Source organism: Rhinopithecus roxellana, chromosome 13, assembly GCF_007565055.1.
Source record: "Rhinopithecus roxellana isolate Shanxi Qingling chromosome 13, ASM756505v1, whole genome shotgun sequence".
In the NCBI taxonomy this organism is placed as follows: Eukaryota; Metazoa; Chordata; class Mammalia; order Primates; family Cercopithecidae; genus Rhinopithecus; species Rhinopithecus roxellana.
In genome coordinates, this window is record NC_044561.1 from 20,363,299 (window position 1) to 20,485,194 (window position 121,896).

Genomic DNA, 121,896 nt, shown 5'->3' on the forward strand with positions numbered 1-121,896 from the left:
GCCAGTGGGTTGGAGGAATGGGGGAATTTTCTTACATCACTTGACGTGCTTGCTTTCACTGGCAAAATCCTGAGTCATGACTGAAGCCGTATTGCCTCAAGTCTCCGGCTGAAACCAGGGGTTATAGGTTTGGAAACCTGATTCCATCGGCTGTCTCTTGTCCAATCATCAGAGGAAATGTGTGTTTCAGTTGACCCTCTTCAAGTTGAAGTGCCTTTGGATTGAGGGGATTACGTGAGAGAAGTGGCTCTGTAGTGGCTTAGTAAGCCGATGCCATGCGAGTGAACAATATTTGACATTCGGTGAGTTTACAGAAAGGGCAGTCTCTCTGTTTGTTTAAACCAAGATTAAGTGAAAGGAAAAGTTTTTCTTTCCCATCCCAAGACAAATGTGAAACACATGTTTTCCCTTTTGGCTTTGTAAGTACAAGGCTCAAACAGTTCTCCCCAACCCCCTCGGCCGTGAGTTTTTAAGGATTGCAGAATGTTTCCTCTCTTTGGTGGCCAAAGCCAATATGAGCCTTTGTATTTCCAGACAGTGGAGCTGAAGATGATAGCCTACTTGGTTCCAGGTAATCGTGTAGGGTGTTTCTGGGCCTACCATTTGATGGGTAGATAGGATGGTAAGATGTAGTACAAGGAATCCCAGGCCTGGGTTCAAGTCTCAGATAGGCCTTTGTCCATGTGACCTCACTAAGCTCAGATTCCTCATCTACAAAATGAGATTGGTTGAACCTTAAATATTTCAGGTAATTTCTGCCTTCAGAAAGGATGTTCATTCAGGTTGGTTTTTCTGGTATGTGGGGGACATTCCTAGTTGAGGTACCCTTTGCATGGGCACAAGGCAGTGTGCAGGCCTGAGGGTTGGGAGACCTCAGTCAAAGGGCCTGCACTGCCACTGACTCACTGTGACCTTGAACATCTCACTTCCCCTCTTTGTGAGTCCTTCTTATCTGAGAGAGAAGGTTTGACAGTCTTGCCCCTGACATAGCGGTTCAGATATGAGACGAGCCTGAATGAGACTGGGATGTCAGGTACTTTGAGTTCCTTGGAATGAAAGGGTCATTCATCTTGGAAGATAAATTGTTAAAAAATGCTAGCCCATAAATATTTTTGGATTATCTCAGGAATAAAGAAAATCAATGTTGTTTACTCTTGGTTTTCTTTTTTTTTCTTTTCTTTTCTTTTTTTTTTTTGAGATGGAGTCTTGCTCTGTCGCCCAGGCTGGAGTGCAGTGGTGCGATCTCAGCTCACTGCAACCTCTGCCTTCTGGGTTCAAGTGATTCTTTTGCCTCAGCCTCCTGAGCAGCTGGGACTACAGGCACATGCCACTACGCCCGGCTAATTTTTTTTGTATATTTAGTAGAGATGCGGTTTCACTGTGTTAGCCAGGATGGTCTCGATCTCCTGACCTCATGATCCACCCACCCCGGCCTCCTAAAGTGCTGGGATTATAGGTGTGAGCCACCGCGCCCGGCCCACTCTTGGTTTTCTTTAAATTGCTACTGGTTCAGGGAATATAAGCACCCAATGACCAACATGGGCTATAAAAATCAGGACTTTTTCCACCCTGTATTGGCCAAAGCAATGTTCCTAGTAGATTGCTTTGATCATGTTGCTACTCTGCTCAGAAAACTTCAAGATGCTACTTGCCTCCAGGATACACTCCAAACTGACAGTCAGTTCCCCTTGTGACCTGGCTTCACCTGCATTATATATCACCTCTTCTACATTAAATCCTATAATTCACCAGCATTGCCACAATGATATCAGATCACCTCAGCAACATCTCCTCATAAGTGGGTGGCCATTCTCTGGGTGCAGTGATAGGGAGAAGCCTCTGATACTCAAAGCAATCTGGCCTTTTCCTAATCACCCCTCATTGTTAGATACTTCTTCCCTATATTGAATGAGAATCTGCTTCATCACAAATCCCAACCAGCCACAGGTCCCACTGAGCTACCCCAATTCAGTTTCATTCCTCTTCCTCAATGTTTAAAGACAGCTATCATGTCACCCTGGAGAAATCTCTTTTCCAGACTAAACAACCGTAATGTCTTTAACAGATTTTTCATTTACTTGGTTTTCAGACCCCTAAATGTTGTTGTTGTTACCTTTCCCTAGACATGCTTCAGATGGTCAATGTCCCTTTTAAAAACGTGACCCTTTGGACTAAATGCAACGCTCTAAATGTGGACTGGTTGGTGGCACTAGTATCTCCTTTGTTTCTATAATACTTAGGTTAGGTAAGAGACATGACAATACTTCAGTGGCTTAAAGAATATAGAATCTTTTTTCTCTCAAGTAACCATCTTGAGAGTTGAGTGATGATAAGTGAGATGAGTGATCCAGGTGGGCAAGGTGCTGTATTCTCTGCAGTCATTCAGTGACCCAGGCCCCTTCTGACTGGGGATCTGCTATTCTATGTGGTGTTCTGGTATAAGCTGGGTTGCTACCAAGTCTCAGATGCATCCAGCAAGAAAAGGAAAGTGTGAAGGGGAGGGGGCATTCACCCACCTCTTAAGGGCTCCAGCTGTCACTGAAGATCTTTTGTTAGCATTCCACTCATGAAAACTCAGTCCTATGGTCATGTTCAACTGCAAGGGAAGCTGGAAAATATACCACAGCCAGGCAGCCCTGTGTCAGAAGCCCCATCGCTATGGAAGGACAGGAGAATGGACATTGGCAGCCATAGTGGGGGCCAGCCTATTGGTCTTTCAGTTCCAAAAACACATCAAGTTCCTTCCAGACTCAGGGCCTATGCACTCAATGTCCTTCTTGAAGTGTTTTGCCTCTCTGACCGTCCTTCCTCTTCGTATGGCCTCAGCTCAAACATCACTTCCTCAGAGAGGCGTAACCTGACCACTTCATGAAATGCAGGTCTCTTCTGACCTTTCCCCACTTTTATTTGTGCCCCTCCAGACCCCTGTCACAAGGTTTAATGATTTTATATATTTACTTTTTCTGGTGTTTGTTTCTGTCCTCTGCTAAACTACAGGCTGTATGTGGGAGGGACTCTTTCTGTCTTGGTCCCCAGTGTGTATTCACCGCCCAACCTCGTACCTGACACATTTTAGGGGACAAAATAAGGACTTGTTGAATTAAAGAACATAGTGACACGATATGTTTACTAAATATAGCCTTCTTTTGCCAAGTGCATTACACTGTTAGGTCATATTGTGGTAAACTAAAAGGCCTTGATCTCTTTTCACATCAACTGTGGTTAAGACATATTTCTCCATCTGCTTTTCGAGAAGTTGATTTTTTGACCCTAGACACAGTATTTTGCATTTATAACTATCGTATTTCAGCTGCTTTTTTTTTTGTCTATCATTCTAGCCCCAAAAGATCTTTTTTGATATACCAATGAATACATTTATTTATCTCGTCCAGTTTCATATTATCTGGAACTCTGATAATGTATCCTGTGTGCCTGTGTGTTTCCTTATGTCACTGGCAAACAGGAATGAAGATGGAAAAATGAAATGGGCCAAACATCAAGCCCTGTTATAGTACGGAAACCATCCTCTATCTTGCCATTGATCCATCACCTCTGGAGATGAATGTTGACTTACACAGACCACAGCCCTACCAAGAATATCACAGAGCCTATGTCAGATGCCTTGCTGCAAGGAGTGGCATAATGGAACTCAACACAGTTAAGTTCTACTCTTACACAGAACAATAAAACTTTACATTAGAAAAAGACCAAATTCCAGCCAATCACAAGAATCCCTTGGACAACATCCTCTAGTTTACCAGTCTAGTAACCTTATAAAAAACAGGAAGTGACTAGTTCTTAGTGCACCCATGGTTGACTCTTAGCAATTATTGTTTTCACCTAAGTGTTTGCAAACCCTTAATTCAAAATTTGTTCTGAAACTTTTACAGGATTTCCTTTCTGGAAATCCTGCCACACTGGTCCATTTTCTGTCACCAAACCCCCTTCAATCCTCATACCTCTGAGCAGTCTCTCCTCTGTTCCTCTTAGTAGGAGATGCTCTTCCTGCCTGGCTCTATGTATACAAACCTTGACCTCCCCTCAAGATCCAGTTCAAAAGTCACTCCCTCCTTGAAGCTTTCCCTCACCATGCCAGACTTCTCTCTCTGCTCTGAGGTATGCGTTAACCTGTTGGTATTTGTTAACCCTATTCCTCTTCAGGGCTTGTTGCTGCTGCATCAGATGGTCTGTCTGAACAGCTCAGGACTTCCTTTCATCATACACAGCCAGTGCCTTGCACAGAACCCATTCCCAGGAAGGTATGTACATTGACTCAACCATTGACAATCAGTATCAACTTATGCTCGGGGCCTAGTCCCTCATTCTAACTTTGGCCAATGCTGTGCTCAGGAGCTAGATGCTGTGGTCTTCTAGTGTGTTTGGAAATAACACAATTTGTTGTTGTTGTTGTTTTAAGTAAAAAATTATAAAGTACCAAAGAAGCTGCAGAATTATTGGATTTTTTTTTACATGAAGGGAAACCAATCTGTTTGATATAACATTCTGGAAAATCAAGGTGGGTATGGGAATATGATTAATCTAAACCATAACATTTATACATCCTGAATGTTCCTGCAGCAAAGGAGACCAATCAAAATTCACAGCTACAAGCAAAACATTTTTGGAAGTGTTTACTCACCTTTCAGATGCATATTTAGACTTACAAAAGATTTCAAGTAGGGCTTCTTTAACTACTTGTGTAGATTTAAAACAATTTAGTTCCTATGTAACTTTGGAAGAACAAGTCAATATAATAACGTGAAGTCCACCTGCACTGAAGTTCCCTTGGTAGCATCAGTATCTGGCAGAGCTACCGATGCCACATCATACCATATTGAGAGGAAAAAGTTAGCTCTATTAGATCATCGACTCTAATTCCTCCCAACTGCAAATAAAAACTTTGTACCCTGAAGGGGAGGGGACTCAGAAAGGAATGAGTCTCCCACTGCTGGAGTCCCCACCTGCCACAGCATTCACAAAAGGAGCCCCCTCCTCTTCCCAGCCTCCCAAGCTGGCCACCTCCTTCAGAAAGTTTCAGAGAGAAACTTTCTTTTCTATCAAAAAATGCTGATGACTCTATTTGCAAAATGTCTCATTATAAAAACCTTCTCTGCTCCTTGCTTTCTGAGCTTTAATAAATCCTGGATTAGTAAGAAAACCACCCAGGCACTGACTCTCCACATTTCCCGACGAGCTGTCTGGAGTTGGCTTCTTCTTCATGAGTAACTGCCCCAAACTTTTGGAAAATTGCCCAATGCCAGGAACTTAGGACCACCAGATCAACTTCTCAGAGCAGGGAAAGAAAAATCATCATAATGTCAGTCCTGAAAGCTGGCACTGGCCTCTCCTCCCTTGTTTCTCTCTCTTTCCTTGCTGGCCTTTCTTGCTCATAGCAATTCATGCATGTTCCCCCCACTTTTTCGACTAAGAATAGAATCTGGGTTCCCAGCTATCACCTTAAATGTACAACATGTGGGTTTTCAGTCGGCTATTAGCTTTGCTCTTTCTCGTAACTCCTCTATGATAGGACATTCAGAGCTCAGGAGGAAGCCTCTTTTCTAGTTATTTCCATTCAGTGCTTCACTCTCTTTAAATATGTCCATCCAGATTTCTAGGAAATTGCAGTGCTACAGCTGTTCTCTCAAAAGGGGCACATTAAAGTTTCCAATCTCAACACTTTTGCTGGCTTGCATTTCATGTGAGCTCAGGGCCACTTTCACAGTTTCCAAAGTGTCTTTCTAGCCTCCACCTTTCCTTCCCTCATTTCCTTCTGCTTTTCTTTCCCTCTTGGGTGAGCCTCCATGAGAAGAGTGCTTCAGCCTTAGTGGAGCATGCTGCCCCTGTCACCCCCTTAGCAGGGGTTAGGCTGAGAGGCATAAACAGGTGTCAATGGGGACTTCATAGTGCCATCGAAAGGCAAAGGTAGTATGACACCAGTAACTGCAAGAGATGACCAGGCTAGGGGTAGTGGCTGAAGTTGTAAGATGAAAGTAGTTAGGGGAATTGAATGTCCAGAAGACACTTTCAGAAGCCAGCTGGTTTACCATCTGCAAGATGGTAAATGAAATGTACTTGAACTGCAGAGAAAATTTTGTGGTCTGGAGGCTGCTGCAGTAATCCAGGCAGCAGAAGATGGTGCCCTGAAATTACTTTAGGAGAGAAAGAGAGGGTTGAGGGGAAAGAAGGAATTCAGGTGACATATATAGCATTCCAAATGATTTCACTTGGTCCTCACTTGTAAAGAATGATTATCCCCATTTCACAGGTGAATCTCAGGAGGTGCTGAATTGCTCACCCAAGCCTACATGGCTAAGAAGAGGTCCTGAGAGGACTAGGGTATTAGAATAGTATACCATTGCCAGCTAGTAGTCTCTTAGCACAAATTGGACCCCTCGTAGGACTTAGAGAGAGACGTAGGGCAAGTGAGTTTAATTGTGGGAGAAAAGGGCCAAGCTCAAGTCATGAGTGGTTTTCAAAGAGAGCAGGCCTGGGTGGGGTGTGGCCTCAGGGAGTCCTGGGAGATGGGAGGCATGGCGTGAGAGGGCAGGAACAGCAGGCAGCAGGGTGTCAGGATAGGAGCCCTGAAGACTCCTCTTTGGGTAGAGGGACACCAAAACCAAACATTTACAGCTTAAGCTAACTGATCAGTATGTCTTGGAGAAAGACAGCTTTTGACTGCAATATAAGACACTGTAGCTGAGATGGGCAAGGAGTGAAGGAGGAAGACTCAGAGCAAGAAGGGAGCAAGGCCATGGTACAGTTGCCATGTACATGGTACAGGTGCACTCAGACCAGGTCCTCCATAAACTGTGAGATCTGGGGCAGCCAACGCAGGCTATGTACAATAGTTACTACCCACCCACCCCCCACCCCCAGGAGATAATGATGAAACTTCAATGTGATGATATGCATTAGAAACTCTTTGGAAGTCCTCTGTAAGTGGTGAGCTCTGATATAACATATTAGCCTGAGTTGTAGTTACTACCTACTAAAGCCTTCTCTGGAGAAAGATTGTTAGTGTGCTCCTTGGTACTCACTGGTCCCCAAATCCTTCCTTGAAGGAGTCTCTTTGGAATCTGGATGAAGTGGTAACCTCCAGCAGCTAATAGGCTGTTGGCTGGAAGGGCTTCTTAAGTTTCCCGTCCTAGTGCCTTGTCATTCCCCCAAGACTAGAAGCGAAGACTCAGACAGAAAGAATTAGAACTAGTTTTCAAAACACTGAAAACAGAAAGAGATTTGACCTTAGTTTTAGGGTTAATGAAAAAAAACTTTTTTCTTTTTCTTTTTTTGAGGCAGGCTCTTGCTGTGTCACTCAGCCATGATCACAGCTCACTGAAGCCTCCACCTCCTGGACTCAAGTGATCATCCCATATCGGCCTCCCGAGTAGCTGTGACTACAGGCTAATTTTTGTATTTTTTGTAGAGAGAGAGTTTCACCATGTTGCCCAGGCTGGTCTTGAACTCCTGGGCTCAAGCAATCTGCCCTCTTTCGCCTCCCAAAGTGCTGGGATTACAGGCATGAGTCACCGCACCCAGCCCAAATTTCATTTTTAAAATTTCCAACAGCAGCTGCCTGCAATGGTTACAAGGGGACCTAAGACCAGTGACTGTAGGAAGTGGGGAAAAAGGTATTTTAAAGGAAAAAAGAAGGAAGTGGGGTGAGTTTAGGGGCTCAAGTTAGTGAGCTTTGGTTTCCAAAAGAAGCCAACTTTGACTTAGTAATTAAGATACATCTGATTTTCTGGTAGCACAACTCAAGTTAGAACATTGGATAAGAGGTTTGAAAGAACAATTCAGTTGCATGAAAACTTCAGAAGATACTTATTGTGGAAATTTATGTACATACGAAAGTAATTCCCAGAGAGGGTCGTTTGAAAAGGTTGGCCCTTGGCCCTTTTCTTCACTTCCTCACCTGAAAATGGGTAAACAGCTCAGGGAAAGAGTGAGAATCAATGCAGCCATCTTTCTGATGATTCAGTGATTTTTTTTTTTCCAGAGATGGGGATTATTCTTTGACTTTCCCGTTTGAATATTGTTTTCTGTTTCTGCCTCTTTAATTAGAGACAGAAATTCAATTAATAAGGAGGAAAAAAAGAGAGTCTTTTCAAGCCAATTTCCTTGTGCTCCCAAGAGTTTTTGAGGTTAGGTCAGCACATATCTATGCTGTTTACCTCTTTGGCTGTTGACAGGATGGCATGTGACTTGGCCAAGAGCTGTAGCTGGCCATAGCAATGACCACTGCTGTCTTGGCTTCAGAGATGCTTACTGTCTTGTCATATAACAACAGTTTTGTTTACCAGATAAATTTTTTTATAAAATATATATATTATTATATTTTTGCAACACCTATCAAAGAAAGAGAAAGCAGCCATGCCAAGGTACAATGAGAGGTCACTGTGCTGTATCAAGCACTTTGGGTTTCCTGTTGACTAGCCTACATTTCTCTTTGCATTAAGACTCACAGCCACTCCTCCTCACCGCCCCCACTGCCCCTGCTACCTTGCCCCTAAGAAAACTGAACATTATAAAGTGAAAGTAAATGAAATGCTTTGAGGGAAAAAGTCACGGTATGTCTCTAGGCTGAAACACTTTTTTCAGGTTGCTTAAAAGAAATTATATTTGGCCCATTTTCAGGGCAGCTCTTTGGCTTGGGGAAATAAGGCATCTGCTAAATCAGCAGCCCCTACCCCACTCCATTCCACCAGTCATAAGCGCTTCCAAACTTAGCTGGGCCAGTACTTAACACAGTAGACTAAGAAAATGATCTGAATGTTCAATCAAATCAGTATCTTCTATGGGAGAATATTCACAAAGTATAGTTAATTGAAAAAAACAGAAATACACACACACACAAAAGAAATATACTAAAGTAGGGAGTGGGCCTACGGGTAATTTTTTTCTTCTTTGTGCTTTTCTTATTTTGCCACACTTTTTACCATAAGCAGGTATTATACTCATAGCAAAGCATGGTGGTTAAAAGCACAGACTTTGGAGTCAGACTGCCTGGTTCAAATCCTGGCTTTACCACTTCCTGTAGTGACATTAAGCAAATTACTTAATTTCTCTGTGCCTCAGTTTCCATATCTGTAAAATGGGGATAAGGATTGTACCTATCTCAAAGGGTTGTTATGGGAATTAAAGAGTTAATATGTATGACATGCTTAGACCACATCTAGCCTACAGTAAACCCTTAAGTGTTAAATGAAGAAAACATTAATTTTTTAATTTAGTCAAATTATGGTTAATTTTCTCTAGTACTTGCCATTCTATGACATTCACATTTTATTATATGTGTTGCTGAATAGAGGGCACATACATCCCAAAGCCAATGTTTGTCCTCAACTAACATAGTTAGGGTGGATGCTTGACATTTGTTGGGTGGCAAAAATTCTTACTTCCCAGGCCATGACAAAAAGCAGGGATTTCCCATGGATATACTATGACCCCCCACCCCCAACCCCTCATTTGGTAATAGATGAATTATGGCAAGCCTTATTGTTTACTAAACCACAGTTTATACTATCACAATTTGATTAATGACATTCACAGAACTGAAAGGATCCTTGACCTTTGGTAAATTATGCCCTGCTTACCCAGGAGTTGAAATGCCTTGGGCAAACCTGTGTTCAGTGATACGTGCTCCACTTCCTCACGTAGGCCTGGGAGGTGGAGAGGGAAATGGGAACCAGCTTTGTGGCAGACAGTCAAATAATTGTGAAATTGTTAATGACTGATAGGAAAAGATGGAGGAGGTAATGATGAGGCAGAATTAGTTCTGAAAGATCTTTTCCCATCAGTAAGAGGGTCTTCACACAGAAGCAAACCCACAGCTTTAAAAAACTCTAATGTTGTGGAAAGAGAGAAAATACACTTTATGTTGTCTTGCAGACTAAAAACCAGAATGATTGAGCTATTTTTTCATTTTGTAATAAAAAATGTTATGTTGGTGAGGTATAGCCCAAAAGTTGACAGAAATAAGTAAACTGGAGAAAAAAAAAAAAAAGGACAGGAGGAGGGATCTCCTACCCAGAGGAGAGAAGACAAGATGGCACTGAAAATCATATAAAATCACCACTGATGCTGTTTCCTTTCAGCCAATGGAAAAATATTCTACAAAAAGGAAACTCCAAATCTCTTGTTTACTCAGCTGTCTGTACAAAGTGAATTATTCATGATTAAATGTGAATAATAAACCTATGCAAATATTTGTTGTATTCTTAATTTTGAGGAGGTTGGGGGAGCAGCAGGAAGTCACCTTAAAGTGATTTAGTTAACTATCACCTTTAAAATTAAATTAAGAAAGAAAAATACTTTTGATTGTTATTTTTATATGCCTCCCCCCAAGAAAAACGCACAAGGTTGTTTTTTTCTTAAGAGGCTTATGTCCTATTGGAAATGACAATTTAAAGCTCTTCTCTTAGTATTATGACCTTTATATAATTTCCTTAGAAACTAATAGTGAAAGCTTTTTTTTTTTTTTTTTAATTTAACTGGCTTTAGAGGGCTGAAAAGCTTACAGCAGAGGTTCTTCTAAAAAGGGAAACCTTAACTGACAAGTTTCCAGGTACCTGCTGCTTACTGTAAACTCTTACCTATACATTTCAGTTATAGGTTTTTGATAAAGGGAATATTACAATAATACTGATACCTGGCAGTTTTTAGCTGTTTATCTTTTTGGTTACAGAATTGGTTTAACAGTTTCCACCAGAACTGTTAGACTAATGACTTTTAGCTAGAACTATGTTAGAGTTTATTTAGCTTATCCATTTTAAGAAGCACTTGAAATCTAAGCAATAGCAAGATATTGAAAGATGGTTTATCATCTTCCAAACTCTGTGACTTTTTTGCCTCTCTACACATTGTATCATCACCATAATCTCTTAAACAGTTCATAGCATGCAAATGATTGCTTTATATACTATAATCATAAATGAGTTTCATTAATAAAAACAACTTCCCTGTGAGCCTCATTTTGAAGGCTGGGTTGTTTCTGACTAAAGCCCAAGTTTCAGTGAAGCATAGACGAGGTTCTGATGAAGCTCGCTTTTGCTGGACAGTAACCCAAATGCCTGGAGGAGGGGCCAGAAAACTGGTCCAGGCTCTCCTGGTTCCTGGGATCAGGATCTCTCTAGAACCACTGATGATGCATGGGCTGGTCCCTCAAGGGAACCCTCCATTCCTCCTCAAAACTATCCCAGAGCCCAGGCAGAGGGATCGCAGGTACTGTGCCAGATTTAGAGCAGACTGTCATAACCCACTGCTTCTACCTCCTGGTTGTTAAAAACCCTAAGTGGAAAGACAGGTTCACCATCCACATTTTGCAACTAAAGAAATAGAGGAATAGAGAACTAAGAGACTTGTCCAGAAATAAAGGGAGAACCAAGATTAAGATTACAATCCAGACTTTGACTCTAATGAATATTCCATGTTACCCTGCCCTGCATCACTGTCCCCTATCTACCTAGAAACCAGTGAATTGGTGGTTTGCCAGTTGCCAGCACAATCCCTAGCACCACACTTAACCCACTGTTATCTTTTTCTTCTGCTAATATCATTTCTGTAGATTTGCACTTGTGAAAATGGACCATACGGTGGAATAAGAGATCAGAAAGTCATCTAATCTACTCCCCAGGCGTTAAGCAGCACTGTGTCAAAACCAACCTAGATTTCCAGAATAGATCGTTCTACCACCTCCTCTGAAATTTGAATGCCATCGAATGCAACCTAAGTCTATTTTCTTTTATTCTATGTTGACTGAGGACAACTATTTTCTTATTTAAAAAAACCAAAACATTAAAATTGCATTTTAAGGTTAATTGGCCATGTTAATAAGTGGCAAACTTAGGCCTCAAATAGAAGATAATAAGTAACTTGAAATGTTTGGAAAAAGATGATCTATATTTAATAAAACTCCATCAGTGAGTGAAAAGTGGTTTATTAGCATTTTCATTGTTCTGTTTCTCATAGTCTACAGTTATATTAGCAAACTTGCATTTCACTTTATGGAAACTTGTCTCCATTATGATTTAGTTCAATGGTTTCCTTCTCATACTATTTCAGCTAGGGAGTCATTTCATTATGCTGGGAAGTTTCTGAACATGTAATGTAATTAATTCCTTTAATAGGCTCCTCTTTATGGAAGACCCATTAGTAGACATCGCTGTGAATTAACATCTTAGTCCAGGAGAAAAGCTCTTTGGAGGCAACAGTGAAACAGATAAATCTTTGTTGAGAGATGTGACCAGAGGATTTAACCACATTCCTTGTGGTTTCAGAATGACATGCGTATTATGGGACCCACAGATAGGCAGAGATACTTGTCATTCTCAGTAATGACCTGACCACACCGATTCTTTAACATACAGAGATAGTTCTAAATGTTATAATTTCTTAGAAGAAAACATCATGGGGGTTTCTGATGTCTGAAGGCAGGGGAATGAAGTGAAATTCTGCCCACTGGCTCGTGCCTATGAAGTAAGGCTACTGGCTTTCTTTTAACTGACAAGTTAAAAGTATACTTGAAGGCTTCTGGATAACTTCTTTCTATATCAACCTACTAAGGATTGGTCTTCCCTCTGAATCTTGATGAATAGCAATGAAGTCTTTCTGTGGGGGTCTGAATATTTTCTTACATTATTTTTACATATGGTCACTGGAAGCAGATTGCTCTGGGTTCAAAATTCTGACTTTGCTATGTACTAACTGTGTGACCTTCAGGAGGTGATTTAACTTCTCTGTATCTTAGATATCTTATCCAAAATTGAGATAAAAGCAGTACCTGCTTCAGTTGCTGAAGAAGATTAAATGAATGAGCACATGTAGGTGCTTAGTGGAGTGTCTGGCCTGGAGTAAGTGCCATTGATGTTGACTAGTATTGTGTTTAACTCTGCTGACTGGAGGTCCCACCACGGGCATGCAGGCCTGTAACATGAAAGCTGAAAAACTCTGACAAAGCAGAGGAGTGGGTGCCTGGGTCTGGGGAGGGTGGACTGGCTGCAAAGGGATACAAGGGAACTTCTGGGGTGACAGAAATACTCTATATCTTGATCACTGTGGTGGTTACCCCAGTGTAAGCTAAAAAGCAATTCAAACAATTCTTTCCCTGATTATCTCATTTAATATGCTAGTCCAGGCTCTAATTGCCTTACATCTGTATTAATGGAGTAGTCTCCTGGTTGATTTTTCTGTCCCTGAGCTATTTCTTCTTCAAATCCTCCTTGACGTGCCCATGCTCACTCCCATTTCTGGGGCTACTTCAATAATCATACCTAGAACAGTATATGAGTCATTTGTTTAAAAGGGAGGGAAAGAAATAAATGTGCATAAGCAAGTATGTTTGCTTGTTTATGCCTAAAATAGCTCTGGAAAGACATATGAGAAAGTGGTTATGTTAGTTCCCTATGGGGAAGGGAACTCGATGGCTGAGGGATTTGGGTGGGAGGGAGGTTTTTCTTTATATATCCTTTTGTTCCTTTTGAATTTTAAATCATGTGAATGTATTACCTAATCAAAAATAAATTTAAAAAAGTAGGAAATAATAAAACCCTACCGAGTTAATCTATTCATTCAACAAATATTTTATTTATTTTTTATTTTTTTATTTTTTAGAGATGGAGTCTTGCTGTGTTACCCAGGCTGGTCTCAGACTCTTGGGCTCAAGCGATCCTCCTGCCTCAGCCTCCTGAGTAGCTGGGACAACAGACACACATCACCGCACCCAGCTTATTCAACAAATATTTACTGGTTATCTATCACTTGTCAGGCACATAGCAGGGTTAGGGTGTCCACAGCCATGATTGTGTTTCATTGGCAGATCCTTCATAAACTGCACGTCACCAGCCCTGTCTGCTTGTTTAGCTTTAAAGCTTGCTTTTAGGAGATAGAAAGTCCACTGGTTAATCACAGTGGCCATGGCTGGCAACTGATTTAGGAAAAAACAAGGTCACGGTCAACTATGCTACAAAGGACCTCCCTCCACATACTGAAAAGACGTAAAAAGCTGTAGAAGTAGCAAGGGTATCAGATGATACCTCCTAACTAATGTTTATCGAACATTAACTTTCTGTGTGCCAGATATTCTTCTAAGTGCTTTCCCTGTATTAACTCATTGAGCTCTCACAATAGCTCTGTGAGAAAGATACTACTATTGCCCCATTTCACAGATAAGGAAGTTGATGTACAGAGATAGCAAATAAAACATTAAAATTGTTACACAGTCACACAGCTAGTAAGTAGGATGACCAGGGTTTGAACCCAGATAATGTCTAACTCTAGAACCCTGCCTTTCAGAAAAAGGATTTATAAAATGTTCCTTTGCTCTAAAATCTCTGTTGAAATTCAACTATTTATAGAAGTGTCACTGAGTTTTATAGCTGGAAGAGACTATGGTATTCAGTTTGTTCGATTCTTATCCAAATGGACAACATCTTGGACAACTAGTCTTGAACACTTCTGGTGATAAGGAACTTGTTACAGCCAGAAGCAGTCACCATCTGACAGTTCTAATTGCTAACAAAAACAGTCAAATGTTGATTGCCTTCCATGTGCCAGGCTATTTGCTAGAGCATGGGGTGAAAATTCTTTTTTTTTTTTTTTTTTTTGAGGCGGAGTCTCGCTCTGTTGCCCAGACTGGAGTGCAGTGGCTCAATCTCGGCTCACTGCAAGCTCCGCCTCCCGGGTTCACGCCATTCTCCTGCCTCAGCCTCCTGAGTAGCTGGGACTACAGGCGCCCGCCACCTCGCCCGGCTAGTTTTTTTTGTATTTTTAGTAGAGACGGGGTTTCACCATGTTAGCCAGGATGGTCTCGATCTCCTGACCTCGTGATCCGCCCGCCTCGGCCTCCCAAAGTGCTGGGATTACAGGCTTGAGCCACCGCGCCCGGCCGTGAAAATTCTTTAATAGGTTGAGGCCAAATCTGCATCCCTGAGATGTCTTCCCATTGGGTCTATGTTCTATGCTTTGGAACAACACAGAATGTGTCTGTGGTTACCTGCATTTTATGACAACCTTTCATAAATTTAAAGACAGCTACAAAGTTCCCTTTAAACTTTCTTCTTCCTTGTTTATTCAGTCTGTTCTCATATCACAATTCCTAGGTGAGATTCATTTTTTTAATTAACAAGCTTCTATTTTAAAATGCAAATGTGGGAGGGAAGCATATTAAGCTTTATCTGATGCTTCTTTCCCATTGAACTCTCTTGAGGGAAAGGGAGTTTCAATTTAGGGAAAGGAGTGGGCAACGTTCTGTGAACAGAGGCAATTGGAAGCATGGTTCAAGTGCTGGCCCTAGGCTTGGACAGGATGTTGATGTAGGAGCTCTGGGTAGGCAAAAAGCAGCATAGAAATCCCAAACTCCTGAGGCCAGGTGCAGTGGCTCACACCTGTAATCCCAGCACTTTTGGTGGGCAGATAGCTTGAGCCCAGGAGTTCAAGACCAGCCCGGGCAACGTGGCAAAACTCCATCTCTACAAAAAAACACAAAAATTAGCCAAGCGTAATAGCACATGTGTGTAGTCCCAGCTATTTAGGAGGAGGCTGAGGTGGGAGGATTGCTTGAGCCTGGGAAGTTTAGGCTGCAATGAGCCGAGATTGTTCCACTGCACTCCAGCCTGGGAGATAGAATGAAACCTTGTCAAGAAGAGAAGAGAAGAGAAGAGAAGAGAAGAGAAGAGAAGAGAAGAGAAGAGAAGAGAAGGGAAGGAGGGGAAGGGAGGGGAGGGGAGGGGAGAGGAGAGGAGAGGAGAGGTAAGAGAAGGGAAGAGAAGGGAAGGGCAAGGGAAGGGAAGGGAAGGGAAGGGAAAGGGAAGGAAAGAAGGGAAGGGAAGAAGGGAAGGGAAGAAGGGAAGGGAAGAAGGAAAGGGAGGTAGGGAAGGGAGGAAGGGAAGAAGGGGGAAGAAGGGAAGAAGGGAAGGGAGGAAGGGAGGAAGGGAAGAAGGGAAGGGAAGAAGGGAAGAAGGGAAGGGAAGGGAAGGGGAAGAAAGAAGGAATCCTAAGTTCCTGGAGACAAAGTGGACATGCTAAGAGTTAAAAAGCAGCCATCATGATGAACATCTGTTGAGTAGCGACTATATGTGTGCAGGGCTTGAATCCCCTTGCTTAAATCTCACAAAATTATGAAATAGGTGTAATTATTATTCAGATTTTATAGATTGAGTGAACTGGGGGCTAGAGAGATGAAATATCTTATCTAGAAAATGAGAACTTTTGAATCTAGCAGCCTAGGCTTTTTCTTTTCTACCTTGCTAAAAGGAAGATGAAAAACTAACTTTGCTTGCTTACCCTAGAGCCAATTGGTAATTACCCATATGGAACCTAGATGCTCCAGACTTCATCAGCCTTCAGGAGTCCTGAAATACCCAAACAACCCCTTAAAATTCACACTTATACCAGGTTTCTAAGTGTCTGAGACCCCAGGGAATGCTCTACTAGTGCCCCATAGATGTTTCTGGCTATCTCAAGCAGTCTGCCTCTCTACTCCTGCCATGGAAAAACCCATGCACTGCTGAACACCATGGCACAGGTAAGTCCAGATTTAAATGTTTAATGAGCCTGGGCATGGTGGCTCACACCTGTAATCCCAGCACTCTGGGAAACAGAGGCGGGCAGATTGCTTGAGCCCAGGAGTTTGAGACCAGCCTGGGCAACACAGTAAAACCTCATCTCTATTAAAACCACAAAAATTATCTGGGCATGGTAGCATGTACCTGTAGTTCTAGATACTTGGGAGGCTGAGGTGGGAGGATCACTTGAACCTGGGAGGTCAAGGCTGTAGTGAGCCATGATCGCACCACTATACTCCAGGTTGGGCGACAGAGTGAGACTGTCTCAAAATAAAATAAAATAAAAGTTTAATGAGACTTTACTACTTTACTACTAAAGGCTCTGGGGTAACATGATGGAATTATAACACAGGAAAAAGCCCTGAAGCTGAGTAAATCAGCCTATTACCAGAAACGCTGGCCAATCCCTTTCTCAACATCCTCTATTGAGCAAATCTCATGTGCAACTTCCAGCCAGGTTGCAAGGGAATAGTTTACGCCAGCCCTGCACATAGCCAGTGGTACCTGTGAGCCACCACCTACTATAAGACTGAGTTTGCTCCTCCCAGACAGCGAAACTCTAATTGCAGAGATATTGTGCACCCAAGGGGATATTATATGAGCAGATTAGCTCCTTAGTACCTCAAGTCTTGCCATTTCTAAATAGGAACTTGACTTCACCAATGGATAATCCAAGGGCCCATTAATAAAAGCTTTTTTCTTTTTAACCAAGAATGGTGTCCTCCTCCTCTATCAAAACTGGAAATTTTATATCAAGTCTCAGCCATGACCTCAGTACACAAATCACACAGTCACACTGAAAATATTACCTTTTTTTCCTTTAAACAAACTAAAAATATCTAAAGAGGATACATTTAGGCATTTTCTCACTTGTACAGAATCTAGAATCCTACATTGTAGCAGATCTTGCCTTAACTCTTACATGCACAGTGTGTTCAGTTTCATTTTATTATTTGGGACCTCTTTCTAAATGATGATGATTATAACTGAGAATTATTTCAATATAAGATTCTGTGGAAGTCCCTAAATATCCAATACTATTGAGTTTGAAACCATAAATTGACAATTTTAAGATACATTAAAGTTGGCTCTAATGGTTAGTGGAATTTTAAGAACACACACACAACTCTGAACTCATGTGAAAGCAACTTTGACACTGATGAACATTTCCAGCCTCTTCCTGGAAGAGATGAGCTGGAGAATGAAAGAACCCAGACAGCAGAGGGACCTGAAAGAGGGGAAATGAAGGTGTGGTTTCAGTGCCTGGCTTCAAAGACTGGCGGCAATCATGAGCCTAACCCATGTCTTTCCAGCTAGACCAAATTTCTGTAAAGACAGAAAAACCCCAAACAGCCAAATTCAAATTTCCCCTGCATAACTTTTTATTTAATAATGTCCCAGTTTCCAACTATCATCATCTAATCTTTGTGATCACACTGATGAACCAAGCACAGTCAGGGTGAGGGAATGACTGGTCTAGAACAGCTCAGGCATCCCAGCTTGGGGCCTGTTTTCATTCTTTTCACTAAAGTGTCAGCTCCTTGATGCACTTGTGTTTATTCATCCCATTACAATTAAGAACCAAAATGAATAGACTAGAAAAAATATTTCTTTCCCTCTAATAAATCATTCAGTAGATAGAACTGAATATACTCCAATATTGATAGCTGGTTGCATATTTGAGCTCTGCTGTGTAAAATCAGATAGTTCACGTTTTCACAGTTCTCAGATTCTCTTGATAACAGATCTCCTTCCCTGTGTGCCCAGCCAAAGGCACAGGCCCAGAAACTTCTCTGTTGTCTCACATACATACTGCCTCAGAAACACAGAGTCCACCTACTGGCAGTGAGAAAGACTGTTCAGATGGGGAAAGAGGTGTTAATAGAGATAATAAAATCACTATAGAAATTTTCTAGATAGATTCAGATTTAAGACTTTGATTTAAAGGATCTGTCAACCTTAGGCTAAGTTTACGATAATCACAAATATAGATTATGAGCTCAATTCCCCTTGAAGCAAAATAGTTCCTTTTGAAATCCAGATTAACTACTCAGTAGTGCTAATTTGCTTTGAGAGTCATTTATAGAGTTTTTGTGAAGCTCCTCTGTGTTCAAATACCTGCAGTGAAGACAAGCCCACTAATTCACAAGGTAGCCCATTTCAAAATTTTGACAACTGACAACTGTAGAGTTAAAAAGCTCCTCCTGGGCTGGGTGTGGTGGTCCATGCCTGTAATCCTAGCACTTTGGGAGGCTGAGGTGGGTGGATTACTTGAAGTCAGGAGTTCGAGACCAGCCTGGGCAACATGGCGAAACCCCATGTCTACAAAAGATACAAAAATCAGCCAGGCATAGTGGCACATGCTTGTAGTCCCAGCCAGTCCAGAGGCTGAGGTGGGAGGATCACTTGAGCCTGGGAGATCAATGTTGCAGTGAGCTGAGATCATGCTGGGGGAAAAAAAAAAGCTCCTCCTTATAAATTGATCTCCTATAGCCTTTATCAATTTGCTCTTAGACCTTCTCTCTGGAGAGACACAAACCTAATTCCTCTACTAGATAGCTAATCTCTTTATGTGATTCTCTTAAAAGAAATGACAGTGACTCAGTCTACAATTCTATCAAGGATATAATAAATCCAATACCTTTCCCCTCCTTCTTTTAGTGGTAGAGCAGGCTTTCATGAGTCCACTTAATACACTAAAAGAAGGGGAAATGCTCCTCCTCGTTGGCAGGCCCCAGTGCTACAGTCCAATTTAAGACCCTAGTTTGGTAGGCTGCCCTAGATAGTCAGGAATGGCTGAGAGTCTGGCGTCTGGAAAGGGGCAGTGCTGAACAGGCAGGCTCCCTGGGATTTTCCTACAGAGATTCACCTTAGTCTGGGTCAGAGGTCACTGGTTCTTCATTTTTTGTGTGTGTCTGTGTGTGTGTCTGTGTGTGTGTGTGTTAGAATCTGGAGAGTTTTCCACAGTGCCTGAACCTGAGAGTTTGATTTAGTAGAAATGAGGCAGGCCTAGTAATCCGTATTTTAACAAGCACTCCAGTTATTGATGTTCTCACTACACTTTACATTTGGAGAAATACTGATGGTAGCAAAGAAACTTTTCCTTTCTGTGTGAAAAAAGATGAGCAAAAAAAAAAAAAAAGTCTTGTATTTTCATTTTATTTAACCATAAGTCACACACTGAACATTTAACTTATTGGTCCTATCCATTTAAATTAAATTACTAAACCTCATTTTATAAGTTACTAAATCTCATGTTATATAAATAGTAGAAATAACACTTTAAGTCATTTATTGTTCAGCTCATACTAATCATCAATTAAATCTATCCAAATTCTTCTAGGACAAGGAGGGAACTAATAGCATCATTTGCAGGTTGCAGACTGATAAACTGAAGTGCTTGTTGGGAAATATTCAATATAGGTCTTAAGAAGAGAGCCAGGCTCCCTAATTGCAGCATGTTCCCTGTTTTGGAATGGCTAACAGAACAGGGCCTGGGGCCATAGTTGAGGGAGGGCACATTTTGGTCCCACAATTAGCTGATCAACCTTGTGACTGAGGTTAACACATAAATCACACCTGGATAAGCACCTCCACATGCATCCTATGCAACTCTGTGGGAATTTTTAGTACAGCTAGAAAGGGATTCCAGTATACAGGTTACAACAAGTCAAAACATTTCACAGTAGCCTAAATACCTGAAGAGTTTAATTATGCAAAAAAAAAAAAAAAAAAAAAAGTCCTTCTTTCCTTTGAGAACAACAGCTTCTTTCCAAAATAACTGCTGTGGTTCTTTTACAAATATAACATAAAAGGTGCCTCATCTCTAACCCAGCTTTGAAGTAATGCTATCCAGAGGCAGCCCTACTGACCCTCTTTCCTTGTGGCAAAGTGGACTCATGTCCTACCTTGCCAGTAATTTAGCACTTACTAACCAACAAAAAAATTGAGCAAACAATTTAGAAAAAGGTTTTGGTAACAGGAATTTACTTTCTTGCTAAGACAGTTTATGCATGTTTTTACAAAATAAACTTAATTTAAAATAAATGTAGAAAGAGTATTTAGCTTTCATTTTCTGTTAGGGATGAAGACCTTCACTGGTTCACTGACCTTCCTCTTCTTCCTGGAGTACTCAGAACTTTGCTGACTGCACACAAAATTCATTCTTTGAATCTGTGAGAATCACCAGAGAGAGGCACAATTCAGCAGAGATTTTGACATCTGCACAAGACATATATAAGACAGGTAGACCAAGCATTAATCTCTCAAGCTGCATAACGGATCCAAACCTGCTTTCCTGTGGGCTGGTTTGGCCCTGCACAGAGGCCCTGCTGCCAGTATCAGAGTCTGGTATTCCAAGTTTCAGGAGCTGAGGTCCCTTGGAGGCAGCCAGTTTCTGAGACAGTTTCTTGGCTCTCTCTAGTGAATTCAACACATCCAAGTCTTGAGAGAAGGCTTGTTAAGGTGTGGGGCCAACAAGAAGCAATTAAGGTTTAGGAGAGATCTGGGGCACTTACTGCTTTAGAGGCAAATGTAATTTAAGTCCCAATTTCAGGTGGCAGAGACATACTGCCTTGTCTTTTCTATCGTATGTTCAGAATAATGAATTAAGAAGAAACATAACCTTTCTACTGAGGAGTATGTTAGTGATGAAAGGGAAGTTGGTCAGTGAAACATTATAGATATGTATTTTGCCATTGAGTTTGGCTTTGGTAAAGATTTTAGAACTTATTTTTGCCTAACCGGGTGAACAATTAGATATATTATAATTTGCCAAACAATCCCTAATGCGTGAAATTCCAAGAAACACATAGAGGACATTTATATATTTTCCAGCCACTAGATGGGAGGAAAGGTTTTTCCATGTCCTATGTTTTTCACTTGTGAGAATATATAGTAGAGGTTCCAAAATTACCCCTTTTGTCCTTTGTAGGAGAGGCATGTTATTATTACTGATATGTTATTATAACAAAATAGTGGAAGTGCCAATAAAACATTTAAGTGCCATTTAGGAACAAAGATTGGGTATCAAAATGGCTAACTTAAGCACTAATTCATTGTTTAGTTTTATAAAGCAGTTGAATTTCTGATCTCAGAAACCACAAATTCCTTTTGGCTTATACTAAGACAGTAGCTATGCAAACTCTGAGAAAATATATAGAGCAGCCCATCAAATAACTCGTTTACTTACATGTAAAAATTTGAAATGGCCTGCTCTAAAGGAAAGGAAATAGCAACATAAAAACTCAAAGCACAAAAACCAAGTTGTTATCTAGGAGATGAATTTGTTATGGTTTGACTGTAGGAAAAAGTATCCGGGAAAAGTTAGCTAGATATGTTGCTTGGCCATGCTTTCCATTCAAACCAAGCTATCCTCACTTCTATCAAATCTGGGTACACATGAAAGAAGAGAAGATGAGTGGACAAATTCTCAACTGACCAGTTGACCTGATGGTTTAATAGTTTTGTTCTCTTTTTCTTCCATTGTTCAAATAAATCAAAGTTTAATTATGAGTTGCAGAACTGTAATTTTATTGCAGTGAGTCAAAATATCTTCAATATTTCAAGGTAATAGTGAGGCCTGGGAACTCTCAGTGGTTTATAGAAAATTAGTGGGCTGAAAAACAAGTATGTTATCAGCCAGGGGACACTTCTTAACATAGACAAATAATATATACAAACTATATAAACCAACAAATTTATCCACACAAAGGAACATTTGAGAAACATTTTTCAGGTGTATTCCAGCTGGCTGAGTTTGTGTACTTGACGCCAAAACCAACAAGTCAAGCAAAGGGCCAGTAATCAGGCAGACTAGAAAGATTATCTGGATGATCTGAACATCAGATGATCATCAAATGACTTCTAATACATTTCATATTGTATTTTAAACATACAGCTTATAAGTGTTTCTCTTTTAATTATTAAGTGTTTCTTGATGCAGATTAACAAGAGGCTACTATGATCTGTTTACCAATAGAGCCTCAGGAGTAGAGTATCCACATATGTATCTGAAAAAAAGCCCTGAAGATACGCTTTCTGGATATGATGTTGCCCTACTTTCCATCTTTGGTTTAGTAACATATTCTCCATTTGGGAAGCCAAAAAGTAGGCTTTGCCTTAAGCACAAATAGGATAGCCAGCTGATTTAGTAGCAGTATTTGGGAAGTTCTAGAAGGGATCCCTTCTTCTAAATGACTCTTTTTAATCACTTATTCCTTTATTCACTCCCTTTAAAAACGCTTGTTACTTGAATGTTCTCCCAAAGTTCTGTCTTTGGCTGTCTTTCTCCTTATTCTCCACACCCTCCCTGAGTGATCTCATCCGCTTTTAGGAATCAATTACCAATCATAAGCAAAGACCCCCACATTTTTGTTTACAGCCTAGATCTTCCTTCTGAACTTCAGATCTATGTGTGTATCCAACTGCCAACTAAAAGACTCTACGTGGGTATTCCAAAGAAAACTCAAGTGCAGTCTGTCCAAATAGGAATTCATCATCTGCTTCTCTAAGCCTGTTTCCAATCTTTGTTCTCACTCACCCAAGGTGTCCAAGTTAAAAATCAGAGAATCATCCATGAGTACTCCATCATTCTCATGCTAGCATCTAATTAATCACTAATTCCTTTTGATCCTACCACCTTAATAGCTCTCAAATCCATCCACTGTCCTCTATTCCCATTACTTCTTTAGTGCAGGCAAACATCATCTCTCCCAATCACTGGTCCCTACTCCCACTATGACTGCTTCTCCAGTCCATTCTCCAATCTGGAGCACAAGTTGTCTCATATGCAGATCTGACCACATCGCTCTTCTGCTTCATCAATCATCCATTAATAACTTCCCATGGACCTCAGAATAAAGTCTAGGTGCTTTATGGCCTTGGCCTATTTCTGCAGCTCCATCTTCCCCCACACTTAACCACTTGCAGTTCTAATGGGCCCTGCTTGCCCCACTCTGGACTTTACCTTTAATACCCACACCCATGCTTTGCTCCTCTCTTCTTCATTTGGCCCAGGGGCAGCTCCATAGTTTCTTCTGCCTGCTGGGCTTCCCTGACACCCCCACGGCTGTGTTCTTTTATTACCCCTTTTGTAGCATTTACTATGCAGTATTATCAGGCCTACTTACTAGTCTTCCCATCCAGAGTGTAAACTCCTTGAGGTTAGTGCCATTTTTTTTTTTTTTCCTTTTTGAAATGGAGTCTTACTCCGTCACTCAGGCTAGAGTATAGTGGTGCAATCTCGGCTCACTGCAACCTCCATCTCCCAGGTTCGAGCAATTTTCATGCCTCAGCCTCCCAAGCTGGGATTACAGGCACCTGCCACCATGCCCAGCTATTTTTGTATTTTTATTAGAGACAGGATTTTACCATATTGGACAGGCTAGTCTCAAACTCCTGACCTCAGGTGATCCGCATGCCTTGGCCTCCCAAAGTGCTGGGATTACAGGCATAAGCCACTGCGCCCAGCCCCAATATTTGCATCATCTTTGTATTCTCAGTTCCTGGCATCTGGTAGAGCTCTTTAATGATTGGCTGAATGAATGAACACATAAATGAAACTGATTTTAAGCCAGGCCATGAGCTGGGCACTAAAAACATATCTCTAGTAATACAAAGATCAAGGAGACATAGATGGTTTCCCAGAATTGAGCCTTGTAAAGGAGAGACATTAAGTACACAATTACAATATAATGCAATACAATGTAATGCCAAAATAGACATTTGGCAATTCATTCAGCAGTTATTTATTGAGTGTCAGCTATGTGCATAGACTCTTCTAGGTTTTTGGGACATATCAGTGAACAAAAGAGATAAAAATTCCTGCCCCATGAATTTTACAATCTGGCCACGTTACTTTCCAATGGCATCCATTGCTTTTAGGACAAAGTCCAAAAATGGCCTTTCATACCCTAGACCTAGTTCTTCACATTTTCAGGGGAGGGCAAGTGTCACAGACCCTGATGAAAGCTATGCACTCTCTCCTCAGAAAAATGTTCACACCTCCACTCACTAATCTACTTTGGCAGGCTGTTTGAGTGGCTACTAGACCCCCTGAGTACTTCTCAGTTAGAGTTATGACTCCTCAGGCCCTGGCTTTGCCTAGCCTCATACCTTGCTTCTCATACCTTGCTTCCTCTTGATTCTAAACCTTTGCACATGATGTTCCTTCTGCCTAAAATGTTCTTTACCCTCCACTGCCCTCCCTTTTTGCCTAGTTGATTCCTACTAATTCTTCAGATCTCAGATAAAAAAAAATATTTCCTCAGAGAAACTCTCTCCATCCCAAATAAGTTAGGTCTCCCAATCACAGAACTATGTGGAGTTCTAGGAGATTAGGAACATGCATGTCTTGGTTACATTTGTATCACTAACATCTAGCAAATGCCTTGACATAGTAAAAGCTCAATAAATACTTTCTGATGAATGAATTTTCAAAGAGCACTCTGCCTGCAGTATAGAAATGTATTGGAGACATCAAGCAGATACAGATGATGAGTCTGTTATAGTGGTAGACAAATGGTAACTTGCATGGCAGTGGAGATAGAGAAAAGTTAAAATTGAGAGATATATTTGGGAGGTGGAGTCAGAAGGATGGCCAATTGGATATCATGGTAAGAGAGAGATAGATGGGTCAATAATAACTTCCCTGTTTCTAGTTTGGTTAACTGCATGGATGGAGGTGCTGTTCTCTCAGGTTGAGAAGAATGGGAGTTTTGAACCTGTTGAGTTTGGAGTGCCTACGAAACCTCCACGTGGACATGTTGAATTGGTGGCTATATGTAAAAGTCTGAAGTTCAGGAAAGAGGTCTGGGTTGGAGATGTAAATTTGAAAGTCATAAGCATAAGGAGGATAATTAATGCCATGGGTGTGGGAGAGTTTGCTTATTGAAAGATCAGAGTGTGGGAAGGGAAAGAGATCAGGACACAGCCTAAGGAAATCCAACATTTAGAGATTAGCTAGAGGATGAGCCAACAAAGGAGACTGAGAAAGAGAGAGATAAAAGAAGATTAGCAGACCGTAATGTTGAGAAAGCCAGGGGAAGGGGGTTTTAAGGAGAGGGAGTGGAAAAATTGAAAGATGGTGGTCAATAGTGTCAGGTGTTGCTGAGAGGGCAAGGAAGATGAGGACTCAAATATGTCCACTTGATTTCACCACATGGGGTTTACTGAGTGCATTAGATTGGTGAGGGTGGAAGTCACCTTGAAGTCATGCGAAGAGTGAATAAAAGATTAAAGAAATTGAGACAAGTACACAAAGTTTTATAGAAGTCAAGAGGGAGTGACCAACTCAGGCTTGGGAATTTAGAGAAGGCTCCTTAGAAGAGAGACATTGAGCTGGGTATTGAAGGAAGAGCAGCAGCTCACCAGACTGGAAATGGTGGTGGGAGCAAGGGGAGGTTATTCTAGGCAGAAAGTTCAATATGTTTAAAGACAATGAAACATGAAAAGACATGGAAAATATATGAGATGGTGGGAAATGTCCCTTTATTAGATTGACTCTTAGGGTTAGGTATTATGCATTCAACATACTCCTGTTAAAAATGCAAATTCCCCTGAAATTTTTACTCAATATGATATTAGTGTAAGTGAATTTACCAAGTGGTCTCCAAGTGTCAGCCTACTAAAAGCAGAACCTCACAGGCTTTGGAAAAAGGACAGATATGTTGTGACACAGAAAGGGCAGTTCAGGGCACAGTACTTGTTTTGTGTGAGGAGGTAGACCTGCATGGGGAACCAAGGGAGAGGGCAGCCCCAGGCAGCCAGGAAATATGGTGAGTTTTGTGCCTGGGGTGAGTGTAGTGAATTTTGCTCATTTCAAAATTATTTTTCAAGTCAGATCTGGCAAAATGTTTTCTCTTGAGAAAACCAGTCCTCACCAGTATAAATCTGTAGTTAAGTTTATGTCTAGAATCTTTGGATTTGGCAGTTTCCAGATCAAAGACTTCTATGGTTCAAAGGATCTATGTCCCTAAAAGTCAGTTATACCACTGATGTTTTGATTCACTTAACATTTATATTTTTGGCACGATGAAAGGGAGATCAACAGTAATTATAAAATAAATGCCGTTAATATAAATGCAGTTTATGCTAACATTGTGATGAATAAGCAGTAAGAAAGCAAATGCTTTGAGAGAATACTTACCTTCAACACCAGTAGAGCTGTAAGCTTTCTTGATATGTTGGTACAGTAAAGGAAAGAAAGGAGTAAAATATGACAAGAATTATCCAAGTTTGTGGTAATGCCATTGACCAAGGTTACAAATAGAAGAAGTTGATGGAGTGGGAGGTGGGAACATGGTGGGGAAGACAGATAGAGAAATAATTGACTCTGTTTATAAGATTCTGAATTGGATGTGAGATATCCAAATGAAGATGTTCACCAGGCATTGACTATGTGAGCTGGATCTAAGGATGGAGGAAATCACATCAAGAGCACACTGGGAAATGTCTCATGTTTTACTGGGACTTGTGAGGGGTTTGCCCATTCAATTAATTTCTTATCTTCTGCAGTTTGTGACCAGAGTTCTGGACCATGACTATCTCTATTTAGGAGGTAAATGTGTATTCTTCTTAGGCTCATAATCAGATATTTCCATTTATCTCCAAAAGTTATTATATAAGTTCTCCCTTACCCCCTTCTCTAAGGTATCATATGACTTTAAAAGTTTTATAATTAATTCATTTATTTGACAAATGTTTTTTGAGCACCTTCTCTGTGCCAGACATTGTGTTAAACACTAAAGATACAAAGCTGATCAAGACACTTCATGTCCTCAAAGAAGGCCTGGTACGGGGAAACAAACAGGTTACAGAGGAAATGACAGAGTCATGTATAGGGTACAGCAGGGGTTCCAAAAAGATCTTATCAGTTCTTTCTGAGGAGGCCTGGCAAGGCTTCAAAGGGGATATGAAGCTTGAACTAAGTAATGCAAGATGAGCAGACATTCACCAGGCAAACAGCATTAGGAAATGGGGTTGCAAATAACATATTTTAGACAGAAGGAGCACAGGTACAGGGATATAAAGCAGGATACCTCTGGGGAATTGGGTATAGTTCATGGGGCTAACAGGAAGGGTGTGGGAGTGGTGGGCTAGGTCAGACAATGTCATTGTTTAAAGTTTGGACTTTGTAACGGGAGTTTGTAATGGAATACCCCAAAGAGTTCCAAGAGTAGGTCTGTTTTAGAAAGATCCCTATGGCAGCAGTGTGAAGGGTGGTTTGAAGAGGAGTAAGATGAGAAGCAATGAGGCTACTTCAGAAAAGGAATGATCTGAGCAAGACCAAAAGCCACAGTAAAGTTAGAGGGAGAATATTAAAAGGATAAAGGGCTCAGCAGAGACAGAATGAGTGCCTGAACCTGAGCCCTACCATGACTTGATCATTAATTGGAATAAGCACAGGTATAGTAAAGGAAAGAAAGGAGTAAAATATGACAAAAATTACCCAAGTTTCTGGTAATGCCAGTGACCAAGATGGGAAATAGAAGTTGAGGGAGTACGAGGTAGGAACATGGTATGAAGGATGGATGAAGAAACAACTGACTCTGTTTTCAAGATTCTGAGTTGGAATGAGATATCCAAATGAAGATGTCCACCAGGCATTGACTATGTGACCTGGAGCTAAGGATGAAGGAAATTGCATCAAGGGCATATATCAAAAGAAGTATTCACTTGGGACAAAAGAAAGAATATTACTTCTTCTGAGGTCCAAAGGAATGAGGTAAAGTAGATACTGATATAGGTAAACATTTAAATATGAGAGCAAAAAGTTGAATGATTTATGTTTGATGACCTTAATTATTTCTATGAAGTAGAGTTTAGGTCATCTGCCTAGAAAGGGAGTAAACTGGTGTTGGGTGGCACTTAAAACACTTAAGTGGTAAAAGTATAAAATGGTCATTTGGACAATGGGAAAAGCAGTTGATCATAGATTTGTAAAAATAATGTAGACTTTCACTTAGGATCCCGATAGCTTTAAGACATATTACCTTCAAATTAAACATTTGAATGCTTACAACAGACTATATACTAAAAAATCCCATATGTTATGTCATTTATTCCTCACAATAACTGTGTGTGATGGGAGGGGGAGTGTTTATTCCTCTTGTACAGATGTAGAAACTGAAGCTCAGAGAAGTGAAATGACTTATCCAGTTCACACATTTAGTAAGTGCAAGTTTTGAACCAGGTCTCCTGATTTCAAGTTTAGTGCTCCTTAAAATTTGTTTCTTCAACCCAAAGGGGAAAACAAGGTAAGAAATTATAGAATAGTCTATAAGAATTCTTTGTAGTATCCTTAAGCTTCTATTTGGGGTTGATCTTTCCTTGGGCACAGCCTATTGGGACTTCAAACTAAACAAAACCAAAGTCAAATTTATTGTTTTTCCTTTGTAACCAATTTTTCCTCATGACTCTACAATTTCTGTAAATCATCATTTCCCAGTCATCAAAGGTGGAAAACAGTCACCTTAGATTCATCCCGTGTTTCCTAATGCCTACACAGTGTTCTTGTAATGAGTAAATGGAATAGCACAGATAGAGCACTCGGTATAACCTCTCACATGTGCAAGTCATTCAGTGACTGACAGTTATCATAATTCCTACTGCCACAGGAATCCCCAGCTCCAGGCAAATTGGATTGTGGTACGCTGAAAAACAGGCCCTAAAAGATGTCCATGTCCTAAATTCTGGAGCCTGTGAATGTGACCTTACATGGCAAAAATATAAAAGGGGGGCATCTCTACAGATGTAATAAAGGATCTTGAAATGGACAGTGCTTCTTAATTACCCAGGTGGACCCTAAATGTAATCATATGTATCCTTGTAAGACAGAGGCAGTGGAAGATGTGAACACAGGCAGAAGAGAAGACAATGTGACAATAGGGTCAGAGACTATTGTGACCAGGAATGCCAGCAGCTACTAGAAGCTGGATGAGGCAAAGAATAGAACTTCTCTTAGAGCACCAGAGGGAGTATGGCTCTGCTGACATCTTGATTTCAGGCCACTGACACTGCTTTTGGACTTCTGGCCTCTAGAATTGTGAGAGAATACATTTTTGTTGTTTTAAACCACCAGACTTGTAATTTATTACAGCAACCAAGGGAACTAATCCTCCAAACATACCACATTCTTTTCCCTCTTCTCTATTTCCTCTAGATTTAAGAAAACAGAAATCTTCCATTACTTTCTTTCTTTTAAATTTTGAATAATTCCTTCAAGGCCAATGTCTAACAGTACTTCATCCACAAACCCTCTCTTGCTCCTTTAATCTGACATGAACTTTCTTTCTAATGAATATCCACACTACATTTTTGTAACTGAATGTTTCTGACAACATAAATATTTGTAAACAAATTGCCTTATACCTGGGATTGGATTTTTATTTAGGAATTCATGTGTATTGATTTTATGGCCTTTTGCCTCTCTGCAATGCTTTACACAACGTCTTTCACACAGTAGGTATCAATAATTCTTTGCTACACTACCTCTACTACTTACAAAAGTGTTCAGTTACACAGTTATTCATACATTCAAAAGCCGTACTGTCTAATATGATAGCTATTAGCTACATGTGGCCATTTATATTTAAATTAATCAAAATGAAATAAAACTTAAAATTTACTTCCTCAGTTGCATTAGCCACATTTCTGGTGCTCAATAGCCACATGTGGTGAGTGGCTACCTATTTGACATCACAGATACAGAACATTTTTCTTATTACGGAAAATTCTATTGGACAGAGCTATTCTACATGACAATCTAGAATATTATACAAGTAAATAGAAATTTTCTTAGGGATTATGGTGATAATAGGAATATAGATACTAGAAATAATGTTTCTTCAAAACACGAAGGCATATTACTATAAAAATGTTGTTTCCCAAGATTAATTCATCAAATAAAAGTAATCTCAATAAAAATTCCAATAATATGTCTGTTGGAACTTGTTAGGCTGATTCTAATAGTCATCTGAAAGAGAAAATATGTGGGAAAACCTTAAAAAGAAAGAATAATGAAAAAGAAGAATAATGAGGGGAATAATAATAATAAAGAGAATAAAGAAAAAGAAGGATAACGAAGAATAAAGAAAAAGAATAATAATAAATATAAAGGGAATAAAGAAAAAGAAGAATAATGAGGGGAAACAGTTACCCTTCCAGATATTAAAAGCTACTATAAAATCAAGGTAATTAAAAATTATATCACAAGAGTAGATATATGGATCAGTGAAATAGAAGAGAAAATCTAAACACAAGCCTATGCTTTGGTTTGTGAAAAAGGTGGCATTTCAATTAGCAGGGAAAGGGCAGACTATTCAGGTGGTATGAATAAAATGGGAAAAAGTTATCATACTGGGGAAAATATCCCAGCTAACTTAAGGAAACAAATGTATAAACCCAAACTACAAATCTAGTAAAACAAAATATAGAAAACATTATGTATAACTTTAGCATTGGGAAGACCCTCTTAAGCAACATATAAAATGTATAAAATGGGGGGGGGATAGCATTAGGAGATATACCTAATGTAAATGACGAGTTAATGGGTGCAGCACACCAACATGGCACAGGTATACATATGTAACAAAGCTACACGTTGTGCACATGTACCCTAGAACTTAAAGTATAATAATAATTTTTAAAAAGTAAAAAAAAAATATATAAAATGATGAGACCATGGAAAGACATCTGCATTCATAGACTGAAAGACAATATGGTTAAGATGTCAATACTACCCAAAGCAATCTACAGACTCAACACAATCTTTGTCAAAATCCCAATAACATTTTTTGCAGAGATAGAAAAACCCATTCTTTTTTTTTTTTTTTTTTTTTTTTTTTTTTTTTTTTTTTGAGGCGGAGTCTCGCTCTGTCGCCCGGACTGGAGTGCAGTGGCCAGATCTCAGCTCACTGCAAGCTCCGCCTCCCGAGTTTACGCCATTCTCCTGCCTCAGCCTCCCGAGTAGCTGGGACTACAGGCGCCCGCCACTTCGCCCGGCTAGTTTTTTTTTTTTGTATTTTTAGTAGAGACGGGGTTTCACCGTGTTAGCCAGGATGGTCTCGATCTCCTGACCTCGTGATCCGCCCGTCTCGGCCTCCCAAAGTGCTGGGATTACAGGCTTGAGCCACCGCGCCCGGCCAGAAAAACCCATTCTAAAATTTATATGGGATCTCAAGGATCTCCAAATGGCCAAAACAATCTTGAATAAGAAAAACAAAGTTGGAGGTCTCACAGTTCCTGATTTCAAAGCTTACTACAAACCTACAGTAATCAAAACAGTGTGGTACTGGCATAAAGACAGGCATATAGACCAATGAAGTAGAGTAAAGAGCCCAGAAATAAACCTTCATGTATATGGTCAAATGATTTTCAACAAATGTGCCAAGAACATTCAATGAGGAAAGATAGTCTTTTCAACAAACGCTGTTAAGAAAATGGAATATCCATATGCAAAAGAATGAAGTTGGACCTTTATCTTAGATCATTCACAAAAGTTAACTCAGAAAGGATCAAAGACCTAAACGTAAGAGCCAAAACTATAAAACCCTTAGAAGAAAACATAGGGAAAATCTTTGTAACATTGGAGTTAACAAGGATTTCTTAGATATGACACAAAAAACAAAGGCAAAAGAAAAAACAGGTAAATTGGACTTCAAAATTTAAAACTTTTGTGCATCAAAGAATGCTATTATCAAGAAGGCAACCCATGGAATGAGAGAAAATGTTTGCAAATCATATATCTGATAACGGATTAATGTCCAAAATATATAAAGCATTCCTACAACTCAACAACAACAAAACAATTTTAGTGGGTGTGGTGGGTGATTTTAGTGGGTATGATTTTAGTGGGTATGGTGGCTCACACTTGTAATTGCAGCTATTCAGGAGGCTGAGGCAGGAGGATCGCCTGAGCCCAGGAGTTTGAGACCAGCCTGGGCAACATAGTGAGACCCTGTCTCTTAAAATACAAACAAACAAAAAAACAAGCAAAATCCTGAGTTTAAGATGGGCAAAAGACTTGAAGAGACATTTCTCTAAATAAGATATGCAATTAGCCAATAAGCACATGAAAAGATGCTCAATATCACTATATCATCAGAGATGCAAATTAAAGCCACAAAGATATACCACTTCGTACTCATTATAATAGTTATTATTTAAAAAAAAAACCCAGAAAATAACAAGTTGGGGATGATGTGGAGAAACTGGAACACTTGTGCATTGCTGGTAGAAATGTTAAATGGTGCAGCTGCTATGGAAAATAGTAGGGCAATTCTTCAAAAAATTAAAAACAGAATTACCATACTATCCAGCAATTCCACTGCTGGGTACATACCCAAAAAGACTGAAAGCAGGAACCTGAACAAGTATTTGTACACCCATGTTCATAGCAGCGTTATTCACAATAGCCAAAAGGTAGAAACAACCCACCTGTCCATCAATAGATGAATGGATAAACAAAATATGGTATATACATACAATGGAAGATTATTCAGCTTTAAAAGGAAGGATATTCTGATACATGCTCAAACATGGATAAACCTTGAGGACATTATGCTAAGTGAAATAAGCCAGTCATAAAAGAGCAAATATTATATATTGCACTTGTATAAGGTATATAGAGTAGTCAAATTCATAGAGACAGAAAATAGAATGATGATTGCCAGGTGCTATGGGGAGAGGGAGATGAGGAGTTATTGTTTAATGGGTATAGAGTTTCAGTTTGGGAAGATGAAAAAACTTCTGGAAATGGATAATGGTGACAGTTGCACAACAATGTGAATACACTTAATGCCACTGAACTGTACCCTTAAAAATTGTTAAAATGGCAACTTATATATTCTGTATATTTTACCACAATAAAAAATCAACACAAAAAGAAAAAGAAAAAAAGAGACAAAAAAAAGTCAGCACATGGCCGGGCACGGTGGTTTATGCCTGTAATCCCAGAACTTTGCGAGGCGGAGGCAGGCAGATTAGTTGAGCCCAGTGGTTTGAGAACAGCTTGGGAAACATGGAGAAACCCCATCTCTACAAAAAATTTTAAAAATTAGCTGGGCGTGGTGGCACATGCCTGTAATCCCAGCTACTCAGGAGGCTGATGTGGCAGAAGATTGCTTGTACCCAGGAGGCAGAGGTTGAGGTGAGCCAAGATCATGCCACTGCACTGTGGCCTGGGCAACAGAGTGAGACCTTGTCTCAAAAAGAAACTAAAAAAGAAAAGAAAATCAGCACATGATTTATAAAAATGATGAAACCATAAAATTAAGCATCTTTTCTTAGGTAATACAATCTTTGAACAGGACTATATTCAGATAATCAAAAACTTCAATTATCTTCTGGCCCCCTAGGTATCTATCCTAGAGAAACGCTTCCACATATGCACAAAGAGTCATGTTCAAGGACATTCCTGAAGCAATGTTCCTAAGAAAAAGTAAAAACTTAAATGTTCATCAATGTCAAAAACTTGAAATAAATCTAGAACACTTTAATACTAAGGATTACTATGCCACAGTTAAAAAGAATGAGGCTCATTTAAGTATACTGATAGGGAAAAATCTATAAGACATATGTTGAGTGAAAAAAGTAAGCTTAAAAAAAGGACAATATTATTGCATATGTGATTTTAAGATGTCCACAAATCACCGGGCGTGGTGGCTCACGCCTGTAATCCCAATACTTTGGGAGACGGAGGCGGGCAGATCACCTGAGGTCAGGACCAGCCTGGCCAACATGGTGAAACCCTGTCTCTACAAAAACACGAAAATTAGCCAGTCATGATGGTTGGTGCCTGTAATCCCAGCTACTCTAGAGTCTGAGGCAGGAGAATCGCTTGAACCCAGGAGGCAGAGGTTGCAGCGAGCTGAGATCGCGCGCCACTGCACTCCAGCCTGGGCGACAGAGCAAGATTCTGTATCAAAAAAAAAAAAAAAAAGAAGATGTCCACAAATCAAATGTTTGCATGTATATACCTATATACAGTACTGCCTAATAGAAATAGAATGCAAGACACAACTACACACCAAATAAATAATTTTAAACTTGAACCATATTTTAAAAAATAAGAAGAAACTGATGAAATTAAAATTTAATATTTAATTTAACCCAATATATTAAAAACTATCATTTTAATATGTGAATATTAAAATGATGGAGATATTTTATGTTCTTTTTTTGCAGTACGTCCTCACACTCCAGCGTATATTTTATACCTACATCTCAATTTAAACTAGCCACATTTCAAGTGCTCAATAGCCACACGTGGCTAGTGGCTGCCATATTAAACAACATATCGTGTGTGTGTGTGTGTGTGTGTATTTTGAGACAGGGTCTCGCTCTGTCATCTAGGCTGGGTTGCAGTGGTGCCATCCATGGCTTACTGCCGCCTTGACCTCCCTGTCTCAGATAATCCTCCCACCTCAGCCTCCCGAGTACCTGGGACTACAGGCACACACTACTATGCCCAGCTAATTTTTGTATTTTTGGTAGAGACAGGCTTTCACCGTATTGCCCATGCTGGTCTCAAACTGCTGGACTCAAGTTATTGGCCCACCCCAACCTCTCAAAGTGCTGGGACTACAGATGTGAGCCACCATGCCCACCCTGTGTGTGAATTTTAAATGTAAAGGAAAAGGTATGGAATATCCTCATTGGCAGTTTTTGAACTATCTATGAGAATGTATTCACATGTAAATTGTATTAAATATAATCAAACTTAAATTAAAAATATGAAGTTTCATATCAATGTGTTTATTAATTGTTTAAATTGTGTTTTCTATTACTTGACATGGTTATAACAATCAACATGTTTATTACTTCAATCTCTTTTATCCCCTTTATTTCAAAGTGATAAAAAATGTCATCGTAAAAATCTTTTTACTTGCAATCTTGCTTTATTTGCAAAGGTAAAAAAGAACATTTTATAAAATAATGTTTATTTGGCTTTTAAAAATTATAAAATATTCTAAAATATTATTAAATGCTTTTCAATAGAAAAATGTCAGTTACTTTCTTACTTTCAAATGCCTGAGTAAATAACTATGAATTCTGTGGTAGTTAAAGGTGGATACATTAAATACATGAACACGCTCAAGCGCATACTTGAAGTAATTATAAAAATGAAAAAGTTGTTTCTTGGTTTGTGGCATGAATAGAGGAAATTTACAGACAATGACATGATGGGGTCATTAGATGTACTAAAGTTTGACATACGTTTGCTGATTCTTCAAAAAAGAGATGAATAGATAATAGATACAGAATTGGAAATGCAATACCCCGCTTCTCACAGACTTGCTATGTAGGTCATTCGCTTGAACATGAGCCTCTATAAGTGCTTTAGCAGGTGTTGAGAGGAACATAGCATAACTGTAAGTACAGAAATGACTATAGAGATAGGTCCCATAAAATATCAGAAAAAGACCACTTTGATATGAAAATTGTCTAAGAGGGAAGATCTCTATTGGTGCAATATCAAAACCTCAGGTCATAATTGCTTACTCTTGCTGGCAGGAAGGAGCGACCAAAGTAGACAACACTTAGGAACTCTGGCATCCCCAGTAAAGTTCCTCCATACAAGGCAGAGGCAGAGTTGCAAGATACAGTCACTAAGAAGTCACATTTTCCCTTTAAATTGACCCTAAATTCAATTGAAGAGAAATAGAAAACCCCTAAAGAGCAGTAGTTGAGTGTTTAGAGAAAGGATAAGTTTTACATGAGGGGCACACACCTAAACTTAATTTTCATATTATTTATCCAGGAAATGATGAAACATTTTCAAAATTTCTAACACAAAATGAGAATAATCATACCTCTCCTCTTCCCGATCTAGCTTTGAAAAAATATATTCAAACACTTTGCTGTGATTAACAGAATTTTCTACAGCATCAATTTAGTTCAAGTATAGTTATTTAATTGCTTCCATTTTTGTTTTATGTATCTGTTTCAACAGCTAATACATTTACATAATATGCAATTCAAAAGGTAATATAAAGGTATATAGTGAAACTCTCCCTGCTGTCCCAGAACCATTCAAGTCCCCTGCTAAAAGACAACCACTGTTACCAGTTTCTTTTACATCCTTGTAAAAACCATCTGTACTGTTGTCATTTCAAAATCAACTGCATCACTAAAAACTTAAAACTGGTATAAAATTCATGATATCACTCTCTTCAAGTTGTTTTATTAAATCTGGGCCAGGCCTGGCCACAGTAAGAGTAAATGAGGAAATGGAGGGTTGTGACCAAGTAACAGACCCATCTGCAGCGCCACTCTTGCTCTTTTATGGAGGTGAGCTTTCTTCCCATTCTTCCAGTTATTCTCCCCATGTAGAGAATACATATTTTCCTCCTGAATAAAGAAAATGAAAGAAAACCAAAGAATGGAAAGGTAAAAGAGGAGGGCCAGGCAAACAGAAGATTCAAGGCACCATGCTAAGTGCTATGGTGGTGATAAGGGCAGGGCACAGTGGCAGCAGAACAGCAAGGGTGGGCAGTAGAGTTCAAGGTAGTAAGGAACACAGATATGTAAACAACAAACTCTAACTAATATCCAACACAGGTAGGATGAAGTCAGGGCTAAATAAAGATACAAGCAGTAGGCTGTAAGAATGTGGATGGAAACGAAGAATGGAGAGCGGGACTTCATAAATTAGCCCTGGGCTGGCTGAGCATGTCTGACAAGCTTCTTTTCAGAGTGCACACATTTTCCCTGACTCATGAAAACCTAGAGCTGGGAGAATGCCAGAGCAGTGTGCTGAAGCTCAGTTAGTAAGGAAGTCTTTTGGAACCAACATGGAGAGGAAAAAACTAAAGACCTTGTATATACACAAAAAAGTAGGAAAAATAATAAAAGCCCTCCCGCAGCTCACAACTGGTCTTCAGTAGTGAATCAGGAAAAAAAAAAAAAAAAAAAAGAGCATTTCAAAAGCTTTACTATTTACTTAAAATCAGGGCTGCCAGGTGTTGCTCAACCCCAGGGGGTGCCATTCACATTTCTGTCTATGTTTTAGGTATCCCTGGAGTTATGCAGTGCACAATCAGCACAGTCAGTCATGCATGGCAACCCTGACAGGGCAAACATTCCATTTTCAACTAACACTTTTTAAATTTACCTATCACTAAGTTTTTACTTGAAATACAGGGTATTCCTTTTGGCTAATATTTCCTATGAAAGATAACCCAAACATTTGGAATATACAAAGATGTTTTCTTAAAAACTCAAGGTTGTTAATTATAAACTGCAGCAAAGCTATGCTACAGAATATGGCTAGATTATATACCTAAAGTATGACATAATATACATATTTTCCAACCTATAAAGATTTTCCATGATGTGGTAGGACTTCTCAGTTTCACATTAAGCACTATTTACTTAGAAATGTAGGGCTATTTCGAATCTAGCCGGGCCAGAGAGCAGAGTGGAACAGTATTATGGCAGGGCATATGGTACGTTTTTATTCTGAGGGCTTTCAAAATTCGATGATTAAAAGTTGAAACTCTCTGCCTTATTTTAGAAGAGCTTTTCTAATTTTTCCCCGTTGTCTCTCATTTCACTGGCATTATCTAATTCAGCAAAGCTACAGATGTCCACCAATTTAAAAAACATGACAGTAGTTCATATAAAAGAATTTTTAAATGAGATGTGAAACTGATTTTTGTGACTAAAGTTTTACCACTACAGGGTCAGACGCGGTGGCTCATGCCTGTGATCCCAGCACTTTTGGGGGCCGAGCTGGGCAGATTGCTTGAGCTCAGGAGTTTGAGATCAACCTGGGCAACATGGTGAAACCCCATCTCTACCAAAAATACAAATATTAGCCAGGAGTGGTGGCGTGCACTGTAGTTCCAGCTCCTTGGAAGCCTGGGGTAGAAGGATCGCAGGAGCCCAGAGAGTCAAAGCCGCAGTGACCTGTGGATGGCATTCTAGCTTGCGTGACAGAGCAAGCCCCTGGAAAGAAAGAAAGAAAGAGAAAGAGAGAAGGGGAGGGAGAGAGAGAGAGAGAGAGACAGGCAGGAAGGGAGGGAGGGAGGCAGGGAGGGAGGGAAAGAAGGGAGGAAGGGAGGGAGGGAAGGAAGAGAGGGAAGGAGAGAGGGAGGAAGGGCAGGAGGGGAGGGGAGGGGAGGGAGGAAGGAAGGAAGTAAAAGGAAAAGGAGAGGAAATTAAGAAAGAAAGAAAAAGAAAGAAAGAGAAAGAAAGTAAAAGAAAGAAAGAGAAAGAGCGAGCAAGCGAGCGAGCTATACCACTATAGTTCATAATTCCTGGTTTTAATAATCCTGATTAGGAAGGATCTAACCGAGTGAAATCAAGAAATATTTGTCATCCTTAGATATGGCTGTGTTTTATTCTCTTCTTTATGCTTTGTATAGTTGTTGATTATGTAGAACCAAACTTTTAAGTTTTTTTTTTTTTTAACTTTGTGGATATGAAGCTAACTCTTCGTGATTTTTAGAAGTTACCCACATTTTCCTCTTTTGTGGAAATATTTACACTGGGGATTTCCACTGAGAGAATTGAGGGAGCTCTTTTATTTTTATTTTTATTTTTTTTGGATATAGCAACTGAGGCCATATTTCTATTAACACCTCTTTTTTTTTCCTTTGCCCTACTCTAGGAGAGTGTTTATACACTTAAGAATTAAATCTAACAGGTTCACATAGAATATTACATATGTATTAATATATGTAAAATATGATCATGTGTTTGAAAATGTTTGGTACAATATCTGGTACATGTTAATAATTCAATACAAATTGGTTGTATTTAGTTGAACATTACTCAGTTTTGGTGAAAATGTGATTGCTATAAATGAAATGTGCTCTAAGCTGGCATGGTGAATTTTTTTTTAAAAATCTAATTTCTTTTAGGTTATGAGAAGTATAAGGGATCTCTGAGTGATAAGTGAAATTACATATTCAATACCGAAGTCTTTTACTTCAAATTTCAGCTACAAACTTCTAGTGTTCCCATAAATGCAACAGTGGAAAATAAATATGCCTGAACATGCTTGACTTCCAATGAAGAAGAAAAAGAGGATCATAGAAGCTAGAGACACTGAAAACTGAAATGCATACAAGCCAAGACATCCTCTTAAATCCCACCCAAGAAGCAATGAATAGCTTGAAAAAGTATTCGTCTGACTTTTTTTATGGTATAGTGCATAGACTAAGAACCAAGGGGCTGGGTTCCATCACCAACTTGCAAGTTTCCATCACTTTAAAAAAAAAAGAAAAAAAAAAGGAGGGGGATAATATTTGCCATGTACCAAACAGGGATGCTTTGAGGATTAGTGACATAATGTCTGTAAAGAGGCTGGAGTTCCTTGGAAAAAAGACACTACATAAATATAAAGTAGTATTAATATTTAGGCTTAGTCCACAATGTGAGACCTGGTTTCTTCGGCTCATGAGGTCATCAGCAGTTTTGTAAAATGTGCTCAAACACCCACAGAGGAGCTTTGTTAGCCTCCCTGTAAGTGGACTGTAAAGCTAATCTGACCCACCTGGTTGGAGAAGTCACAGAGGCTGTTTTCCCTTTCGTGGTCCCCAAGAGGATACAGATGGAGAGTGCTGACTCCTAAAGGAGTGAGATGTGGCCAAGAGAGCACTTCAACAGCATCTAGGGCTTCCAAGGAATGTAGTGGGAGTTTGGGTATATTTTGGCTTAGAATTAAACAAAAGTCCAATAATAACATATCTTAATTTAGAAAAAAAGCTATATTTGCCTCTCAGACAATTTAGAGTAACAGTAGGAATGAAAAAACTACTTCTTGGAATGGTTAGTTTATATCTTGAAGAGGTTTGGAGGCAAACTTGAATATTTTTGTCCTGGGAAAGTTGTAGTCTGCAGGCGTTTAGTCTGTCTGATGACAACGCCCTGACTCTTCGTCAGGGCTTTTATTGCCATGAAAAGATTATCAAGGACAATCTTGCAGAGGTTTTAGTTCTAAAGTTTCAAGGGACAATCAATTCAATGTAGACACTGCCTTGCAAAATCTTGTAGTATGACTGAATGACAGTAATGTTATTGTGACTAAATATTTGCATTTCTCAGTTTTAAAAGATATAATTAATTTTGATCCAAGGACCTCTGGCATCAGAAACTACCCTGTTCGAAATGTAAGGTTCATGAACTTATTAACCATTAGCACTCAATAGTGATTCTGAGACTGTGTCCATAATACCAAAGCATTTGAACAAAAGATGAAAAAATGTGAAGGAATCTTTCTTTTTTATCTGGTTGTTTTGTTTCTACATTCATTTAGGGTAGGTGTTCTTTCAAAAATGATTTGGCTCCTGGTCCACTGATTGCTATAGTATTTAAGGCAGATGGATACTAATAATATACACTTTTTTAGGTCAAAGGGAACAGAAATGTTATAGCCTTCTCAACTCATAGTGAAAGCTACACTAAGTAGGAAGCATTTTCTAAATAAAATATGGTCTTACTTATTCCTTTTCCCAATCCTTGAGAAACAGCTCAATCCTAAAGCCAACGTCAGGTGGGGCAGAGCAAGCAAAGCATCCATATCAGAGCCTGTGCAGGGTGAGGAGGGCAACCATGTGGAGGGCGAGCATGACTTGGGGAGTCAGTGCTGAATGGAGTAAGGAGGGCATCACAAGTGTGGGTGACCCACAGTGGGAGTGCCAGAGTTAGAGCCTGAGCAAGGTAAGGAGGGCCATCTACATGGGGAAAAGGCCCAAGGCAGAGTGTCAAAGCTCGAGCCGGGTAGGAGGCAGTCTGGGGAGTAGAGTCAACAGTCCTAGAGGTGTAATATGGATGTCTATATGTAAGGTGGCAAAGATGGAAGTTTGGTTACATTTGAGGGAACTGATCAAATAAATAAGCTAATGATAACAGCAGCCAGTTCTCTCTCTGATGGAGAAAAATTACAAATATAGAAAGTGATAAAGCTAGAATGAACTCTACAGTATTGGACTGGCATTGATGGTATAGGTGTGAAATTATGGGTTTTCATGTAGATATGTAAATATAGATGTGTGTGTGTGTACATACATATATTCTCTAGTTCTGTCCACTGACAGAAACCACATTGTGGCTATTAGAAGGAACCACTGAAAAACCAGGGATCCTTGAAGAAATGGCTGATTCCAGGACTGGAACAGGTAAAACACAAGACGTGTCTGGAACAGCTTGTGACAGGATGTAAGGAAGTACTTAATTAGAGGGGCATGTCAAAGAACACAGGAGCCAACTTGAAGAAGCTCCCACTGGCAAAATCTTAGAGAATATGAGCATCAAAATAAATAATGATAGTAACAGATAAAATAAAGACCCATGAGTCCATACTGATATAAATAAGTGAATAAATGGGAAGTTTGATGAGAAGCAGGATAACTTACATAATTTCTAACTACTTTTCTATAAACTACTTATTAATTACAATGGGGAAAATGACTTTACAGCGGAGAAGGCTGACAGACACCACCTTAATCAAGTGACCAAATAAAACATAATTGACAATGGGACAAATCAAAATCATGTGTTAGTTGAAGGAAGTAAAGATTACTCAGCACCAATTCTGTGATATTCCTTCTTTTTTTCTTTTCTTTTTTTTTTTATGAGCAAGATCTCACTCTGTCATCCAGGCTGGAGTATAGTTGTGTGAACATAGCTCTCACTGCAACCTTAAAACTCTTGGGTTCAAGTGATCCTCTTGCCTCAGCCTCCCAAGTAACTAGGACTACAGGCGCGTGCCACCACACCCAGCTAACTTTTTAAAAAAGTTTTAAGAGATGCAGGTCTTGCTGTGTGACCCAGGCTGGTCTTGAACTCCTGGCCTCAGATGATCCTCCTGCCTCAATATCCCAAAGTGCTGAGATGACAAGCGCCCAGCCCTATGTTATTCTTTAAAAAGATGCATACCTTGAATCTAATCTTGAGGAAACATCAGACAAATGCAAATTGAAGGACATTCTAAAAAATAAGTGGCCTGTTCTATTAAAACATGCCAAAGTCATGAAAGTCAAGGAAGGACTGAGGACCTGTTCCAAGCTAAGGGAAGATAAGAAATTTCACTAAATGTAACACATGATTCTAACCTGGATCCTTTTGCCATAATGGCTATTACTGGGACAATTAGAAAAACTTGAAAGGAACCTGAGGTTAGATGACAGTAATGAATCAAAGCTGATTTCTCAGTTTTGATGGTTATATTGTGAATATATAGGAGAATGTCCTTGCCTACAGGAATTGCATAGTACAGTATACGGGGTGACCCCAGTATACGGGGTCCTTGCCTACAGGAATTGCATAGTACAGTATACGGAGGCTGAGGCAAGAGGATCACTTGAACCCAAGAGTTTTAAGGTTGCAGTGAGAGCTATGTTCACACAACTATACTCCAGCCTGGATGACAGAGTGAGATCTTGCTCATAAAAAAAAAAAAAAAAAAAAAAGAAAAAAAGAAAGAAGGAATATCACAGAATTGGTGCTGAGTAATCTTTACTTCCTGATTTCTGAGCAAATGGCTCAGAAAATAAAACATGATTTGTGTGTACTTGCAGCTTTTCTGTAAGCTTGAGATTATTTCAAAATAAAAATAAACTTACACAAAAATGTAGATTTTAGAAAAAAGTTTTTCCTGTCAATATAATACATATTTTATTGACAAATATTGTGGAAACTGAAAACACTTATTCTTTTCTAACCTATCTAGTGACTATTCTGAAATGTGTCCATGTGTAAGTGAGGTGTCAAAAAGCTTAATTTATTGTAGAAACAGAAAGAAGGCCAGAGAAAATAGAGAAGAGGAAGTAAGGGGAAATTGAAAGAAGGTAAGGTCAGAGCCTTGGGCTAGAGCAGATCAGGTATGGCCTTAAAAGCCATAAACAGTGAAGTGACATGAATAGATTGACATCTTTAAAGATACGTTGTGTGAAATAAACTGTGCAAGCTCAAAAATGAAAGCAAGAAGACCACTGGAGAGGTACTGTTTGCTTGGGCCAGAGTGGTGACAGTGAGATAGTGAGAAGTGGCCAGATTTGAAATATATTTTGAATGGAAAACTCACTAGACTCACTGTTGGACTGGATATAGGTTATGAGGGAAAAGAACTAAGGATGGTTTTTAGGTTTGGAGCAACTAAGTAAATGATAGTATCATTTACTGAGATGGGAGAGACTGAGGAAGTGACTAATGATAGGAAAGTAATAAGAATTATGGCTTGAATAGTAAAGTGGTGGTGATAAAAGCTTGATTAAAATGGGTTAAAGAGAACAGAAAGCAGGGAATTGGACACAGGAAGCATAGACAATTCTCTTGCAAAATGCATATGAGTTGGGCCAATGGAAAGAAAGGCATTCTGGACAAGAGAAAATACACTTGTTAAGATATGGAGGGGCCGGGCGCGGTGGCTCAAGCCTGTAATCCCAGCACTTTGGGAGGCTGAGACGGGCGGATCACGAGGTCAGGAGATCGAGACCATCCTGGCTAACACGGTGAAACCCCGTCTCTACTAAAAAATACAAAAAAAAAAACTAGCCGGGCGAGGTGGCGGGCGCCTGTAGTCCCAGCTACTCCGGAGGCTGAGGCAGGAGAATAGCGTGAACCCGGGAGGCGGAGCTTGCAGTGAGCTGAGATCCGGCCACTGCACTCCAGCCTGGGCGACAGAGCAAGACTCCGTCTCAAAAAAAAAAAAAAAAAAAAAAAAAAAAAAAAAAAAAAAAAAAAAAAAAAAAAAAAAGATATGGAGGAAGAAATGAACTTGGCCAGTTCTTGTGACAATGAGAAAACTGACCTAACTTAAAGAAGGGGAACATGTTGAGTAATAAGACAGATAAGGTGGAGCCAGGCTACAAGCAGCCTGAAAGCCAGGAAAAGGTGTTTAGACTTGATGTCGGAAATAGGACTCATGAGATATTTTTGATTAGGGAAGTGATATGATGAAAGTTATATTTAAAAAAGATTAGATGGCAGTGGTATCTAGGCTAGAGCAGGAGGCTGTGGGGGAGCCTGGAGGCTGTGGTAGTAATTCAAATAGGAGAGGATGAAGGTCTGGACTTGAGTTTTAGCAGTAAGAACAGGTTGGAAAGGGAAGGCTTAGGGGAATTCTGATACTTGACTAAATGAGGATAATGCAGGAGAATGATTTCAAGATTCTGAACTTAAGACACTGAGGTAAAGGTGATGCTGAGAGGGAAGGAAACTGGGTAGAGAAACTTGTTCTATGTGTGGAAAGGGGAAGGCAGTAGTGAATAAAAAGACGAGCATACTGGATTTGACATGACAGTGTTAACTCAAAGTACAAATGCCCAATAGAAGGTTAAATATATAGAACTGGAGCTCTTAGGGATGATCAGGGATCTAGATAACACATATGGAAGTCGACAGCATACATGTGATGCTTGAAACCCTGACAATGGATGAACCTTCCAAAGGAAAGCATATAGAGCTGGAAGAGCATATGGTCAAAGATCTTGGGGGATGTTTGGGGATGCCCACAATTAGAGGTGGAAGAAGGAACAAAAGCAAAAGAGGGAAGTGGATGGAAAAAGAATGAGAACAGATGGACAAAGAATGAGAAGTATATCATAGAAATAAGAAGGACTGTTTTAAAATGAGTATATCATCAATATAAAAAAGATCAAGGTTGAGTGTGATGGTTCACACTTGTAATCCCAACATTTTGAGAGGCTGAGGTGAGAAGATTGCTTGAGCCCAGGGGTTCAAGACCAGCCTGGGCAACATAGCAAGGCCTAGTCTCTATAAAATTTTTTAAACATAATTAGTCACGCGTGGTGGTACACAAATGTAGTCCCAGCTTTGTGGGAGGCTGAGTCAGGAGGATTGCTTGGGCCCAGGAGTTCAAGTCCAGCCTAAGCAATAAAGCAAGACGCTATTTCTACAAAAAATCATTAGCCAGGCATGGTGGCACACACCTGGGTCCCAGCTACTTGGGAGGCTGAGACAATAGGACTGCTTAAGCCCAGGAGTTCAAAGCTGCAGTGAGCTATGATTGTACCACTGCACTCCAGCCTGGGCAACAGAGCAAGACTGTCTCTAAAAAATAAAATAAAAATTGATCAAGAAGAATGAAAAAGGAATAGAGACTGTGAGATCTACTAATTAGGAAGTCATCGTTTATTTTGAAGAGAGTAGTTGGGGAAGTGAAGGTGGGAGAAGAAGCCAGCTTTCTGCATGGAAAAACTGGTAAGGAGGGATACAGCAAATAGAAAGCATCTTGTGAGAAATTTGGTAAGGAAAGGAAGCAAACAAGCAACTAGAAGTGTCATCAGGATTATCTGAAGGCTTTTTTTCTACCTAATGTTTAGACCAGCTTCATTCAAATTTTTCTCCTCTCCTATTTTGAGAATTTCAAAGTCTCAATTGTGAACAAAGTCAGGATAATGACACAAAGCATCCAAAACCAAGTGGAAGAATTTGATCTCTCTGTGTGTTCTTATCAATTCCTATGAAAGTATGTCATCTTTCAAACTATCTTTTATTAATACTTTTTTTTTCCTAAATTGAGACTAGTGATGTTCTGGCAATCTCTAAAAAGATATGAGTAAGAAATTTTAAAACATGCATATTTATTGTCTCCAGTGGTCTTCATCCCAGCTGAGGGGTTTATTTCCAAGTGGAGGACTATGAGTTAATATTCCTTACTGAGGCCACTTATACTTAAATTATTCAAATATAGTTTTGTAGTATTTTTATAGTATTAGGAGGTACTTTTCATATTGAAATTATTATTATTTTTTTTGAGACGGAGTCTCGCTCTGTTGCCCAGACTGGAGTGCAGTGGTGCAATCTTGGCTCACTGCAAGCTCTGCCTCCTGGGTTCATGCCATTCTCCTGCCTCAGCCTCCTGAGTAGCTGGGACTACAGGCACCCGCCACCATGCCTGGCTAATTTTTTGTATTTTTAGTAGAGACAGGGTTTCACTGTGTTAGCCAGGACGGTCTCGATCTCCTGACCTTGCGATCTGCCTGCCTCGGCGCCCCAAAGTGCTCGGATTACAGGCGTGAGCCACCACACCTGGCCTTCATGTTGAAATTCTTAAGCAATACTTTACCAATTCTTAGAAATCCTGTATGAATTAAAGTAGTATTATATTTATACTTCAGATCAAAATGTTTAAAGAAAATTGCATTGCTTGTCCTATAAACTAACTCTGGACATATTTATGTTTTTATAAATATGTTTACCAACTTCTGGATAAAGATGGTAGATTGACACACACATTTATTTTGTTTCCTCCAAAAACCCCTCTAGAATGACAGGAAAAAGATTTCTATAAAAGGCAGCAATAAATAAATAAATAAATAAATAAATAAATAAATAAATAAAACAGAAAGAATAAGCGAAAAGACAGTGACAATGAAATTTTGGAAGCCAGGAAGCAGATGCAAGAGAAATAACTAAAATAGCAGACCCAAGAAACCTAAACCAGCAAATGTTGAGACTTTGAAATTCTCAAAATAGTACATTAGGACCCACCAAATGTACGTCATTCTAAATAATTTCCAGCATCAGATACTTTTGGAAGAGGGGATAGAGAGGATAGGTAGAGGAGCTAAAATAAGAAAGACCAACTGAAAGACATTTATGAAACAATTGGAATCTTCAGATTCCCTTCCCAGTTTTGTAGGGTCAAACCCTAGGATAAAATCAGAGGTTTATTCTCTATTGAGGATAACAGAAAGTCTTTGGATAATGGAATACAAAGTACAGTTGAGGCAGGGTTATGGTACTGGAATCAAGGAATTAAGTGAAAGAATGTATACTGAATGCAGAGACCCTCAGTCCTCTATCTCTATTTGGGCCCCAAAACACTGTTGGCTAGCCTACATTCTCGGGAAACTGATCAAGAGGAAAGATTTTAAAATACAGATTTTGGGACTTCTCCCAAAGGCTTGTCCAGGTCTTATATTAAAATAATGAAGGCTGGCCGGGCGCGGTGGCTCAAGCCTGTAATCCCAGCACTTTGGGAGGCCGAGACGGGCGGATCACGAGGTCAGGAGATCAAGACCATCCTGGCTAACATGGTGAAACCCCGTCTCTACTAAAAATACAAAAATCTAGCCGGGCGACCTGGCGGGCGCCTGTAGTCCCAGCTACTCAGGTGGCTGAGGCAGGAGAATGGCGTGAACCCAGGAGGCGGAGCTTGCAGTGAGCTGAGATCCGGCCACTGCACTCCAGCCTGGGCGACAGAGCGAGACTCCGTCTCAAAAAAAAAAAAAAAAAAAAAAAAAAATAATGAAGGCCACAATCAGCATGCCTCATCCACAAGCTCAGAGCTTCATAGTCCTCCCACTCTTTAATGTGAGCAGACAACCAAGGACTGCCAGTCATCTGAGGACTTTTAAGGAGAGAGAGGTAGAAGAGGTGGGTGGGGGAAGAGGAGAAAACAGTAAACAAAAGAAACAAACACAGACATACAGAGAGAAAGAATCTATATAGAGATAATCAGTATCCTCTGACATAAGAGACAATTCTGTAACCATGAGCAAGAACAGGATGCCATAAAAATGACAGTTCAGAGAACAACAACAAGAGCTTGGAAATCAAAACACAATAGCACAAATAAAAAAACAATAGAAGAGCAGGACTATGTCAAGGAGTTCTCCCCAAGAACACAACAAAGGCATAAATATGTGGAAAATTGGAGGGAAATTTTTTTTTTTTTGAGACAGAGTTTTGCTCTGTGCCCCAGGCTGGAGTGCAGTGGCACGATCTCGGCTCACTGCAAGCTCCGCCCCCCCGGGTTCACACCATTCTCCTGCCTCAGCCTCCCGAGTAGCTGGGACTACAGGCGCCTGCCACTACGCCCGGCTAATTTTCTTGTATTTTTAGTAGAGACGGGGTTTCACCATGTTAGCCAGGATGCTCTCGATTGGGAAAATTTTTTTTAAAAATTCAAATACCTGAACAGGGAATCCAGTATCTAAATATTGGGGCCCAGAAAGAAAGAACAGAGAAAACTGATGGTACATAATTTTCATCAAGGAAATAATTGAAGAACGTTTCCCAGAACTGAAGGATTACCTGAGTTACCAGATTGAAACACCTCGAGTGCCTACCACAAGAAAATGGATGAAAATAGACCTACATGGAGGGACACCACTATGAAATTTCAGAACCCCGAGGAAAAAGCTTCCAGATAGGAAAAATCAAATAATACACAAAGACTGAGAATCAGAATGGCTTGGAAATTTTCAACAGCAACACTGAAAGCTAGAAGAGAGAGGAGCAATGACTCAAAAATTACCATGAAAAATAATTGTCTTCTTAGATTTAATTTCCAGCGAGACTCTTAATCACATATAAGGGTAGATGGATGATATTTTTAGGGCATAAAATGTTTCAAAACCTTATCTCCCATGCAGTCCTCTCTAAGGAATTTACCAGAGGATGTGCTCCACTGAAATGAGGGAGGAACCAAGAATAGGAAACAAGAAATTTAACACAGGGGAGGGGCTAAGAATTCCCTAGAAGTTGGTAAAAGGAAATTCCAGAATGAGAGTCCAATACCAGGTCTGTTTCACCAGACCAAAACATCCAGATTTGGTCAAAGTTGAAAAGCTCCAGATAAATTTCTCAGTGAAGACAAAATTGTTGTTTCTGAATATTTGAGAGGCAATCTAGACCAGCATTGTCCATTAGAACTTTCTGTAATGATGGGAATGTTCTATATCTGTGCTGTCCAATACAGTAGCCACTAGCTAGAACACTTGAAATGTTTATTAGTATGACTGAGGAACTGAACTTATTGTTTTATTTAGTTAAAATTAATTTTAATTTAAATTCTAGTAGCCATGTGGTTAATGGCTACCATTTTGGGCACTGCAGATAATTAGCATAAAGTTTGGAATTGAATTAGGAATAAGTAAAGAGAAAACAGAGCCAATGAAAAACAATTATAAGCTGTAAGGAAAACAAAAACTTGTACAAGGAAGGAAAAGCAATCATGGCTTACTATGACTCAGCTCTGTATAAAATTATGTAGTTATAATAATAAAAGCATCAGTTATTGACATAACACAAATTATATTATAAATGAAAAGTTGTTAGATGGCTTATTTTATTTTTTCCTTCACATAGTAAAATAAAACAAATAAATATTTTCTCTGGGTCAATTATTTTGTCTAATATGTTTTTAAAGAATACATAGTACTTCATTTATTGTTCTTTCAAAATTTACTGAACCATTACTTCACTGAGGGACATGTAGGTTGTTTCCAATTTGAGACAGTTATCAACAGGACTTTGCTGATTAACACTATGGATTACTGCTTTTTAAAATTCAACTGTAACAAGGCAAATTTTACATGCAATAGAATGTACAAAATGCACCTATTTTGGATGTTTTCTTTGTATTTTGATAAATGTATCTATCCTTGAAACCACCACCACAATCAAGTAATAAAACATCTCATCAACCTAAAAAGTTCCTCTATGCCTCTTTGCACTAAATCCCACCCCCACACCAGGCAAACACTTGTTTCCTCTCATTATAAACTTAGTTTGCTTCCTCCAGAATTTCATATAAATGAAATTATACGGTATTCAGTCTTTTGCAGCTAAATTTTTTTCTTTTTCTTTCCCCTTCTTTTCACAGGTGTTGATGTGTCTGAATTTTTTCTGACTTTTAAATATTCATTAACAGTTTTGCATGTGTCATCTATTTGTTCTTTTTTATGGCTAGTAACAATTCACTGTACAAAGATACCACAATTTGCTGATCCTTTGACCTACTGATGGACGCATGGGTTGATTCCAGTTTGGAACTGTTATGAATAAAGCTGCTATGAACATTAATGTACAGGCCTTTTTGTGACTGTCCATCTTTATTTCCCTTGGGTAAATACCTAGGAGTGAAAATTTCTGCATCATATAATAAGTATATGTTTATAGGAATTTGATAAAATATTTTCCAATGCACTGGTCTTGAACTACTGGACTCAAGCAATCCTCCCACCTGGGCCTCCCAAAGTGCTGGAATTACAGATGTGAGCCACCATGCCCAGCCCATTAATACACATTTTCTTGTGATATGTCTTCAAATTCTTGATATTTTTAAAAAGGGAGTTGTTTGTCTTATTATTATGTTGTAAATGTATTTTAAATATAATCTAAATACAAGTTTTTTGTCAGATGTAGGTATTAAGAATATTTTTTTCTCAGTTTTTGGCTTGCCTTTTCATTTTCTTAATAATGTCTTTGGGAGATAAGTTTTTTTATTTTGATAAAGTCCAGCTTGTCAGTATTTTTTTCTTTCATGGTTAGTACTTTTAGGGAAGTGCCTAAGAAGTTTTTCCCAAAAGTTTTATCTCATGTTTCCTTCCAGAAGTTTTATAATTTTAGCTCTTATGTGTAGGTCTTTAATCCATTTATAGTCAATCTTGTGTACAATGTGAGGTAAGGATTGAGGTTCACTTTTTTTTCATATGACTATCCAGTTGTTCCAGTACCATTAGTTTAAAAAAAACTACCTTTTACCTTGGTACCTTTATAAAAAATTATTGACTATATGTATATGGCTCTACTTCTGAACTCTCCGTTCTGTTCCATTGATCTATATGTCTATCCTTAGCTTAATATCACCTTATCTTGTTTGCTGTACTTTTATAGTCTTGAAATCTGATAAAGTTCTCTTTGTTCTTTTTCAAAAATTTTATGACCTTTATAGTTTCATTCAATTTCCACTTAAATTTTAGAATCAACTTGTCAATTTCTACAAAAAAAAAAAAAAGGCTGTAAAGTTTTGACTGTGATTGTATTGAATGTATAGATCAATTTGGGGAAAATTAGCATCTTACTTGAGTCTTCCAATCCATGAATATGGTACATATCTGCATTTATTTAGGCCTTCATTAATTTCTCTCAGCAACATTTTGTAATTTTCATTGTATACATCTCATATGTCTTTTTAATTTAGCCCTAAATATTTCATAAATTTTTATAGTATTATAAATGGTATTTAGAAATTTCATTTCCAGTTTTTCATTGATAATAGAAATACAATAAATTTCTATGTATTAATCTGTGACCTTGCTAAATTCATGTATTATATATTAGTTCTGGTGGTGTCTTTCTTGCAGATTTCTTAGGATTTTCTATTATAAAATCATGTCATTCTCAAAAAAGTTTAACTTTTACTTCTTCCTTTCCAATCTATATATTATTTCTTATTCCTACCTTAATTAGCTGGTAGGACCCCTAGTATAATGTTGACTATAAATGGCAAGAGTCTTATTCCCTGTCTTAGGTGCAAAGTGTTTAATCTTTTGCCATTAAGTATAATAATGTCACCTTTAGGTTATTTGTAAATGTCTTTTATAAAATTGAGGAAGTTCCTTTACACTCCTTGTTTTCTTGAAGTTTTCATTTTTTCTTTTCTTTTCTTTTTTTTTTGAGACAGAGTCTTGCTCTGTCACCAGGCTGGAGTGCAGTGGCATGATCTTGGCTCACTGCAACCTCTGCCTCCTGGGTTTAAGTGATTCCCCTGCCTCAGCCTCCCAAGCAGCTGGGACTACAGGCACGCGCCTCCAGGCACAGCTAATTTTGTTCTTTTTCTCTATTTTAGTAGAGACGGGGTTTCACCATGTTGATCAGGATAGTCTCAATCTCCTGACCTCGTGATCTGCCTGTCTTGGCCTCCCAAAGTGTTGGGATTACAGTCGTGAGCCCCTGTGCCTGGCCAAAGTTTTCATTTTTTTCAAGTCACAAATGGATGTTGAAGTTTGTTGAATACTTTTTCTGCATCTGTAGAGATGATCATGTGGTTCTTCTCCTTCATTCTGTAACATGGGGAATTACATGGGTTAATTTTCAAATTTTAAACCAACCATGCATTCCTGGGATAAACCACATTAGTCATGACACATTATCCTTTCCATATATTGCTGGATTCAATTTTCTACTATTTCGTTAAGGACATTTGCAGCTATAGTCATGAGAGATATTGTGGTTCATAGTTTTGTTTTCTTGGAATGTCTTCAGTTTTAGTATCAGGATAATTCTGGCCTCATAAAATGAGTTGTGAAGACTTCTCCTCTATATTCTTAAAGACTTTGTTCAAAATTAGTATTATTTCTTCCTTATTTGGTATAATTCATCAGTTTATAACATTTACAGACATTATCATTTAAAACCCCACCAAATTTCTGGAATTTCAATTACACATAGCTTAGACTGTTTGATGTTGTCCTGTAAGTCACTGAGGCCCTATTCTTTTCATTTTGTTTTTTCATTATGTTTTAATTTGAATAACTTCTATATTCTACTTCAAGTTCACTGATTTTTTTTTTATAACTTCTAATCTGCTGTTAAACCTATCCAATGATATTTTAAAATTTCAGATATGGTATTTTTCAGCTCTAGGGTCTATTTAGACCTTTTCAAAAACTCCTTCCATTTTTCTCATTATATTTACATATTCCTTTAAATATTTGAGCATATTTTTTTTTTTTTTTTTTTTTTTTTTTTTTTTTTTTTTTTTTTTTTGAGACGGAGTCTTGCTCTGTCGCCCGGGCTGGAGTGCAGTGGCCGGATCTCAGCTCACTGCAAGCTCCGCCTCCCGGGTTTACGCCATTCTCCTGCCTCAGCCTCCCGAGTAGCTGGGACTACAGGCGCCCGCCACCTCGCCCGGCTAGTTTTTTGTATTTTTTTAGTAGAGACGGGGTTTCACCATGTTAGCCAGGATGGTCTCGATCTCCTGACCTCGTGATCCGCCCGTCTTGGCCTCCCAAAGTGCTGGGATTACAGGCTTGAGCCACCGCGCCCGGCCAATTTGAGCATATTTATACTAGCTTTTCCCCTTTTATTTTATTGAGGTATAATTTACTGCAGTAAAATTGTTCTTTTTAGTGTACAGTTCTGTGAATTTTGACAAATGTATACACAATAAAACTATAAACCAGTTTCATCAGCCCCAAAACTCTTCCATGTCCCTTTGTAGTTAAACCTCCCTCTCAGCCCTGGCAGCTACTGATTTTTTTCTGTCCCTATAGTTTTGCCTTTGCCAGAATATTGTGTAAGAGATCAATTTCCCACATGTCAGTGTGAGGAGCTCCACAGAACAGCTCTCCAGCAAAACTGCTAAAAACTGTTTTTAAAAATTGAAGTCTCTGTTATACCTAAAGGCATACAGTAATTGAAGAAGCCTCTGTTCAAGAATATCTTCTAAAATTTGCCAAGAACAACAAAAGTTGGTGGTATTTGAACCAAAACCATTCCCTCCACCCTCCCAGCTCAGTTACATTCCACTCCATTCCATTATAGATTGGGATAGCCAAGAACACAAGCCTCCCTCTCTCCCAAGCTCCCACTCTGAGGGCTATCTTCATGGGAGGGAAAGAACATTAGTATTTTTCTTCTTGCCTCCAACTATTGCTAAATTCTATGTGAGTATGGCCATGAGGTGGGGGCTCATGGTGAGATGGAAGTTCTGCCTAGGGTACAGTACCACTGAGAATGCTGAGGTCTCAATCACCCTTGCTCTGCCTTGTAAGGCAGTGGTTCTATGCTGGGAGAGGGAAGCTGAGAAGATCTGAGTCTACTGTCCCCCCTCCACTTGGCATTCAGCTCCTAAAGCTGAGTGTCACTCAGAGACAAGCACACCATTGTCTCCATACCTAGCTCCAGAGCTGTGGCTCAGATATTTTTCCAAGGAAAAAAATCAGTAGTGCATAAAATAGATAGCTCCTAATCTCTTTCCAAAGACAGTGACTTTATTGCAACAGAGCATGGAGAAGTTCAAGGATAAGGACATGCTCAAATACAATGGAGGTTGTATCAAAAGGCAATTGGAAGGAGATTGGTAGATTCATTAGAGATATTTACTAAACTGTAGGCTGGCTAGTTTTCAGGAGAGAATCAGGAAATAGATAATTGAGAGAAGTCCTCCTGTGGTCAGAACAAATTACAAACACTGGAACCTCAGTAACTATCCCTTTAAAGAAGTCCAAATTTGATTGGATTAAACTGTAGAGTAATATACGCCTGGGGGAAACTGATGAAAATAATGGAGCAATCACCAGCAATTAGTTGTGTTTAGTAACTGGGCAGGGAAAGAATTGGCTGAAGAAAGCCCAGATGAAACCACTGTATTAGGCTGTTCTTGTGTTTGTACAAAGAAATATCTGAGGCTGGGTAATTTATAAGAAAAGAGGTTTAATTGGCTCATGGTTCTGTAGGCTGTACAGAAAGCATAGCACTGGCATCAGCTTCTGGTGAGGGTCTCAGTTTACAATCATGGCAGAAGGCGAAGGGGGAGCAGGAGTGTCTCACATGGCAAGAGTGGGAGCAAGAGAGAGCACAGAGGTGCCACACACTTTTAAACAACCAGATCTTGCAAGAACTCACCATTACAAGGACAGCACAAAACCATGAGGGATCCGCCCCTATGACCCAAACACTTCCCACCAGGCCCCACCTCCAGTTACCTTTCAACATGAGGACTGGGCAGGACAAATATCCAAGGCATATCAACCATCATTATCCCAGGGTGACTATGGTACATACCTAAGGATGCACTTCTGAGTAGCAAAAAGATCCACAAATAGACATATCATAGTAAAGATGCTGAAAACCAAAGACAAGGAGAAAATCTTGAAAACAACGAGAGAAAAATGACTCATTACTAACAAGGGAACCTCAATAAGGCAAACAGCTGACCTCTCAGCAGGAACAATGGAGGCCAGTTAGGTATTGAGACAACATACTCAAAGTGCTCAAAGAAAAAAAAACTGTCAGCCAAGAATTCTTTATTCAGCAAAGTTATCTTTAAAAAATAAAGGTAAGATAAAAACACTCCCAGATAAACAAAAACTGAGAGAATTTTGCTAGCAGATTCATCTTACAGGAAATACTAAAGAAAATTATTCAGGCTGAAAATTATCACAACACATACAATAATTCAAACCGACATGAGAAAATAAAGAGCATCAGTAAAGGTGCTCTTATAATGCAATTATAAAAGGCAATGTGAATGCACGTTTTTCTCCTTTCTTCTCTTAAATGAACTAAATTTTATATAATAAGTTGTGTAAAATAACATGCATATGGTATATGCTTGACCTAAAACGTAAACGAATGTAGTATATTTGCCAATAACAGCACAAAGAAGGTGAGTAGGAGAAAAGCTGTTTGGGCAAGGAAATAGCTACAGATGATAAAGTACCAATTAAACAATAATTGTTGATCTTGTATCATTAATAGATGTAATACACATAAAAATAATACCAAAAAGGGAGAAAAGAGACTACATAAGGGTAACATTGCCATGTCTCACTGGAATTAAGCTAGTATAAACCTGAAACTGATTCTGATAAGTTAGGATGTGCATGATAAACCCTAGTGCAACTACTACAGAAATTCAAAAAAAGTGAAAAAAAATTAAATTAAAATGCTTCATTCACTCAGTGCAAGGAAAACAAGTCAAAGAGGAATAGAGGTACAATAAAAAGACATAAGACACATAGAAATAAAAAGTAAAATGACTGTCATAAACCAAATATATCAATAGTAACATTAAACATGAATGGATTAAACAAACCAATCAAAAGGCAGAGGTTGTAACTGGAGCTAATGAGGGGCATCTGGGGATAATAAAAGGTTCAACCTGTCAAGAAAACAAAATAAATATAAATATATGCACCTAATGTTAGAACACAAAAAATATGAAGAAAAACTGATCAAGGAAGAAACAGACAATTCAGCAATAACAGCTTCAGACTTCAATACCTGAACTTCAGTAATGAATAGGAAAATTAGGCAGAATATCTGAACAACAGTCTAAACTAACTAGACCTAACAGATATATATAGAACACTATACCCAGTAACAGCAGAATATACAGTCTTCTCAAGTGCACATGGAACGTTCTCCAGCATAAACCAAATATTTACATTTTTTTGAGTCAAGGAGACAGGGTCTCACTCTGCTGCTCAAGCTGGAGAGAAGTGGAGTGATCACAACTCACTGTAACCTTTACCTCCCAGGCTCAAGCAATTCTCCCAGCTCAGCCTCTCTAGTAGATAGGACCACGGGCGCCATGCCATCACATCTGGCTGGTTTTTGTTTGTTGGTTGGTTGGTTGTTTTTGTTGTTGTTGTTGTTTTGTAGAGACTGGGTCTCACTATGTTGCTCAGGCTAGTCTCTCAAACTCCTCATGTCAAGCCATTCTCCTGCCTCAGCCTCTCAAAGTGCTAGGATCACAGGTAAGAGCTATTGCACCCAGCCTGTAAATCATATGTTAAGGCACAAAACAAACCTCAACAAATGTAAAAGGATAGAAATAATAAAAAGTATGTTCGGCTGGGTGCAATGGCTCACGCTTGTAATCTCAGCACTTTGGAAGGCCAAGGCGGGCAGATCACAAGGTCAGGAGTTCGAGACCAGCCTGGCCAATATGGTGAAACCCCGTCTCTATTAAAAATACAAAAAAATTAGCCTGGCATGGTGGCACATGTCTGTAATCCCAGCTACTTGGGAGGCTGAGGCAGGAGAATTGCTTGAACTCAGGAGGCGGAGGTTGCAGTGAGCTGAGATCGCACCAAGGCACTCCAGCCTGAGTTACAGAGCAAGACTCCATTTCAAAAAAAAAGGTATGTTCTCTGACCTCACTGGAATGAAACTAGAAACTAATGAGAAACTCAAATGTATGTGGAAGGGGGTGAGGGATAAAAGACTACAAATTGAGTGCAGTGTATACTGCTCAGGTGATGGGTGCACCAAAATCTCACAAATCATAACTAAAGAACTTACTCATGTAACTAAACACCACCTGTTCCCTGGTAACCTATGGAAATAAAAAAATTAAATTAAAAAAAGTATGTGGAAATTAAACAACATACTCCTAATAACCAATGGATCAAAGAATAAATCAAAAGGGAAATCAGACATGACTCATGCCTGTAATCCCAGCACTTTGGGCGGCTGAGGCAGGTGGGTCACTTGAAGTCAGGAGTTTGAGACCAGCCTGGCCAACATGGTGAAACCCTGTCTTTACCCAAAAATACAAAAATTAGCCGGGCATGTTGGTGCATGCCTGTAATCCCAGCTACTCAGGAGGCTGAGGCAGGAGAATCGCTTGAACCCAGGAGGCAGAGGTTGCAGTGAGCCAAGGTCATTCTACTGCACTCCAGCCTGGGTGACAGAGAGAGAGATACCATGTCAAAAAAATAAAGGGGAAATCAGAAAATACTTCAAGATAAATGAAAATGAAGATACAACATAACAAAACATAACACTGCTAAAGCATTGCTTAGAGGAAAATTTACAACTGTAAATGCCTACATTAATAAAGGAGATCTCAAATAACCTAACTTTCCACCTTAAGACACTGGAAAAAGTGCAAACTAAACCTAAAGCAAGCACAGGAAGGAAATAATAAAGATTAGTGTAGACATTTATGAAATGGAGAATTAAAAAATAGTGAAAATCAGTGAATCCAAAGGCTGATTCTTTGAAAGATCAACAAAACTGACAAACCTTTAGCCAGCTTGACCAAGTAAATAAAAGATTAAAATTACTAGAATCGGAAATAAAAGACCAGACATTACTGCTGACCTTACAGAAATAAAAAGCATTATAAAGGAATACTATGAACAATAATATGGCAATAAATTAGATAACTTAGATGAAATGGAAATTGCCTAAATTACACAAAATACCAAAACTGATTCAAGAAGAAATTGAAAATATGAATATATCTATAACAAGTGAAGACCTTGAATTAACAATTTTTAAAACTATCCACAAAAAGAAAAACCCAGTCACAGATAGCGTCACCACTAAACTCTACCAAACATTTAAAGAATTAATACCAACTCTTCGCAAACTCTTCCAAAAAGTAGAAGATAAGCAAAAACTTTTCATATCATTTCTCTCATGCACTTTTTTTTTTTTTTTTTTTTTTTTTTTCCTACAGAGTCTCACTTTGTTGCCCAGGCTGGAGTGCACTGGTGCTATCTCAGCTCACTGCAACCTCTGCTTCCCAGGGTCAAGCAATTCTTGTGCCTCAGCCTCCCGAGTAGTTGGGATTACAGGTGTGCACCACCGTGCAGGGCTAATTCAACTCATTTTTGTGAAGCCAGTGTTACCCTGATACCAAAACCAAAGGCAACACAAGAAAACTACAGATCAATATCTCTCATGCACTAGACACAAAAATCCTCAACAAAATACTAGCAAAACATCTAGCAATATAAATACACACACACACACACACACACACACACACAGAGATACATGCACACACAGTGATAAAGAGGGGTCTATCTCAGGAATGTAAGCTTGGGTTAATATCTGAAAATCAGCTAATGTAATACATTATATCAAAAGAATACAAAGCAAAAATCACATAATCATTTCAAGAGATGCAGGAAAAGCATTTGACAAAATCCAACACCCTTCATGATTAAAAAAACGCTCAGCAGACTAAGAAGGGAACTTCTTCAACATAACAAAGGGCACCTAAAACAAAAACCCATACCTAATGGTGAAAAATTAGATGCTTCTCTAAGATTAGGAACAAGACAAGGCTATCTCTTCACTTCTATTCAACATTGTAATGGAGGTTCTAGCCAGGGCAATTAGATAAGAAAAGGAAATAAAAGGCATCCAGATTAGAAAGGAAGAACTGAAACTATATCTATTTGCAGATGACATGCTTTTGTATATAGAAAATCCTCAGGAATCCTCTAAAAAAACTAGGATACAGAAAATAATCAGGAATCTTCTAAAAAAAACTATTAGAACTATTCAAAGAGTTCAGCAAGCATATCAGTCAGGGTTCTCTAGAGAAACAGAACTAGTAGGATGAAAAAATATATATACATATATATATATGTAAAGAGAGAGAGAGAGACAGAGAGGTTATTTTTATATATAGTAGAGAGAGAGACAGGATATATATAGAGAGAATGCAGTTATATATATATATATATAGATATATAAAATAAAATAGATAAAAACATATTCATTATAAAGAATTGGCTCATACAATTATGGAGACTGGCAAGTCTAAAATCTACAGTGTGAACCAACAGGCATGAGACCCTGGAAAGTTGATGATGCAGTTCCAGTCTGAAGGCCAACAGGCTAGGGACCCAGGAGAGTTAATGGTGCAGATGAAGTCTGAAGGCAATCTGCTGGAGTATTCCCTCCTGCTCAGACAGGTTAGTCTTTTTGTTCTATTCAGGCCTTCAACAGATTCAATGAGATCCACCCACATCATGGAGTGTTGGTTTTACTTTATTGAAAGCAATCTGCTTTACTTAAAGTTTACTGATTTAAATGTTAATTTCATCCAATAGCACCCTCCAAGTTGACACATAAAATTAACTACCCTACCAAGGTTGTAGAATACAAAATCAGCATACAAAATTCAACAGTGTTTCTATATACCTGCAATGAATAATAAAAAGATGAAAACTTATTCCTAAGTATTTTATTCGTTTCATGCTATTGTGCAGTTCACATACTATTGTGAATAGTATGAAAAGAATGCTTATGAATAAATTTAACAAAATAAATACAAAATTTATAATCTAAAAACCACAAAACATTGCTGAAAGAAATTTAAAAAATCCAAATACATGAAAATGGAATGGAAGACAATATTTATAAATTGTATGTCTAGTAAGGAATTTACCCAGAATATATAAAGAACCCTTACACCTCAGTAATAAAAGGACAAATGACAATTTTTAAAATGGGCAAAGGAGGCTGGATGCAGAGGCTCATGCCTGTAATTCTTGCATTTTAGGGGGCCATCGTGAGAGGAATGCTTGGCTCTAGGAGTTTGAGACCAGTCTAGGAAACATGGCAAGACCCCATCTCCACAAAAACATTTTAAAAATTAACCAGGCATGGCGGTACACACCTATGGTCCCAGCCTCTCTGTTGCCTATTAGGTAACATAGCAAGACTGTCTCAAAAAAAAAAAAAAAAAAAAAAAAAATGGGCAAAAGATCTGAATAAACATTTCTCCAAGGAATATATAAATTGATAAGAAGCACATGAAAAGATGCTTGACATCATTAGTCATTAGAGAAATGCAAATAAAAACCACAATGAGGTACCACTTACTTTGCACCCACTAGGATGGCTAGAATCAAAAAGTGAGACAACACCAAGTGCTGGTAAGGATGTGGAGAAATTGGAACCCTCATACACCAATGTTGGGAATGTAAAATGGTACAGCCACTTTGGAAGAATTTTGGAGTTCTCCAAATGATTAAACACATATGACCCAGCAATTCCACTCTTAGGTATATACCCAAGAAAATTAAAAAAAGACACTCAAAAAGAACTTATATACAAGTGTTTATAGCAGCATTATTCACAATAGCCAAAAGGTTGAAAGAACCCAAATGCCCATCACTAATATATGGAGAGACAAAATGTGGTGTATCCATACAATGGAGTATTATTAAGCCATAAAAAGGGATGCAGTAATGACACATGCCATACATGGATGAACTTTGAAAACACGATGCTGCCCTTTTGGCTGAAAAGTACCATGGTAGTTGGCAAGAACAAGCACTTTATGAAAGGTGGCAAAAGCAAGCCAAGAAGAAAGTGGTTGATCCATTTTCTTTCTTTCCTTCTTTCCCTCCTTCTTTTCTTTCTTTCATTATTTATTTATTTCTCTTCCTTTTTCCTATTTTCTGTATCTTCCTTTCCTTACTTCCGTCCTTCCTTCCGTCCTTCCGTCCTTCCTTCCTTCCTTCCTTCCTTCCTTCCTTCCTTCCTTCCTTCCTTCCTTCCTTCCTTCCTTCCTTCCGTTTTAGAAACAAGGTCTTGCTCTGTAGCCCAGGTTGGAGTGCAGTGGTGTGGTCAACAGCTCACTGCAGCCTCGACCTCCTGGGCTCAAACAGCTTGATCCATTTTCTAAGAAAGATTGGCATGATGTGAAAGCACCTGTTATGTTCAACATAATAACTATGGGAAAGACACTTGTCACCAGGACTCAAGGAATCAAAATTGCATCTGATGGCCTCAAGGACCATGTGTTTGAAATGAGTTTGTCTGATGTACAGAATGATGAAGTTGCATTTAGAAAATTCAAGCTGATCCTGAAGATGTTCAGGGCAAAAATGCCTGACTAATGTCCACGGCATGGATCTTACCTGTGACAAAATGTGTTCCACGGTTAAAAAATAGCAGACCATGATTTAAGTTCACACTGATGTCAAGACTACCGATGATTATTTACTTTGTCTGTTTTGTGTTGATTTTACTAAAAAATGCAACAATTATATATGGAAGACTTCACACAATTAACACTACCAGGTCTGCCAAATCCAGAAGATTATGGAAATCATGACCCGAGAGGTGCAGACAAATGACTTGAAAGAAGTGGTCAATAAATTGATTCCAGACAGCACTGGAAAAGATATAGAAAAGGCTTGACTATTTATCCTCTCCATGATGTCTTCATTAGGAAAGTAAAAATGAAGAAGCCCAAGTTTGAATCAGGAAAACTCATGTAGCTTCATGATGAAGGTAGTAGTTTTGAAAAAGCTACTAAGGATGAGAAAGGTGCTAAAGTTGAATGAGCTGATAGAAATGAACCATCAGTCCAAGAATCTGTTTAACATTCAGACTTTTAATAGTGTCAAATTAAAAGCCCTATTTGTGGGGGGGGGGGGGAAGAAATCACAATGTAAAGTGAAGAGGTCAGTCACAAAATTCATCATATTATGACTTTATTTATATGAAATATCCCATAATAGGCAAATCTGGAGACAGAAAATAGATTAATGGTTATTTAGGACTGGGGGAGAGGAGAAATAAGACAGGGAGGTGAAAGCCAAAAAATATGGGTTTTCTTCAGGTGATGAAAATCTTCTAAAATTTTGACTGCAGTGATGGTTGCAAATCTCTGTGACTATACTAAATATCATTGAATTATACATTTTAAATGGGTGAATTGCATGGTATATAAATTACATTTCAATAAAGCTATTAAAAACAGAAAAATGTACAAATAGAATCATACAGTATGTAGTCTTTTGATTCTGGCTTCTTTCACTTACTAGAATGCATTTGCAACTCATCCATGTTGTTGCATGTTTCAGTAGTTTGTTTCTTTTTGTCTTAAGTTTATCCATTCTCTAATTAAGAAATACCTAATTGTTTCCATACGTTGAAGATTATGAATAGAGTTGCTATAAACATTTGCATACATTTTTGTGTGTAAACATAGGCTGTCATTGCACTTGGTATAACAGCTGTTTCAAAGTCCTTATCTACTAATTTTATCATTGCTGAAATTTCTGGGCTTGCCTGTACTGACTGGGTCCTGCAGGTTATGGATCAGTTTTCCTGCTGCTTTACATATCAAGAAACTTTTATTAGATTCTGAACAATAAGAATGTTACATTGTTGAATGTTTGAATTTTGTTATCTTTCTTAAACTGTTTTGGCAGGCAGATAAGCTTGATCCTTTTGAGGCATGTTTTTAAACTTCATTAGATTAAATCTGGAGGCTTTTACTAAAAGTTTGGTTTAGCTCTACTGCTAACATGTAACCTTTCTGGAGGCTCTATTGAATGTTTTGAGTGTTCAAGAAGGGCTCTCCATTTGACTGGTCATTATGTGAACATCTCCCAGCCCTGTGAGAGTTCTGGGAATTGTTCAGTTGCCAGTTTTCTTTGTCCAGCCTTGTGGAGTTTTGACCCACACCTGAAAAGCTGAATATTAAATCAAAGACTCAAGGAACCCCTATGTTGATTTCTGGATCTCCTTCTCTGTATAGCTCCCTGCCCTCTGATATTCTGTCTCCAACTGCCTCAGATTCCTCATACTCCAATCTCTTTCTTCAACCCAGCAAGACTGCCGTGCTCTGCTTGGGTTCTCTCTCCCTGAACCAGTGGTCTGGAAAGTGCTTCCTAGCAGAAAGCCAGGGCAATTTTAAGACTTGTCTCACTTTTCTTCTGTCCAGGATCCTATTCCTGCGTGCCTGTTGTCTAATGTCCAAAAACAGTTGCTTCATATATTTTGCCCAGTTTTCTAGTTGTTTACAGCAAGAGGGTAACTCTTACATTACTCTTTCATGAGTGAAAGTGGAATTTGGTCATTCTAATATAGGGTTTTTACCTCTCTTCTGAGATTTTACACACTCTCCCCTACATGGGCGAATATATGATTTAATAGATTGAGTATGAGTTTTGGAGCCAGAGAGACCTAGATTGAAATAATGATTTTGATGCTCTCTAGTTGGGCAACCCTGGACATGCTACTTAATGTCTTTGAACTTCTGTTTCTTCAGCTATAAAATATCATGCAAAGTTGTCGTTGGGATTAATTGGGTTCACATGTATACACAGCCTTTTGTGGGCACTTAATAAATGGTGGCTATTATTATTAATTAATAAATAGCCATTTGTTTGTTTCTCTTCTTCTAATCAATTTTGAATCAGGGATTTGGCCTATTCATCTTTGTGTACACTACCCTTCTATGATGACTCAAGCATAGTAGGCCTCAATATAAATTTATTGACTGAATAAATGCTGATAACTTATTGTTGATTAGAATATAGTAGAACATACTTTTTTTTTTTTTTTTGGTGACAGAGCCTTGCTCTGTCGCCCAGGCTGGAGTGGAATGGTGCGACCTCAACTCACTGCAACCTTCGCCTTCCGGGTTCAAGCGATTCTCCTGCCTCAGCCTACCGAGTAGTTGGGATTACAAGCATCCACCACAATGCCTGGCTAATTTTTTGTATTTTTGGTGTAGACAGGGTTTCACCATGTTGGCCAGGCTTGTCTTGAACTCCTGACCTCAGGTGATTACCCGCCTTGGCCTCCCAGAGTGCTGGGATTACAGGTGTGAGCCACTGCGCCCGGCCCCAGTAGAACATTCTTTTAAACCTTCTTCACAATGAGCTTCATGTAGCCTTGTTTAAATGTCAAAATGATACCCTTAGTGATAAAGTTTGTTTGTTCCAACTTTGGTTATCAAAGCAGAAAGAGCCCTCCATTGTGCAGAAAAAGCACACCTAGGTAGTGACTCATAAAGTATACAGTCATCCCTCTGTATCCATGAGGAACTGGTTTTGGAGCACACACACTCTACACCCACAGACAGGAAATCTATGGATGCTCAAGTCCCTTGTATAAAATGGCACAGTATTGGCATATAATATGCACATCCTATGTACATATTCCCATATATATTAAATCATCTCTAGATTATTTATAATATTCAATACAACATAAATGCTACATAAATAGTTACACTGTATTGTTTAGGGAATCATGGGGGACAAGAAAAAAAAGTCTGTACATGTTCAGTACAGACCCAACCATTTTTTTTTAACAGTTTAAACCCACAGTTGGCTGAATCCACTAATGCAAAACCCACAGATACAAAGGGCCAATTGCAAACCACCATGGCATGTGTATACCTATGTAACAAACCTGCATGTTCTGCACATGTATCCCAGAACTTAAAGTATAATAATAGATAAATATTATACACACACACACACACACACACACATACATATACACGCAAAGGGCCAACTGTGTTTCTAACTTTTCTTTACCATTGTCAGAAGGACTGGTCCTCTAAAGTCTTAGCTCTCAATTTTGAGATCCTAATATAAATGCTAAAAGAATTATTCCTCTTATGATGCTTAGATTTGTTACAAGCATAATCTCATGTGTGTACCAACAGACAATGTAGCATCAAATAGAAAACTTTAACACACATAATGGTATCAGAAAAATCAGCCAACTGAATATAGTTACAGGAAATTGGGTAACATTATCATTACACTTTTTTCCAATGTGCAGTTGAATAAAATTTCAATAAAGTCACTTTGAAAAAAATCTGAGCTTAAATGAAACCTAATATTTCATTGATTTTGCTGTAATAATAGCATTGTATTATTACAGGCATCTCTTTTTTTTTTTTTTTTTTTTTGAGACGGAGCCTCGCTCGATCGCCCAGGCTGGAGTGCAGTGGCGCAATATCGGCTCACTGCAAGCTCTGCCTCCCGGGTTCTCGCCATTCTCCTGCCTCAGCCTCCCAAGTAGCTGGGACTACAGGCGCCCACCACCACACCCGGCTAATTTTTTGTATTTTCGGTAGAGACAGGGCTTCACCGTGTTAGCCAGGATGGTCTCGATCTCCTGACCTCATGATCCACCGGCCTCAGCCTCCCAAAGTGCTGGGATTACAGGCATGAGCCACTGCGCCCGGCCCAGGCATCTCTTTTTTAACCAAACAGAATATTCTGCCTTACTCTTTTTTAAACAAAATTTATTTATTTTAATGCTAGGACTTAGTAATTGTAACATCCAAAGCATTTCTACCTAAGATTACTCACTATGCTTGACTCTTTTTCTGCTATAATACATATCAGTATACTTTTTTAATATAAGTGAAACATATACAGATAATCGGTGTGGCTCTTCCACTCACAAAAGGAAGGAAGTAATTCTCTAATATGTTATAGAATGATTCAGACAAAAGAAGAAATGACTTATATGACTGATGGGAAAGTCAACCAACTTTCATTCCTCTTTGCACAGTTAATAGAGGATAGCAATTACATTCTGGACTGCAAAACAGAACAATTAATTGAAAGGAATTTTCTATTTGACAAAAGGAAACTTAATGAAAAGGACTACAGTCTCATGATGAAGAAAGAATGATGTGTGTGTGTGTGGTTTTTTTGTTTTGTTTTGTTTTGTTTTGTTTTGTTTTGTTTTGTTTGAGATGGAGTCTCCCTCAGTCTCCCAGGCTGGTGTGCAGTAGCGTGATCTTGGCTCACTGCAATCTCTGCCTCCCGGATTCAAGTGATTTTTTTGCTGGCTAATTTTTGTATTTTTAGTAGAGACAGGGTTTCACCATGTTGGCCAGGCTCGTCTTGAACTCCTGACCTCAGGTGATCCTCCCGCCTTGGCCTCCCAAAGTGCTGGGATTACAGGCATGAGCCATTGCACCTGGCCTGATATGTGTGTTTTTTAAGGCTGAATATTTTCTGTAAATAATGTGTTTCTTCCAGTGCTTTCAATAATCAATCCTACTTCCAAGAATCTGAGATATTATTGCCAACACTATGTTGTATCAAAGAAGGCATATATGCTTCAGGAGATGTGATGCTATGAAAATCATCAGACTATACCTCAAAAAATGCAAAATTTCAGTTCAGAGTTTAGTGGAAAACAATAGGTTTTGAATGAAAAGGTCTTGTTTTAATCTATCTGGAATACAAAGCAATTCTAAGGAATTCAGAAAACTATCTTTCTAGTCCACACTTAAATGCCGCCATTTACCTTGGAAACAATGTACTTTACATTCTAATTTCTTAAAAATAAATCATTTACTTTTTACTTAAGTGTGCTGGCACAAAAGAGTGAGAAATGAGCTTCATGGAGGGAAAGAACACATGAGGTAAATGACATATTGTTATAATTTGTGGATCCTTTTGTGGAATTCATAAAAAAGAAAAAAGCTATCTTAAAACATTATTTTTAAATTGAAATAAGTTGCAGAAATCTAGGCAAAATGCAAATCATTTTTATTACACTTAGAAAATAGTGTAATAGAGTGTGTATGTTTGGGATATGCTTAAAAAGCAAACCATTCATTGTAACTAAATCAAATGATAAACTATCAAATAAACTTTAAATATACTAGAGCCTTTTATAAGAAAACAGTATTCTCTGCCTTTAGCTCATCCTCAAAAAAAAACATCATTTATGTGAATTATTTATGCTTCAGTGAAATTAATATGTCACAGATGGAAAAAAATACCATTCTGGATCAAGATTTCTAGTTACAAAAGAAAGGTCTAGAAAAAAGCCTGCAAAGAGTGTCTAGCAACTGTATTTGGAGGTATAAAGACACATAAGTACTTCAAAAAATTAGAAAATTATAGTAGACCCCTGCCTAAAAATATGGTTAAAATATTAATTCTCAAAGAACTATAATGACTTAATAAACTAAATTTAATCTTCAAAATAGATTTGGGCCAACATTAGCCCTCCATCTTTTTATCACTGTCTGTGTAAGTAATTACTAGAGTTTTTTAAGGAGACTGGGTTAACTATCTCTACTAGAAAGAAGTACTTTTCCTTCAGCATTTAAACAGCATAAGTTTAAGTAAGATTCTACAACAAATTACAGAACATATGTTGATTAGCACCATACAGGTCAGTTCTTTGAAGAAACCTGTCTAAGGGTCTTTAGGGGAAGTTGTCTTCAGTGTGTATGTCTACGGCTATCTGTCCAGTTGACTATGACAGGGAAAAATAACCAACTTCCCAGAGTTATGTGAAGTGCCTTTGTGTTTGTGTAGCCTTACTAGCTACAGCTTAGGCCTAAAACACCCCTATTAGGAAGGCAGACCTGGCCAGGCATGGTGGCTTTTGCCTGTAATCCCAGCACTTTGGAAGGCGGAAGCAGAGGTAGGTGGGTTGCTTGACCTCAGGAGTTGGAGACCAGCCTGGGCAACATGGTGAAACCCTGTCTCTATAAAACATATAAAAATTAGCTAGACATGGTGGCACGCACGCGTAGTCCCAGTTACTTGGGTGGCTGAGGTGGAAGAGTGGCTCAATCCCAGGAGGCAGAGATTGCAGTGAGCCGAGATCACGCCACTGCACTCCAGCCTGGGTGACAGAGTATGACCCTGTCTCATAAAAAAAAAGAAAAAAGAAAAAAGAATGGAGACCTGAAAAAAAAAGAAAAAAGAAAAAAGAATGGAGACCTGTCCTGAAAATGTTGTGGGGAGCAGATTAAATGATAAGGACACAGTTAGGACAGGGTTTTTCAGACAGGCTTACTGAACTCTGTATTGTCCTGGGATTCCCTGGACAATTCCATGTTCTATTTTTCAAGTAGAGTTAGGTTTTTAGAGTTCTTATAATTTAAGAATTCTTAAGTTTCAAGCATGTGTGCTTTTATCAATTCTGAATCCATTGCCAAATTATAATCTCACTTTCACATTATTCCTTGGATCTTAACAATCACACCAGAAAGTGAATAGTACAATTATTGAATAATTTCAACTATTAGTAGAAACTCTGTTATATTTGCCTTTCTGTGACTGGAATAAGGAATAACCTGAAAAAGAAAATTGTATTAAAATCTTTCTATTTTCAACAGTCTCACAACAATATAATTGTGTTAAATCCTGTCTTTACTATAGATCATTGGTAGAAAAGCAGTGTAAGCTGTTGGATCAAAATTTTATAAATTTTCTATTTTAATTTTAAATAAAACTTAAATTATAAATTATTTTTAAAGTTTTAAAAAATCTTTGAGTTAGAGACTACCAAGAGTAAAGAAATTTCAGCAAAGCCCTGTAGGATACAGGAAAGGCGTGGAACATTCAGTATTATAATTCTAAGTCACAGAGACAGAATTTCTGATGCTACCATACTGGACTTTCCAACTTGCCTGGAATGTCCTCTGCCATGATCACTGCCAATCAAAATATGATTCATCCACAAAATCACCAAATCAAGCTAGGCATGGTGATACATGCCTATAATCTCAGGTACGTGGAAGGCTGAAGTGGGAGGATTGCTTGAGCCCAGGAGTTCAAGACCAGCCTGGACAACATAGTGAGACTGCATCTCAAAAAAAAAAAAAAAAAAATCACCAACTTAATGAAACTTTCCCACACAGTGCCAATTTATCCTTTTTTCTGTAACCTTAGTACTTTGGAGTTCAACGGCCTGGGTTTGAATTCTGCCCCTGTTACATATTCACTATGTATGGAATCTTGGGCTAATTTCTCTGGCTCAGTTTCCTCATTTGTAAAATGAAGATAACAATAGTATCTACCTTATAAAATAGCTAGGAAGATTGAAAGTGATAATATATGTAAAGCTCTGAGAGTGCTCAAAATTGTTAATATTATTTCTATCATTCATACACTCTCTAGTATTATCTTTTTATGAGATTGTGTAGAGGTTATCTCTTCAGCCACAATTCTAAAGGGCACAGGCTATATCTTATATGTCTTTGTTTTCCTCACAGTGCTTAGCAGGGCATTATTCTCTCTCTCTCCTTTTTTTTTTTTTTTTTTTTTTTTGAGATGGAGTCTCGCTCTGTCGCTCATTGTAAGCTCCGCCTCCCGGGTTTTCACCATTCTCCTGCCTCAGCCTCCTGAGTAGCTGGGACTACAGGCACCCCCCCACCACGCCCAGCTAATTTTTTTATATTTTTAGTAGAGACGGGGTTTCACCGTGTTAGCCAGGATGGTCTTGATCTCCTGACCTTGTGATCTGCCTGCCTCAGCCTCCCAAAGTGCTGGGGTTACAAGCATGAGCCACCGCGCCCGGCCAGGACATTATTCTCTTAATAGGAATTCAAAAAATATCCCAGAGAATCTTAGCATGAAAGATATCTCAGAAGTCAATCTAGTTCAACCTTCCCTCTAAATCATGATTTTACTTTTGCAACACCCTAGAGATAATCATCTATTCTATCTTGAATACACCTATATATCTGCACTTGAGCACAGCTGATGACACTGGAGTTCACCCCTACACAAGGCAACCAGGTTTGTTAAGTAGTTATCATTGTTAGAAAATTCACTCTGAGGAGGTGGAGAAGTTGGCAGCTTCTGGAAAATGATTTGGTACTACTCATTTGAGAGCCATACAAATGTTCAAGCTCTGTAAATTTCACTCCTGATACTATATTCATAGAAAAAATTTTTAAATGCTTTCATGTATACAAAGGTATTTATTACAACACTTTATAATAGCAAAATCAGGAATTAACCTAAATGTTTCCAAGTAGGGAAATGGTAGAGTGCCTAAATAAAACAAGAAGTCATTAAAATTAAAAACACAAAGATTAAGGTGGAACATATTTATAAAATCAATAATAAGTATGAAAGTAAAATAAATTCACAGACACCATGATTAAAACCACATACAAATATATAAATCAATGAAAAAATACTGGAGAGGATGGGACATATAAAAATAACAGTATTGATAGGATGGTGAGACAGTGGAAGATTTCCATTGCTTTTTAAATTACTTTAATGTTATAATAATATTGCTTTAAAATTTTTAAAGAGAAAATTCTTCCTTCTATTGAGCCAAAATCAACATAATTTTCATCTACTGGTTCTGATTCTGCCCTTCGTAACTACACAAAATAAATCAACTTAAAATATTTGAAATATTTGAGTGCCTCACTCTCTGGCACCCTGGAAGACAGACTGGAGAGGCAATGATGACATCAAGGAGACCCAGTTAGAAGACTCAACTATCACCAAGAAAGCAATGATGACATCCTGCATCAGCACAGTGGTAACAGTGCTAGATTTGGGAAATACTTCAAAGGCAAAACACATGGAAATGGTGTACCAAAAGAATGTAGGAAGTGAGGAGAAAATAAGAGTTGAACATGTTCCTGGTTGGGTTGCTTAGAAAAGTGATGGTGCAATACCAAGATAAGGAACCTAGGATGAGGAAGTGTGTGTTTGTTCAGAAGTTAAAATTCCATTTGAAGATGTTGAATCTAAGGTACCTGTAGGATATTCATGTCTATACATTTATGGAAGTACAATTTGGCATCAGAAAGACAAACCAAACCAGAGAAATAGAAAAAGACAAAGATGAGCTGGGCGTGATGGCCCACGCCTATAATCCCAGCACTTCAGGAGGCTAAGACCAGCAGATGGCTTGAGCTCAGGAATTTGAGACCAGCCTGGGCAACATGATGAAATCCTATCTCTAAAACAAATACAAAAATGAGGCTGGGCATGGTGGCTCACGCCTGTAATCCCAGCACTTTGGGAGGCCGAGGTGGGCAGATCATGAAGTCAGGAATTCGAGACCAGCTGACCAACATTGTGAAACCCCAACTCTACTAAAAATATAAAAATTAGCTGGGTGTGATGGCACATGCCTATAATCCCAGCTACTCAGGAGGCTGAGGCAGGATAATCACTTGAACCAGGGAAGCGGAGGCTGCAGTGAGCCGAGATCGGGCCACTGCACTCCAGCCTGGGTGACAGAGTAAGACTCTGTATCAAAAAAAAAAAAAAAAAATTAGCCAGGTGTGGTGGCACGCATTTATAGTCATAGCTACTTGTGAGGCTGAGGTGGGAGGATCACTTGTAAATGAAATGGAAAACAAACAAAGCAATAGAAGTGATCAGCACAACCAAAAGATGGCTTTTTGAAAAGACTAATAAAAAATACTAATTTTTGGTAAACATAATAAAGGAAAATAAATGAGACACAAATGAACAGCACTAGATATGAAAAAAGGGAAATAACTACAGAAATAGAAGATATTTTAAAAATTATGAGAACTCCACTAATAATTTTATACCAAAATATATGAATACCTAAAGGTATAGGAGAGAAAGGGCAGGTATTCATATTTTTTGGTATGAAGTTATTCATGGAGGTTTTTATAACTCTAAAAATTTCTCTTCTGTTTCTGTAGTTATTTCCCTTTTTTAGAGAAAAACATAGAGTACATCTCTGTAAATTTTGAAGTAGGTAAAAATGTCTCAAACAGTACCGAAAACTTCTGAATATAGCTGAAAAGATTGATAAATCAGAATACATTAAAATTAAGAACTTCTGTTCATAAAACACCTCATTAAGAAAACAACTCACAAGGTTGAAGAAGATATTCACAATACATGTATCCAAAAAACATATGCAGAATATATATGCAGAGCTCCTACAAATCAGTAAGAATGAAAGACAATCCAAGAGGAAAAAAGGCAGGGGAGGGGCAAACAATTTGAACAGATCCTTCACAAAAGAAAATATTCAACATGGCCAATAAACATATAAAAAGGTGCTCCTCTTCATTAGTCATCAGGGAAATGCAAATGAAAACCAAAATGACATACCACTGCACACCCACCAGAATGGATAAAATCTTAACAATGGAAAATGTCAAGGGTTAGTGAGGATATAAAGCAACCACAACTCTCATACATTGCTGGTGGGAGTGTAAATTGGCACAAATACTTTGGAAACTATTTTGCACTATCTGTTAAAACTAAATATACACATACCCTTTGACCCAGCAATTCTACTCCTAGTAATTCTATTTCCACCAGAAATGTGTAGTTATTTCCCTAAAAAAACATGTTCCAGAATATTCCAAGCATTTCTATCCATCATAGACAAAAATTAGAAATTATCCAAATTAACATTATAATGAATAAATTGCCATTAACAATAGAATGAATAAATTGTCAGGATGGTCTACAACAACATGTAAAAATATGGGTAAATCTCACAACATAATGTTAACTGAAAAAATGGTCCATACTCGGCCCTGTGCGGTGGCTCTCATCTGTAATCCCAGCACTTTGGGAGGCCGAGGCAGGCTGATCGAGAGGTCAGGAGATCAAGACCATCCTGGCTAACATGTGAAACCCCATCTCTACCAAAAATACAAAAAATTAGCTGGGTGTGGTGGCAGGTGCCTGTAGTCCCAGCTGCTGAGGCAGGAGAATGGCATGAACCCGGGAGGCGGAACTTGCAGTGAGCAGAACAGAAATCTCACCACTGTACTCCAGCCTGGGAAACAGTGCAAGACTCCGTCTCAAAAAAAAAAAAAAAAAAAAAAAAAAAAAAAAAATACTCTATGATTCCATGTCTATAAAATAAAGAGGAGAAACTAATCTACGCAAACAGAAGTCAGGATAGCAGTATTCTTGTTGAGTAGAATAGCAACTGTAAAGTAAGACTGGGGGTTTCTCGGGGTCTGGAAGAATTCTATTTATTGATCTGAGTGCTGATTTCACATATTTATTCAGTAGGGCCACGACAAAGACAAAGCAAGCAAGGTGTCCAGGGGGCAAAATTTCAGGAGGTCCTTACTCTTGGCACCTGAGATCTTCCTTAAAATATGCTCCCAGGCACCTTGCTTGTGTTACCCTCATCCCAGCTCTAGTGTTCAGTTTGTGAATATTTATTGAGCTGTATCACTGATACATATGTTTTACTGTATGTTTATTATTCTTGAATTTAAAAATGTTAAGAGGATCTGGTCTATTTCACTCCATAAATAAAAATAAACTTTAAGTGGATTATAAACCTAAATGTAAAAAGAAAAATGTTAAAACTTTTAGAATAAAATACGAGAATATTATTAGTGACCTCAGGTAGAGGATTTCTTAAGGATATCCAAAAGCACATATTAAAGGATAGACTATATTAAAGTTAAAAACTTATATTTCTCAAAAGACCTCTTAAAGAAAGTGAAAAGATGAGCCGGGCACAGTGGCTCATACCTGTAATCCCAGCACTTTGGAAGGCCTAGGCGGGTGGATCATCTGAGGTCAGGAGCTCGAGACCAGCCTGACCAACATGGAGAAACCCTGCCTCTACTAAAAATACGAAATTAGCTGGGCATGGTGGCACATGCCTGCAATCCCAGCTACTCAGGAGGCTGAGGCAGGAGAATCGCTTGAACCCAGGAGGCAGAAGGTTACCGTGAGCTGAGATCGTGCCATTGCACTCAGGCCTGGGCAACAAGAGCGAAACTCTGTCTCAACCAAAAAAAAAAAGAAAAGAAAAAAAGTGAAAAGATGAGCCACAAACATGAAAAAAATATTGCAACATAAATGAGTGAAAAGGAATTATTACTAAGCACATATTTTTTAAACCATTGAGGAAAAGATAAACAACCTGATAGACAAATGCATGAAAGACATGAACAGCTGTTTAATATGAGCAAAATAGGATGGCCAAAGGAAAGAGGCACAAACACACAAATAATCAGGGAAATTCAAATTAACATCATGAGGCATTACCATTTCATATCTAGCAGACTGGCAGGAAACATAAACTCTGACAATAAGTGTTGGCAAGAATGTAGGGCACTCTCCTCCACGGGGGTAGCAAGTAAGTTGGTATGACCACTTTGGAAAACAGTTTTGCATTACCTAATAAAGTTGAAAATACACAAGCCTAGAACTGTTTCATATATTCCCAAGAGACATTCTTTGACAGGTGTACCAAGAGGTATGTACATTAATGTTTATAACAATTAAAAAGAATGTCTATCAAGAGTAGAATACTCTACAGCAGTGAAAATGAAAGAACAACAACACAATGGCTAAATCTCCACGTTGAGGTTCAAGCAAAAGAAGAAAATTATAGGAGAATATTCAGAGTATGATTACTTTGATATAAAAATTTAAAGTGAGTAGATGTACTCATTTTAAAATGTACTTATCCATGGCAAAACTATAAAGAAGAGTAAGGGAAAGGTTATCATGAAGGTCAGGAGAGTGGTTACCTTCAGGGGGCATGCAATGAGGAAGGGATACGTGGTGACTTCTAAGGGAGTAGCAATGTTCTACATCTTAGCCTAAATGGAGGACATGTGGATGTTCTTATTATTCTTTAAACTGTACATATTAGTTTTATGTACTCTATTATATGTATGATATATCTCAAAATAAAATTTTTAAAAGAAATAAAGGTTCTACATATGTATACACATGTATGAATGTGTGTGTGTGTGAGTGTGTGTTCCATGTATTCCGTGAAGGAAAACTAAAAGGAATCCTTAGTGGGAAAGTGACAGTAACCACTTCACTAGACTTACTAAATTCTCTCATATGTTTGGTTGGCTGAGAGAGGAACTTCAATCAACTGAGTTTACCACAAAGTCCATATAATACATATAGTTTCAACTAAATGTATGCTTGAAAAGGATTATCACATTCCTTATTTAATCTATCAGTTGAACTATGCATTCTTAGGCTGTCCTGCTTTCATTTGATAAAAAAAGAAACTAATTCTCAATTAAAAGATAAAAATCTAACCAGGTGCTGTATAATCCTAGCACTTTGAGAGGCCAAGGCAGGAGGATCACTGGAGCCCAGGAGTTCAAGATCAGCCTGGACAGCATAGGGAGGCCCTGTCTCTACAAAAACTAAAAAATTAGCTGGGTGTGGGGGCACACACCTATGGTCTCAGTTACTCTGGAGGCTGAGGTGAAAGGGTCACTTGGGACCAGAAGGTCAAGGCTGCAGTGAGCTGTGATCGACTACTGCACTCCAGCACTCAAGCCTGGACAACAGAGCGAGACTCTTTCCCTAAATAAATAAATAAATAAATACTTAGCTGAGGCCGAGTGTGGTGGCTCATACCTGTAATCCCAGCACTTTGGGAGGTCAAAGTAGGATTGCTTGAGCCCAGGAGTTTGAGACCAGCCCTGGTAACATAGTGAGACCCTTGTCTCTATAAAAAATAAAAAAATAAAAAATTAGCCAGGTGTGGTGTCATGTGCTTATAGTCCCAGCTACTTGAGAGGCTGACGTAGGAGGATTCCTTGATAAATCGAGGCACCAGTGAGCCATGGTTGCGCCACTGTACTTCAGCCTGCGCAACAGAGCGAGACCCTGTCTCAAAAACAACAACAACAAAAAAAAACTAACTGAAACATTATTTTCTTAACCTTCATTTTTTTAACCCTTTCTACGTTAGCTACGTCTTCCTTGAGTGAAATTGGAAGAGGAAATTTGCACCAAAATCCAAAGTCATTTTTATGTCTAACATCGAGAAAGCACTAAAAATGAAAAAAACAATCTGTTGCTTGTTTGGTTGTATTATTTACATTAATTGAATTAAAACTAGAACTAGAACCTCTTTTCAATGTATTAAACATAATACAGAGTTAAAGAACTAGAAGAAACCTTCAGAAGTTACCTAGTACAGTAATCTATCTTTAAGTAAGACTCAAATTATGTTAAGCAAACGAGTTATCATTCCAATCTTAAAATACTTCCTGAAAAGATCTTATAGCATCCCTTCCTACTGAAAATTTTTTGTCTAACTCAGAACCCTTTTAATACAATGTTGTTATGCAGTTAACATTATTATCCAGACAACAGCCAGTTAAGGGTGTGGAGTTACCTAGAGCATAATGGGACCCTAGCAAGAATCTAACTCCAAGTCTCTATTGGTGGAAATGGGAAGATAAAGGGCTCAGAGAACTGACTGTTTGGCTCCCCTGGATCCAACCCCACCTGACTTTCCCCAGTGAGTTAGCCCCAAAGCTTGTCTTCCTCCACTTAATCAGAAGTTGACTATTACTTGTTTTCACTCTGACTTGGGTTTATCCATAAAATTTATCTTCCCCAACTCCTACCTTCCAATTATCCCAGTATCAAGAACTGATTTATACTTCCAATGAGTATGAATAAATACCTAGAATATTTTTCAATCCTAAAAATATGTCATTTATAAATCAAGGAAAGAAAACCTCAAATTTTCTAAATTTATGATATCTTTAATAAAATAAATATATTAGAAAATCTTTTTCCTCCTAGTTATGGACAATTTCATCTAATAAAGTATATTTCCTTTTAGAAGATTAAACTTTTTTAGATTAAAAACTCTTTGATGTCAGAGACTGGTTTTGTTTCAGTTTTTATAGCTGGCACACTGTATTCTACCCAGGGTAGAAACTGAAAAATATCAGTTATGTTTAACTGATGCAATAGAAAATCACTAAAGCTTTGCCTTACATGGTCATTGCATTCTTCTTCCTCATCACAGTCTAGACCCTGATGGGCGAGCTCAGTAGTGCTGTTCTCCCGAAACAGATTGTTCTCCAAATCAGTCACTTTGGTAGCCTCTGTCATGACTTTTACTTTTATGCTATGAAAGCCAGTGGAGACGAATCCCACTTGCACACTGATAGGCTCCTTGTCAAATAGCAGGAAGTGTGAATTTACGTCTTCTTTAAAACCGAGGGGTTGGTAATCATGTGGGGTCACTGCAAAATGAAAAGGGCAAAAAGCCATGAAAACTGAGTTTCAATAGAACAAGTCAGATTAATCTTTCATGAGTAGCAACAGACTTCTCTTTCAGATGCTTGCACAATCTTTCTACTTACATAAAATATTAGCTCAGCACTTAAGAAGGAATTTGTCTAAAGTTCTCTACCTACCTGCATTATAGTAGTGGAGTTTCATAGTAAGTACAACATTATTAGGAAGTGGCTCAAGGTCCTGAATCAGTATATACAATTTACGGATCAGTAGAACACTGGCTTTCTTAATATCTTCATTGTTTGTTCCACTTTCAAAGCTTGTACTGCTGCTGTGACTACACAGAAAAAAAGCATACTTTTCGATCATATACAATATTGGCAATCTATCCCAAAAGGAACAAAACTTTTGACTATGTGATTAAATAAATATAAATTAAACATTAAGACATTTTGAGACTATTTTAGAATGTAAATTAGGGCAGTGGTGGTACTTTTTGCAATGTACATACAAAGACTTTCTTAAGTAGCAAATTCCCTAAAAGCATTTAAAATATCATCTTTTTAAAAATTTGATTTGCAAGAAATCATATACCACAATAGTAAGAACAACAAATTTGGAATTAGGTGACCTGACATCTAATATCAGCTCTGCTGATAACTAGCTGAATGACCTTGGTTAAGTCATTTAGACACACTCTAGGTCAGTTAGCTCATTTGTGAGATAAGCGTAAAGACAAACAAAATCAATCACCAGCTCTGGGCCTTTCTACCATCTGATTATCTCACAAAAGTAGCCCTTCCTCACTCTTGCATTGATTACTACAGTGGCTATTTTTCCTGCTTTCCTTCTTGTCCACACTACAAAATATTCTCCATATCACTGCTGAAATAATATTACTAATAGGAAAATCTGTTCATGTCATCTTCTTACTTAGAATTCTTCTATTATATCTATCACCTTTCAATTAAATTCAAAGACAGTGTGTATACAATTCCTTTCACAGTCCATCACATCCTCACCTCTATCCTCATCTGCAGCTATTGCCCAGTTTCCTCTCACTCACAGTATTTGCATATGCTGTTCACTTTGCTTGTACTGTTCATTTTTCCACTTCTCTTCCTGACTGTCCTAAATTTATCCTCTAATACCTAGCTCACATGCAGACTCTTCAAGGAAGCCTTCTCTGATAATATCCTCATCTCATCCTCAGGATAACTGTCCTTCTCTAGACTGTGAGTGGCTATATCTTTCATCTCCACAGTACAGAGTTTGGTGCCCAGCTATTCAATCAACATTTGTTGAATTAATGAATGAATGAACAATTTGGACTAAATTACCTTCCAATTCTAACCTTTATTTATCTCCAAAGTTTCCTTCCACAATTACGTCTCACATTTGAGTAGTTTCCAGAAAGGACCATGACTACAATATATTTACACAATGCTGTGCACATAGTTAGCTCTTAATATGAAAAATAACCCTAAGTAATTGAACTGTTGGATTTTCCCCTAACTGATCTTTGGAGACAGTGTGAATTCATGTGAACATTTATTAAGTGAATACATTAGCTCCTTTTCCAATTTTGAACAACTTAAAATTTTGCCAACCAAGATTTAACCAATTCAAATGTAGGTAACCAAAATGAAGGGCTATAGGCACGTAGCTCATGGGAGTCTCCAGGACACATCAGTAAAATCATATTCAGGACTCCCATTTGAATAAATGCCTATATTTCTTCTCTAGGAAATTAATAATATGCATCATCTTCTCTCCTCCTTAGCATGTGAAAGATTTGGCCATTTTTGTTTTACTGCTTACCTCTTGGCATATGTGCCTTCAGAACAAGAGTTTAATCTGGCCATCAGTGTATATTTTTGAGTTTGGAGAGTAAAGGTGACTTTTTATGTGAGAAAATGTGTATGAAAAGTGCTGCTGTATAAGCTGTAAGGTATTATAAAAATGTTAGCTAACAAAAGGTAATATTTTAATTTTCATTTTTGGAACTGATATTCTCTTCACATTCTAGTGCTGTCTGTAGGTTTTACAAATGGAAGGATAATCAAGGGAGTGAGTCTTGGAGAAAAGTCCTCAAGTTCATGGTAAATGATGAGCCAGAGCTAATAGTAGGGAAAATTGAAAATTAGGTCATGTCTCTCATCAGTCATTCCTTTCAGGGGCATCCACCCCCCTTACTTGGATTCCTCTGCTATCCAGAGTTTTTCACCATCATCTGTACCTTCCACTACTGTGCCATCTTATCAGCAATACTTAGCTCTCCATCCCTCCTGGAAAGTCTGAATCCAAAAGCTACTGGGAGAAAAATTAATGTTGCTCTTCAATGTCCTTGTGTTTGCTATTTAACCCATTAGGATACCTAAAACTTGGAATTTTCGACTTATTAGGAAACTGCAGTGTGTTCTAATCTTTTCATACAAGGACACATAAAAAATGATATTTATATGACACACTAGGGGAAGCAAATGAGAATATTTGTACATACAGGCAAATAGTCCAAGGGTATTATCTACCCTAGGCACAGTCTAGCTATATCGAGTGTGGAAAGGATCGTTATCTAGGCATAGCAGTTGAGAAACTTTGAATTAATGGCTAGACAGAGCCTTATGGAGTTATTCAATCAATATCATGTAGGCAACCTTATTAATATAATTTCTACCGTTGTGCTGCCTGCCATTTTCTCTATTCCCACCAGCTTAATCCATGGATTTCAGGAATGTAAACAATTGTTGCAGCTCCTTTTTATAATAGTGGTTTTCTGTAGGGTTTGTGGGAAAATTTAAAAAGAAGTATAAGGCCTTTGTCTGGCCTCAAGAAGCTTACATTTACCTCAATCCTATTTATTTCTCACGTTTATTAAGCAGTTAGATTCTACCTGTCAAAATCCATAGTGGCTCCTTCTTTCGTGTATTTGAATTTGAACTGGTACATCTCAGTCACTTTCTACAAAAACCAAAGGAAATAAAGAAAAAAAAGAATTTAGAAAAGAAATCCAGAATCTTACCTGATCATAAGCAAGGAACATTTTCACTATGTACCTACTATACTTCCTATATAGCTGTTTGTTTCACAGTATCACAATATTCAAGAGTAACATTTCCAAATATAAAGACAACCTAGTTTTTCTCCTCCATGCTAAAAATAAATTAGATGAAAGATACTATTATTACCATTTTAAAGCTGGAAAAACAAAATCACAGAGTCAAATATCTAACCCAACTAGGTAAATGACAGTGGAACCAGCTGAGAAACCATTCATTCATGTAACAAATGTTTATTGAATGTCTACTTTGTGCCAGGCACTGGAGTCACAGTGGTGAACAAAACAGAAAGGGTCCCTGTTTTTCTGGAATATACATACAATCCAGTAGGGGAAATAGTCAGTAAAAAAGTAAACAAATGAAATAAGCTAACTCCAATAGTGTAAGTGCTATGAACATGAAGCAGATGCTGTGATAGAGGTTCATGAAGGGGACAAGTGCTGCTTTGGTTTGGAAGGGCCAAGGAAGCCCTTGCTGAAGAGGTGAGGTTTGAGTTGAGCCTCAAGGGTCAGTTACGTGCAGATCTTGGGGGTGGGGTGCCTCAGGCAGAGGGAACAGCAATGCAAAGTCTCTGAAGTGGGAAGGGACGCCTCTTCTAGGGTCAGAGAGGAGGCCCAGTGGCTGGAAACCAGTGAGCAAGGGGGAGAACCCAGGAAATGAGGTTATAAAGGAGACTATGGGGCCTTGTTGGCTATGGTAAGGGGTTTGGATTTCATTCTAAGCCAGAAGTCTACAGAAGAGTTTTAAGCAGGTGAGTTATTTGCAGTTTTTAAAACATCATCTTGGATCCTTTAAAAGTGCAGAGGGGAAGAAATAAAAACCATGAGAGCAATTAAGAGGCTACTGCAGTAATTCAGGGAAGACTACAACGGCAACAGGAAAACTAGAAAAAATTAGAAAAGGAGCCCTGATCTCTGACATCAAGTCTTGTTTTTTCAGTCCTGCACTAAAAACTAGATGCTACTACTATCTGCTCTCCTCACTGTTAAGAAAACTAGAAATAAAGAGGGACAAATTTCCTCATAAGAGACAGATTCCATTTAAAATAAAATGAATGTCTGGCTGGGCATGGTGGCTCACGCCTATAATCCCAGCATTTTGGGAGACCGAGGCAGGCAGATCACTTGAGGTCAGGAGTTCAAGACCAGCCTGGCCAATGTGGAGAAACTCTGTCTCTACCAAAAAATACAAAAATTAGCCGAGTGTGGTGGTGCACACCTGTAATCCCAGCTACTCGGGAGGCTGAGGCAGGAGAATCGCTTGAACCCAGGAAGTGGAGGTTGCAGTGAGCCGAGATTGTTCCTCTGCACTCCAGCCTGGGTGACAGAGCAAGACTCCATCTCAAAAAATGAATAGAATAGAATAGAATAGAATAGAATAGAATAGAATAGAATAGAAAGAATAAAATAAACTGAAATATAAAAATAAATAAATAAATAAAATTTAAAAATAAATAAAATAAAATAAAATAAACATCCAGTAGTTGAAGCAAATGTTTCCTACAGATATGTCATACAGTATGTCTACAGAGCTGGAGAAGTACTAATGACAAGTAAAGGGTATAAGCTTAAAACAAAACACAAAAAATGTCCTTTATTCATCTGGTTCAGTATTTGATCCTTGACAATGTGAGAATGAGGATGTCAGACTGATCAGAAAAAGTTTCAGTGTTTCTGTTACTTTAAGCCTCCCAGCTTTGCTCATCTTAAACCTTAACATGAAACTTAATTACAGGTTATCAGGTCTTGGGAAAATTGGCTCATGATGCTTAAACTCTGAGGAGATTGATTTGTAATGGAGTTAATTTTAAAAGATAAAAGTATTTTCCTAATAAGACAGTCTACTTGAGAAATCAAATCAAGTTCAGAAAACTGCTTTGTAAATACAATAGGAGAGACAGATAAGATTAGAGGAGCCTATAGCAACAGGTTCACTCCAGATAGGCGAGATGAAGAGAGTCCTCTCTTAGCCAACGCTGGATGTCATTGCTCTGCCAAGCAAACAATGCCCGTTCTTTCTGCCTGCCCATGTTTCTCAATCAACTCTAGCTTTTTAATGCTCTGAGTGATCTTTTGTTTTTTTAAATTGTAACAAGAGTAGGTTGTTTTGGTAGTTGATAATTTTATTTACACTTTATTATTTGATCCCCGAAGCAACTAGTAAAAGTTATATTTATAATTGTTTTACAGAAGATGCCAATCCTTAATTAACTTCAGTCTGACTCTGGCTTATCTAGGAAGGCATATTTACAGCAGGCACTATTCTTAACACCTCATATAACACTTTTCAGACTAATGTGTTGCCTAATAAAGATGAACCATTGAACTGCTCATCAGTGGTTTCTATGAATCATACTAAATATAGTCACATAAGCCAAAGGAGCAGCAACACATGCAGCCTTTCCTTCTGCCTCCACATTGCAATCCATTGGCAAGACTTTTCAGGTCTATCTCTAAAGCAAATCGCAAGTCCATCTGACACTCATTGTCTGTTCTGTAGCCAAAAGGAGTTTTTGAAAATACAAATCAGACCATGTCACTCCTTTGCTTAAAATCCCGTTAGCTTCTCACCACCCTTAAAATAAAATCCAAAAGTTATGTTGATTTGCAAGGCCCTACTCATCTGTCCCTTGTCTCCCTCTCTGACCTTACCTCTGGTCACTTTCCCTTGCACTCAGCTAAGCTCTAGGCTCATAGTACGTTTTCTATGCTCGAACTCCCAAGATTCCTTCCTGCCTTAGGGCTTTTGCACAGCTATACTCTGGAACATGCGGTCTCCAGTTAATGATAATAATAATATTCAGGCACTGCCCTAAACATTTTACATCAGTTCATTCTTGTGTAGCCAACACTCTGAAGTAGATATTATTCTCATTATTGATGAAGCTAGTAAGTGGTAGAACTGCGATTTGACTCCAGTACCTGTGATGTTAACTATGGTGTTATTTGGCCTGTCACATGTCATTGCCCCTCACAGGGTTGCGTAGGCTGACTTCTTCTGGTTATTCATCTCAGCTCAAACAGTAGCCTCTCAAGGATGCCTCCTAGGAACTGCCCAATTTAACACAGCCATCCAATCCCTCCTTCTTCATTCTCCACTTCAGCACTCTCTAGTACATTACCTTTTTAAAAGATTTTCTTCATAGCACTATGTCTATCTGAAATTGTTTTACTAATTTTTGTTTATTTATTTATTATTTATCCTACCTCATAAGAATGTAGGCTTCTAGAGAGCAGGGATCTTGCCTATCCCATTCACTCCTGTGTTTTTATACCTTGAACAGTGCTAGGCACATAAAAGGAACCCAATTAATATTTGCTGAATGAATAAATATTTGGCCAGAGTAGAGTTCATGCTTACTTAGGATTTCATCCTATAAAGAAATTTTCCAAAATAAAGTATATTGTGGCTAGAAACAGGGGCCACTTACAGTTAAGCTCATGAAGCAGTCTATTAAAAGTGAGTGTTGGCCAAGTGCAGTGGCTCACACCTGTAATCCCAGCATTTTGGGAGGCTGAGGAAAGGGAATCCTTTGAGACCAGCTGGGGAAACATAACCCCATATTTCCAAAAATTTTAAAAAATAACTGGGCATCGTGGTGAACAACTGCAGTCCCAGCTACTTGGGAAGCTGAGGTAGGAGCATCGCTTGGGCCTAGAAGGTCAAGGCTGCCATGAGCCAAGATCACACCACTGCACTCCAGCCTGGGTGACGCAGGGAGAGCCTGTCTCTTAAAAAAATGAAAAATAAAGAGTGTTGATCACCTCTAATGCTAAAGAGGCACAAAGGAATAGACAGTGAAACCATAAGATTTATGCCTTCACAATATTCATATATAATAATTCCATATGGTCTTGCATGCATTAAGCTGCATAAATCTTTCTTATTTACATTTTGTCTTACATGCTTTACTCATACTTGCTACTCATTTTGTAGTGTGTGCCTATAGAAAAGCTACGTTATCACTCTTCTCTTTTAGTACTTAGTTTACTTAGATGCTTACTTTTGTTGGTCATCTTCCTCATGAGATAGAGCAACCAGAACAAAACTTCAAGCACAGAAGTACCGTAACTTCGTGGAATGCTGAAAACTCGGTCTTCTGAACTAGGGACACACACTTGTTTGATTTAAGCCAGAGGTTCTCAATTGTTGTACCATGACATACTCTTCACAAGAGTGCTGCAAATTTTAATCCACCTGTCCAGTGTATTTTTGCTTCAGGCATATAAACATTGTTATTGTTTGTGCAATTTTGTTTAGGAAAGGATATACTTCCAGGCATACAACTGAAGAAACATGGCACAATATGAGATAAATGCCAAAGAAGATGTTTATGTTAGAATGTTGTTTTGTGAGTACATAAGAGAATGAGATCAGGGAGGTAAGTAGTTTTATCAGTGACTTGATGCTAAATAGCAATCATAAAATAATGTAACTTGTGGATGCTCTTTGTGCCCTATGAACATTGCTATATCACAGTAGTAGTTACATTGTAATTATTACTGATTTGTTTGGGCTCTTTTGAGTGTTTTAGTATCATCCAATATGCTACTGAATTTTTTAGTAATAAAAAGTATACCATGAACACACGGGTTAGGAATCACTACCTACCCATAAGGGGAACACTCTGTAAACATTCAAAATATTTTTTTCCTGGGTCATAAATGATAGCTGAAAACTTACCACATAACAAGCTTTTGTTTCCTAATTTCATTATTATATATGCTCGCATTTCTTCCCACTCTGTAATACTTTTTTTGTAATTAAACTCAATTTGCTTAGCATTTCACTACCCCCCCAAAAAAACACTGGTTTTAAACTAGGAAGTTTTCACGCATAAGAAAACATGATAAATACTACACTAAGAAAATGACCAATTTAGTAACTATCAGAAGGTTTTATTTTGGGAAACTTCCCTTCAAACTTACAGTGTGGTGGGGAAGCATTTTGAAATGAAACAAGAGACAAAGAAATAAAAGATAGAACTAGTTTGGGCATTGAGGAATTTCTACCTACTGTATGTAACAGTTTTCTTACCCCTTGCTTAAACAGCTACATGTCATCTTGCAAAGAAAGAGTATTAAGAGCTAAAAATGCATAATTTAGTCTAGAATAGCACCAGTTAGGCCAAATATGTAGCCTTAGAGAACGAAAATTGGTAAGTAAAGAAAAAGGAAAGAAAGCTAGGAGAAAGACAAAGAGAGTAAAATGAGAAGAGAACACAAGTTTTCTCCCTCCATTTCTGTGCCACAGCCACATTCTAAGTGGTACAAGTAACTATTATGTGTCCAAGACTATGAGACAAGACGCTTGTCCTCAAGAATTCACAATCTGGGCCGGGCATGATGGCTCATGTCTGTAATCCCAGCACTTTGGGAGGCTGAGGAAGGCAGATCACTTGAGGTGAGGAGTTCGAGACCAGCCTGGCCAACATGGTGAAACCCCATCTCTACTAAAAATATAAAAATTAAAATTATAAAAAATATAAAAATTAGCCGGGCATAGTGGTGCATGCCAGTAGTCCCAGCTACTCAAGAGGCTGAGGCAGGAGAATTGCTAGAACCTGGGAGGCACAGGTCACAGTGAACCGAGATTGCACCACTGCTCTCCAGCCTGTGTGACAGAGTGAGACTCTAAAAAAAAAAAAAGAAGAAGAAGAAGAAAAAGAAGAAGAAGAAGAATTCACAATCTGGTTGAGGAGATTAAGTAATCAATATGAATCAACTGAGAGTGTTAAATTGTGGGGTTCTGCTGGAAAAAAAATTTAAAGAAAGAAGTTAGCATAGACCAAATAGCCAAAGAGGCTTACATATAAGATTTGAACATAGTTGGTCTTGAAGATGAGTCGGATACCCTAAACAGAGGGAAGAAATCTAAAGAGAGAAGTAAAGAGGTAAAACTCCGAAAATCTGTGAAAACATGAAAAGGGGGAGAATTTAATTGGCATAAAAGAAAATTAGCGTTTTGCCATATCTCATTTATTTTCCCAAAAGGCCATAAACAGAAAGGATTCATAATCAGTTTAAATAAATAATAAAATGTGGTTTTACATGACTCAGAAAAAAAAGGCCATAAAAATTAAATTTTAAAAATTTTTAAGAAAAAAATGTGGTTTTATACATTTATACATTAAGAGAGTCTTAATGCCAACAGGTTAGGGAATAGGTTCAGTTCTTCTCAATGCCTTTTTTCCCCAATACCCTTAGATAGTTTTTGAAAAATCTCATAATAAGAGATTGGTCAAGTTTAGAGTAAAATATACTGAAAGAGCCCACTATGAGTTCCTCTGCTCATATGGTAGTCTAGCAACATAATATATAGCCTCAACTCAGAAAAACATCTTAAAATATTATATACATATATTACCCACCTATACGTTTGTGTGTTCTTACCTCAGATCCCATGGGATTTGTGTAAAGCTGTATAAGGGAAAATAAACAGCATTCAATTTCTGGAATTTACTAGATTACTCCTCATGAAATACATTTTTTATATAGAGTTCAATTGTGCTCTATTAGTTGAGTACAGGCATATATTTTAAGCTAGAGATAGGATATGCTTATTTTGTGAACGTAGAGTCTTTAGAATATTCTGTGAACACTGAATAAAAGGAAATTAATAATGAAGCATTCATAATTACCATGACTGAGCTACAAATAAATTCTAAATAATCCATTATGGTTTAAAATTTGTTCAATAAATCATAGACCTAAGACTCTCAATGGTATCTTCTCATTTTCTATTCTTAACTATGTATACCATGTTAAACTCAGAGGTATACAAAATTTCAAGAGTCTACCAAAGTTCAAAAACAAAAAATTTGGAGTCTGTAAAGTAACTAAAAAAATAAAATCCTGAGAGCCAATAAATGAAGCAGATAGTACAGCCTATATATTTTCCCAGGTGTTATACCAAAGAAATATACAGTTCATAATCTTTTATTAAAACTTCTGATAGATCCTGTTTTTAATTCCAAGACAGATAAAAAGAAAAAGTCAGGGAGGAAGGGGGAGAGTACTGTTTTAATGTTTCACTTGCCAAAAGACAATGAAATAGAGACAGAGGCTTGGTCTTTAAATGAGTGTGTACTTACTGTCAGTACTGCCATACGTAGCTTCAAGAGAAAGAAAAATATTATTATTATATACTTGCACCTATGTTATCATTCTTTTCAATAGACTAATTAAAATATTATTTCAGAGATTTTTGAAAGATTGGGGTAGGAAAAAAATATCCAGAAGACCAGAACAAAAAGGATACAGTCATCACTCAGTATTTGAGAAGGAATTAGTTCTAGGACTCCCTATGAATACCAAAATCCATGTGTACTCAAGTACCTCAGGGAGTATATGAAAAGTCAGCCCTCCGTATCTGGGTTTCACATCTGCAGATACTGTATTTATTTTTTTATTTTTATTTTATTTTTTGTTTTTGAGACAGAGTCTCACTCTGTCGCCCAGGTTAGAGTGTTGTGGCATGATCTCAGCTCACTGCAACATCTGCCTCCCAGGTTCAAGGGATTCCCTTCCTGAATAGCTGGGATTATAGGTGCCCACTACAATATCCAGCTAATTTTTGTATTTTCTTTTTTTCTTTTTCTTTCTTTTTTTTTTTTTTTTTGAGACAGAGTCTTGCTCTGTCGCCCAGGCTGGAGTACAGTGGTGTGATCTCAGCTCACTGCAAGCTCCACCTCCTGGGTTCACACCATTCACCTGCCTCAGCCTCCCAAGTAGCTGGGACTACAGGCGACCACCACCACATCTGGCTAATTTTTTGTATTTTTAGTAGAGACAGGGTTTCACCGTGTCAGCCAGGATGCTCTCGATCTCCTGACCTCGTGATCTGCCCGCCTCGGCCTCCCAAAGTGCTGGGATTACAGGCATGAGCCACCACAGCCGGCCTAAGTTTTGTATTTTCAGTAGAGACGGGGTTTTGCCATGTTGGCCAGGCTGGTCGTGAACTCCCAACCTCAAGTGATCCTCCCACCTTGGTCTCCCAAAGTGCTGGAATTACAGGTATGAGCCACTGCGCCCAGCCTGTGTTTTCTTTTTCTTTCTTTCTTTTCTTTCTTTTTTTTTTTTTTTTTTGACTCACCAGGCTGGGTACAGTAGCACGATCTTGGCTTACTGCAACATCCACCTCCTGGGCTCAAGCAATTCTCCTGCCTTAGCCTCCTGAGTAGCTAGGATTACACACGTGCGCCACCACGCCCAGCTAATTTTTGTATTTTTAGTAGACACAGGGTTTCACCAAGTTGGCCAGGATGATCTCGATCTCCTGACCTTGTGATCCACCTGCCTCAGCCTCCCAAAGTGCTGAGATTACAGGCGTGAACCACTGCCCTGGCCCCGGCCTGTATTTTCAATCCACCTTTGGTTGCAGCTGTGGAAGTCACAGATACAGAGGGCCAACTGTATTTATTGAAAATAATCCATGTATAAGTGAACCCGTGAAGCTCAAACCCATGTGGTTCAAAGGTCAACTGTACTTTTTTTTTCTGGGAGGGTCACAATTAACTTTATGCTAAAATTATATGAAGCCAGGTGCGGTGTCTCACACCTATAATCCTAGCACTTTGGGAGGCCAAGGTGGGTAGACTGCCTGAGCTCGGGAGTTTGGGACCAGCCTGGGAAACATGGTGAAACCCTGTCTCTACTAAAATACAAAAAATTAGCCAGGCGTGGCTGCTTGTGCCTGTAATCGCAGCTACTTGGGAGGCTGAAACAGGAGAATAGCTTGAATTTGGGAGGCAGAGGTTGCAGTGAGCTGAGATCGCGCCATTGCACTCCAGCCTGGGCGATAGAGATTCTATCTAAAAAAAAAAAAAAAAAAGTATATGTTCACAATTTGATAGCATATAAAGAGGAATTTCCCAGATATCTGAAAACTGATTCTTTCCTATAATTTTTTTCTTTTTTTCTCTCCATTTCCGAAAGACTAGCATTTTTAAATTGATACATAATAGTTGTACATATTTTGGGGGTACATGTGATATTTTGATACCTGTATATAAAGTGTAATGAGTTAAACTGTATTTTAAATCATTTCTAGATTACTTATAATACCTAATACCATGTAAATGCTATATAAACACTTGTCACACTGTATTTTTATTTGTATTATTTTTTATTGTTGTACTGTTATTTTTTCTAAATATTTTCCAGTCGGTTGAATCTGTGGATGTAGAATGCTCTGATACATGGAGGGCCAACTGTACTAACTATTCACTCATTCAAGTGAGAGTCCATCACATACACAGGGCTCTGCTAGAGAGGAGAGGGACACAAAAAAGATAACTATCCCTCCTCTCAAAAAGTTATATTCTAGTTCTGGAGGCAAAAGGTATACAAAATAATTCAGTATTACTAAATAAATGTGCAACAAGTACCTCAAAAAGTGTCCCATTTGAAACTAATCTACTAAAGTAAAAATGTCTTATATGTCTATAAAGTCCTTGTCCTCTCTACATATACACTACTATGAACAGATTATCTCTTCTTGAAAGAGTAATATATAGAGATAGAAATATACGTTCGGGCGCGGTGGCTCAAGCCTGTAATCCCAGCACTTTGGGAGGCCGAGGCGGGCGGATCACGAGGTCAGGAGATCGAGACTATCCTGGCTAACACGGTGAAACCCCGTCTCTACTAAAAAAATACAAAAAACTAGCCGGGCGAGGTGGCGGGCGCCTGTAGTCCCAGCTACTCGGGAGGCTGAGGCAGGAGAATGGCGTAAACCCGGGAGGCGGAGTTTGCAGTGAGCTGAGATCTGGCCACTGCACTCCAGCCTGGGTGACAGAGTGAGACTCCTTCTCAAAAAAAAAAAAAAAAAAGAGATAGAAATATAATCAAGCCAATGATAATTGTTTTTAAAAACTAGAATACAAATCAGAAAATTTCAGGCTAGGCACAGTGGTTCTTGCCTGTAATCCCAGCACTTTGGGAGCTCTCAAGGAGGGCGAATCACTTGAACTCAGGAGTTCAAAGTCAGCCTGGAAAACATGGTAAGATGCCATCTTTACAAAAAGTAAGATAATTAGCTAGGCATGGTAGTGCACACTTGTGGTCCTAGCTATTTGGGAGGCTGAGACAGGCAGATTGTTTGAGGCCTGGAAGTTGAGGCTGCAGTGAGCCATGATTGTGCCAATGTACTCCAGCCTAGGCAACAGAGTGAAACCTTATAAGAAAGAAAGAGAGGGCCGGGCACAGTGGCTCATGCCTGTAATCCCAGCACTTTGAGAGGCTGACGAAGGCGGGTCACGAGGTCAGGAGTTCAAGACCAGCATGGCCGACATGGTGAAACCCCATCTCTACTAAAAACACAAAAAATTAGCCAGGCGTAGTGGCAGGCGCCTGTTATCCCAGCTACTCAGGAGGCCGAGGCAGGAGAATAGCTTGAACCCAGAAGGCGGAGGTTGCAGTGAGCCAAGACCATGCTGCTGCACTCCAGCCTGTGCAGCAGAGAGAGACTCCAAAGAAAAAGAAGAAAGGAAAGAAGGAAGGAAGGAGAAAAGAAAAGAAAAAGAAAGAAAAGAGAGAGGAAGAAAAGGAAGGAAGGAAGGAAAGAAGGAGGGAAGGAGGGAAAGAGAGAAAAGAAAGAAAAAATTTCAGAACCACAATTTCATATCAAAGGACTAAAACTTTACTGCCACTTTGTGGCCATTTTGATTACTGCATATAAACTCATACATTAATTAATTGAGTTCATTTATTTACGCATTCATTCAAAAATAGACATGGCTGCTATCTCAGGGAACATTCAGACTGCCAGGGGAGAACAACAGTAAACAACAAAAAAATAGCAAAGATAGCTATATCATTATCATCGTGTTCATTGCTATGAAGCAGCAGCATGGGGTGCTATGAGAACATAAAAACCATCTAGGCTGGGGAGGAGGGTGTCAGGGAAGGCCTCCCTAGGGAAGTAAATATTTAAGCTGAGACTTGAAAGATAAATTTGAGTTAGCCAGGCAAGGTGTATGGGGCAGGGGAGAGAAGTTTCTAGGCAAGAGGAACAAGATATGCAAAGGTAAAAGGAGCTTGGCATGTTCTAGATTGCTTGTGTGGTTTGAACATGGGAACAACAGTGATATCTTGGAAGGCAGACAGGGATCACATAGGCCTTGCAGACCATGTGAAAGACTCTGAACTTTATTTTAAAAGCTGTGGAAAATGTTTAAACAAAAGAACAACACGATCAGACTTGGGTTTCTGAAAGTATGCAGTGTGGACAGTGGATCGGAACGGTGAGGAACTGAGAATGGGAATAAGGAAACAAGCTAGGTAACTATATACAATATAGTCTCTTTTTTTTTACAATAATTATCTACAACACTGATATGTGTTTATTTTAAAGAATTCAAGCAGGCCGGGCGCGGCGGCTCAAGCCTGTAATCCCTGCACTTTGGGAGGCCAAGACGGGCGGATCACGAGGTCAGGAGATTGAGACCATCCTGGCTAACACGGTGAAAACCCGTCTCTACTAAAAAAATACAAAAAACTAGCCGGGCGTGGTGGCGGGCGCCTGTAGTCCCAGCTATTCGGGAGGCTGAGGCAGGAGAATGCCGTAAACCCGGGAGGCGGAGCTTGCAGTGAGCTGAGATCCGGCCACTGCACTCCAGCCTGGGCGACAGAGCGAGACTCCGTCTCAAAAAAAAAAAAAAAAAAAAAAAAAAAAAGAATTCAAGCATAACATAAAGTACAAAATAAGTATAAAAATCACCCAAAATTGAAACCCCATCTCTACTTAAAAATACAAAAATTAGCCAGGCGTGGTGGCACACACCTATAGTTCCAGCTACTCGGGAGGCTGAGGCAGAAGAATCACTTGAACTCGGGAGGCGGAGGTTGCAGTGAGCCAAGATTGCGCCACTGCACTCCAGCCTGGGCAACAGAGGGAGACTCCATCTCAAAAAAAAGAAAAAAAAAGTCACCCAAAATTTCACAACTAGAAATAATCATGCTCTTACAGGGGAACATCTTTCAAGATCTCTAGATACTCAAATTTGATTTTACTCAAACTATTTTCATTTATTTATATACTTATTTATTTGAGATGAAGTTTCACTCTGTCGCCAGGCTGGAGTGCAGTGGCATGGTCTCAGCTCATTGCAACCTCTGCCTCCTAGGTTCAAGCAATTCTCCTGCCTCAGCCTCTCAAGTAGCTGGGATTATAGGCACAAGCCACCATACCCAGCTAATTTTTTGTATTTATAGCAGAAATACAAGGTGTCACCATGTTGCCCAGGCTGGTCTCAAACTCCTGGGTTCAAGAGATTCACCCGCCTCAGCCTCCCAAAGTGCTGGGATTACACTGTGCCCGGCCTCAAACTACTTTTAAAACATATCGTACCAGCTACAAGGTCACCTGAGGAAAGTTATAAAAGATTAACAACTGAAAAACAATATAAATACTATTTACTTAAGAGACTAAGTCATCTATCTAAAATTTTGTCTTTTGATCTCCCCAAAACAAGTTATTTTGACTGAGTCAGTCATACAGGTAGTCATTTAGTAAAATAAATGTATCAAACTAGCTAGATACCCTTTGTACATTATACTGCTATTTGAGTACATGTAATACTTATAATATTTTATTTAAGAAGTGACTCTTACTATTATATTATGACTTCCCTGAGAGTGGAATCACATTTTACTCTCATTATTATCTCATCCAATGCCTAGGCACAATGTCTGGCACAGATTAAATAGCCGATGTATAAAGAATGAATGTTTAACACATACATAGTGTTTGTTATGTGCCAGGCATTGTTCTTTTTTTTTTTTTTTTTTTTTTTTTTGAGACGGAGTCTCGCTGTGTCGCCCAGGCTGGAGTGCAGTGGCCGGATCTCAGCTCACTGCAAGCTCCGCCTCCCGGGTTCCCGCCATTCTCCCGCCTCAGCCTCCGAGTAGCTGGGACTACAGGCGCCGCCACCACGCCCGGCTAGTTTTTTGTATTTTTAGTAGAGACGGGGTTTCACCGTGTTAGCCAGGAGGGTCTCAATCTCCTGACCTTGTGATCCGCCCGCCTCGGCCTCCCAAAGTGCTGGGATTACAGGCTTGAGCCACCGCGCCCGGCCAGGCATTGTTCTAAACATTTTAGATCAGCGGTTTTCAAATTGTGGTCCCTAGACCAGCAGTCAAGAGCATCACTTGTAATTTGTCTGAAATGCAAATTCTTACATCAGAATATTGAGGTGAGGCTTGACAACCTGTGTTTTTTTTTTTTTTTTTTTTTTTTTTTTTTTTTTTTTTTTTTTTTTGAGATGGAGTCTAGCTCTGTCGCCCAGGCTGGAGTGCAGTGGCGCGATCTCAGCTCACTGCAAGCTCCGCCTCCTGGGTTTACGCCATTCTCCTGCCTCAGCCTCCCGAGTAGCTGGGACTACAGGCGCCCGCCATCTCGCCCGGCTAGTTTTTTGTATTTTTTAGTAGAGACGGGGTTTCACCGTGTAGACCAGGATGGTCTCGATCTCCTGACCTCGTGATCCACCCGTCTCGGCCTCCCAAAGTGCTGGGATTACAGGCTTGAGCCACCGCACCCGGCCGACAACCTGTGTTTTAACAAGTCCTCCAGGTGATTCTGATGCAAGCTAAAGTTTGAGAACCACTGCTTTAGATTATTAACTCATTATCAAATAACCTTAACAAGTGGATTCTATTATTATCCCCATCTTATATGCAAAGAAACTAAGGTACCAAAAGGTAGGTTACTTGACAAAGGCCACACGGGTATTAAGTGACAAAACTGGGATTCTTCAGACCATCTGACTCCAAAACTTGAACTTCTAACTATATTGTACTGCCCATCAATGAGGAACAGTCAGGAAATGTCACTAAATGAATGGATGAAGGGGGAATGAATGAGCACTGTTCAGTATAACAGTGATGGCCTTCTCCCCCTCTCAATCTGTCCAAATATTTAGGGCCTTCAAAGCTCAAAAGCTATTTTCTCTCAAAAGATTTCTCTCATGTTCCTCACAGGGTATAGTGCCTGCTTTCCCATACTTCCCATTGCATATGATCATTATCTTTCTTTAGGCATTCATGACTTTCTAATGAGCATTATAGGGGTGATGAAAATATCTCTGATATTTTTACATTAAAATATCAAATTGACATAAAAAATCAATATATAGGCTGGGTGCAGTGGCTCATGCCTGTAATCCCAGCACGTTGGGAGGCTGAGTTGGGCAGATCACTTGAGGTCAGGAGTTCGAGAGCAGCCTGGCCAACATGGTGAAACACCGTCTCTACTAAAAATACAAAAATTAGCCAAGTGTGGTGGTGCATGTCTGTAATCTCAGTTACTTAGGAGGCTGAGGCAGGAGCATTGCTTGAACCTGGGAGGTGGAGGTTGCAGTGAGCCAAGATCGCGCCACTGCACTCCAGCCTGGGCGACAGAGAGAGACTCTGTCACACACTCACAAAAATAAATAAATAAATATGTAAAGCCCAATATGACATAGATGCTGGCCAGTCAGAAAGGATGCCAATTTAGCTCTAGAGCTGGGCTCCTGGAAGCAACCCTTGGACTAGATATTAACCTTTTGGTTACTGGATTTTGGAGTGTTCTGGAGATATCCCAAAAGAGACACTGGTAAAGTGATGTGGAGGATATTGATAGGGAGCCACATGAGGTCTCAGAAAAGCAGCAATTTACCATTCAATACAGAAATATTTCAATATTTTAAGAGCAGATACAGCTGAGTCAGTATGTAACAGCTGATCATCAGCCCTGCATATGAATATCACTTATCTTCTGCCAAGGTCTATAAGCTCTTTCCCACTTCTGTTTTATCTTTGTATCCCTAGGTCCCTCTGGTCAGTGTTGAATAAATCATAAGTAACAAATGTGCAGTGGAAATAGAAATATATGAATGTGCTAAATAATCTAGTGTAAGGCTTCCTGACCTCAAGATTTCTTAAAGGAACAGGAATTGAGGAGTAAAAAGAAGACATAGATGGAGAAAATGGGGAAAAGCAGTGGTGGAAATTTCAAATATTTATAGGCCTTGGCTGCCACTGGAGAGCAGCAGCCATGGCTCTGCTCTACCTTACAGCCATGGGACTCAACAAGGGCCACAAGGTGGCCAAGAATGTGAGCAAGCCCAGGCCTAGCTGTCACCACAGGTGCCTGACCGAACACACCAAGTTCATGCGGGATATGATCCGACAGGTGTGTGGCTTCACCCTGTATGGGCAGCATCCCATGAAGTAGCTCAAGGTCTCCAAGGACAAATGGGCCTTCAAGTTCATGAAGAAAAAGGTGGGAACACACATCTGCACCAAGAGGAAGTAGGAGGAGCTGAGCAATGTCCTGGCCGCCATGAGGAAAGCCGCTGCCAAGGACTGAGCCCCCTGCCTTGCACTGCCCTCTGCTCATAATAAAAGCTTCACAGGAAAGAAAAAAAGAAAGAAAAAAGAAATTTCATTTATATACATCTTGTCTCTTCAATTAGAACTAGAGCCTCCATTCTGTACGCCCTTCATAGCTGTCTTGGGCGGCATGAAAGATCAGATGCACTTAAAATTTAAGCTATATATTTTTTTAAATCTGAGGTACAATACTAGTACAATACTACCTATTGTAAAGGAATAGATTATACTTATGAACTAAATATAGTTACCAAAATAACTAAGACAGAATAAAAACCAATTATTCAAGTCCATTTTTTTCCTTTCATATCTGCAAATTGAATCACCACTATTCTAAATATGTTCCATGCACTAAATGCCACATTCTTGTCTCTCCTGTCCCACATCCTGTGGATCTCTTCCAGTGACTTCAGAGGAAACTCTGTGGTCAAAAAGATATGAGTATGTAAAAGAGAAAAATGAGTTTTCTTTCTAATTGATGCAAAGGAGACATCAACAGGACAATAAAGACATAAGATAACAAGAAATTAGTTTATGAATGCAAACGTAGACACTTATACTGTTAAACACAACGAAATAAAAGTCTAATTTCTTTTTATAAAGAATAAAAGACAAGCCTTTGATTCCAGTGTAAGTTTAAAAACATTCTTACGTATCTCTTTTCCAAAGCATCAAAACAACCTTGAATCCTGTCAAGAAATAAATATTTGATGTCAATTGGACCACATGCAAAGCCAAAATAATTCCAAGTACAGAATTCATTTGCACTTTTTGCTTTGATGTACATTAAGTTGATAACCATTTTACCTTTCCTATTTAATCATTTTTTTAAACTTCCAGCAACTTTTAATATGTTGATAGAACTTTGTAAGTAGTAATGAGCAATTTTGTGGTAGTGAACCAAATTTTTTGGATCCCATGTTTAGTACACTGACACGCATATGATGAATTATCAGTTTTTTAAATTTCTGTGGGTACATAGTAGGTGTATATATTTAGTATTTTATCACAGTTTTTATTTTTATACAAGTCAATTTTCTTTCAAAAACAAAGCTAAATCAGTGTCTTAAAATTATTAATAATATTGATAATTAAAAATATTGAATAATTCTTACAAATTCCTAGAAAATTATTTTTTAAAAAGAAAGAGGGAAAGCAGGCCGGGACAATGGCTCACACCTGTAGTCCCAGCACTTTGGGAGGCCAAGGTGGGCAGAGCATGAGGTCAAGAGATCGAGACCATCCTGGCCAACATGGTGAAACCCCGTCTCTACTAAAAATACAAAAATTAGCTGGGCATGGTGGCGTGCACCTGTAGTCCCAGCTACCCGGGAGGCTAAGGCAGGAGAATCGCTTGAACCTGGGAGGCAGAGGTTGCAGTGAGCCAAAATCGCGCCACTGCACTCCAGCCGGGGGACACAAGGAGACTTCGTCTCAAAAAAAAAAAAAAAAGAAAGAAAGAAAGAAAGAAAGAAAGAGGGCCGGGCACGGTGGCTCAAGCCTGTAATCCCAGCACTTTGGGAGGCCGAGATGGGCGGATCACGAGGTCAGGAGATCGAGACCATCCTGGCTAACACTGTGAAACCTCGTCTCTACTAAAAATACAAAAACTAGCCGGACGAGGTGGCGGGCGCCTGTAGTCCCAGCTACTCGGGAGGCTGAGGCAGGAGAATGGCGTAAATCCAGGAGGTGGAGCTTGCAGTGAGCTGAGATCTGGCCACTGCACTCCAGCCTGGGTGACAGAGCGAGACTCCGCCTCAAAAAAAAAAAAAAAAAAAGAAGAAAGAAAGAAAGAAAGAAAGAAGAAAGAAAGAAGAAAGAAAGAAAGAAAGAAAGAAAGAAAGAAAGAAAGAAAGAAAGAAAGAAAGAAAGAAAGAAAGAAAGAAAGAAAGAAAGAAAGAAAGAAAGAAAGAAAGAAAGAAAGAAAGAAAGGACAAAAGAAAGAGGGAAAGTAGGAAAGAAGAAACGTTTTTTTAAAAAAATGGTCTTGGCCGGGCGCGGTGGCTCAAGCCTGTGATCCCAGCACTTTGGGAGGCCGAGACGGGCGGATCACAAGGTCAGGAGATCCAGACCATCCTGGCTAACATGGTGAAACCCCGTCTCTACTAAAAATACAAAAAACTAGCCGGGCGACGAGGCGGGCGCCTGTAGTCCCAGCTACTCGGGAGGCTGAGGCAGGAGAATGGCGTAAACCCGGGAGGCGGAGCTTGCAGTGAGCTGAGATCCGGCCACTGCACTCCAGCCTGGGTGGCAGAGCAAGACTCCGTCTCAAAAAAAAAAAAAAAGAAAAAGAAAAAAAAATCTTACTAAATAAAGTATTATGGGTAATTTCAGCCATGATAAAAATAATGTTGTTCAACTTTTACAGAATTTCTATTACTTACCATCTGATAATATGCAGTGACCCAGGACATTTTTTATCTTCTCGGAGGATTTTTAAACTGAGGTCTACAAAAACAGAAACACAGTCTATTTTTGTCTACTAAATGACTGCTGTACTGAAATTGTCCATGCTAAATAGGGTATTTCCTTTAACTATTTTATTTATGTAATTTATTTAGTATTATAGCTTATAAAAACATTTTGGATCTCTAAACATCTACTTTAAAAATAAATCCTATGTTAAGAAGTAGCTTAGTCTCAATTTTGATTACAGTTAGGAGTTTCCCTCTTCCAAAATGTAGCACAACTGAGTTGGCTCCAAAATCAATTTGTGTCCCTTCTTTGCCTCTATAGAATTCTAAGTAATTATGAGGTAGTGTTGAGACCATCTGCATTGACCAACTTAAAATATACACCTCAATCTCAGTCATTTCTCTGTTATTTCTCTCCCTCTCAATGAAAAGAAAGGAATGAAAAATTTCACATGGATTATTCTCAAATACTTACTTTATTTGAAATCTAAGTACCTTTTTATACTTAGGAAGAATAGGAATATCATATTAAGAGTCTGGGTTTAGGCCGGGCGCGGTGGCTCACACCTGTAATCCCAGCACTTTGGGGGGCTGAGGCAGGAGAATTACTTGAGCCCAGGATGTCGAAACCAGCCAGGGCAACCTAGTGAACCCTCACCTCTAAAAAAAAAATTAAAAAATTATCTGGGCATAGTGGCACATGCCTATAGTCCCAACTACTCAGGAAGCTGAGGCAGGAGGATCACTTGAGCCTGGAAGGTCGAAGCTGTAATCCTATAATGATCATGCCGCCACACTCCAGCCCGGACAATGAAATGAGACTCCATCTCTAAATAAATAAATAAATAAATAATAAATAAATAAATAGAATATTGGTTTAAAGTAGTCCAAGATCAATCACTGATTTATGTGTGATTTTGCATAAGTAACTTCACCTTTTCATATTGTTTTCCTGTCCTAAAATTGATGTTACCTGTATCTCTCCTGAGGGATACAAAAATTATCCTGTGTTGATATAACATTCAGAAATTACAAGAGAGTGACACAGGAGTACTAAGCATTTTTATGATGTATATTACTTTAAAAACAAACATTGAAAGGGAGACATATCACTTCCACAATAACTGTCACAAAAAATAAAGCTATAGGGAATGGTATCATTGCCATTGCCTGGGGTAGTAACTGGCACACAGTATATGCTTATTACCAACAATATGTCTTTCTCAATTCTATGTTCTAGACACGAGGGGAAACTGCAAATATATGTTAGATATAAACACATTCACTATTACAAGTTTGTATCTCATAGACCAAAAGATGTCATAATACAAATGAGGTTGTTGTGATTGCAAATACCATGTTTATGTGCTTATAGCACACATGCATTTTATTGATGCTCTTACATTGCTTAATATTTTTTTCTTTTTTGTGACAGAGTCTCATTGTATCACCCAGGCTGGAATTCAGTGGTGCAATCACAGCTCACTGTAGCCTTAAGCCCCTAGGCTCAGATGATCCTCCCACCTCAGCCTTCAGAGTAGCTGGAACTACAGGTACCCACCACCATGGCCAGCTAAATTTTTGTATTTTTTGTAGAGACAGGGTTTCACCGTGTTGTTCAGGCTGGTCTTGGACTCCTAGGCTCGAGCAATCTGCCCACCTTGCCTTTCAAAGTGTTATGATTACACTTTGGATTACAAGCATGAGCCACCGTGCCCAACCAAGAGAATTAGACTAAAATGAGGCCAAGGTATATCATTAAATACAGATGTAAGAAATTTTAAATTAGATTTTGAAAAATAACATCTTACAAGGCAACTTGTAGCTCTCTATATTTATTTTCAAAATGATAGTTTCTATTTTAGTGACAAGTCAACAAGATTCATAATCCAGCTTTTTTAAAACTTTTTTTTAATACTTTAAGTTCTGGAATATATGCGCAGAACGTGAAGTTTTGTTCATGAGCCATGGTGGTTTGCTGCACCCATCAACCCGTCAACTAGGTTTTTAGCCCTGCATGCATTAGGTATTTGTTCTAATGCTATTCTTTCCCTTGCCCCCGATCCCCCGACAGGCTCCAGTGTGTGATGTTCCCCTCCCTGTTTCCATGGGTCCTCATTGTTCAACTCCCACTTATGAGTGAGAACATGCGGTGTTTGGTTTTCTGTTCCTGTGTTAGTTTGCTGAGAATGATGGTTTCCAGTTTCATCTATGTTCCTGCAAAGGACATGAACTAATTCTTTTTTTATGGCTACATAGTTTTCCATGATGTATATGTGCCACATTTTCTTTATCCAGTCTATCATTGATGGGCATTTGGGTTGGTTCCAAGTCTTTGCTATTGTAAATAGTGCTGTAATAAACATATGTGTGCATGTGTCTTTATAGTAGAATGATTTATAATCCTTTGGGTATATACCCAGTAATGGGATTGCTTGGTCAAATGGTATTTTTGGTTCTATATCCTTGAGAAATTGCCACAGTCTTCCACAATGGTTGAACTAATTTACACTCCCACTAACAGTGTAAAAGCATTCCTATTTCTCCACATCCTCTCCAGCATCTATTGTTTCCTGACTTTTTAGTGATCTCCATTCTAACTGGCATGAGATGGTATCTCATTGTGGTTTTGATTTGCATTTCTCTAATGACCAGTGATGATGAGCTTTTTTTCATATGTTCATTGGCTGCATAAATGTCTTCTTTTTTTTTTTTTTTTTTTTTTTTTGAGACGGAGTCTCGCTCTGTCGCCCAAACTGGAGTGCAGTGGCCGGATCTCAGCTCACTGCAAGCTCCACCTTTCGGGTTCACGCCATTCTCCTGCCTCAGCCTCCCGAATAGCTGGGACTACAGGCACCCGCCACCTCGCTCGGCTAGTTTTTTGTATTTTTTTAGTAGAGACGGGGTTTCACCGGGTTAGCCAGGATGGTCTCGATCTCCTGACCTTGTGATCCGCCCGTCTCGGCCTCCCAAAGTGCTGGGATTACAGGCTTAAGCCACCGCGCCTGGCCCATAAATGTCTTCTTTTAAGAAGTGTCTGTTCATATGCTTTGCCCACTTTTTGATGGGGTTGTTTTTTTCTTGTAAATTTAAGTTCCTTGTAGATTCTGGCTATTATACCTTTGTCAGATGGATAGATTGCAAACATTTTCTCCCATTCTGTATGTTGCCTGTTCACTCTAATGACAATTTCTTTTCCTGTACAGAAGCTCTTCAGTTTAATTAGATCCCATTTGTCTATTCTGGCTTTTGTTGCAATTGCTTTTGGTGCTTTAGTCACGAAGTCTTTGCCCATGCCGATGTCCTGAATGGTGCTGCCTAGGTTTTCTTCTAGGTTTTTATGGTTTTAGGTCTTATATTTAAGTCTTTAATCCATCTTGAATTAACTTTTGTATAAGGTGTAAGGAAGGGGTCCAGTTTCAGTTTTCTGCATATGGCTAGCCAGTTTTCCCAGCACCATTTATTAAATAGCGAATCCTTTCCTCATTGCTTGTTTTTCTCAGGTTTGTCAAAGATCAGATGGTTGTAGATGTGTTGTGTTATTTCTGAGGTCTCTGTTCTCTTCCATTGGTCTATATATCTATTTTGGTACCAGTACCATGCTGTTTTGGTTGCTGTAGCCTTATAGTATAGTTTGAAGTCAGGTAGCGTGATGCCTCCAGCTTTGTTCTTTTTGCTTAGGATTGTCTTGGCCATATGGGCTCCTTTTTGGTTCCATATGAAATTTTTTTTTTTTTTTTTTTTTTTTTTTTTTTTTTTTTTTTTTTGAGACGAAGTCTCGCTCTGTCGCCCAGGCTGGAGTGCAGTGGCCGGATCTCAGCTCACTGCAAGCTCCGCCTCCCGGGTTTACACCATTCTCCTGCCTCAGCCTCCTGAGTAGCTGGGACTACAGGCGCCCGCCACCTCGCCCGGCTAGTTTTTTGTATTTTTAGTAGAGACGGGGTTTCACCATGTTAGCCAGGATGGTCTCGAACTCCTGACCTCGTGATCCACCCGTCTCGGCCTCCCAAAGTGCTGGGATTACAGGCTTGAGCCACCGCGCCCGGCCTCCATATGAAATTTAAAGTAGTTTTTTTCTAATTCTGTGAAGAAAGTCAATGGTAGCTTGATGGGAATAACACTGAATCTATAATTACTTTGGGCAGTATGGCCATTTTCACGATAAACAATCCAGCTTCTTAAACAAATAAGATTTTGAAAAATTGTTGAGTCCTAGGTACTTGGGTTTCTTACTTTTTGGTTTTTTGTTTGTTTGTTTGTTTGTTTTGAGATGAAGTTTTGCTCTTGTCACCCAGGCTGGAGTGAAATGGCATAATCTTGGCTCACTGCAATGTCTGTCTCCTGGGTTCAAGTGATTCACCTGCCTCAGCCTCCCAAGTAGCTGGGATTACAGGTGCCCACTACAATGCCCAGCTAATTTTTGTATGTTTAGTAGAGACAGTGTTTCACCATGTTGGCCAGGCTGGTCTCGAACTCCTGACCTCAGGTGATCCACCCACCTCGGCCTCCCAAAATGTTGGGATTACAGGCATGAGCCACCATGCCTGGCCGGTACTTGTTTTTATAATAAGAGAAGAAAAGGGGCCAGAAACAGCTTGTAATATAAGGAAATGAGATGATAAGTTTAAGAGCACTGAAACAAAAGGAATGAAAGTAGAAGACCTGGCAATTGAGAAAAAAGCCAGAACTGATTAGAATAATAATTATCTTAAAATCCATGTGAATCAACAAGTGAGTATGGCTTTTTTTTTCCCCCAGCATTTTTACATATGTTAACAGAGAGAAAAGGTTTTCACTTGGTTCCTTTGAACTTCCTCAATGCCAAAGTGTACCTTAAAGAATAAATTCAATTGAGACACAAAATAGTGCAAATCTACAGCATTCAAATAGATTTTGATCTAGCTGTTGCTTTTATACTAGACTTGTCCAAACAGATTTCTTTTTTCTTCCATCTGTCACCTGGCATCTAGCCAGGAACTAGTAATTCCTATAAGTAAAATCACTACACACAGTAAAATTAAAATGGAAAAATGGATTAGCAAATTGGTCTTGAAGAACAGGCCCTTAAGTTGGAATTAGCACACTTTGTGAGAATTTGTGTATTCCTGCTAAATAGAGAAAGGGGCTACAACAGCCAAAGAGACTAGTTAGTTTAACTTTACCATCCAAATGGCGTTCTCCATAAGAGCTCTCTGGAAACAGGCCCCTTAGGTATGTTATACATGAGATGGAAGTAGCAAAAAGTTTCTTCACCATTTTCAGGGACTCATGCTCATTAGTGATTTGGGATGGGAAAACTGTTTCCTGGAAAAACAATGGAGGTGAAAAAAGATTAGTATTCTTTAATATATTCAGTTCAACACATCATTACCATAGATATAATGAAAAGATTTCTCAGAACTTCAAATTTGATACATTTGAAGGTAATCAAAAAGAAACAGTGCTTTGAATATTACATTAAATTAGATCTTCATAGGCAAGGCAGAGCAGAAAGGCAGAAACAATTACCCAAGTAATTCAAGACTAAAACAATTTATTTCATAATGATCCATGAAACTGGAGTTTTACTATGATTATGTAATCTCCTTCTCTCTCATACACTCCTCGGACCCTACTGCAATCTGGATTTTACTCCTTTCCTTTCTACACTATTCTCTCCAAAGTCACCAAGTACAGTCCTATGGTTGACCTCTTCTCATCCCTCATAATATGTAACTTCTTTATATTATCTGACACTGTTACCCACATACTCTCTTTTCCTCTCCAAGGTGCCATAACACTATTTTGGTTTTTCTCCTATTCCTACGTATCTGTCTCAGTATCTTTTATTTTTTTCCAGTTGTTCTGCTCTTTAAATGTTGGTTATCCCCCAGGATTCTGTCTTCAGGCTTTTTCTCTTTTACAGCTGTCTTCTTGAATAATTTCATCTAGTTTCATAGCTTCAGCTACAGCCTATACAGAAAGGATTTAGGGTTCCTATTTCTGTTATGAGTCCCAGTTCTATATTTTTATTTCCTGAACATCTGCACCTAAACTACTTTGTAGATCACTTAAACTCAGTTTATCTCTGCCACCCCTGGCTAAAACCTGATCCCAAGTCTCATTCTCAGACTAGTGAATCAGCACTACTCCAGTCATCCAGGTTAGAAGCAGCTTCATCTTTGTCTTCTCTCTTCTTCATACCCTACTAAATTCTATTAATTCTCTCTAAAAGAGTTCTCAAATCTATTTTCTCCTTTCCCTTCTCACTGCCACTGGCTTGACTAAGGACATACTCAATTATCTCCTTGATTACTGCAGTAGCCCCTGATTTCGTTGCTAACAATTCTTTTATTCAACCTGTCTTCCATATTGTCATCAGAATTAATTTTCAAGGATACAAATCTTATCAGTGTTCGTCCAGGATAGAGTTCAAGTACTTTAGAGTGGGATTTGAGAACTGTCAAAATCTTATTCTTGTTTAGCTCTCCTGCTTCATCTCGTACCCCTTCCTCCCTACCCACACTCCCTTATTCTCTCCCATGCACCCCACTGTCTAGCCATGTGGAATTGCGGCTATTCATCTACTATTCTATTGCCATGTATTTCCACACTTTTGTGCTTTGCTTAAGCCAGAGCTCTGAGGAATACAAACCTTCTGTAAGATGTCACATAGTGTTCTATAAAAAGTATCAATACTAGGAATAGCTTCCTGCTAAATTTTATGTATGTGTATATATACAACATAGTAAACAAACTTAAATCATTGTTCTTAAATGATTAGATAGTCTTCCTTAAGAAATAGTGTGCCGTAAAAGGAGTGTGATAAGAGAGCAACTGGTATATGAATTTGTGACTTTTGCTTCAGTATGTAAGGAGCATCTACCAAGAGTCATCTTGCATATAGAATATTTGCTGATGGATAGGTTGTGCCAGTATCTCAAATTATCATTTCAACATATGTTTGACATACTATGTGTACTGTATACACAATGTTTATTGTGTTTACGTATTAAAATAAAAATAAAAATTTGATCTGTTTTTCTTTTCTTTTCTTTCTTTTTTTTTTTTTTTTGAGACGGAGTCTCGCTCTGTCGCCCAGGCTGGAGTGCAGTGGCCGGATCTCAGCTCACTGCAAGCTCCGCCTCCCGGGTTTACGCCATTCTCCTGCCTCAGCCTCCCGAGTAGCTGGGACTACAGGCGCCTGCCACCACGCCCGGCTAGTTTTTTGTCTTTTTTTTTTTTTAGTAGAGACGGGGTTTCACCGTGTTAGCCAGGATGGTCTGGATCTCCTGACCTTGTGATCCGCCCGTCTCGGCCTCCCAAAGTGCTGGGATTACAGGCTTGAGCCACCGCGCCTGGCCTCTTTTTTTTTTTTTTTGAGATGGAGTCTCGCTCTGTCGCCCAGGCTGGAGTGCAGTGGCCCGATCTCGGCTCACTGCAAGCTCCGCCTCCCGGGTTCACGCCATTCTCCTGCCTCAGCCTCCCCAGTAGCTGGGACTACAGGCACCCGCTACCACGCCGGGCTAATTTTTTGTATTTTTAGTAGAGATGGGGTTTCACCGTGTCAGCCAGGATGGTCTCGATCTCCTGACCTCGTGATCCGCCCGTCTCGGCCTCCCAAAGTGCGGGGATTACAGGCGTGAGCCACCGCGCCCAGCCGATCTGTTTTTCATAATTATTCTGTGAGGCTGCTTTTTGCTGTTTTCTTTAAGCCAAGCACAAAATATGTCTCATGAATTCCAGTCGGTGTTGTGTCAATACATTATAATTTTAAAGTATTTTCTAAATATTAACAAATTAGACTATATTAAACTTTAGAACTTCTGTTCATTAATATACTACTAAGAGCATAGCTCTTACAAAGGACTCATATCCAGAATGTATAAAGAACTCCTAAAATTCTTTAAGAAAGACAAATAGAAAAGTGTCTATTTGTATGAAAATAGACAATAAAAGAGCATATCCAAATGACCAATAAACAAATGAAAAAGTGTTTAAATTTTATCAGGCAAGTGAGCATTAAAATCACAAGGAGGCCAGGGGTGGTGGCTCACACGTGTAATCCCAGCACTTTGGGAGGCTGAGGTGGGCGGATCACTTGAGGTCAGGAGTTCAAGACCAGCCTGGCCAACATGGTGAAACCCCTGTCTCTACTAAAAATACAAAAATTAGCCAGGTGTGGTGGAGGGTGCCTATTATCCTAGCTACTCGGGAGGCTGAGGCAGTAGAAACACTTGAACCCAGGAGGTGGAGATCACAGTGAGCCAAGGTTGTACCACTCCAGCCTGGGCAACAGAGTAAGACTGTCAAACAAACAAAAAAATCACAATGAGAGAATACTACACACCCACCAAAATGGCTAAAAGTTTTTAAAAGGATGTAGAATAATAAAAACTCCTAAACACTGGTTGTGGGAGTGTAAATGGGTACAACCTCTTTGGAAAGTTGCTTGGCAGTATATAATAAAGCTAAATAATTACATATCCTATGACCCATATTTTACTCATAGGTATACATCCAACACATATGCTTATATGTTCACTATAGGACATGTATTAGAGTATTCAGAAAAGCATTATTTGTAATAGACCCACGCTGGAAACCACCCAAATGCTCATCAACAGTAAAATGAATAAAACTGTGGTATATGCCCCTGATGGAATACTATATAGCAATGAGAATGAATGATCTGTAACTATACCAAGTAATACACATGACTCTCACTCATAATGCTGAGCAAAAGAAACCAGATACAAATGAGTATTAGTGTATGATTTCATTTATATAAAGTACAAAAGCAGGTGAAACTAATTTATGCTGTTAGATGTCAAGATGGTGGTTTCTCTTGGTGGGGAGAGGTAATAATAACTAGAAGACAGCATGAGAGGGAGTGCTGGTAGTGTTGTTTTCTGATCTGGCTTCTGGCTTACAACAATGTGTTAAGTTTGTAAAAATTCATTTAGTTGTACACTTATACATTATATGAATATATTCAGTAAAAATGTTAAGTGTTTGCTGGTCATATAAGTTTGGAAAATGTTGTCTTATGCAGTTCTTTTGGCCAGGCATGCTCTTTTTCCCATTTCCAAAGTATGAAAAATCTTAATCCAAATATGTATTTAATCTTATTACATTATAGGTACTGTTTTAGGTTCTGAGATGTAGTAGTGAGCAAAACATGTAACAATCCTCTCCCTCATGTGGCTTACATTCTGTATCACTCTTAATTCATACTATAAGGATAATACTTATTACCAGTTAATATAATATTTGAAGGCAGAGTGCAGATAAATTCTGACTTTTCCCAACATAGCCAGGGCGCATGGCTAACTCCACATGTCCCTAGGCTTTACCTAGACTCTAATGGCTCCAAAGCAGGTAAGCTGAACAATTTTTAAAAGTCAAAAAAGCAGTTTGTGACATTAAAGCATTTAGCAAACCTAATATCTGACCCAGACCAAATGTCTAAATTTTGAATATGTTTTTATTTTACCAATAATCTATTTTCCAAAGATTATTAAAGTCATGTAAACTAAAAGGCACTAAAGTTTTAATTCTTCTGACAAAATATTTGATTTAAGTGCTTATTTTTCTTTAAGCCAATTAATTAGCACTCTTTTATTGTAAACACCATACACACAACACATATAAATACACAGACAGAAGAAGATCCAGTAGTTGTAAGATTTTTCATTTGCCAGTTTTTAAGTTTCTTAACTGGATTACTGGCTTCAGGGTGGAGCCCTTGGAAGAACAGGCTCAGGAAAGCATGTAGTTTCTAGGGCCTAATAAACAGGCACAGCTGGAAGGTATAAACAGATTCCCAAAATTAAGGGTCTCATTTTTATACTGGATCCTGGATCCCCAGAAAAAGAGAGAAATGGCATAGGAAAAGACAGTACAACGCTTTTACCATGCATTTCACTGCAAGGCAGCCCAAAGTCAATCAGCCAATTTTATGATCAGCCCATCTTATTTCTTATTCTGAGCCAAGGCATATGCTAGGTTTTCCTCAGGGAATTCTCTCTTCTCTATGTGAATTATCTTCATCATTCAAGGTCTGTCCACCTTCAGCCTTACCTCTTTCATGAGGAATATACAGACCATTCCAGTCCACATGAAATTTCTAAATTCCTACAATTTGCATTGTCTTACTCTTTTTCACATATATATAAATCATATATTGCTTTGTATATTGTCTTAACTCCTAACCAGATTATAAACTTTCGGGAGATGGAGATCATATTTTTGTATTTTATCAGTGAATAACACAGTATTATGAATATTATATTACATAATATTGAGGCTCAATGAATAAAGAAATGATGCATTAATGAATGTCATGGGACAAACCAAACTACATGCCTGGCCCTGGGATGTTCCCCTAGACTTCTAGCATCCAAGTTTATCTCAGTGCTCTCCCTTTCTGTTCTTATAATTACACCATGGAGTGCAACACAAGTTTCCTAACGTTTTAGGAGGTGAGTATCTCACCAAGAACCATTCTCTTTAAACACCTTTTTGTTTCTGATTTCTTTTACTCTAGAAGATCTAAATATATTGTATAAACATGAAACAAGCACCCAGTAAGTAACTTTGTAGAAATTTATTTTAATTTTCTGGTCCTTGGTCTATTAGGCAGTTAAAATGTTCACATACTCTCCCAGAATATTATGTGCTAATTAACTGATAAAACTGCTGCTTACAAACACACATACAAAAGATTAAAATTATAATTCTGAACTAACTCACTAAATGGTCATTGATTTTCTTTTAATTCTTAACAAATACCTTAGATGCCTTGTGTATTGTGATGGAGCGAGAAAGCTGAGCAGTGGCCATTGTAGAAATGTATCAGGATTATTCCAACAAGTCCAATCTATTAAAAAAGTAATTAATTCATTAGAGACCTTGGCAAATATAATGCTTCCTCTCTTACTCTACCCAAAAATGAAATTGAAAAAGTCTAAAAGCAAACCAAAAATTAAAATCAAGGACAGTTAAGTATAAACTGTTTCCCAGATTGTTCAGTTTAGAGAGAAATTTACCAAGCTACATTTTGAAGAAGCAAAGGAAGAATGGATGCTAAGATAATTCTATCAGGCCCTATCTAAACTATAAAATGAATTTGAGTTGAAAAAAGTACTTATTGTTAATTTTCCAAAGGAGAACTATATAATTAAAATTTGATCACACTCACTGGGAAATAAGTTTAATAAACATTTTTATCTATAATTTTGGCATAAGGTCTCTGGATAAATTTTTCCATCCACTCAATGAAAATTATAAGATTATTTATTTGTTCACAAATATATTTGGAGGAGAAAATACATTGTAAATCACCTAGAGACTCAATATATATTATTAATCCTTGTCATTCTCTCATAGTGTAACAATGCTGTCTATATAGCAAAGGCTCAAAAACATTTCCTGAATTAACTTCGGTTGTAATTTATTTGCAACTTCAACTCAAAAGTTAATGTTTATACTTCATACCCATTAACACAGTTTTTCATCCAACTAGCTGAAAAAGAAATCAAGAGAGAAATCTCATTTACAATACCTACCAAAAAATTAGGAATACATTTAAGAAAGTGAAAGATTGCTACAATGAAACTACAAAATGCTGATGAAAGAAATCAAACAGAACACAAAAAGAAGAAAGAAAGAAAGAAGAAAGAAAGAAAGAAAGAAAGAAAGAAAGAAAGAAGAAGAAAGAAAGAAAGAAAGAAAGAAAGAAAGAAGGAAGGAAGGAAAGGAAGGAAGGAAAGGAAGGAAGGAAGGAAGGAAGGAAGGAAGGAAGAAGGAGGAAGGAGAGAGAGAGAAAAGGAAAGAAGAAAGAAAGAAAGAAAAGAAAGAAAGAAAGAAAGAAAGAAAGAAAGGAAAGAGAGAGAGAGAGAGAGAGAGAGAGAAAGAAAGAAAGAAAGAAAGAAAGAGAGAGAGAAAGAAAGAGAGAAAGAGAGAGAGAGAGAAAGAGAGAGGGAGGGAGGGAGGGAGGGGAGGGGAGGGAGGGAGGAAGGAAGGAAGAAAATATGGTGTATATATACACAATTGAATATTATTCAGGCATTTTAAAAAGCATGAAAATCTGTCATTCACAGCAACAGAGATTAACCTAGATGACATAATGTTAAGTGAAGTAAGTCAGGTACAGAAAGATAAATACCATGTGTTCTCACTCACCTGGGAGCTAAAACAGACGAGCTCTTAGAAGTAGTTATTAGAGGCTAGCAAGGGCAGCAGGGAGGAGGTTGGATAGGGAGAAGTTAGTTAATGGATATAAAATTACAGCTAGAAAGGAGAAGACATTCTTTTTTTTTTTTTTTTTTTTTTTTTGAGACAGAGTCTCGCTCTGTCGCCCAGGCTGGAGTGCAGTGGCCGGATCTCAGCTCACTGCAAGCTCCGCCTCCGGGGTTTACGCCATTCTCCTGCCTCAGCCTCCCGAGTAGCTGGGACTACAGGCGCCCACCACCTCGCCCGGCTAGTTTTTTTTGTTGTTGTTGTTGTTGTTGTTGTTGTTGTTGTTTGTTTTTGTATTTTTAGTAGAGATGGGGTTTCACCGTGTTAGCCAGGATGGTCTCGATCTCCTGACCTTTTGATCCGCCCGCCTCGGCCTCCCAAAGTGCTGGGATTACAGGCATGAGCCGCCGTGCCCGGCCAAGAAGACATTCTTTTGTTCTGTAGCACTGTAGAGTGATCACAGTTAACAATGATTTATTATATATTTAAAATAGCTCAACATAAAGAATTATAAGTGTTTGAACTGATGGATATGCTTTGACTTGACCATTACATATTATACACATATATCAAAATATCACTCTGTACCCCATAAATATGTACAATTACTGTGTGTCAATTTAAAATTTTATAAATGATTATTCAAAAATGGAAAGTAGTAAGTTGCAAAGGATGTGGAGAAATTAAAACCCTTGGCCGGGCTCGGTGGCTCAGGCCTGTAATCCCAGCACTTTCGGAGGCCGAGTCGGGCGGATCACGAGGTCAGGAGATCGAGACCATCCTGGCGAACACGGTGAAACCCCGTATCTACTAAAAAAATACAAAAAACTAGCCGGGCGAGGTGGTGGGCGCCTGTAGTCCCAGCTACTCGTGAGGCTGAGGCAGGAGATGGCGTAAACCCGGGAGGCGGAGCTTGCAGTGAGCTGAGATCCGGCCACTGCACTCCAGCCTGGGTGACAGAGCAAGACTCCGTCTCAAAAAAAAAAAGAAAAAAAAATAAAAAATAAAACCCTTATGCATTGCTGGTGGGAATGAAAATGGTGCAGCCATTGTGGAAAACAGCATGGCATTCCTCAAAAAGTGAAACAGAATTACCATATTATCCAGCATTTCCATCTCTAGGTATATATTCAAAAGAATTGAAACCAGGGACTCAAACAGATACTTGTACACCAATGCTCATAGCCACATAATTCACATTAGCCAAAAGATGGAAACAATTCAAATGTCTATTAAAAGATGAATGAATAAACAAAATGTGGTATTTACAATGGAATATCACTCAATTGTTTTGTTTGCTTGTTTGTTTGCTTTGTTTTGTTTTTAAGACGGGGTCTCCTTCTGTCACCCAGGGTAGAGTGCAATAGTGGATCTCAGCTCACTGCAACCTCTGGCTCCCAGGCTCAAGTGATTCTCCCACCTCAGCCTCTTGAGTAGCTAGGACCACAAGCACTTGCCACCACACCTGGCTAATTTTTGTAATTTTTGTAGAGATGGAGTTTTGTCATGTTGCCCAGGCTGGTCTTGAATTCCTAGACTCAGGCATTCCACCCACCTCATCCTCCCAGTGTGCTGGGATTACAGGCATGAGCCACCACACCTGACCTCTATTCAATCTTAAAAAGGAATGAAGTTCTGATACATGCTACAATGTGAATAAATCTTGAAAACATTATGCTAAGTGAAAAGCCAGACATAAAAGGACAAATATTATATGATCCCACTTATATGAGGTACCCAGAGTAGGCAAATTCATAGAGACAGAAAGTAGAATAGAGGTTACCAGGTGCTGGTGGGGTAGAAGGAGTTTAATAGGTATAGAGTTTCTGTTCAGGATGATGAAAAGGTTTTAGAAATGGATAGTGATAATGGTTGCACAACATTGTATATGTGCTTAGTGTCACTGAGTTGTACACTTAGAAAAGCTGAGGTGTTGAGTTTTATATTACAGTTTACCACAATAAAAATGTTAATATTTAAAATACATCTAGTTTTTACCCTTATTGTTTTGTTAATACAAAAAAGAAGCAGCCGGGTATGGTGGCTCATGCCTGATGCCTGTAATCCCAGAATAGTGGAAGGCCAAGGCAGGTGGATCACGAGGTCAGGAGATCGAGACCATCCTGGCCAACATGGTGAAACCCCGTCTCTACTAAAAACACAAAAATTATCCAGCCATGGTGGCGGGCGCCTGTGGTCCCAGCTACTCAGGAGGCTGAGGCAGGAAAATGTCACGAACCTGGGAGGTGCAGCTTGCAGTGAGCCAAGATCGTGCCACTGCACTCCAGCCTGGGTGACAGAGCAAGAGTCTGTCTCGAAAAAAAAAAAAAAAAAAGCAAATTTTCCCTTTTCTTTACAAAGGCTTAATTTAATTTCAATTGGGGCTTCTTTTCAAGGTTTTATGAAGTTCTGACCAAAATACTTGTAAAATAACTTCTTTCAAGATATTCCATTCTGAATCACCAAGGATAGCCTGTGACCAGTTTTTGTGTATCCATTAATGCAAGACTCGAAGATTTTCCCAAGATGGCAGAATTATTTGCAAACACTGCCACAAGGTGATGATAGAGATTATAAGTAGGTGGTAATATTTAATTTCTCTCAAACTACTTCTTCAGAGGGGCACTAGGGGACACTCTTTTACAATATTTTATATACGAGACTGAAAACCACCTAACAGTCCTTTAATCCTTAAAGATTCCAAGCTATCTTTTCTTGATTTCAGAGTATAACCTTCATATCTGACTCAACACATCAGTTGTCCCCCTTAAATTTCAAAAAATAAAATGGGAAACAAAGTAGCTCTAACAGTTTAAGATCTAGTCCCAGCCCATTAAACTATGACACACTACCCACTACTGGGGTACTTATTAGTCTTAGAGACAATAAATAAGAGAAATCGTGATTTTAAAATAGTTTTCTATATTAGTGGGGTTTTTTAACTTTCTCTGTGATCATAGCCATTCTGATGTCATTTCTAGGGAATCAAGCTCTGAAAATAGCATCAGCCAATTAGAACACAATGCATTACTACATCCATATTTTTGCAATGTATGGATGGCCTAGATTAAATTAATATTACCATTGAAAACTCTGAGGCATTCAGGACACTTGCTTTTGAGAAAGGATTCAAGCTAGTTAATATTAGCATTTGGTACATTCCTTAGGAATTAACATTTATAAAAGTAAAATTTAATTTTATACATATATACCTATTTATATTTTTATATATATTATACATATATACATATATTTATATGTAGAGAGAGAGAGAGAGAAATAACCAGCAGTATAATCTAGTAGAAAGAGCCTTTAGAGTTAAGGAACCTAAGTTCAAATTCTGACTCAGCTACCTAGCAGCTGGCATGGCCAGACACAGTGGGAGATGACTGGATCATCTGGGCAGTTTCTCATGAATGGTTTAGCACTATACCCTCAGTGCAGTTCTTGCAATAGTAAGTGAGTGAGTTATTGCAAGATCTGGTTGTTTAAAGGTGTGTAGAACCTTTTCGTTTCTCCCCTCTCTCTCTCCGGCTTTAGCCATGTAAGATGTGCCTGCTTCTCCTTTGTCTTCTGCCATAATTGTAAGCTTCCTGAGGGCTCCCCAAAAGTCAGGCAGATGCTTCCATGCTTTCTGTACAGCCAGTGGAACTGTGAGCCAGTGTATCCCCAGCCCAGGTCTCTCTCAGAAGTTGCTGATTTGTTCCTCTAACTGATCATAAGACTGTTCCACCTTGATGTTCTCAACACATCCAAATGTGAATTATTTTCCCCAAAAACTTACTTCTGTTCCCTTGCTCAGTGAATGACATCATCACATACCTAGTTGCTCAAGCACAAAATCTGTGACTCAACCTTAATCCCTTCCTCGTTCTTATGTTCAATCACCTTAATATTTCTCAAATGTAGGCCGGGCGCAGTGGCTCATGCCTGTAATCCCAGCACTTTGGGAGGCCGAGGCGGGCAGATTACCTGAGGTTGGGAGTTCAAGACCAGCCTGACAAACATGGAGAAACCCCATCTCTACTAAAAATACAAAATTAGCCGGGCATGGTGGCACATGCCTGTAATCCCAGCTACTTGGGAGGCTGAGGCAGGAGAATCACTTGAACCCAGTAGACGGAGGTTGCAGTGAGCCAAGATCATGCCATTGCACTATAGCCTGGGCAACAAGAGTGAAACCCTGTCACTCAAAAAATAATATATATATATATACATATATATATATATATTTATACACACACACACACACATATATATATATCTGAAATGTGTCCAACTCCTGACTTTAGCCATGTTGTTGTCATCTCTACTTTGTATCAACCAGTCTCATCTTTTGCCTGTATTGCTGCAACCACAAATTTCCTCTCACTGGTATTCTCCTTCTCCAGTCTGTTCTGTATATTGCAGCCAGAGTTTTTAAATTACAAATTCGACTACACATTTTCCCAGACTGAAATACTTCAATGGCTCCCCACTACTCTCAGGATAAAATCTAAAACTCTTACCATGGCTTTAAGATTTGACTCATGCCTCCCTAGCCTCAGCTCTAACTATTTTCTCTTATACTTTTATGCACCAGCCATTCTTACTTTCTTTAATTACCCCAAAGGACTACATTCCTTCCAACTCTCAGGATTTTGTAATATTCCCTCTGCCTGAAACATCCTCCTCCATTCCCAGTTCCTACTCATCTCCTAGATATGGTGTATTAGTCCATTCTTGCATTGCTATAAAGAACTACCTAAGACTGGGTAATTTATAAAGAAAAGGGGTTTAATTGACTTGCAGTTATGCAGGCTATACAGGAGGCATAGCTGGGGAGGCCTCAGCAAACTTACAATCATCGCAGAAGGGGAAGGAGAAGGAGGCATGTTTTACATGGCCAGAGGAGGAAGAGAGGGAAAGGGGAGGTACTACACACTTTTAAACAACCAGATCTCATGAGAACTCGTGATTACGAGAACAGCAAGTGGGAAATCTGCCCCCATGATCCAGTCAACTCCCTCCAGGGCCCTCCTCCAACACTGGGGATTACAATTTGATATGAGATTTGGGTGGAGACACAAATCCAAACCATATCATATGGCTTAGTAAAATTTCCTTAAGGAATGACTTCCTAATTCCCACTACCACTACTATGAAGTCTGGATTGTGTGCCCTTCGCAATATATATTGTACCATAGTTGTCTTTAAGTATCCCCTGACCTACTGTGAGCTAACACGAGAGCAAAATTGTGTCTAGCTATTGTGTCTGTCTAGCTCATTCTTTATATTTTAAAGCTTTATTTATTTATTTATTGAAAAGGACTCTCACTGTGTCACCCAGGTGAAGTGCAGTGGTATAATCCCAGCTCACTGCAACCTCTGCTTCCTGGGTTCAAGCCCTTCTCCTGCCTCAGCCTCCTGAGTAGCTGGGATTACAGGTATATGCCACCATGTCCAGCTAATTTTTGTATTTTTAGTAGAGATGGGGTTTCGCCATGTTGGCCAGGCTGGTCTGGAACTCCTGACCTCAAGCAATCCACCCACTTTGGCCTCCCAAAGTGCTGGGATTACAAGCGTGAGCCACTGCATCTAGCCTTTAAAGTTTTTTTAATAGGTATAATTCAGTGGATTTTAGTATATTCACAAAATTGTGCAACCATCTGTTTAATATAGTATAAATCATCAATTTAGTATATTCACAAAATAGTGCAAACACGACCTAATTCCAGAACATTTTCATCACCCCTAAAAGAAATCCCATGCCCATTAGCAGTCACTCCTATTCTCTCCTTTCCCCAGCCGCTGGAAACCACTAACCTTTCATCTTTATGAAATTGCCTATTCTGAACATTACATAGAAATGAAACCATACAATATGTGACCTTTTGTGTCTTGTTTAGCTCATTCTTGAACTCTCAGCATCATCACAGTACTAGAATTAAGTAGGTATTCAATAAATATTTGCTGAGGCTGGGCACAGTGGCTCACACCTGTAATCCCAGCATTTTGGGAGGCCAAGTGGGGTGGATCACTTGAGGTCAGGAGTTCAAGACCAGCCTGGTCAACATGGTGAAATCCTGTCTCTACTTAAAAAATAAATAAATAAAATAAGTAAAACAGTAAAAAAAAATTAAAAACCTAACTTAACTAAATATTTGCTGAATCAACAGAGAAGAACTATAGGAACAAGGAATAATCAAGTCTAGAAAAACACCACAAAATTTTAAAGGTAGAAGAAACTTTAAACATCATTGCCATGGTTTGAATGTGTAACCCAAAGTTCATATTTTGGAAACTTAATCCTCAATGTAAGTGTTGAGAGTTGAGACCTTTAAGAGGTGATTAGGTGCCTTCATGAATGGATTAATATTGTTACTCCAGGAGCAGGTTCATTATCAAGAAAATAGGTGTGTTATAAAAGCAAGTTTGGGCCGGGCGCGGTGGCTCAAGCCTGTAATCCCAGCACTTTGGGAGGCCGAGATGGGCGGATCACAAGGTCAGGAGATCGAGACCATCCTGGCTAATACGGTGAAACCCCGTCTCTACTAAAAATTACAAAAAACTAGCTGGGCGAGGTGGCGGCCGCCTGTAGTCCCAGCTACTCGGGAGGCTGAGGCAGGAGAATGGCAAAAGCCCAGGAGGCAGAGCTTGCAGTGAGCTGAGATCCGGCCACTGCACTCCAGCCTGGGCGACAGAGCGAGACTCCGTCTCAAAAAAAAAAAAAAAAAAAAAGAAAGTTTGGTGCACTCACTGTCTCTCTTTGCTCTCTCTCTTACCAGGTGATGCCTTCCTCCATGTTATGACACAGCAAGAAGGTCCTTATAAGATACATATCCTTGTTTTTGGACTTCCCAGCCTCCAGAATCATAAGCCAATACATGTCTGCTCTTTTTACATTACCCAGCCTCAGGTATTGTTACAGCAGCACAAACTGGACTAAGACAGTCATTTAGTCCAAATATCTAATTTTCTACATGGGGAATTCAAGATCCAGGGTCAGTCAGCCACTTAGTAACAGAACTGAGACTAAAACTCAACAAGTCTGACTTACAATCTAGAAGTTTTCCCAGACTGACTCTCCAAAATGAAATTCTCCTTTGCTTTCACTCTATCTAATACAATGCACTACCAGGGCCTCCCTAGTTCTTCAGCTTGCCTGCTTATTTCTAAACTTGGGAGGGTCTCTTTCTAGTGTTCTAGCATGAGCTTGCTTCAGGAAGGCAAAAAGATCTAAATTATTTTTTCAAAAACCATTGTGAAACTTCATCTCTACTAAAACTGGAAAAATTAGCCAAGCGTGATGGTGGGTGCCTGTAATTGCAGCTACTTGGGAGGCTGAGGCAGAAGAATCGCTTGAACCCGGGAGGTGGAGGTTGCAGTGAGCCAAGATTGCACCATTGCACTCCAGCCTGGGCAACAAGAGTGAAACTCCATCTCAAAAAAAAAAAAAAAAAAAAAAAGCCAGACTCCTTTCGGCCTCTAACTATTTTGTTGCTACTGTTTCCCTTTGAGCAGGTGTTTTGTGGCGGTCTTCTATTTAAGTACAAACCCTGCTTAATTTTGAAAGCTCACAAGTTGACAGGAGGTATGACTCTAGAGAGCATGCATTCAGAGAATAGGTATGATTTTTTGTATGTGTCATCCCTTTGTTCAGGCTCATTATTTAAAAACCTAGAAGAGATTTCATAACTACAGATTTTAAGAACTGAAAGTTAACTTTGAAATGTCATTCTCTCGGCCAGGCGCGGTGGCTCAAGCCTGTAATCCCAGCACTTTGGGAGGCCGAGACGGGCGGATCACGAGGTCAGGAGATCCAGACCATCCTGGCTAACACAGTGAAACCCCGTCTCTACTAAAAATACAAAAAACTAGGCGGGTGAGGTGGCAGGCGCCTGTAGTCCCAGCTACTCCGGAGGCTGAGGCAGGAGAATGGCGTAAACCCGGGAGGCGGAGCTTGCAGTGAGCTGAGATCCGGCCACTGCACTCCAGCCTGGGCGACAGAGCGAGACTCCGTCTCAAAAAAAAAAAAAAAAAGAAATGTCATTCTCTTATATATTTGTCTGCAAATTAGATCCACACATATTTGAAACTTCACAGCACATCAATACCATTCCCTCTTCTGTTTTTGAGACAAGGTCTTACTCTGTTTACCCAGGCAGGAATGAAGTGGTGCAATCTTGGCTCACTGCAACCTCAACCTCCTGGGTTCAAGCGATCCTCCCACCTCAGCCTCCTAAGTAGCTGGTACTAGAGGCAATGCGCCACCACACTCAGCAAATTTTCTTTATTTTTGGTAGAGACGAGGTCTCACTATGTTGCCCAGGCTGGTTTTGAACTTCTGGGCTCAAGCAATACTCCTTGGTTAGCCTCCCAAAGTGTTGGGATTATAAGGATTAAAAGTGTAAGCCACTGCAACTGACCCTCACTCTTATATTTGATATGTCTACTTTGTGACAAGGATGATGGTCTTCTTGAGAAAGAGGCAATATTTCTGTGCTCTTTTGGGTAAAGATTCACTCTAGGCTGACCTCTTGACCTATATCTCAATTGCCCTATTTTTGTTGTTGTTGCTTATTCATTTTCTTTTCTCTTGAGACAGAGTAAAGTGCAGTGGCATGATCTGTCACCTAGGCTGGAGTACAGTGGCATAATCACAGCTCATTGCAACCTCAAACTTCTGGGTTCAAGTGATCCTCCTACCTCAGCCTCCCAAGTAGCAGAGACTATAGGCATGCACCACCACGCCCTGCTAATTTTTTGCAGTTTTTTATTTTTGTAGAGTTGGGTGGGGGAGGGGGGGGTTCTCACTATGTTGCCCAGACTGGCCTCGAACTCTTGGCCTCTCAAAGTTTTGGGATTATATATGTGAGACACCATACCACGCCTTCAATTGCCCTATTTTATATGGTGGCACAATTACTTCCTATTTTACCCCTACTGTGTGTGAGTCCAAGATTCACATAAAGATTAGCCAGCTGCTGTTTAGTTTACTAAGGCCTAAACCACTTTTTTAACCATTCCAGGTGAAGCAAAAACCAAAGTTTTATTACATTTTCCCAAATATAATTATAGCTGATTTATGAAGGCTCTCTACCCATCTTTCTCAATCTTCCAAAACTATTTTTTACAAAAAAATCCCTTTTCTATCAGGTGAACAATATCCAATAGCTGGATTCTGAAATGCAACTACATGACCTTCCTTACACATGCATGATATTAAGAATGACTTTACTCAAAAGAAGTGTATGTTAACATAAATGGGTTCAATAGATTCATAAAGCTGGAAGGGAGCACAGACATCTTCCAACCCCTTCGATTTAAAGAAGATCCAATTCTGTGGAGGAAGAATCTTTTTTTCAACAAATGGTGCTGAAACAAAAGGACATCCAGGGGGTGGGGGGAAGAAGAGAGAATGAAAAGAAGCTTAACCTGAATCTCACACTGTATACAAATATTAATGCAAAATGGATGGATTTAAACCTAAACATAAAGCTATAAAGAAAAGGGGCTGGGCACAGGGGCTCACACCTGCAATCCCAGCACTTTGGGAGGCAAAGCGGGTGGATCACAAGGTCAAGAGATCGAGACCATCCTGAACAACATGGTGAAACCCTGTCTCTACTAAAAATACAAAAAAAAAAAAAAAAAAAAAATTTAGCTGGCCGTGGTGGCACATGCCTATAATCCCAGCTAGGAGGGAGGCTGAAGCAGGGGAATCGCTTGAACCCGGGAGGTGGAGGTTGCAGTGAGCTGAGATTGTGTCACTGCACTCCAGCCTGGCGACAGAGCAGGACTCCGTCTCAAAAAAAAAAAAAAAGGAAGAAAGAAAGAAAAGAAAAAAGAAAAGGAAAGTGAGGCTATGCAAGGGAACTTGGTTTGCCAAAGTTCGCCCAGTTACTTAGACCTTCTGACAGAGCTTGTTTCAATAAATTATTCACCATTTTAACAAATTCCATTTGGCCCTGGTAATTCCCCTACTTGTGCTCATTCAGAGTAAATGGTTTCCACTGTATTAATTGAGTATTTGTTCATGGTTTGACTTTTTAATATATTTTTCATGCTATTTCAATTATTCATTCATTCAACATCTTACGAGGTGACTACAATGTGCCAGGCAACGTGCAGGATTACAAGATGTAATATACTTTTCCTACCTCAATAGATTGATGGTCCAATGGAGGAGCAATTAGATGATGATCCTGCTGAGATTAAAAACCCCTTTCGGGGCCAGAACCACCCCTCATTTCTACCAACTGAGTACGCGATGTACTGCACAGCCTGTCCAGTGCTCTGCGCACTCGGACACATTTCGGCGATTGGCTAATCCTGAGGTTCAAGACACTCTCTCCCTCTGAACTGTTTAGGGAACTAAAGTCCACAGGGATTAATTGGCAAATCCTCACTAAAACGAAAGGGGAGCTGAGGTCAAGCGGGGCGGGGTGGCTCGTCCCCACCTCTCTCACCTCTTGGCCTGTACCAGGCATCCATCCTGGCAGAAAACCTCAATGGCTGAGGAGAATCTGATCCAGGTAAGATAAACCCCAAAAGCTCCACCCCACACGGCCCCTCCAATGCCGGGCACAGACGTCGTCTGCCCTACCAGCCTCGTCATGGCTCATTATGGCTGCTGCTTGCTCAGCAAGTTTGATTTCATGTCCAGAAAAATCTGAATTTCAAAGCTACCTGGGTGCTCTCTCTCCAGTTCTAGGGGAAATCGCCTCCCTTTTGTCTTCCTCCTCAGCCCCCTGCCCTCCCGATTCTCTTCACAGTACTGTAGGCCCTCACGAAAAATGATATTTTCAAATCCAACTTAAAGCCTTAAGTAACAAGAAAAGAAAAAAATATATATTTGTTTGACATAAAGACAGAACTAACAACGTCTGAGTGCCCTCTCTGGGCGGAGACCTCGCGTCTCAACAGCCCTCACCTCAGCTCGTCGACGCCTCCCTCCCACCGAGAGTCAACGATCTTTTCCGGCCCAAACCCGCTCCTCGGCTCATGAATAGTCAACGAGGCCTTTCTGGGCGGGACCAGAAACTTCCTCATGAATAATTCATGACCGTTCCACGGCGGCCGGGTCGATCGGCCTCGCTAGACTTCATGAATATGCAAAGCAGGGGCGAGCGGCAGTTAGCCAGGCCCTGGCCCGTCCGGCCCCTCAGCAGCCGCCTCTCAGCCGGGGGCCGCACACTGACCCGATGCGGCCTTGGGTCGGGCGCCGCCCGCCTAGGCCACCTGTACAATGACAGCCTGCACCGGGGCTTCCTGAGGAGGCGCCCGCCCGCCGAGGTTAGGACCCGAGAGACCGTGGGGCTCGGGCGGGCCAGGACGCCACGCCGGCGGGTCCCAGAGAGGCCTGAGGCGGGCGCGGGGCGGCGTAGGGGAAGGGAGCGAAAGCCTGGGGGGCCCAGGGACCCAAGTTAGAAGAAGGCCCGAGGGGTGCGGCGCGGTGGCTTCACCTGGGATCCCAGCACTTTGGGAGGCCGAGGCGGGCGGATCACTTGAGGTCAGGAGTTCCAGACCAGCCTAGCCAACATGGTGAAACCCCGTCTCTA

General features: G+C 39.2%; 1 protein-coding gene and 1 pseudogene across 4 annotated transcripts; one reads left to right on the forward strand and one right to left on the reverse strand.

Annotated features, from left to right (window-relative positions):
- Window positions 1–19,702: 19,702 nt before the first annotated feature.
- HORMAD2 (HORMA domain containing 2) lies at window positions 19,703–121,315 on the reverse strand. Of its 4 annotated transcripts, XM_030914141.1 has the most exons (12): window positions 121,269–121,296; window positions 120,496–120,540; window positions 108,905–108,992; window positions 103,294–103,435; window positions 98,102–98,165; window positions 96,370–96,406; window positions 87,437–87,457; window positions 86,736–86,762; window positions 80,178–80,245; window positions 77,464–77,621; window positions 77,039–77,289; window positions 19,703–20,732 (listed from the first exon to the last, which is right to left on the reverse strand). In XM_030914141.1, the coding sequence occupies exons 3-12, from the start codon at window positions 108,953–108,955 to the stop codon at window positions 20,628–20,630; spliced, it is 924 nt and encodes a 307-aa protein (XP_030770001.1). In that variant the 5' UTR covers window positions 108,956–108,992; window positions 120,496–120,540; window positions 121,269–121,296; the 3' UTR covers window positions 19,703–20,627. The 4 variants fall into 4 exon arrangements, with proteins under 4 accessions (XP_030770001.1, XP_030770002.1, XP_010357836.1 ...); XM_010359534.2 differs by lacking the exon at window positions 120,496–120,540 and having other exon boundaries at window positions 19,705–20,732; window positions 121,269–121,315; XM_010359541.2 differs by lacking the exon at window positions 121,269–121,296 and having other exon boundaries at window positions 20,241–20,732; window positions 120,496–120,748.
- On the forward strand, window positions 95,380–95,694 carry LOC115892716 (annotated as a pseudogene).
- Window positions 121,316–121,896: the final 581 nt, after the last annotated feature.

Excerpts from the sequence above, each read along its gene's own strand:
- HORMAD2 (XM_030914141.1), bottom strand. The coding sequence starts at position 108,955 with ATGGCCACTGCTCAGCTTTCTCGCTCCATCACAATACACAAGGCATCT. Across the intron at positions 86,763-87,436 it reads TACGTATGGCAGTACTGACA|CTTTACACAAATCCCATGGG; the intron begins GTAAGTACACAC and ends TCCCTTATACAG. Across the intron at positions 80,246-86,735 it reads CAAATCCCATGGGATCTGAG|AAAGTGACTGAGATGTACCA; the intron begins GTAAGAACACAC and ends TGGTTTTTGTAG.